This window comes from Arachis ipaensis, chromosome B9, assembly GCF_059453495.1.
Source record: "Arachis ipaensis isolate K30076 ecotype BB chromosome B9, ASM5945349v1, whole genome shotgun sequence".
Classification (NCBI taxonomy): domain Eukaryota; kingdom Viridiplantae; phylum Streptophyta; class Magnoliopsida; order Fabales; family Fabaceae; genus Arachis; species Arachis ipaensis.
Window position 1 is genome coordinate 12,580,789 of NC_142444.1, and position 143,516 is coordinate 12,724,304.

Genomic DNA, 143,516 nt, shown 5'->3' on the forward strand with positions numbered 1-143,516 from the left:
ATAATCATAACAAGAAACATCATAGTTACAATTGCAATCACTCAATAAAAATAAAACAAGACACAGAGAAAATCCTAATTCTCTTAATTTGTATAACTATGGCTAAAACAATCGCATATTCTTTCTTCTTAAGGTAAATTTTATCTATATGGTGTCATCGTATCCATCCCCAGCCACTCCGAGTTTTAAAATAAAAACAGTGATAATGCAATGTGGTTCAATTATTATTTTCAAAAGTCCTTGTTAGTCGGAGTGGTGTGACTTTTAGATGCTTCTCATTTACTTATGTTATGACATGTGTGATGCATACAAAATGTCTATAGCGTTAAAACATATAAAAGTAAACTCATAAACCTTGGTATGATGTTCTCATAGGCCATAAAGCAAGGCAAAATAAATAATAAATAAGAGAAGAATAGTAACATTGCCATAGATAAGTCAAACATAATAGATCTGAATAAAATAAAGATCTTAAACAATATCATACATCTTATAAAAAGGAATTTTGGATAAAGGTAGGATCTTTAAATGCAGTAATAAACATAATCATAAATTGAAAAAGATAAAAGAAGAACAATCATGATCTCACTTTTCATTGTACTTTTCATTACTTTTCTCTCGTAGCTTTTATGGAAGATATTGAGCTCAAACCGGTATAAAAGGTGGGAGTCCCCTTCCCTTACCGAAGGTTCTTATCCCAAACGTTTTGGCGATCACCTTCCCTTACCGATTGATCATCTCGATCAATCACCTTCCCTTACCGAAGAATTATTCCCTCAGTTGAATTTACAATCAAGGTTATTTAGATATACACAAGAAGGAAGGTATGACAATCAAGATATATTATTATAAAATTGATGGGAGTCCCCTTCCTTTACCGAAGGTTCCCAAAAGTTTGCCGATCACCTTCTCTTACCGAAGGATCATCTCGATTATCTTGTTTTTGGGGGTCACCTTCCCTTACCAAATGATCATTCCCTAAGTTCTTTAATACACATAAGATTGTTATTATAATGCATAATGTGTATAAAGAAAAGAGACATTATATCATGACGTGCAATGCTATATATATTCAAAAACATTTAAGATATGACATATAAAAATTAGCACAAAACCCCCTACTTCGAGTAAAGTTCCGATAGGTGTTCCGATGCAAATAGATGCGGTTTGTTAGTGAAGAGAGACTTGTTTCATAGCTATACTTTGTGTATACTAGAATATTTTGTATAGAAAAAGGGAATAGAATGAGAAAGGAAGGATCAAATAACTCTCAGGTATGTGCATATCATGTTAGGAGGCATTTAGGTGAAATCTTCAATCTGGATCGTTACTTTGTGAGCCCTATAACGTTTTCTACGTTTGGAATTCGAAAATATCTATTAGAGACAAATTTATAGAGAATTGAATTATCTTTAAAACTAATCTCAAATTAAGTCAATCGGATAACCACAGCTTAAGATATTCTCGAAATACTGTTAGTATATCAGGCTGGCTGATAAGAGCGCGATTTTCTACTATGAACTTGTAACCGATTTATCTACCTAATTTAATTTGAATTTGATTTTATACTGAACTTAATGAATAGAGCTAGTATTCTTATCTTTTCATATAACAAAATATCATTCAAATCTGATAAATGTAGAATTAGTTATGACTATGTTTTAAAAGGTTGTTTACTGTTGGTTAGAGATTTACTACCACTAGTGCTTTCGTATGTTTAAATTTTAAATTCAAATCTTAAATCATTACCATTTTAATTAATTAATTAGTTATTAAAAAATGACTTGATTCAAAAAGTTGGGATGTTACACCAAAAATTTTAGTTTGTTTTAAAATCGTCATTCGGACGAAAATACTCTTCCCACTTCTTCTCCAAAATCCACCGGAAGCAGAACTACCACACCACCACCACCTTTACTCTCACCAAATCCCAATAATCAGATTCAAGATTATTCAAATGCAGAAATTAACAACATTAAATTCAACAACAAAATTAACACAACAACAATGAAATAAAAAAAATAACAAATTAAAATTAGAATAAAAGCATAATAAAAAATTGAAACAAAGCAGAAACAAAAATAGATGCAGAAACAGAAGAAGAAGCATATCCAGATACAGATGCAGATGTAGAAGAAGCAGATCCAAATGCAGATACAGAACCAGAATCGGAAGCAGAAGTTGAAGTCGAAGCAAAAACGGAAAAACGGCGAGCGGAGCCGTGACGGATCATAGGCGGCGGGCCGGCGGTGCGGCTTCCCTCCCCGCGTCCCCTCCACTCCCATTCTCTTTCTTTTATAATTTTTTAATTAGGAGTAATTTGGTAAAAAGAATTAGTAAAAAAAAAAACGATTTTAAAACAAACTAAAATTTTTGGGACCATTTTGTAAAAAAAAGGACAAGAACGAAATAAATGTTCAGCCTCTATATTAGAGACCAAAATCGTACTTAATCCTTAGATTAATTATAAAACCATTAGATATATAGTATTGGCGGTGCTGAAAATAGAATCAACAATTAATAAAAAAAAAAAAAATAAATCCGAATACGCAACAATGACAACAGAACTAATAATAATTGAGAGAAAAAAAAAATATAATCAATAAATTAAAGAAAAAATCTCCACAGAACTCAAAATTTTGAGTAGAAGAAATTGTGGGACTGCAAGTAACAACGGTAAAAACCAAACCTACCTGTAATGACATGTTTCGTGAAACGATTTAAATAAAAAATGTTAGCATAAACACCATCAACGGTGGTGATAACAATGACAAAACGACACCGTCAAACAATATTTCAGTGATAGAATTGAGTTTGGGTGACTATGGTTATGCACAACGAATGGACAAAAGAGAAAGTGAAAGAGAAGAGTTTTCATTTAAGTATGAGAAAGACGAGTGAAAAAATTAATTTTGTTTTTCTAAAAATAGAAAGATAGAGACAGTTAGAATTTCAAAAAAAAAAAGTAAGGTATCTTTAAACTATGAACAGAATATTTTATTAAATCAAACATTTTTATTACTGTATACATTTAATTGAAAAAATAATTTAAAATTTTAATTAAAAAATATAAAAATTTAATTAAAAATTTAATAAAATTATAAAAAATTTAAAATGAACAAAACAATTAAACTTTAATATTTTAAATAACTCTATTTAGTCCTCTAAATTTGATTTTATAATTCATTTTGATTCCTAAACTTTTAATAACCCAGTGTTATTCTATTTTCCAAATTCTGAAGCAATGCATTAGTACGTTAAGATTAAAAACAGTCCAACACTTCAAAATGGCAAAGCCCCCACAATTAGTGTGAACAACGTAACATAAGCTTCCAATTGCCCCTAGGTTCCTAACATTTAACAATAACGTTTTGTAGGGTTACTAAAACAACATCCATCTTGTCTTCATTGTAAATTTTCAGATGTGCCAACACAATTATTTGGTTTTACCCGTACTTATTTGTTTACATTTCTCAAACTAAATTTCTAAATTTATCTGAGACTCGCACTATACATCAATATTATTATTTTTGAAATTAATTTTATAGCGGTTCATTAATCCTTTTTCAACAGCGACTCAACATACAAAGCACTCCAATACCACCCTTAAACACAAAAGTGAAAGTATTTTTGGGAGTATATTTGATTTAGCATTTAAAACTGTTCCTGTTTAGTAATCTGAGTCGAGGTATAATTCCTTTTTCTCTGTGTATGGAATTTTCTGTCCTAAGAGTACAAACGCCGAGCTATACTTCAGCCCGTTAAGGAACACCGGAGGAGGTTGGGACCTGCAAAGAGACTCCAACGCTCAAGTAAGAAAGAGTGTAAAGTGATTCAGAGTAAAACTGAATGTATTGCGTACCTGTGACTAAGCTGGTCACTCGTATATATAGTGTTAGCTTTTAGGCAGTTATTCGTATTAGGTTTGACAAAGTCTTATTTGCTATTATCTCGGCTACTGGAGTTATGGTAGTTTTAGTTGGAGAGATTTGCAGGAAAGTTATCTCAGTTGATTTGCTGATTCTGATCCCCAAGTCGACCTGTTTTGAGAAGCCGAGTTATAAGCAGGTTGACCTTAATCCGAGTTATAGTTCGGAATCAGAATCAGTGGAAGCCCCCAAGGTCAACCTTGTTTATTAGTGGCTTGAAAAGCTGGTGACCGTGGGTTGTTGGTGGGTTGAGATATGGATGGGCCAGATCTTTGTTTTTTAGGAATACCTCGGAAATGGGATGGTAGTCTCCTTTAAGTTGGTTTGGTTTTGACTCTTTTTCGTGGTTGATTTGAATTTATCGGATAAGTCATTAGGAGAGCAAAGCACGTACTCCATGTACTTGTAGGCCGTGTTTATTTAGTTTTAAGCAAATTCCGACTTATAGGTTTACTTGAGCCGAGTTATAGCCAACGGATCATAGCCCCCAAGCTTGACCGCTTATGAGTTTTTGTGGTGTTATAAATCGGAATAATAAATATAGCTTGGGATAGTGATTGTAATCATAGTTTGGAATGGTGATAGTAATGGTAGTAGCCCCCAAACTCAACTTGTTGTATGTTGAAGAGTGATAGTCATGCTTGAAATTTTGGTGCAGGTGAATAGTAAGATAAAAGAAATTTAAGAATGATTAAGAATAATGGTTAAATAATGAGGATAAGCTCCCAAGTTGAATCTAATGGCATGAAGAATAAAATATTTTTTTGAAAAAAATGTTCTTCGTATACATCGGCTTAATTTTGACTAATTTCAACTTATAAATGCAAATTCGTATAAGTGTGTTGTTTGAAATGAATCGGACTTATAGATGAAAATATGATTGGATTTGCTCCGACATATAACTGTTACTGCATGTTTGAGTATAATGAAGTATAGTGAGGTTGACAGAGGTAGCATGATTTGCATGATAATTGTTCTGTATACCATTTGATGCATTGGAATAGTTTGATCAAAAAGGTATTTTTGACTTATAAGGAGTAGAAATATTGATGAGAAAAACAAGTAAACATTGACTTGTTTGGTAAATTCAATAAGTATGACTAGTAGTAATCAATGACGACTGTTGTTGATAGGTCAATATGTTGGTTGTTGTTGAGTTGTTTGGAAAATTGGTGAACCGTTGTAATAGACCGGTTTAAAATTGGGCATAGCATAGAGGTTGCCGATATTTAGAGTTGTACCAACTTATAGATCGGTTTGCTTGAAATTATTCTGACTCATAGGTGTCGGGTTGTTTGAAATGAGTCCGACGTATAGATGTCGGTTTGTTTGAATTGAAATTATTCCAACTCATAGGTGTCGAGTTGTTTGAAATGAGTCCGACTTATAGATGTCGGTTTGTTTGAATTGAAATTATAACTCAGGAGAGTATATCTCGGTCGGAGATTCATATATGATTTTGAAGATTCGTGGCGGAGCGGTTTTATCTTGTATGAGATGACTTATAGATCAATTAGGAATGATGAAAATGACAGAAAAAAATAAAAATAAAAGAGTACAGATATTTCATTAATGAAGAAATAACACATACACCTGTTAGGCTAGTCTTTGTATATTAGAAAGTACAAATTGTCCGAGTTATAATCTACATGGCAGTACTGCGGTTGATTTGGTGAGATGATCTATAGCACTGTCTGGCTCTCTTTTTTTTTTTTCCATCGGCATGATTGTATTACTCTGTATATAAGACTTTTACGCAAAAATGTATAATAGAAAAAATAGTACCAGATATACTTAAAGAAAGTCAATCAACAATGAAAGACAGATTGACAATATACAACAAAATATAGCATGTCCAAGGTTGGTATATGAAATGGTAAGATACATTAAAGTAAAATAGTTCCAATATGTGGGTTAGTGCATACTTTATAAGAGGCCATGTCGTATTGAAGATTAAAATAAAAGAATTATATAAGCGGGTAGGTTATGCTTATGAATTATTTCACTGTAGTATAAGACGTATCAATTTTATATGTTGAGGTTATGCGCCTCTCAATTATCATTCAGTTAAAACTAAAATAGAATCCCTTTGTTTGGGGAGCATAATAATTAAAAAAAAATGAAAAAAGACTTGAATAAAATAGTATGGATTAAATATTGAGCAATCAAAGCGTGATTTGAAAAGCAAAATAATAATTATAACAATGACAATGTAAACAAGAATGAGAAAAACTTGTTGTAGGTTGGCTTAGATTCATATATGATTCAACTCTTGGTTATAAGAAAGGTTCAATCTTTAAACTCTAGAATCATATCTTTTTAGTTTCTTGTTAGTCAAGTAATCAACTTTAATTTTCAAAATCAAATCTTTTCAAATTTGATTTTCAAATCTTTTTCAAATTAAGTTTCAATCATATCTTTTTCAAAATTAATTTCAAAATCTTTTCTAACTTCTTTTCTAACTTCCTATCTTTTCAAAATTTAATCTTTCATATCTTTTTATTTCAATCATATCTTTTTCAAAACTGCCCAACTAACTCTCTACCTTTAATTTTCGAAAATTTCTTCCCTCTTTTTCAAAATTTCATTTTAATTAACTAATTGTTTTAATTTTAATTTTAATTTTAATTATTAATTTTTGAATTTTAAATTTAAATTTAAAATATTTTTATTTTATTTTATTTAATTTTCAAATTCCTTTCTTATCTCTCATCTCCTTCTATTTATTTATTCATCTACCAACACTTCTCCTCACCCAAAAATTCGAACCCCTTCTTCTCCTCTGAGTTCGAATTCTTCTCTTCTTCATTCTTTTTCTTCTTTTCTTCTACTCACACAAGGGAACCTCTATACTGTGGTAAAAAGGATCCCTATTATTATTTTCTGTTCCCTTCTTTTTCATATGAGCAGGAGCAAGGACAAGAACATTCTTGTTGAAGCTGATCCAGAACCTGAAAGGACTCTGAAGAGGAAACTAAGAGAAGCTAAAATACAACAATCCAGACAACCTTACAGAAATTTTCGAAAAGGAAGAGGAGATGGCAGCCGAAAATAATAATAATGCAAGGAAGATGCTTGGTGACTTTACTGCACCTAATTCCAATCTACATGGAAGAAGCATCTCAATCCCTGCCATTGGAGCAAACAATTTTGAGCTTAAACCTCAATTAGTTTCTCTGATGCAACAGAACTGCAAGTTTTATGGACTTTCATCCGAAGATCCTTTTCAGTTCTTAACTGAATTCTTGCAGATCTGTGATACTGTTAAGACCAATGGGGTTGGTCCCGAGGTCTACAGGCTTATGCTTTTCCCGTTTGTTGTAAGAGACAGAGCTAGAGTGTGGTTGGACTCTCAACCTAAAGATAGCCTGAACTCTTGGGATAAGCTGGTCACGGCTTTCTTAGCCAAGTTCTTTCCTCCTCAAAAGCTTAGCAAGCTTAGAGTGGATGTTCAAACCTTCAGACAGAAAGAAGGTGAATCCCTCTATGAAGCTTGGGAGAGATATAAGCAACTGACCAAAAAGTGTCCTTCTGACATGCTTTCAGAATGGACCATCCTGGATATATTCTATGATGATCTATCTGAATTAGCTAAGATGTCGTTGGATACTTCTGCAGGTGGATCTATTCACCTAAAGAAAACGCCTGCAGAAGCTCAAGAACTCATTGACGTGGTTGCTAATAACCAGTTCATGTACACTTCTAAGAGAAATCCTGTGAGTAATGGGACGCCTCAGAAGAAGGGAGTTCTTGAAATTGATACTCTGAATGCCATATTGGCTCAGAACAAAATATTGACTCAGCAAGTCAATATGATTTCTCAGAGTCTGAATGGATTGAAGGAATCATCCAACAGTACTAAAGAGGCATCTTCTGAAGAAGAAGCTTATGATCCTGAGAACCCTGCAATAGCAGAGGTGAATTACATGGGTGAACCCTATGGAAACACCTATAATCCCTCATGGAGAAATCATCCAAATTTCTCATGGAAGGATCAATAAAAGCCTCAACAAGGCTTTAACAATGGTGGAAGAAACAGGTTTAGCAATAGCAAGCCTTTTCCATCATCCACTCAGCAAAAGACAGAGAGTTCTGAGTAGACCCCATCTAGCTTGGCAAACATAGTCTCTGATCTATCTAAGGCCACTCTAAGTTTCATGAATGAAACAAGGTCCTCCATTAGAAATTTGGAAGCACAAGTGGGCCACCTGAGTAAAAGGATCACTGAAACCCCTCCTAGTACTCTCCCAAGCAATACAGAAGAAAATCCAAAAGGAGAGTGCAAGGCCATTGAATTGATCATCATGGCCGAACCTACAAGGGAGGGAGAGGACGAGAACCTCAGTGAGGAAGACCTCCTGGGACGTCCAGAGATCAATAAGGAGTTTCCGTCTGAGGAACCAAAGGACTCTGAGGCTCATCTGGAGACCATAGAGATTCCATTAAACCTCCTTATGCCATTCATGAGCTCTGATGAATATTCTTCTTCTGAAGAGAATGAGGATGTTACTGAAGAGCAAGTTGCCAAGTACCTTGGTGCAACCATGAAGCTAAATGCCAAATTATTTGGTAATGAGACTTGGGAAGATGAACCTCCCTTGCTCACCAATGAACTGAGTGATATGGATCAACTGAGATTGCCTCATAAAAAATAGGATCCTGGAAAGTTCTTAATACCTTGTACCATAGGCACCATGACCTTTGAGAAGGCTCTATGTGACCTTGGGTCAGGGATAAACCTCATGCCCCTCTCTGTAATGGAGAAACTGGGAATCTTTGAGGTGCAAGCTGCCAGAATCTCATTAGAGATGGCAGACAACTCAAGAAAACAGGCTTATGGACTAGTAGAAGACGTGTTAGTAAAGGTTGAAGGCCTTTACATCCCTGCTGATTTCATAATCCTAGACACTGGGAAGGATGAGGATGAATCCATCATCCTTGGAAGACCCTTCCTAGCCACAGCAAGAGCTGTGATTGATGTGGACAGATGAGAGTTGGTCCTTCAACTGAATGAGGACTACCTTGTGTTTAAAACTCAAGGATCTCCTTCTGTAACCATGGAGAGGAAGCATGAAAAGCTTCTCTCACTGCAGAGTCAACCAAAGCCCCCACAGTTAAACTCTAAGTTTGGTGTTGGGAGGTCCCAACCTTGCTCTGATTATCTGTGAGGCTCCATAAGAACTCACTGTCAAGCTATTGACATTAAAGAAGCGCTTGTTGGGAGGCAACCCAATGTTATTTAATCATTTTTATTTTATTTTCTCTTTGTTATTTCATGTTTTACTAGGTTGATGATCATGTGGAGTCACAAAAACTACTGAAAAATCGAAAACAGAATGAAAAACAGCGTTGAAAATAGAACACCCTGGAGGAAGGGCTTACTGGCGTTTAAACGCCAGTAAGAAGCATCTGGCTGGCGTTTAACGCCAGAACAGAGCATGAAACTGGCGTTAAACGCCAGAAATAAGCAGCAGTCTGGCGTTTAAACGCCACGATTGCACCCAGAGGAAAGCTGGCGTTAAACGCCAGAAACAAGCATCAGACTGGCATTTAACGCCAGAAACATGCACCATACTGGCGTTCAACGCCAGAAACATGCTATAGACTGGCGTTGAACGCCCAAAACAAGCAAGGAAGTGGCGTTTAACACCAGAAACATGCTGCAGTCTGGCGTTAAACACCAGGATTGCATATATACGGCGTTTTACACGTCTAAAAGGTGCAGGGATGAGAAATCCTCAAACACCTAAGGATCTGTGGACCCCATAGGATTCCCTCAGGATCTGTGGACTCCACAGGATCCCCACCTACTTCTTCTCTCCTCTTCACACCTTTTTATAATTCTCTTCCCCAAATACCCCTCAGCAATCAACTCAATCACTCTTCCCCATCACCTCTTCACCAATCACATCCATTCTCTCTTCCCCAAAAACCCCACCTACCTTTAAATTCAAAATAATTTCCATCCCAAACCCAACTCTAAATGGCCGAACCCTAAATCCCTCCCCACTCCTATATAAAACCCTCATTCCCTCTTCATTTTCACACAACAAAACCCTCTCTTCTTCTCCTTCGCCGAAACCATCTTTCTCTCCCTCTCCTCCATTTTTCTTCTTCTTCTACTTCTTTCTTTCTTCTTTTGCTCGGAGACGAGCAAACCTTTTAAGTTTGGTGTGGTAAAAGCATAGCTTTTGTTTTTCCATAACCACTCATAGCACCTAAGGCCAGAGAAACCTCTAGAAAGAGAAAAGGGAAGGCAATTGCTTCCATCTCTGAGTCATGGTAGATGGAGAGATTCATCTCTAAGGTCCATCAAGACCACTTCTATGAAGTTGTGGCCAAGAAGAAAGTGATCCATGAGGTTCCTTTCAAACTCAAAAAGAATGAGTATCCGGAGATCCGACTTGAGATTCAAAGAAGAGGTTGGGAAGTTCTCACCAACCCCATTCAACAAGTCGGGATCTTAATGGTTCAAGAGTTCTATGCAAATGCATGGATCACTAGGAACCATGATCAAAGTGTGAACCCGAATCCAAAGAATTGGCTCACCATGGTTCGGGGGAATTACTTAGATTTCAGTCCGAAAAATGTAAGGTTGGCGTTCAACTTGCCAATGATGGAAGAAAACGCACGCCCGTACACTAGAAGAGTCAACTTTGATCAAAGGTTGGACCAAGTCCTCATGGACATATGTGTGGAAGGAGCTCAATGGAAAATTGACTCAAAAGGCAAGCCGGTTCAACTAAGAAGGCTTGACCTCAAACCAGTGGCTAGGGGATGGCTAGAGTTCATTCAACGCTCAATCATTCCTACTAGCAACAGGTCTGAAGTTACTGTAGACCGGGCCATCATGATCCATAGTATCATAATTGTAGAAAAGGTGGAAGTTCATGAGATCATACCTCAAGAACTCTACAAGGTGGCTGACAAGTCCTCTAATTTGGCAAGGTTAGCCTTTCCTCACCTCATATGCCACCTCTGCAATTCAGCTGGAATTGACATAGAGGGAGATATCCTCATTGAAGAGGATAAGCCCATCACTAAGAAAAGGATGGAGCAAACAAGAGATCATGGACCTCAACATGAGCATGAGGAAACTCCTCACCATGAAATCCCTGAGATGCCTCAAGGGATGCACTTCCCTCCACAAAACTACTGGGAACAAATCAACACTTCGCTAGGTGAATTAAGTTCCAACATAGGACAACTAAGGATGGAGCACCAAGAGCATTCCATCATCCCCCATGAAATTAGAGAAGATCAAAGAGCTATGAGGGAGGAACAACAAAGACAAGGAAGAGACATAGAGGAGCTCAAGAGCACCATTGGTTCTTCAAGAAGAGGAAGACGCCACCCTCACTAAGGTGGACTCATTCCTTAATCTCCTTGTTTATTTATTTTCCTGTTTTTCGATTTTTGAGCTTTATGTTTATTTATATTTGTGTCTTATTACATGATCATTAGTGTCTAAGTGTCTATGCCTTAAAGTCATGAATATGAATCCACCACCTCTCTTAAATGAAAACTGTTTTAATTACAAAAGAACAAGAAGTACATGGTTTCGGATTCATCCTTGAAACTAGTTAATATTTTGATGTGGTGACAATACTTTTTGTTTTCTGAATGAATGCTTGAACAGTGCATATATCTTTTGAAATTGTTGTTTATGAATGTTAAATATGTTGATTCTTGAAAGAATAAGGAAAAAGGAGAAATGTTATTTGATAATCTGAAAAATCATAAAAATGATTCTTGAAGCAAGAAAAAGCAGTGAATACAAAAGCTTGCAGAATAAAAAAGAAAAAAAATGGCAAAAATAAAAGAAAAAGAAAAAAAGAAAAAGCAAGCAGAAAAAGCCAAAAGTTCTTAGAACCAAAAGGCAAGAGCAAAAAAGCCAGTAGCCCTTAAAACCAAAAGGAAATGGTAATAAAAAAGATCCAAGGCTTTGAGCATCAGTGGATAGGAGGGCCTAAAGGAATAAAATCCTGGCCTAAGTGGCTAAACCAAGCTGTCCCTAACCATGTGCTTGTGGCGTGAAGGTGTCAAGTGAAAACTTGAGACTGAGCGGTTAAAGTCAAGGTCCAAAGCAAAAAGAAGAGTGTGCTTAAGAACCATGGACACCTCTAATTGGGGACTTTAGCAAAGCTGAGTCACAATTTGAAAAGGTTCACCCAGTTATCTGTCTGTGGCATTTATGTATCCGGTGGTAATACTAGAAAACAAAGTGCTTAGGGCCACGGCCAAGACTCATAAAGTAGCTGTGTTCAAGAATCAACATACTGAACTACGAGAATCAATAACACTATCTGGATTCTGAGTTCCTATAGATGCCAATCATTCTGAACTTCAATGGATAAAGCGAGATGCCAAAACTATTCAAGAGGCAAAAAGCTACAAGTCCCGCTCATCTGATTGGAGCTAAGTTTCATTGATAGTTTGGAATTTATAGTATATTCTCTTCTTTTTATCCTATTTGATTTTCAGTTGCTTGGGGACAAGCAACAATTTAAGTTTGGTGTTGTGATGAGCGGATAATTTATACGCTTTTTGGCATTGTTTTTACATAGTTTTTAGTATGATTTAGTTAGTTTTTAGTATATTTTTATTAGTTTTTAAATAAAAATCACATTTCTAGACTTTACTACGAGTTTGTGTATTTTTCTATGATTTCAGGTATTTTCTGGCTGAAATTGAGGGACTTGAGCAAAAATCAGATTTAGAGGTTGAAGAAGGACTGCAGATGCTGTTGGATTCTGACCTCCCTGCACTCAAAGTAAATTTTCTGGAGCTACAGAACTCCAAATGGCACGCTCTCAATTTCGTTGGAAAGTAGACATCCAGAGCTTTCTAACAATATATAATAGTTCATACTTTGACCGAGTTTAGATGACGCAAATTGGCGTTCAACGCCAGTTCCATGCTGCATTCTGGAGTCAAACGCCAGAAACAGGTTGCAAAGTGAAGTTAAACGCCAAAAACAGGTTACAAACTGGCGTTCAACTCCAAGGAAGACCTCTACACGTGTAAAGCTCAATGCTCAGTCCAAGCACACACCAAGTGGGCCCCGGAAGTGGATTTCTGCATCATTTACTTATCTCTGTAAACCCTAGTAACTAGTTTAGCATAAATAGGACTTTTTACTATTATATTTACATCTTTGGATTATCTTTTGATCCTTTGATCACGTTTTGGGGGCTGGCCATTCGGCCATGCCTGGACCTTATCACTTATGTATTTTCAACAGTAGAGTTTTTACACTCCATAGATTAAGGTGTGGAGCTCTGCTGTTCCTCATGAATTAATACAAAGTACTACCGTTTTTCTATTCAATTCAAGCTTATTCCTTCTCTAAGATATCCATTCGCACCCAAGAACATGATGAATGTGATGATTATGTGACGCTCATCATCATTCTCACCTATGAACGCGTGCCTGACAAACACTTTCGTTCTACATGCAAACAAGGTAGAATGAGTATCTCTTAGATATCTAATATAGAGGACCAAGTCCGAGATATTAGAATCTTCGTGGTATAAGTTAGAACCCATGGACGGCCATTCTTGAGATTTGGAAAGTCTAAACCTTGTCTGTGGTATTCCGAGTAGGATCTGGGAAGGGATGGCTGTGACGAGCTTCAAACTCGCGAGTGCTGGGCGTAGTGACAGACGCAAAAGGATAGTAAATCCTATTCCAGTATGATCGAGAACCGACAGATGATTAGCCATGCAGTGACAGAGCATTGGACCATTTTCACAGAGAGGATGGGAAGTAGCCATTGACAACGGTGATGCCCAACATAAAGCTTGCCATGGAAAGGAGTAGGAAGGATTGGATGAAGACAGCAGGAAAACAGAGGTTCAGAGGGACGAAAGCATCTCTATACGCTTATCTGAAATTCTCACCAATGAATTAAATAAGTATCTCTATCCTATTTTAATTATCTTTTAGTATACTATAATCTCTTAATACATTTGAATCCGCCTGATTGAGATTTACAAGGTGACCATAGCTTGCTTCAAGCCGACAATCTCCGTGGGATCGACCCTTACTCACGTAAGGTTTATTACTTGGACGACCCAGTGCACTTGCTGGTTAGTTGTACGAAGTTGTGAAACAGAATTAAGAACATGAACGTGCGTATTGAGTTTTTAGCGCCGTTACCAAGGAAGGAACGATCACGATTTCGCACACCAAGTTTTTGGCGCCGTTGTCGGGGATTTTCGAGTTTGGACAACTGACGGTTCATCTTGTTGCTCAGATTAGGTAATTTTATTTTAATTTTAAGCTTTTTATTTCTAATTTTCGAAAAATAAAAAAAATTTATAAAATAAAATCAAAAATATTTTTTGTGTTTCTTGTTTGAGTCTAGAGTCAAGTTTTAAGTTTGGTATCAATTGCATCTTTTTAATTTTCTAAAAAAATTATTTTCGAAAATTTCATGCATTGCATTCTTCATGATCTTCAAGTTGTTCTAGGCTAGTCCTCTTGTTTGATCTTCATATTTTCTTGTTTTGTGTCTTTTCTTGTTTTTCATATGCATTCTTGAATTCTTAGTGTCTAAAAATTAAAAATCTTTAAGTTTGGTGTCTTGCATGTTTTCTTTTCTTGAAAATTTTTCAAAAATAAGTTCTTGGTGTTCATCTTGACATTCAAAGTATTCTTGGTGTTCATCTTAACATTCATAGTGTTCTTGCATGCATTAGTTGTTTTGATTCATAATTTTTATGTTTTGTGTCAATTTTATGTTTTTCTCTTTCTCATCATTAAAAATTCAAAAAAAAAATATCTTTCCCTTTTTCACTCATCAAATTCGAAAATTTGAGTTGACTTTTTCAAAATTTTTTAAAATTTAGTTGTTTTTATGAGTCAAATCAAATTTTCAATTTAAAAATTTTATCTTTTTCAAAATCAAATATTTTTCAATTTTCTTTTCATATTTTCGAATTCCTTTCTAAAATTTTTCAAAATCTTTTTCATTTTTTCAAAAATATTCAAATTAATTTTCAAAATCTTTTTCTTATTTTATTTCTTAATTTTCGAAAATTTTATTAGCATTTAATGTTTTGATTCAAAATTTTTCAAAGTTGTTACTTGGCTATTAAGAAATGTTCAATCTTTAAACTCTAGAATCATATCTTTTTAGTTTCTTGTTAGTCAAGTAATCAACTTTAATTTTCAAAATCAAATCTTTTCAAATTTGATTTTCAAATCTTTTTCTAATTAAGTTTTAATCATATCTTTTTCAAAATTAATTTCAAAATCTTTTCTAACTTCTTTTCCAACTTCCTATCTTTTCAAAATTTAATCTTTCATATCTTTTTGTTTCAATCATATCTTTTTCAAAACTGCCCAACTAACTCTCTACCTTTAATTTTCAAAAATTCCTTCCTTCTTTTTCAAAATTTTATTTTAATTAACTAATTGTTTTAATTTTAATTTAATTTTAATTATTAATTTTTGAATTTTAAATTTAAATTTAAAATATTTTTATTTTATTTTGTTTAATGGACAGAACGTAAAAGAAAAAAAAGAAAACACTAGTGAAAAACTAGGATATAGCAGCTTGTATTTACAATCGATCAATGAAAGAAAAAGTTTCTATCATTGGTGAGTCAATTTTGAAAGTTATTTAACCAAAAGATAAGAAATCGACAGTTATGAAAAATTATCCCCTAATTAGGAAGGAACCTTTCAAATTATTAAATTGTATTCAGGAAATACATATCGAGTTAAACAAATGGATACTAAAGAGAAGGTTAAATATATCAGTGAAAAAATATTTGAAACCGTATCGATGTTTTTAAAATAGGACGTAACTCAAAGGTAAGAGTTTAGAGTCAAAATTTAAACATTGCAAACTAAAATGAGCAAGAACAAATTAATCACAAAAGTACTTGACATCCCAAGCATTCAAATGTAGGACTCTAGTAATTCTTCCAACTCACATCGAAGACAAAGCTTTTTTTTTTCATCAAAAGAACTATAGGTGTTAATTTCTTCTTGCTGTTCAACTTGCAATTTGTCATATTTTCTCTTGATATCAGCCAGACTGTTTTCCATCTCACATAGATCTCGAAACAAATTCTTTTTCCTCTTTTCAGCTTTTAAGGGCCTTCCAACATAGCTTCTTCTTCTCGAATTTTGGCAAGTTCTCTTTCGAGTTCTTCCATACGTCAAGCTAGTTGTACTCGAGTACTGGCAGCATCAGCGACATTAAACTTCTGTTTTAGTTGTGAAAGTTCTATTTTGATTTCTGCCATATTCTTTGTGATATCACCAACCTTGTTATGAGAAATAAATAAATTATTGGCGACCTTCTCGAATTGTTTTACCACTTTAAAGAAGATGAGAGGAACTCGATATTCGAGAGAAGAACTTAGGATACCAGAAAAGTTGGAATTCAAATCATCTCGATTGACCCACTCATCAATTGTGTGCTTTAAAAGTTCATGATGAGATTTTAGCATTTCAATGTCCTGAGGAGTCAATTCTTTTTGAAGCCCATGACCTGGTGATCCTTCAATTGCTGAATTCGGGGATCGGATTTCTGTTTTGTAAGTGATACTGGACATGACAGAAATAAGCTCATCTAATTCAACTTCTGGTGGGCTACAAACAGGGGTGGATGGAATTTCGTGATCTTTTCGAATTGGACTTGAAGTAGGTTCAGCTTGATTGTCAAGATTGGGTGTGTCATCAAGTTTTGGAATGGTTTGAGGGATATTTTTATCCATATGATTGTCTTCCATAATGGGGCTGCTGCCTTTAGAAGGAGAAGAAATGCGTGGTCGTGGGTTCGTTCCCCACAGATGGCGCCAATGTTCGGTAGGTCGGTTACCGGACGGATCGGATTGGTATCCTAGTCAAAGATGAGATGGGGCTTGCCTGGTTCGCAGCTGCCGGGGAGGAGTGGACGATGTCCCGAGCACTTCATGTAAAAGGGGGGGGGGTAGGTCACCTGCAAAGACACTCCGACGCTCTAGTCAGAAATGTGAGCAGATGAAAAGGTATGAGTGGTATGTGACGTACCTTGGGGGAAGGGTAGGACTTTTCCCATATATACCGTGTCAGAGATGGGCCCTGCAAGGACAGGCCCACCTTCTTCGAGGCTCCCCCTGCACAGCTGTTGCAAGGCTGTCAGAGATGTGTGTCCGGGTCGGCGCTTGGACGCCTTGCACCTGACCGTTTGGGTCGGGTGGTTAGTGGGTTGGGTCGACCCGTGAATGGTTTGGGCCAGGCCGTAACAGTGCCCCCAACACGCCAGCAATGGTCGTGAGGGTTGTTGGTGGCGTGTTATCTCTTCCTTCGAGCGTGGTCGCCAGATCGGCCGTCCGTGGAGGGGACGTGCCTCCAGTGCGCATGTCTGTTCGTTGCTGAGGTGACCGTTCGTCGCCTCGTTCCTCGCGCCGGGCATTGAATGCTCATAATGGGTTGGAAAACCCTGTGCGCAAAGACCATTTTGCCCCCAATCTTTTCACACTTTGCGTAGCAGTTTTAAACAGTTAGTGCTTGCTCTCCTCTCCCATTTTCGTTTCTCCTAACTTCATCTTCTTCTCTCCCAAAGTGTCGTTTTTGCATCCTCGTGCATTTCTTTCCCTTTCACATCTTCGCAATTTTTCCAGATTAACGTTAATCCCTTTGAATCTCCGTGATCAATCCAGGTAAGAATTCTTCTTCGTTCCTTGCTTTGCGTTTATTCTGTTAACCTTCCACATGCATGCTTGTTTGCCTAGTTTTGTGTGATAGATGGTCTTTTAGTATCAAGTAGGTGTGTTAGGGGGGTTACCATTCCTGGGTAGGCTTTGTTTGGATTCTGCCTTTAGCCATGTTTGATTTTAGTTGCTGAATAGGATAAATGTAGTTCCTGGGCTTTTTCCGGGCTCCCGACCTCATAGACTAACGGAGTGGTACCCCCACTGTAGGTATGCCTCGTGTCGCTTCTCGGGCCTTTCCCTCCGTCGCAAACTACGATCCCTACGCCTGGGTGACTTCCGACGTGAAGGACTCACCGAATCAGATGGGCGAGGAGGAGCTGACGGAGTTCCGACAGGGGTTGTACCTGTGCGGGGGGACGGACGAGGAGGCCAACTATGACGTCTTCGTTCCTGCCCCCGACGAGCGACTATACGAGCTTAACTTCCGTTCCCCTCGGGTTCCCGACTGGATCTGGTTTTATAAATCCATGTTCAGCCAGGTGGGGGTTCGTATCCCGTTTTCTGCTTTTCAAATGGCGCTTCTTGGTCGGATCTCCGTGGCGCCGTCGCAATTGCATCCGAACAGCTAGGCTTCTATCCGATGTTTCGAGATGGTGTGTGAGTACTTGGAGTTGCCGGCTTCTGTTGACGTCTTCCTATTTTTCTTCAACCTTACGAATCCTTTGAAGGAGGGGAATGCGAGGAAAGGGTTCATGTCTTTTCGGTCTGCCCAAGGTCGGAGGATCTTCGGCTTGTTCGAGGACTCTTATCACGGGTTTAAAGACAAATATTTTAAGGTGCGTCCGGTTAAAGGACGTCACCCCTTTTGGTTGTCGCTAGAAGGGGAGCGCCTCATCCCAACATATTGGAGCTTTGGGGCAAGGTCTAATACTTTTATTAAAGTGTCCTATAAGGGGATGTCCGCCGTGGGCAAGAGGATCGCCGACGTGTTGTCGGCGGCTTTTGGGAAGAACCATGTGAATCCCCACCTTTTGATGGGTGACCGGGAGGTCGCCAGAAATTATATTCGTGAGTTGTTTTGCCTTGCATTTTTACCTTCTCCATTTGCTTGTTTGTGCCGGTTTCCCGACTAACTTGTTTACTTGTTTGCTGCAGTGGAGATGTCTGCTTCGGTAACAGGGCTTGAGGATTTGTTTAAGACTTTCTTGGCGGACAACGATGAGGTTGAAGCTGAGAAGGTCGACGGGAAACTGGAAGGCCCTTCTGAGGACAAGGGTCAAGCAACGCCGTCACCTAGGGACACCGGGATGTCGGATAAGAACTCCGATGGGGCGCCCATTTCTCCCATTTGCAGGGAGGCGGTTGGCCCCGAGCACCCGACCTCTGCTCAGGAAGAGGATGACGACTTGAAGCTTGTCCCTACCCCCAAAAGGCGGAGGGCTTCTTCTAGCCCAGAGGGGGTTCTTACCGTAATGGAGCGTAATTTTGATGCCGGGACTTTCATAGATTCGCAGCTGCTTCCTGGCACAGAGGATTATTTCCTTGGCACCGAACTTATGGGGCAGGCGAGGTGGATGTACCGTACCCTTCTTCGTGGTGCCGCCATAGCTCGGAAGGCTGCGTTCGAGTTGTCGGGAATGCAGTCGCTGCGCAGGAAGCTCGAATCCGCTATCCAGGCCAATAACGAATTCAAAGCTCAAGTTGAAGCTCTTCAGGAGCAATTGTCTGAGTCGGGGAGGAAACTAAAAGCTGCTGAGGAGAAGGCCGCGTCTGCCGAGGAGAAGTTGACGATCTCCGATGAGACCGTTTCCCGTCTAACCGAGCGGGAGATGAGTTTGGAGAGCCAGCTTAATGCCGCACAAGGTCGGGTGGTGGCCTTGGAGGAAGAGCGCAACGTGGCCGTCTCGTCGGCTAAGGCCATTGAAGCTGAGATTGAGGAGCTCAAGAAGAAACATAAGGTGACTAGAGAGCAGGGAAAGAACACGATCTTCATGACCGAGGAAGCTCTTAAGGCTCAGGTGAAGATCGTGGCTCCTGATTTTGGCACGTCAGCGATTGGAGTTTTCAAGACGATCAAGGATGGCAAGATTGTTGACATGCCGAAAAAATGATCTCTTGTGCCTTGTGCTTTTGTATGGACTTGTGGTTTTTGTTGTAGAACTTGGTTATATTAACTTTTAGAAGTTGCTTGGTCGGTTTACCGTTATCTTTCTTTGCCTTTGGTAGTGTTTTCGCTTTGTCGTGTTACCGTTTTGTTGGCATGAGCTTTGTGCTCGTGTTTGTTTACCATTATGTTAGTAGTTTGATGAAGCCAGGTCGTGGCCTTTTGCTATCGTTGTAGCCGTTTGTGATGGCTTTGGTTTAGGTGGTCCCCGGGGTGATCAGTCCTGGGGTGCCGTATCGTGGTTCTGTTTAACGTGTCGTGGAACTTCTTGTCGCACGATGTGCAAGTAGGAAGGGGAACAAATAGGAGTAAAATTGGTAAAAATGACAAGTAAACATTAACCGGTAATTGAATAAGTCTGTTACCGTGGTAAATACAAAGGTAAGTGATTAAGCACGTTAGATCGCCTGGCCTGCTTGCCTGATCTAGGGGTAGAACCTTCTCAGGTTACCCGTATTCCAAGTCCTCGGGACTTCCCTTTCGTCGAGCCTCTCCAATTTGTAGGCACCCTTTCCAATCGACATCAATTTAGAGAGGAGAAAGATTAGCCACCAGGACTTGAATTTGTATAGGATTGACTTGGCTCGACTCGTTTGATATGTCCTCCTCATGGATAGATTGGACAACTTCATCGATGGGCTGGATGGTACCTTCGATAGAATGAACAATTAACTTAGTTAATTGTTTAATATGTTTGCCAGTTGGTTCGGCATCTTGTTGCATTGGTAAGTATTGTGTAAAAATACAACCACTTGATGAGGAACTTGAAGAATGGTCCCCCTTCTTATCGCCATGAGCTTTTGTTGTCAAGATTAACAGAAGTTTCTGGGAAAGCCATGTTAAGACTTGATTTATTCAATTTTATAGAATACCACTTCTTCTAAAGGTTGAGATTTTGAGAAGTGAGTGGAGCTTTTCGATGTGCTGTTTGATTTTGAACTACTAGAGATGAAAAAGGAATCACTTGAATGAGTGGGAGTCTTCTTTGGAGAAATTTTGTTGATTTTATCAGATGATCCTTTAGTAGAAGATTCCACCTATGATAAAAAATTGAAAGTCTAAGATAAGAGGTTAAGAGTGTGACAGTTTAAATCGAATAATTTAAATTTAATTAAAGATGACCTTGTTAGCTGCAAAAGTTGTTTTTGAGATTTTTTGCTTTTTCCGGTTTTGATATTTTTGTGACTCTGCCTTTGTCTTCGGAACTTTTTGAAGGAATGTTTCAAAAATTTTTGGAAAGGCTTTGATTAGGGGTGAGCACGGGTAGCGGGTACCCGATTACCCGTCCAAACCCGAACCGAACCAATTAAATTGGTTTTGGAACCAACGGGTAATCGGGTCCAACCCGATCCAAACCGATTGTATTTGTAAGTGATTGGTTCGGGTATCGGTTTTAGTGGTGCGGAACCCGAACCAACCCGCGAACCCGAACATATATTAATTAAATAAAAAAAAATAAAAATATATATATAGCTTTTAGACTTTTAGTGAGTTTTGAAACCTGTAACCCTAACACTATGTCATCAGCGGCGCCCTCCCTCTTACACTCTCAATGACTCAGTCTCTCACCTCAAACAAACCCAAAAATCCCACAAGCTGCAGAGGCAGGCGCATCGTCTTCCTGGTAGCAGGACGCAGCAACCACCAACCAACTTCGTCTGCGGTTCCCTCTCTAGCAGCCAACTACTTCTTCGGTTAGCCGTTCCCTCTCTAGCAGCCAACTTCCTCCAGGCTCCAGCGTCGTCTTCTCGGGTTAGTCAGTCAGGTTAGTCTAATTTTTGGGGAATGTTATATGTTAGTGTTAATTGTTTTATTGAGTGTTCAATTTTTGAATTTATACATTCTTAGTTCTTTGTGTGCGTGCATTTTCAAGCAATGTTAGGGTTTCGTACTTTGCTTTTGGTAATTCATTTGCTTTGGTTTTAGTTTGTGATTGTCACTGTTAAAAGTGCTTCTGAATTTGAGTGGTTGGTAATTTTTTGAATTCTGTCATTTGTTCAGAGAAACGAGATTGGGTTGGTTGGAGGCAAATATAGTGAATCTACACCAGTCTATCAGCTACTTCACGGATTCGTAAGTGTTCAGATCTGAATCACAATACATTATTCCTAATATATATATATATTAACTTATTCTTCTCCCTAAGTTCCTTTCTTCTAAATTTGATTGGTGAATTTTGAGTTGAAATACCTTTTTTCTGATTTTTTAGAACAGTAGATACTATATTTCTTTACCTTGTGTATTCAGTATCATAATATTTCTGATTTTTTCATTTTTTTGGTTCACAGCACTTACTTTAAGTGCCACAAACATACAATGTAGAACTTTCAATTTATTATATTGATTATGTTTATATTGATTATATTGATTATGTTTATATTGTGAAACCAATGAACTAAATTTGTAAGTGGTGTCACTGTCACATTCGATTGCCACATATAATATAACACAAATTAAATCACTTATCACGTTTATAATAGTTGCACACTTGCACTAATGGTTCCTTGCTTCTAAATTTGGTTGGTGAATTTTGAATTGAAATACCTTTTTTTCTGATTTTTTAGAACAGTAGATACTATATTTCTTTACCTTGTGTATTCAGTATCATAATGTTTCTGATTTTTTTATTTTTTTGGTTCACAGCACTTACTTTAAGTGCCACAAACATACAATGTAGAACTTTCAATTTATTATATTGATTATGTTTATATTGATTATATTGATTATGTTTATATTGTGAAACCAATGAACTAAATTTGTAAGTGGTGTCACTGTCACATTCAATTCCCACATATAATATAACACAAATTAAATCACTTATCACGTTCATAATAGTTGTACACTTGCACTAATATACAGTATACTGGATTTTGACTTTTTTTCCTTTTATTCAAATCAAGTACTAATTAATGAATTAATTTATGTATTTTGCAGATTTAAAAATGGGAAAAACTGACCCAAAAAGTGATACGGTTGTTGGAAGTACTTCTTCTCCAAGTGCAGCCATTCCCGCTGCTATTGACGATGGTCTTTCTGGTGGAACATCACAAAGTCCAGCTCCCCCACCGTTGCCTGCCTCAAATCCTTCATCGGAAACACAGACCGAAGCTGCTGGAACTACTGGCGAGCCTCCAAAAGAGGTAAAACGTAAACCCAGTAGGGCACCTAGTAGTGTTTGGGCTCACTTTTCTAAAACTTCTCCTAATGAAGCCTGCTGTAACTATTGTAAAAAAAAATATGCATGCAATAGTTCTAGTCATGGTACAACAAACTTGCATAAACATTTAAGGATTTGTACTAAAAATCCTCAAAAGCAAGTTGAAAAGGGGCAGAAAACTATTGCACTTGGGAGCCAATTTGAGGATGACCCTAATGCAGTTACTATGAAGCTTGTTGATTTTAATCAAGAGGAAACTCGTCTTGCTCTTGCAAATATGATAATTGTTGATGAACTTCCTTTTAAATTTGTTGAGGCTCAAGGCTTTAGACACTTTATGAGTAAAGCACAACCTAGGTTTAAGGTTCCCTCCCGTTGGACAATTGCTAGAGACTGTATGGCTTTGTTTAGATATGAGAAAGAGAAGTTGAGAAATTTATTATCTGAAAATCGCCAAATGATTTCCCTAACTACTGATACTTGGACCTCAATTCAGAATTTGAATTATATGTGTGTGACTGCGCATTATATTGATGAGTCTTGGACATTGCACAAAAAAATTTTGAATTTTGGTCTTATTACTGATCATAAGGGTGAGACTATAGGGAGAGCCTTAGAACAGTGCTTGCAAGAGTGGGGTATTAGAAGAATATGTTGTGTAACTGTTGACAATGCTAGTGCTAATGGTGTTGCAATTTCATATTTACTTAGAGGCATGGGAGATTGGAATGGGTCAACATTGTTAAATGGGGAGTTCATGCATATGAGATGTTGTGCTCACATTTTAAATCTAATTGTCGGTGATGGTATGAAAGAGATTGATAGCTCAATAACTAAAATCAGAATTGCATGCAAGTTTGTTAGGTCATCTCCTGCTAGGATGCAAGCTTTTAAAAGGTGTGTTCAAGAGGCTAATATAACTTGTAAGGCTAGTGTAGTGTTAGATGTGCCTACTAGGTGGAACTCTACCTATTTGATGCTAGAGGCTGCTGAGAAATTTGAATCGGCTTTTAGTCGGCTTAGTTATCAAGACTCATTTTATTTGTTGGCGCTTGAGTCTGAAGGCGGACCACCTGATGCTAATGATTGGAAAAGGGCACGTGTGTTTGTGAAATTCTTGAAAATATTTTATGATGCAACTCTTACTTTTTCTGGTTCTTTGAATGTTACATGTAATAATTTTTTCAATAAGCTGTGTGACATTCAAAAAACTTTGAATAAGTGGAGAAAGAGTAATGATGTTGGTTTGCAAAAGATGGCGACACAAATGAAAGTGAAACTAGACAAATATTGGGAGGGTGATGGCATAAATTACTTTCTCTTTGTGGCTGTTTTTCTTGATCCTCGTTACAAGTATGAGTATGTTGAATTTTGTCTTAATCGGGTGTATGGGTTGAATCAAGCCAAAGATATGTTGAAAAAATTGAAGGATATCATTCATAAGTTGTTTGAGTATTACTCCATGATGTATCCCCTTCCGGATGGTAGTTCTTCTGGTAGTTTTAATTCTAGCATTGCCTCTCATGATCATGGGGTTGGTGGTGAAAATGCAAATGAGGAGGAAGATGGCTTTGAAGATGAGTTTAGATTGAGGGTTAAAAAAAAGCAAGGTGAGGTCAAAAGGAATGAATTGGAAAGATACATGGAAGATGATGTGGAGGATAACATTCCTGGTTTTGATATTTTGCGTTGGTGGAAATTGAAATCAATGAAGTATTATGCTCTTGCTCACATGGCTAGGGATTTGTTGGCTATTCCCGTCTCTACTGTGTCTTCTGAGTCGGCATTTAGTACAAGTGGTCGTGTGCTTGACCAATTTAGAAGCTCATTAAGTCCTTCTACTGTTGAGTCTCTAATTTGCTCACAAAATTGGTTGAAGACTCAAGAGAAGATGTATGACTTAAAGCAAGAACTTGAGGACCAAGAAAAACTTGAATTAGGTAACTATTTTTAAATTGTATTTCTTTAAATTATTATGTAATTGTTATTATTGTTGAGTCTCTAATAATAATTTAATTACTATTAATGTAGAGCTCTCAGCTTTAACAATATCTAATCAAGCCATTGGAGTTGATGTTGTTTACAACAATTTGAGGTTAACATTTTTATTTACTGTTATTTGTTGAATTTCTTTTAATTAATCAATTTTATATGTTGACATTAGCTAATTATATGCTGATTTTTTGAAGGTCACAACTTCTCTCTTGAATATGCTTGGTTGATGGAGTGAAGAATTATGGAGTGAAGACTTTGAAAAACAAATATTTCTATTGCACTTTTGTATTGAGCTTCTAATGTTTAGATTTTATTGTGTTTCGGTTTTAGCTTTTTTTAAAGATTATTCACTAGACTTTTGTATTTAACTTCTAATATTTTTATTGCACTTTTATATTTTCATTAGACAAGATTATTCACTATTAATATGTTTGGATTTTGATGAGTTTAGTTTTTAATGTCTTTGGTGTTTAATATGTTTGCATTATTTTTGTTGATGTTACATGTTTATTGTATTTGTTGAATTTTTAATTTTTAACATAAAAATTTGCCAATTTTTTTTTAATTTCAAAGTTATCGGGTACCCGCTACCCGAACCGAACCAACCCACTCTTAATCGGTTTGGTTTGGTTCGGGTACAAGCATTAAAAAACGCAAATCCGAACCAAACCGAACCAATTACTTTTTGATCGGTTCGGTTCTAATTTTACCTTGAACCCGAACCAAACCGACCCGTGCTCACCCCTAGCTTTGATTAATCCTTTCGAAAGATCAACCAGAGATTGACTGTAACGGGAGTAGTAACTATCCCACCATTCGATGAAAGACTTGGTAACATAGCTACTGCAGAAAAAAGAAAGTGGAAAATAGTGACTTCTGTAAAAATCGCAATTAATTAACCGCTTAACTCTAACTACTTATGAACTGAAGAATCAGAGAACTAGGAAAGCACAAATGAATTAGAGAATAAAAAAAATAAACAAAGAAGCACAAATGAATTTTGTTCAGACGAGAAGCCAAACCTTGCTAGTAACCTTGTTCTTTGGGAACTTGACGGTACCTACGATTCTCTCCTTCCACCGATTCCCTTCCTTGTCGAATCGGTAAAACTTCGATTTTCTAAAATCAATTGGAATAGAGTAATAACAATTAAAGCACAGATTTATTGTAATATTCAAAATAAATGTAATATTCAATAGTGGTGACAGCAACCACAGTGATAGGGGTGATCATGGATCGGATCGGATCCGCATATCCGCGGTATTTATCCGAATCCGATCCGAAAATTGCGGATATGGATCCGATCCGCAAGACTTTCGGAACGGATCGGATCAGATCCGCACACTAATCGAATTGGATTGCGGATTTTGTGTTGGTATCCACATATCCGATCCGCATATCCGCGTATCCGTAAAAATAAAGAAATAAATAAATAAATAAATGTTTTTTTATGTTTTATTTCAACTAATAATTATCATATATGTTGTATTATTTTAATTTATTATTTAAGAAAAGTATGTTTAATATTATTTTAAGAGTAAACATATTTAAAAAAATAGAAAAAATGAATTTTATTGATATTTTTTTAATAAAAATAAGCTTTTAAAAATATTTTTATGTTTTGCGGATATATCCGATATCTGATCCGATCCAATCCGCAAGTGTGCGGATCGGATCCAACCTTAGAAACTGCGGATATTGGATCCGATCCGATCCGATGATTTTAGTGCGGATCGGATCAAAATTTTGGCCATATCCAATCCGATCCGATCTGCGTGCAGCCCTACACAGTGACGGCTCCCTCACGCGCGTCCCCCTCTTCTACGACGAAAATGGTTCTCGCGGCTCCGTCATCGGCAACCAGGAAGCACAATGGTGACTGGCGCAATGGGAGCAGCTCCTCTTTCCCTTCCTCAGTGACGGCGAAGAGCGAAGCTCCTCCAACGGCGGCGACGCATTTGGTGACGGCTCACGCTCTCTCATTATCACGCTCTCTCTCTCTCTCTCTCTCTCTCTCTCTCTCTCTCTCTCTCTCTCTCTCTCTCTCTGAGGTTTGACTTGACAGCGGTGGGGGGCTGGGCGCGACGTAGCTGGCAGCAAGGTGGCGTCTCCTTCCTCGAGCTCTCATCTTTCGCGTGGGTGAGGTGGTGTGTGTGTGTATTGTGTTGTGTGAGCTGGAGAAGGAAAAAGGGGGAATGGGTCTGCGGCGCTGTTGTGAGGGAAAAGGGGAGGGGGGAGTGTGGTAGGTGTTAGGTTAGGGTTTGTAAATTAAAAAGGGATAAGGTTAGTGTGCCGGAACAAGGAGCGCCAAAGGAGGCATTGCGAGCACCGGCGATGTTTTTCGGATTGCTGGGGTTGCGGAGTACTAGGATTCTTTCGAAGGGCCTTTTCTTTTTAGGGTGAATACAAAGGGTTGGAAGAGTTTTATACTATGTTTGGTTTAAGGAAAAATAAGAGGAAAGAAAAAGGATGAAAAGAAAATGAGTGAAATTTTTTTTTTTGAATACTAAAAATATAGAAAGAAAAGAAAATTTTGGTGTGGGTCCTACTAAAAATTTTTTTCCCTCTATTACAAGCAAGAAAACAAAGAAGAAAATGTTATCTTTTGTGTATTTACAATATTACCCATCGTTCTATTATTATTAATAATTATCAATATAAATTTAGTTTTAATAGTTTTAATATATTATTATAATAGAGATTCACATTTAAATATTATATATGTATTAGATAAATAATTTAAATCAAATATATAAAATTATAATATTTTATAATATTTATAAAATACAATAAAACATAAATAAATAAAAATATTTATATTTTATTTTATTATAAGGGTATTAATATAATTTTATATTATTATGATTTTTTTTCTTCTCACTTTTCTTTCCATCCAAACAAAAGAAAATTTTCTTTCTATTTTCTTTCAATCCATTTTCTTTTTCATTCAAACAACACACAAATAACTCTATTTTTCTTTCTATTTTCTCTCCTTTAATTTTTTTCTCTTATTTTCTTTCCTTCTATTTTCTTTCCTATATCCAAACAAAGCCTTAGGGTTCGAAGAAGAAAGATAGTGTTTTGAAGAGGGTGTGCAATAGAATTAACTAATTATATCATTTTCGAAAAGTTTTTTTTTCAATCTTTTTGGCCACGCTTTTGGAGCGTGTACAAAAAGTTGTAGAAAACAGCTACGCTTTTAAAACGTCACTATAACAAAACCCTATTGCCATGTAAGGTCCCACATCGGTTGGGGAGGGGAACGAAGCATGTCTTATAAGGGTGTGGATACCTCTCCTTAGCATGACGCGTTTTGACGAGTGAGTGTGGGGGGCTTCGACTATCATCCCTATCGTCAAAGGCAAAACCGTGAGGCCTTGTGTGCCAAAGCGGATAATATCGTGGTAGCGGGTAGTCTGGGTTGTTACAGATGGTATCAGAGCCGGAACCCGGATCGATGTGCCAGCGAGGGCGCTGGGCTCCCTTAGGGGGGTGGATTGTAAGGTCCCACATCGGTTGGGAAGGGGAACGAAGCATGCCTTATAAGGGTGTGGATACCTCTCCCTGGCATGACGCGTTTTGACGAGTGAGTGTGGGGGTTTCGGCTATCATCCCTATCGTCAAAGGCAAAACCGTGAGGCCTTATGTGCCAAAGCGGACAATATCGTGCTAGCGGGTGGTCTGGGCTGTTACATGCCACGCTTTAGAAGCGTGCCTGTTTCTCTTTATGGCTACGCTTTTTACCCGTGACAAAAAAATATGTCTAAATCTCGAATCAACTGCCACCCTCATAAAAGCATGACTAAAGACTCCTTTCGCCACGCTTTTTAAGCGTACAAGAAAAAATGTAGCCAAATCTATAATCAGTTGCCACCCTTATAAAAACGTGGCCATTGACCACTTTTGGCCACGTTTTTAAAGTGTGGTAAGAAAAAAGCGTGGCCATAGGCCTTTTTTCTTGTAGTGATGAAACTGAAGAAGTAGTGTAGAAATGGAGACTTGCAAACTTAGAAATTCAATAACTCAAAATAAGTAGAAATTAACAAACTCAGAATCAAAAATAAAAAAACTAAATAAAAGTACAAAACAAGCAAAATTAAATTGAAGACCGATGACAAAGGTGGAAATCAAGATATGGCGACGAAGGAGGGAAAGTGAGCTCGAAAAGGGATGTTAGCCTCGGACGACACCCACACTTTGTCCCCATTGAGAAGAGTTTTGCGATGCGATGAGAAGAGTGTGATAGCACCCACACTTTGTCTCCACTAGCGGCGATAACACCCTCTATCGGAGGAGAAGAGTTCGACGATGAGGGATGGTGATGGTGGTTGGCTGGGCTTAGTGTTAGGTTTCAGAGAGTGAGAGAAGGGGGGTGTCGGGGTGAGGTAATTCTTCATTCTTCTTCTTTCTAATTTTTTTTAAAAGATAACAAAATGGCATCGTTTTTAATGATGCACCGAACCGGAACAATGAAAAAATTCAATCGGTTTTAACGGTTCACCAATTAACTGTCTATTTGACCAATTTTCTAATCGATTTTTTTCAGAACAGTTTTATACCTTAACCGAATCAGTTAAATGACCAGCTCCTAATTAATCCAGTTGAATAGATCGATCTGGTTTAATTTTTAGAACTATGGGTTTTATAGCCACTGGACTACCATCACCAAAGAACACTTTTTTTTTTCATTAGTTAAATACAAATGAACTCAAATTCAGAATTTTATAGGCTTTCAAAATCAAACCTTTTCTCATATTTTATTTTATTTCTAATTAGATAATTGATTCACAAATCAAATTAATTACATATTTGTATAGATATTCAAGATCTTTTCGTATAACTTAATTTTTTTTATTTTTTTTATCATTTTAAAATTTTAAAATACAGAGATAAAGTACTTATTTTGGTGTCATTATCTTGATAAAAAAATCTTTTTTTTTATTTTTTAGTGTGTTCGATAAATTTTTAATAATAAAAGTAATAGCACTAAAAAATAAAAAAAAAACATCTTTTTTAAAAAGTATAATTTATATCTTTTTTTAAAAGATCTTTTTCCTTAAAAGAAAGAGAATTTTTACATAATAAATAGACAAAAAAATATTTTTATACTATTATACCTAAATATAATTAATAAACAAAAAAAATATTTTTACATAATATATCCAAACATAAAATTATTTTTATTTTTTATAAATTTTTTTATAAAAAGATAACTCTTTCAAAAAAAGATAACTCGAAAAATAGAAGTTTACTCAAACAAACCATATTTAAAAAGAACTACAACAAGTCCAAAAGAATGTATATAATGTCTCGTATGTTATTTTGCCTTGTTTTGTAAGTAAATTAGTAACGGTAAAGCAAACCCTTTTAGTCCTATATTGTACCACATTGTAGTAGTGATTGTACCCCACGAACTTGCTTGCTTCTTCTTTCCGTAATTCATCCTACCAAAGATCGAGTCTTGAAACCCTTGTTCACTCGAAACATCAACAACCAAGCTTTTCAATGGAAGAGGCAGAGGTTGCCCCAAGAAAGAGACTCATAATTAAGTTTCGTTTGCCGCGTTCAAGAACAGTGTCATCTGAAGAGTGCAAACTAAAGGATTATGCTGATACTGAAAAGCATGGACCAGAATTTATGGCTTCTGATTCATGCGGCGAGAAGAGGAAGAAAGATCAGCATTGCAGCACTACTGAATACTCGTGTAATGTAGTGGGAAAGAGCGATGCAGAAGGTTCTAGAACCTTGTCAACTGATGCACAGTGCAAATAGAAGAAGAACGATGATGGTGCTGATTCTCAGGGAGGCAGAAAGAGAAGAAAGTTGGCAACTTCTGAAGTTTCTGTTTCCACAAAATCTTCTGTGCAAGAACACCACAATGCATGTTCAAGAATCCCAAGAACCGGTTCTAAGCTGCTTGACTTGAAGAACACAAAGAAGGAAGAGGAAGAACATCACAATGCATGTTCAAGAATCTCAAGAACCGGTTCTAAGGTGCTTGACTCCAAGAACACAAAGAAGGAAGAGGAGATGAAGGTTGTTCTGAATGAGTAGAGAATGGATCGTTATCAAAAGATGCAGTGTTGGGTGATCTTGAAGCGCTTCATGGTTGGAAGAGATGGCTGGACTTTCAATAAGACTCTGGATCCCAAGAAGTTAGGGATTCTTGGTAACAAATGTGAGAGTGTGTTGTTGAAGCCAATAGGGTTTGAGGATATAGAGTCAAAGCTGCACAAATTTGTGTATTCAAGGCCTGATGAATTTGCAAACGATATGAGGCTTTTGTTTTCTTATGGATTCATGTACCCTCAAAGGGATCAGATTCATAGAGTTGTAAGGAGATTCAGTGAGAGCTTTGAAATTACTTGGAAGGTTTTGACGGAAAAGTGGTCAACTAAAGAGAGGAAAAGGAACAAGATCTTCAAAAGGGGAAGAACGAATAATAAAGCGGTGCACCAAAAATTTTAGTACAAAGCTCTGAAACTGTTATAAAAGGAAGAAGCAGAAAATGGAAGAAGGCCACGTAGGCATCAACGTGTTGGATTCAACTCTTTTGCTAAGTACTATATTATTCTTTCGACAATTTTCTTTACCAATGTTTCTCAAACAAACTCGAGCCAACTACTTTCTTTTTTAATTCATCTTAGTGTGATGAAATTGTGAAATCCATACGCTTGGTTTCTAACTTCAGTCAAATTTTGGCTTACTCATATTTGTCACACACTGATGTATGTTTTAATTTCTTCTGTTAATAATATTCTAATTGTTCTTATTTTTATGTTAATTTCTATTCAATTATCACTTTTTAGGTTTATTTGCCTTTATGTCATGAACTCGTCCCATGACAAAGCATATTGTTCTCCTTAGTGTTCTCCTAATTTTCTGCAAGTGCTTAAAAATTGTCTCGAATTTATTAAAATTTAGAATTGTTATTTGGCCAAACAAAACTATTAATTGTTAGAATTAATTTTCATTCCCTGCAGTAATCTATGTAACTTATCACCGATTATGGTCAAATTTATTATTTCAAATTGAGTTTGACTATTAGCAAAGATAAATATAATTTAAATATTTTATTCTTATATGTTTAGCATTTGCTTAAGTATTTTAAAAATATATGAAATTTCTTTTTAAGTTTTAGAAAAACAAATTATAGGTAAATTTGAACCTAAGAATGATTATATTATAACGATATAATGTAAAAGTTGGTTATGAGTAAATTGACGTTAAAATTAAGAGAAAAAAGATATATAAATTGGTCTCTAATTTTTTTAACTCGAAGATAAATAAAATTAATGACTTATTGAAAATATAAAACTATTCCTCATTTTTTAAAATGTAAGACATCTAAGTTCTTCCGTCCAAAATATATGAAGACAAATAAGTCTTCTATAGGGACTAAGATGTTTCACACAAGGTTCTGAAAACTGAACCGGTCATCAAACCGCTCTAGTTACTAGTTCACTGGTTTATAGGTTCAACCGGTTCAATTGTGATTAAACCGAAAAACCGTTTTATAATAAAATAATAAATAAAATTAAATAAACACATTAAAACATAATTATAGTCTAATATAAACCTTAAAATATCATCCAAATTAAAAGTACTACATAAACCAGAATATTATGATGTCATTCAAATACAAACTCAAAAGTCAAATAAAAAAAAAAACAACCCAACATAAAATGGCAACATCCAAATTTATCATCAATCATCAAAATCCGCCATAAATCACAATGTTATTGATACTAATGCTGCATGCCATTAATTCTGGATGGAGTCAAAAATTAAGGTTTGGAATAATATATATCCTCCCGCTTTCAGTTTGCTTATTGATTCCATAATACAGTATATATATGTTCAGCAGTTTTGTAATTTATCATCCACAAAAGGGAAATTACAATCCGGTGAATCCACAAAGACTTCAAACTTGTCAAGTTTCAAAAATTTAACAAATATGGATATATGTGTGAACTGTTCCCCTAATTATCTACACAGACTTGCACATGAAGATGGAGATATCATTAACACTTTTTTTGGGGGAATAATTAATTTAAATATTAGAGTGCAACTGTACTAAACATAATGAAAGGGGAGTGCTTAAATGCCATTCTCTTTACTTCTTATTCAGTGGTCTTCCTTTCCCTCTGCTGCCTCTCACATCAGTTATACCCCACGTGCAACACTTAGTTTCCATGTCAAAGGATTCAAGCCTGAAAACCCCATCACCTTCTGCAGATGAATTATTAGAATCATTAACAATGGAGTAATTCACATACATAGGCCGGTCCTTGAATCGATCCAGGTCGGTTGGAATCTGAACTATTCTTTCAACACTTGGAGAAGACACTTAAAGTAACACAAAGTCAGATTTCTTAAGATAATAATCATATAACCAACGAACAAGAAACTTTGATTAAGCCACTAGTGGAACTAATATGATAACATAGGACTTCAAGTTGTGATTGTGATAGTCTCGCATTATATATATTCAACATAGAACAAACTGCTCGTAAGTTAGTTGAAATGGTACCTCCAATACAATCTAATCCAATTACAATATCACAGCAACCCACAGCAAAGTTCACACATTAACTAAAAATGATTATTCATAATTATTCAATTCAGTAACAACAGCAAAGTTCACGAATTAACTAATAACAATTATTCAACCCAGTACCAACAGCAAGATTCACCGATTAATTAACACTTATTCAACAATTATTATTAAAAAAATACCTAGAAGCTAGAAGCCTGGGACAAAGCAGAGCAGATATTGAGCAAGAGGGGGACAAGGGCACGACCGAAGGTATGACCGGTGGAACAGAGATGGCGCCGGCAACGATGGAACAGAGCTGCGCGACGGATGCAGGAGGCGAGCCCAGCGACGGTGCCTTCAAAGCTGAAACAGCAGCTGCATCATGGTGGAACAGAGTTGTACGATAACGATGGTGGCTTCGAAGCTCGTTTCAGCGACAGCGGCGGGAGTTGGACGGAGGTGATGGAGAGAGATCGATGACGGTGAGAGGAAGGAGGAGCTCGAGTGTGATGGGAGGGATGGGTTCGCGTTTAGCCATTGTGTGGAGCTAGGGTTGCTGGGTTGGGTAATTGGCTAGAGCATCAGCATCCAAAACGACGGCGTTTTTTTGCAAAATTTAGAAAAGTGGCCGGATCCCAGTTTGGTTCGACCGACTGGTTTCCAGCCGGTTTGACGGTCCAATGTCGATTTTAAATCTCCGGTTTTAGTGTCTATCCAAACCGTTATTCTCTTCAGTTCACGGTTCGACCGATTCAACCGGCTAGTTTGAACCGGTTTTCAAAACCTTGGTTTCACATATTAAAAAATGAAGGACGTTTTTTTATTTTCAATTAGTCAAAACATTTTTTATCTTCGAATAAAAAAGTTTCTAAAAATAATAAGAATCACTTTTCCACACATCAAAACTAGAAAAGCTCACTAAGATAGACCTTAGAAGCAAGGTTCTGAAAACTGATTCGAATCGGCCAGTCTAACCGGTCAAACTATAAACAGATAAAAAAATCAAATCGAACAAATGCCAAAACCGAAAGTTTAAAAAACCGCCGTTAGACCATCGAATAAGATGCAGTGTTGGTGATCTTAATGCGCTTCATGGTTGGAAGAGATGGCTGGGCTTTCAATAAGACTCTGGATCCCAAGAAGTTAGGGATTCTTGGTAACAACTGTGAGAGTGTGTTGTTAAAGCCAATAGGGTTTGAGGATATAGAGTCAAAGCTGCACAAATTCGTGTATTCAGGGCCTGATGAATTTGCAAACGATATGAGGCTTTTTTTTTTTTTTTTTGAAAGAAAGAAGCTCAACACATCAAGTGGAGTGAACAATAACAAGGGAACCCGAGTAAACTATAAACCAAGCTATCCAACTCCAAGTAAGACTACTGTTTATCCCATTGTCATCTCCGGCATTGCCATCAACAACAATAAGGATCCACACCTAACCACTCCTTATAGTTCATGAAGGACATATGGATGACCTCAACAACTCCTTTGCTTTTATTCTGAAAAATTCTTCTGTTCCTTTCTAGCCAGATGTTCCAGGTAATTGCACAAAAACCCATCAACCACCTCTTGCGCTCCTCCTTGCTAGCTGACATCTCAGTATGGATTCATGTACCCTCAAAGGGATCAGATTCATAGAGTTGCAAGGAGATTCAGTAAGAGCTTTGAAATTACTTGGAAGGCTTTGACAAAAAAGTGGTCAACTGAAGAGAGGAAAAGGAACAAGATCGTCAAAAGGGGAAGAATGAATAATAAATAAATAAAGGGTAGAAACTCACCTGCAGTCGACTTCACATGAAATTGTTTCTGGTTGACACTTATTATCATATGGTTTAAAAAAAATCGGTTTATTTTATACAAATAATTTTTTTAAAAAAAAACTAATTTAAATTGGACCAAAAAGTTACTTTTATTCCCTTTTTCCTCGTTTCACACTTAAAGTTCGTTCTCTTCCAATCCCTTTCTCAGAACTAATATCAAACTTTCAATTGGGTATGTTTCTCTTATTTATATTTCTTAATCAAATTTATTATTTCAAATATATTTCTTAATTTATGTTTTTATTCACTCCTCTATGAATGATGAAAATTATTTAATAAATACGTAATTATTCATGTCATCACATCTTCAGGATGAAATTGATTGGATGTTAGACAATAATTTTAGAAATTCTACTGTTTACATTTTTGTTTAAAGTCAATACAGAAATTTATTTTAGGAGTTTTATCTTTTTTATTTTATTAAAGAAATAATTGTATTAGCAAATGGAATAAGTGAAAAATATTAATTAGTTTTAAAATTTGGTGTCTATGGTTCTGTGAGGATGGTGGTTAACATAGTTGGTTAGTATGAAAATAGAAAAAACAAAAATAGAGATTCGGAAGATATCATAAATGTTAAGATAATTCATCGTAATTTCACGTGATGGAAAACAAAAATGTAATTATGGTATAATGTGGATTGGTTGATAGCATGAGCAGATAGTTGAAATTTTGGCATGATCTCTTCCATATTTGTTGCATATCTCTTTAGATGGTGGTGTTATAGTTTATTGTGATGATATGATGGTAGTTTAATTGTGTGAGTTAGGTTCTTTTTATTTGGTTGGATTTTTTCTATGGCTATCCTATTCTTGATGGAAATGCTAAAATAAATATTTTCATTAGTTCTTCTTTTTTTTTTCTCTATTTTTGGGTTGATTTTATTTTGAAAATTTTTAAAAAATATTGTTTTAGACAAAATTAATAATATTATGTTCAGTATTTAAGGAGATCAAATTAATATTTTGATTAGATACTTTTGTTTCATTGAAAATAAATTCTAGTTTGTTAGTAAAAACACAAAAGCGTCCATGACAGTGAAATCATAATTTCTAAACAAGTAAATTATCGTCTTATTATCTTAAAAAAAATTATTTATAGAATAATCTTAAAAAATCAACGATAATTTGCATGAAAATAGTTTATTAGTAAAATAAAAGTTAATTGATTGATTACCATCAAATTTAATTTAATGATAAATTTGTAATTGAACATATTTTTATAGCTTAATTTAAAATCTGTTTACAGCTTAATTTAAAATCTGTATTAGAGAAGAAATTTAGCAACTAAATACATAAAGTCATGGAAAACAAGACAAAGCTCATCAAGAAGATAAAAACAGAAAAAAAAATCATATGATATCATTTATGTCATTCCTATAAAAAAGCATGAATTTTAATTTTTTTTTTTTCAGAATACTAAGCTTTTCTTTTTGACACATTAGTTACAAACACCTTTTCTTTTTGGCATTACAAGAGTAGTGTGGGTTGAGATTTAATAACTAGGCTAGCCATTACTTAATTTACTGAAGCATATCATATTTTGGCCAAATTAAAGTTGACTTTGATATTCAACTAGGCTCGCCATTATTTATTTACTTAATAGCTTCTCTTGTTTTCTTTAAGATAGAACATAATGTTTAATTTGAATACTAATTTCAGAATAAACGTGTAAATAATGTAAAGAGAGTAACAATAAGAAAAATATCACATTCAAATGTTGATACAACTGCAGAGTAGCCCTATATATATAATATATGGGCTATACATGTGTTCATAACAAACATGATACCAAATCTACCGAACCATGCATATTGAGCATTGAATATATAATCATCATCCAAGCTACACAGCACATGCATTAAGCTAGTACTGCTTGAAGGATAGAGAATACTGTCTGAATAATACTACTTCTATAGGTTGCGTTTGTTTTGAGGACATGAATAGACACTGAATTAGTATATTTTGTATTTATTCTGACAAAAAAGACATAAAAACACTAATAAGAGATATAATTTATTTTTTATTTATTTTTTATTATTTTTGTTAGTTTTTTATAATTATATTTTTTTATTATTATATTTTTTTCTCAAATTTTTTAAATAAAAAAATAAATTTTTATAATTTATTCTAATTTATTACTAAATAAAATACAAAAACACAAAATTTTGTGTCTTTGTCTTTTGTGTCTTATTCTCAAAATCTTGGCCCTATTATCAAAACAAACACAGCCATATAGCTATATAATTGAACAATTATTGGTGGCTTATATATACAATTGTTAAATTCTTCTTTTGTTTTTCAATAACATATATAATTATACATAAGGAGTGTTTAGCGCCAGATCAGACCGGATTTAAGTAGATTTAGACCCAACTCTAAAAGAACATTAGATCTATTAAAGACATATTAAAAAGGGGTTTAAGAAGTATCCAACTTTTGGCCGAATTTAAAAAATATCCAACTTTTTAACAAATATGATTTTGAGTTGGTTGTGTAAGTTTTTATTGTTACGTAAACACTAACATGATATATAGTTTTACAAACACGTTACAGCACCTCTATAACCAACTTTCTCGTAATTATCTATATAGTCTTTCTAAATAAAAATATGTGTATATAATGTAGCATTTATTAATGTATTTTTGAAATTAGATTAAATTAATTTATCAAAAATATTGACTAAACAATTTTAAACTATTTTAACTTTTGAAAGAATATTCTCATTTTCATTTTCTACTTTTCCATTTATGGCACATGTTTAAAATTATACTAATATCTATAAATATTAGTATGCAAAAGTTGTATTTAATCCTCATTAATAAATAGATTTATTTTAAAGAAATCTGTAAATGTAATGATTCTTTTTCATATTATTTATTATTGTGAATTAATTATTGATTCTTTGAGGCTTTTTCCCCATGTGATTAGTCAGAGTTTTTAAACATTTCTTTCTCCCTTTCATATGACCATTTCTTGTGTTGGAAGAAAGCAAATTTCAGTGATTCAGTAGTTCACCTGGCCTCCAAGTTTGGCTTATGATGCGTGAGTGTCTTTTCTATCTTCTCTTAGTAAATTTGTATTTAAATTGTTGAATTTAATCAATAATTAATTATCTTTTAGCTACTATGGATGCTACTTTGAGTCTTGTACAATTCTGTTTATTTTAGGTAGCATTTGGCTGGATTTGATGGAGTTTCCGCAGAAAAAGAGAAGAAGGCGAATGATGCTGTCAACCCTAACCTCTCTGCACTCAAACTTAAATAACTCGAGCTATAGAGGTCCAATGGACGTGATTCCAGTGGCGTTGGAAAGCTAACTTCCAGAGCTTTCCAACAATATATAATAGTTCATACTTCTCTTCCATCAACTCTACCAAGGTGCAAGAAACAACAACAACACGCAGCATTTGCTCTCCTCCAAGTAAAGTGCATTGCCTCCTCTTCAGTCCAAGTAAGGCGCCTTGTGTGGTGAACAACATGAAGTTAGGCGCAGCTCTTAGCCCAGTTAGGCGTGGATCCAGTGAAGCCAAGTGGTCTCCACGTTACAAGGCGCGGATTATTTAATTAATTCTGATTTAAATTTAAATTTTATTTTAAAATAGGAAAAGATATTATTTTAATTTTAAAAAGTAGATTTTAAATTAATTAGGATTAGATATTAAAAGAAGAAACTTCTCTTCTGGGAATTATTCCACCTCATTCCACAATTTACAGTTTTTCAGAATCCTTATTTTCTCTCTGAACTATGAGCAACTAAATCTCCACTGTTAAGGTTAGGAGCTCTGTCTATTGTATGGATTGATACTATTATTTTTTTTATTTTAATTCATGTACTGATTTATATTTCAAGAATTGTTTTCGTTCTTTATTTTATGAATTTGGGTGGAACGGAAGTATGACCCTTGTTCTAATTGGGTTCTTGTATAACTTGAAAAAGCTCTTTACTTGAACAACAGCTTGAAAACACATTCTCCTAAATTCTAATTATCTGGACTTAACGGGATACGTGACATATAATCCTCTTATATTTAGGTAATTAGGATTTATGTGGCATATAAACTAGAATTGAACTTTACCCTCTAATTGGAATTAAGTGACCAAGGAATTGGCGGTTGATGAATTTTAGAGGAGACTAAAAAGGTATAAGAAATTAGGGTTTAGTCACATATAGTTTACCATGAATTAAATCTTGCATGATTAAAATAAATTAATAAGAAAAGTCAATGCGGAAAATAGATATCTCTGAAGTCTTAACTGTTTCTCCATATATTATTCACATCTTGTTTATTGCTTGCTTTTCTGATATTCTGAATTTACTGTTTAATGCTTTTGAACTCTCAAACACCAATTTCTGCTTGTCTAACTAAGTAAATCACTTAACCATTGTTGCTTAGTCCATCAATCCTCGTGGGATCGACCCTCACTCACCTGAGGTATTACTTGGTACGACCTGGTGTACTTGCCGATTAATTTGTAGTTATAAATTTCGCACCAAGTTTTTGGCGCCGTTGTCGGGGATTGATTGTGATTGACAACTACTTGTTGTTTGATTGCTTAGATTAGATAATTTTTTTTCATTAATTATTTTTTTTAGTATTATTAATTTTTATTTTTCTTTTTTCTTTCTTTATTTATTTCCTTTTTCGTTAATACCCCCTCTCCTGTTTCGTTTTCTGTTTTTTTTTATTTTATTAGTTAGTTTTAAATAAAAAAATAAAAAATAAATAAATAAATAAATTAATACTAATATTTTTTAATTTCTGAAATTGTGTCTCATAGTAAGTTTTCTTTTAAAAATATTTTTTTTAAAATACTAGTATTTTTCTTTGTGTAATTTTTGAATTTTTAGTTGACCTCTTTTTATTTATTTTTAAATTCTTCTTTTATTTTTATTATTCTTTATTTTATTTCTTTTCAAAAAAAAATTTTGTTCTTTCTTCTTTACTTTCCTGTTTACCACATGGTGCGTTTAATTCTTTTTGGTGTTTTGTGCTAAGAAAAATAATAGAGAGAGATCACATGGGTTACTACTCACACCCAAGGAGTGATTCATATTATTATGAATGGGGGAACTACCCAAATTTTGGTTGGCAAAGTCAAAACCAAAGAAACTTCAGTGCTCCATGTTCCAACTATCAAGAACCACCATCTCCATATTCATATCAAGAACCACCATCTCCATATTCATACCAAGAACCACCACCTCTCTATCCACATCAAGAACCATCATCTTTCTACCCATATCAAGAGCCACTATCTCCCTATTCATACCAAGAACCATCATCTTTTTACTCTTATCAAGAATCATCATCTCCTTCTTATTCATATCAAGAGCCACCATCTCCTTATTCATATCAAGAACCATCAGATCTTGAGCTTCTCATGAAAGAATTCATACATTATATAAAGACGAGTGTCAAAAATGTAGAGAAATATGTGCAGTTGATTATCAAGTCCCAGAAAGAGGAACAAACAAATTCCTTCCCAAGAGATATAATGCAAGATCCTATGGAAGAAAATGAGGAAATCAATCAAAGGAGTTCATACTCCAGTGAATTAGAAAACTTTTCACCCTTACACATGGAAGAAGAAGAAGATGCAAAAATAAAGGAGGAAGATGCACCAACAAAGAAGAAAGATGCACAAACAAAGGAGGTTGCAAGGGATGAAAATAATTATAGGAATCTACACTCCAATGAAGCAGAGAGTGGCATAGAGGGTGAGTTTATTGAACCACAAATTCAAGAAGTTCTTGATGAAGGATACACTCTAACCATCACACAACACCCAAATTTTGAAATCAAAGAAGTGAAGGCAATCAAGAAAAGCACAAAAAAGGGGATTGTGACCAAGAAAGAGAAGAAAATATCTATGAAGAAGAAAAGGTCAGCAAAAAATAATCCAACCTCTACCCTAACAAGCAAGGTGAATCAAGCTAATTACAATAAAAAAAGCTTGTTAGGAGGATTTTATATCAGGGGCATTAATCTTCACCTCCCCCCCCCCTTGAAGTCATTTCTTTTAACCAACTGGAAGAAGAGAAAGAAAATTCAATAATCAAGTGTCAAGCTAGTGACATTAAAGAAGCGCTTGTTGGGAGGCAACCTAACTACTAGTATCCTTGGTTTTGCAGTTGCTTTAGTTTTAATTTTATGGTTATTTTTATTTTAGCATTATAGTTATTTTAGTTTTGGTTTTAAATTACTTTATCTATTTTTTTTAGAATTTTTCTTGTTTTACATGTGTTTGGTCATGCAGAATGATTAGAACAGGAATAGGAGCAATTAAGAAGAATTTTTGACACCCTATTTTCAGATTTTCTTTGCTTGAGGACAAGCAAACTTTTAAGTTTGGTATTGTCGCTTCGCTTTTGGCCTTTTCTGTTTATTTTAATAGCACCAAAGGGAGATGAATGTTCTTTATAGAGGAATGAGATGGCCACCAGCATAACTGAGGTGGTTGAGTTCCTTTCATTCTATTTCTCTTTCATTCTTATTTTGTTGTCTTCTGTTTTCTGTTGCTTTGATTGCCTGCATGATCTTTAGTACTTTTAGTTCTTAGATTTAGTTTCATTATGTCATTTGCTTTAAGTTAAAAAAAAAATTTGTCTCATGTATTGCTCACTGAGCTTGAAATCAAAAAGAAAAAAAAATGTAGTGCATGAGAAATTGAGTTTAATTTTTAGAGTAGTCTCATTTATCCAAATGTGGTGGTATTTTCTGTGACTCTGAATGCATGACATGAACAATGCATATTTAAATTTGAATCAAAGAATGTTGATGTATAAGGAACAGAAACTTAGAGAACTATTATGAATTCTCTGCAATAAGTAAAAGTTTAATCCTTGAAACAAAAGAAACAGCAAAAGAAAAAAATAAAAGCAAGGTCCAAGGTTCTGAGCATCAATGACTAGGGAGGTCAGATATGATTAAAAGCTCAAAGAATTATTTTCCTAGTCATATGCTTTTGGTATTTTTGTGTCAAGTAATCCTTGAGACAAAACACTTAGAGTCGAGACCAAGTGCATTTAGCAGAGTATGCCAAAGGCTTTGAGCACCACTGTCTGGGAGTAGCTGAAAGAAAAATCAGAACTTCAAGAGAGTTCCCCAATTAAGTGCTTGTGGTGTTTTTGTATCAAGTGAAGCTTGAGACAAAATATTTAAAGTCACGGCTAGGCTCAAGGTGCAAAGCACCGAAGAAAAGAGAATCAAAAGAAATTTGCTGTGTTCAAGGATTAAACTAAAGTCTAAAAGACTAGAGAATTCATAATATTATCCGGATTCTAATTCCAGATGACAGTAACATTCTTCTGATTCAAATGAAAGTGAGATGCTAAACCTATTCAGAATTGCAGTTGTAAACCCCACTTCAAGAAGAAACATGAGTTTAATTGAACTCTCACTCTCATACAAATTCACATCCTAAGCTTATATTAATTTTGGTTGCTTGAGGACAAGCAACAATTCAAGTTTAGTGTTGTGATGCGTGAGCATCTTTTCTATCTTTTTCTAGTGAATTTGCATTTAAATTATTGAGTTTAATCAAGAATTAATTATCTTTTAGCCACTATGGATGCTACTTTGAGTCTTGTGCAATTATGTTTATTTTAGGTAGCATTTGGCTGGATTTGATGAAGTTTTCGCAGAAAAAGAGAAGAAGGCGAATGATGCTGTCAACCCTGACCTCTCTGCACTCAAACCTAAATAACTCGAGTTATAGAGGTCCAATGGACGTGATTTCAATGGCGCTGGAAAGTTAACTTCCAGAGCTTTCCAACAATATATAATAGTCCATACTTCTCTTCCATCAACTCTGCCAAGGCTGCGCCTAACTTGAGAAACGCAACATTTGCTCTCCTCCAAGTAAGGTGCATTGCCTCCTCTCCAGTCCAAATAAGGCGCCTTGTGTGGTGAACAGCATGAAGTTAGGCGTAGTTCTTAGCCAAGTTAGGCGTGGATCAAGTGAAGCCAAGTGGTCCCCACGTTACAAGGCACGGATTATTTAATTAATTCTGATTTAAATTTAAATTTTATTTTAAAATAGGAAAAGATATTATTTTAATTTTAGAAAATAGATTTTAAATTAATTAGGATTAAATATAAAAAGAAGAAACTTCTCTTTTGGGGATTATTCCACCTCATTCCATAATTTACAGTTTTTCAGAATCCTTATTTTCTCTCTGAACTATGAGCAACTAAACCTCTACTGTTAAGGTTAGGAGCTCTGTCTATTGTATGGATTAATACTATTATTTTTCTATTTTAATTCATGTACTGATTTATATTTCAAGAATTGTTTTCGTTCTTTATTTTATGAATTTGGGTGGAACAGAAGTATGACCCTGTTCTAATTGAGTTCTTGTATAACTTGGAAAAGCTCTTTACTTGAACAACAGCTTGAAAACATATTCTCCTAAATTCTAATTATCTGGACTTAATGGGATACGTGACATATAATCCTCTTATATTTGGGTAATTAGGATTTCTGTGGCATATAAACTAGAATTGAACTTCACTCTCTAATTGGAATTAAGTGACCAAGGAATTGGCGGTTGATGAATTTTAGAGGAGACTAAAAAAGTCTAAGAAATTAGGGTTTAGTCACATAGTTTGCCATGAATTAAATCTTGCATGCTTAAAATAAATTAATAAGAAAAGTCAATGCGGAAAATAGATATCTCTGAAACCTTAACTGTTTCTCCATATATTATTCACATCTTGTTTACTGCTTGCTTTTCTGATATTCTGAATTTACTGTTTAATGCTTTTGAACTCTCAAACACCAATTTCTGCTTGTCTAACTAAGTAAATCACTTAACTATTGTTGCTTAGTCCATCAATTCTCGTGGGATCGACCCTCACTCACCTGAAGTATTACTTGGTACGACCCGGTGCACTTACCGGTTAGTTTGTGGTTATAAATTTCGCACCAGCCACTATTTTTTTGTATGAATTATTGTCTCAACTATCAATCATCTATAATACATTCATATTTCAAACATATATTGAGATATATATGTTGATAACAAACATTTCAATTATTTCAAAATAAAAATATATTAAATCTACCATACCACATTGCTCATTGAACATATGATCATCCAATATCCAAGCTACTGTAAATAATGCAAAGAAAACAACAATAACAAAATATCATATTCAAAGTTAGAGGTCTTCAATAATTACATAACATAGTGACCCTTACAAGATATATGGACTACATATATTCATAACAAACATTTTAGTTCTTCCAAAATACAAACATATCAAGTCTACCATATTATAATCATCCAGTCACAACACAAACATTAATCTAGCACTAGTATCTAGTGTACCACTTGAAGGATAGAAAATACTGTCTGAATAACAGTGAGAATAAGCAGAAAAATTCCAGCAATTGAAGCTACTGTCTTCCATGGAGTGTTGCAGTAATCACGCCTCAAAGTTGCAACTTTTTTGTTGCAAGGGTGGCCACAGAAAGCATTCAACTCTTTGAAAATACGGATATATTGCACGTTAAAATCTGGATTTATAACACGCAGTGCAAGACCATTGAACATTTCAGCCACTGCATTGCTATCACCTAACCAATTCTCAATTATCCCTTTCTTAATCAGCAAATCTACATCTTTTTCTGTGTTGATAAGGAAATCCAAGGCTACAATATAGTCAGCGAGGTAAGATTCCTTCATACAGTGGCATTGCTCAAAAGCTATCAAATTTCTCAAAATAGCTTCAGTAAAGGCTGTCACTCTAATAGATGGGACTCTCAAACAATGACCTGAAAGTTCCAAATCTAGCATGCATTGGTTATTTTTCTTTACCTTAAACTTCACTCCTGCTTCATTCAACTCAGTGGCACTATAAATGTGGGGGAACTCTGCTTTTCTTAAGCATCCAGAGGCTGATGGTTGCAATAAGCGAGAGGATGTTAACAGAAATTTTCTTGATAGATCTATGAAATGAGCTATTTCATCATCGTTGGATTCTATAAAATGAGCTATTTCATTATCGTTGGATAAGGCTTGAATATTACCAAACAAGATATTATCAGGAACGATGATACTATACAGAGCAATATAAAAAGCGAGCCCTAGTAATGGAAATGGAGGAGAATCAAAAGCTAGGTTATAAAGCTTGTCAAGAACAAAGAAAGGGACTTGATTCTCAAGCAACAACAAATCATATGCTATAGGATCCCTTAAATTTAGTGGCAGAATAATGGCATCATGATGTGTACTCCCAAAATGGAACTTGAGTAAAAATTCTAATATGAAGCAGCAATCCACCAATATCACCATAACATGTTCTTCCTCAGTAAGCTTGATGTTATCTGAGTAACAAGCACGAACCATTGGTTCGAGCTCTTGCACGCAACTAACAAAACTTTCCAAGTTGTTTCTCATAGATCTTTCAATGAATTGTCTACAAAATATTCTTTTTGGCTCCTCCATGTTTAGCAAATATTGATCCCCATGGTGAAAAGGACCAATTGAAACAACCTTTGGAGTGTATGCATCTTCATTTGATTTGCGAATCTCATGGGACACCCTGTAGATGCAGCATTTCTCTGTAAATCGAGGTCGTGCTGCCTCCAACATTGCTTTGATCTTGATTGCAACATCAGGATTCGGATTTTCCATCTAGCTATGTAAATAGTATACAAAGGAAACATGTTGATTATAATTTTACCAATGATAACAAACAACATGCGAGACTTAATATATTGTATGTCTTAAATCAAGTATACAGGTGTTATATCTTCTTCTTTTATGTGCCTTTATTTTTCTTTATATTCTTATAAGAGAAACCTTCATCTTTGTCCTTATTATGATTATTTATTTATTTACCTTTATAACTATTACTATATTATTAATTAATGCTAGTAAAAAAGACAAAAAGATATATATTTGGAAGATAATATAATATAGTAAGACAAACTCACATTGCAGCCTTTTAATATATACGAGTGTTGACTGGCTTTGACTCAGTGCCCTACAACAACGGTTGAACTTTTTGTCAGAAATCATTATTTTATGCGGTTTGAATGAAAAACACTTCCAATCAAAACAAGACATTGCATGGCATGGGAGGAATAGGAAAGACAACCTTACCAAAAAAGAAGCAGTGTTATGTGATGACAACAATTCCAAATAAATGGCATGAGCATATTCAAGATGAGATAGATATAGTGATGAGGCTGGGAAAAGAAGCTGATCTTAGCTGCATAACAAAGGCAAGTATATATCACTTTTTTTTTTCTTTTTGGATGCTGCTATATATTTATGTTTTTCATGCTCAAAGGAAAGTATCACCCGAGATTATGAAGAAACACATCTATACAAGATTGACATTTTAATACCCCAAAAAAATGAGTTTGTGTATTATTATTTACAAGTATTTTTTTTTCATAATAATATCACAAAATTATAAATTTTTTAAAATAAATTGTATTTTATTATTTAATTTTTATTATAAAATTTTAAAAATTAATAATATCTAATGTTTTATAATAAATATTAAAAATTTAATTAAATGAGAGGAAACGAAGAATAAGAGATTTTTATTCTGTTTTACTGTCTTTTATACGGTAAATATTTTATGGGTTAGTATTTTTTTTTGTTAGAAATACTTTTCGAATAGACACCTTTCAGTCAAGATATTAAAAAAAATAATTAATTTTTATATTTATTATTTAAAAATAATTAATTTTTATATTGTTATTTATTTATTTTTAAGTGTTTCAACATTTCAACTTGTATCTTTGCACCATATTCTTTATTCCTCAAACACACCATATTTTTAAGCTTCTAAGGCTCCACCAGTTTCCAAAGTAACTCCTCATTGGAGGAAAATTTTATTCAAGTAAAAATCTTACACTCGAGAAATTCAGCAACATAGTTGATAGAAATTCAGCTACATAACATAAACATTAATAATATAGTATTAATGTACACCTTGGAAAATAGAAAATACTGTTTGAATAACAGTGAGAATAAGCAGAAAAATTCCAGCAATAGAAGCTACTGTCTTCCATGGAGTGTTGCAGTAAGTAATCACGCTTCAAAGTCGCAACTTTTTTGTTCCAAGGGTGGTTACAAAAAGGAAAAAGCATTCAATTCTTGAAAAATACGAAAATATTTCACATTAAAATTTGGATTCCAAATATTGACTCCAAGACTATTGAACATTTCAGCCACTGCATTTCTATCACTTAACTTATTCTCAATTATTCATTTCTTAATCAACAAATCTACATCTTTGTCTGTGTTCATAAGAAAATAAAAGAAACAGATATAGTCAGCAACGTAGGGTCCGTTGATATAGTGACATTGCTCGAAAGCTAACAAATTTCTCAACAAAATTTCAGTAGTGTCCTCCACATTAATGAATGGAATTCTCAAAGTATGACCAGAAAGTTCTATGTCTAGTAAGTATTCGCTGTTTTTGTTTACCTCAAACTTCACTCCAGCTTCATTCAACTCAGTTGCACTATAAATTTGTGTTACCTGTGCTTCTATATATATATATATATATATTAAAGTAATTGTTTAAATAGAATTTTTTGATAAAGTATAAGAAAAAAAAGCTAATATATGTATGCTTTCTTTCCTCTTCAATCGGTCTTTGTTTATTTTTATATTCACATATGGAAAATAATTTAACGTATGTCTTGGTGATTATTTATGTCTTTATCTTTATAACTAATTCTATATCAGTTAATGTAGCAGAAAGGTCAAAAAGAAAATTTTGGAAAATAATACGATAAGACACACTCACCTTTCAGCCTTTGTGTATTTGAAAAGTGAAACGATATGAGAGTGTCGCCTTTGACTTAGTAGTGAAGTACCCTATACAACAACACAACACAAAAGTTTTGGAAGTATCACAAGTGATTATATAGCATGGTGAATACGACACACAAGCTTATAGAAAACATGAGATAGATATATAGCTGAGATTGGGAAAAGAAGCTGATCTTAGCTGCAAAACAAAGACAAGTATATGATCCCTTTATTTTTTCTTGGATGCTCAAAGGCAAGTATCACTGAGATTATGAAGAAACATATTTGTACAAGGCTTAGCCTTAAAGTATACTACAGTATGACTAGTGATTGACACATTATAATTTACTACTGCTAGCTTTTCCTTTTGGCATTACAAGAGTGTGGTTGAGATTTAATGAGTAAAAGCTAAATTTTAATATAAACAAAATGAGTTTGTGTATTATTAACTTTGCTACTTTTAGTACTTTACTTGGCTCACCATTGTTTTGTGAAAAAGAATAGCAAGCAAGTAATGCAGAAGAAAATTGTGTAGTTTTAGTTCATTTCACAAAGTATTCAAATACACAATAGAAAGATATTAGAGGATGTATATATTTACGTGTAATCCAATTAGATTGTGTTATATTCCAGCCAGCAAGTTAGTTAGAATAAAACCAGATTTGGTAGTTTTTGTTAGACCATTCAGCTAAGACCAACTATATAAACCTGATAACCAAGATTATCAGTTTAAGCTTTTCATTCCTCTGTTGTAACCCAAGAACAGTTTGTGAACCCTTGCGCGTCACTTTGATTGGTTTCGTCATTGAAGGTGGTTACTTGTATAAGAAGCTTCGAAATCAAGGCTGCTGAAACAGCAGCAGCATCATTCTCTTCTTCCTTCTTCCATTCTTGATTCACATATTCTCATCTCTTCTTTTCTTCTTTTTTCTCAAGCTCGCGCAATAGATTTTGATGATACTACCTGTGGGATACCCACTGCTCTATCATGATGTTTTTAAAGCTAAATTTTTTGATATTCTGGAAAGTTAGTATCATGTTAACTGCTAATAAAACAAAATTATGCAAGTGCCTCAAAGTGGCTACTTTTCTGTGCCAAAGATGTTTACAGAAAGCATTCTCAGCATTAAAAGTTTCATGGATAATGTTCTCCTCAAGACAATTGAACAATTTATCCCCTGCTTTGCTATCACCTAAACAATTGATTTGGGAGCATTATTGTTTCAAAGCTACAAATGTTCCCGAAGCAGGTAAAGATCGTAATGTTTCAAACCTTAAGATAGAACATGATGTTTGAATACTAATTTCAGAATAAAGATGTGTAAATAATGTATAGAAACCAGAAAGCAACAATAAAAAAAATATCACATTCAAACTTGATACACAATTACAGAGAAGGCAGTTGCCTTATGCAGTGGTCTTCAATAATTACATAATAAAGTGGCCACATGTTCATAATAAACACTTCAATTCTTCCAATTACAAGGATATCAAACATTAATCTAGTACTAGTGTACTCCTTGGAGAATAGAAAATACTGTCTGAATAACAGTGAGAACAAGCAGAAAAATTCCAGCAATAGAAACTACCGTCTTGCATGGAGTGTTGCAATAAGTCGCAACTTTTTTGTTCCAAGGGCGTGCACAAAAAGCATTCAACCTTTGAAAAATAAGGGAATATTGCACATTAAAATCTGGATACATAATGTTCACTCCAAGACCATTGAACATTTTGGCCACTGCATTACTATCACCTAACCAATTCTCAATTATTCCATTCTTAATAAGCAAGTCTACATCTTTGTCAGTGTTGATAAGAAAATCTAGCACAGCAATATAGTCAGCAAGGTAGGATTCATTGATGCAGTGACATTGCTCGAAAGCTGACAAATTTCTCAAAACAACCTCAGTAATATCTTCCACTCTAAAGAATGGGATTCTCAAAATATGACCAGAAAGTTGCAAGTCTAGTAAGCATTGACTAGCTTTCTTTACCTCAAACTTTACTCCTGCTTCCTTCAACTCAGTTGCACTATAAATTTGCAACTTTCTAAGTTGTTTGTCTCGGATCTTTCAATAAATTGTTTGCAATATAATCTTTTATGGTCCTATATTAATTTTTTTGAGGGACTAAAACCAAAACACCCTATATTAAATCCTTTTAGATTAGTTCGTATATGGTCTCCACTCAACTTAAAGTCCTATTAACACCGATAAACAATACGAAAGACCCATGAGCAAAACAAGATTAGTTAATTACTTAATCCTTTCAATAGTAGTTATTCGGGCAGAGCATATAACACAAACCTTAAAAATAGACCTGCAATGGTAAACCTGGTCAAACTACTGTCATTTTCTCCCTCCGAAAGACTTGCCTGCAAGAAAAATATATAAACAATTAATTGTTCCCCAAGGGATGCCAGAAAAACTATGGCACATCAAAGGACCAATAGACATGGCAACTTGCCAATGCAGAATAAGATCATCCAAGATAAACATGTAGAGGGAGTTTCTCATCTCTGTGATTTGAATACTGAGATAATAACTGAAGATTTTTAACCTCGTCATGTCAAATTCAAATACATTTCCAAATTTACTGAATAATACTTCCAGTATAAATTGCATGAACATGCATGACAAATATGCCCTAAGGTATTAACCATGGTTACCTCCTATCTTGTTGTCAAAGGCCTCATGAACATCACTATACCTATTGTAAAGAAGACATTCTTCTAGAGTCAGCTTGCTTTTCAAATATGAAGGCAAGGGTTTATGTTTATGTACCTCTATACCTATTGTAAAGTATTGTAATCATAACTCACAAAATGATTCAACAGTGGATACACCCTTACATTCTCCTTTTAGAGCATAAATAAACTAAAGTAGATAACCAATTCAGAATACTGGTAAGAAGAACTTACCATGCTGCTCCCCCTTGGGACGGGCACCCCCATGAGTTTCAAGTAATAAATTAACTGTTTGAATTTGTATAGTCATTCCATCTGAAATCTGATGGAAGTCCACAGTCAGTGGCAATGAGGAACATTCAAATTGAACATGCACATCAGACAAATGATTTCTATTTGCAACAAACTATCAATCCATATCTTAAACTAGTATCTCTTCATAGATCTTTATTTTTATGCTGCATAAGGATCTCTCAACAATCAATACCAACAACGTTAAAGTTGAAAGGATGGAGAAAGATAAAAAAATGTGGAGTCCAGCTAAGGCATGAAGTGAATCAATTCAAATCTCCCAACTCTGTTAAACAATAGTTTTCTGTCTTCATTTCCATTTTCAATTGTGTACATCCATTGTAAAGTTTAACAACTACAAGCATCACACAACTAGTAAAATACTTTTGTCTTTTGAGTTCCTCCATCTCATTTAGTGAAATAAAATAAACCCTTATTTTAAATTATATTTATTAATTAGTATATATTAAAAAATTAATTTCTTTCTTATTTCACAATTTAGATAGTGGCATCAAAGTCATACACTTTAAAAATTAGGAGAAGTCATGCATGAATCTCTTGCAATGAAATTAAATTTAAAAAATAGAATAATAATCACTCAAATATTTTCACACAATCGTTTTTAATAATAGAATAGATCAAATAATTATATTTGTATTAAATTAAATCAGAACAAATCAAGTCTAGTAACTATAAAATCTAAAAGATTCAATTTGTAATTAATAAATATAAATATTTATTGTTGTCATTCTTCACATTAAACAATATAAGATGTATGTTCAATATTATTCATTCATTAAATCTATTCTTAATATATAAAAGTAGATACATAAATTTACCCACATTACTTTTAAAATATCTTTTTCTTTCTACTAATGCCATGTCAGCAATATCGCTTACTTGGCAAAATATTATAATCAATCACTCAATTTTTACCAAATCAACTATTATTTCTAAATCAGCAAAAAAAAAATATACAAAAATTTGTAATAAAATTTGCCTAAATATAAGTATATCTAAATATAATTAATAAACAAAAAAAAATCTTTTTACATAATATATCCAAACATAAAATTATTTTTATTTTTTTAAATTTTTTAAAAAAAGATAACTCTTTCAAAAAAAATAACTCGAAAAAATAGTTCACCCAAACAAACCATATTAAAAAAGAATGTACATAATGTCTCCTATGTTATTTTGCCTTGTTTTGTAAGTAAACCAGTAATGGTAAAGCAAACCCTTTTAGTCCTATATTATACCACATTGTAGTAGTAATTGTACCCCCACAAACTTGTTTGTTTCTTCTTTCCGTAATTAATCCTACCAAAGATCGAGTCTTGAAATCCTTGTTCACTCGAAACATCAACAACCAAGCTTTTCAATGGCAGAGGCAGAGGTTTTTCCAAGAAAGAGACTCATAATTAAACTTCGTTTGCCGCGTTCAAGAATAGTGTCATCTGAAGAGTGCAAACTAAAGGATGATGCTGATACTGAAAAGCGTGGACCAGAATTTATGGCTTCTGATTCATGCGGCGAGAAGAGGAAGAAAGATCAGCATTGCAGCACTACTGAATACTCGTTTATTGTAGTGGGAAAGAGCGATCCAGAAGGTTCTAGAACCTTGTCAACTGATGCACAGTGCAAACAAAAGAAGGACGATGATGTTGCTGATTCTCGCGGAGGTAGAAAGAGAAGAAAGTTGGCAATTTCTAAAGTTTCTGTTTCTACAAAATCTTCTGTGTAAGAACACCACAATGCATGTTCAAGAATCCCAAGAACCGGTTCTAAGGTGCTTGACTCGAAGAACACAAAAAAGGAAGAGGAAGAACGTCACAATGCATGTTCAAGAATCCCAAGAACCGGTTCTAAGGTGCTTGACTCCAAGAACACGAAGAAGGAAGAGGAGATGAAGGTTGTTCTGAATGAGCAGAGAATGGATCGTTATCAAAAGATGCAGTGTTGGGTGATCTTGAAGCGCTTCATGGTTGGAAGAGATGGCTGGGCTTTCAATAAGACTCTGGATCCCAAGAAGTTAGGGATTCTCGGTAACAAATGTGAGAGTGTGTTGTTGAAGCCAATAGGATTTGAGGATATAGAGTCAAAGCTGCACAAATTCGTGTATTCAGGGCCTGATGAATTTGCAAACGATATGAGGCTTTTGTTTTCTTATGGATTCATGTACCCTCAAAGGGATCAGATTCATAGAGTTGCAAGGAGATTCAGTGAGAGCTTTGAAATTACTTGGAAGGCTTTGACGGAAAAGTGGTCAACTGAAGAGAGGAAAAGAAACAAGATCTTCAAAAGGGGAAGAATAAAGCGGTGCACCAAAAATTTTAGTACAAAGCTCTGAAACTGTTATCAAAGGAAGAAGCAGAAAGTGGAAGAAGGCCACGTAGGCATCAACGTGTTGGATTCAACTCTTTTGCTAAGTACTATAGAGTAAACTACCATTTGTACCCATGGAAGTTGAAAACGCTGACAAATCTACCCACAAGAGACGAAAACTACCAGATGTATCCATCAATCATGAGTTCTGTGGGACGAAACTAACCAATCCATATTCCGGCGTTGACTCCGTCAGTAACACTCCCTACGTGGCACTTCACGGCGTGACATGGCTTGGGGGGCTGCACACGTGGATTGCTGACATGTCTGACCGTTATAATGTACCCTCAACCCCAAAATTTCCCAAATTCAAACATTCTTTCATCCAAAGCACGAACCCTAGATTCACAATAATCTTCGAAATTATACCAATGTCGAGGCGAAGACTCTTTACTCCACCTTCGAACGGTAGCAGTAGTGTGTCTGGAAGCTCAATTTCAAAACGGGTGCATGATAGGAAGTTCAATGGCAGATGTTTCTGTGGGTTGGGGGTGACGTTGTTACAGTCCGAGACGGTGATGAATCCTGGGAGGTGATTCGTCCGTTGTCCCAATTGGAAGGTAACCCGTTGTACACCCTGTTTTGTGGGAGTTGAATGTGCATCTGATTTTACTTTTTTTGCCATGGATAGAACTCGGACTACAACTTCTTTGCATGGGTAGACGAAATCGAAGGGCAGTGGGAGGGTGAGGGTTTGAGGAGAGCACTATTGGAAAGAAAGATGCAGGAAGATGTTGATGAGGCTGAGGCTGAAGTGAAAATGCTCACCAGATTAGGGAGCTTTGAAGCTGAATTTAGCAAAATTAGGTTTTGGCTTCTGATGATATCAATGGCTGTGGTTTGTAATGTTGTGTGCACTATGTATCTGATTCTTATGAGGGTTTGATCCTTATTAGTTGTTAGTGTAAGATCATGACAAAAATACCCATGATAGATTCTAAATATGTCATTTGTGCACACTTGGTATCCAATTAATGTCAGATGTAGCATTATAAGTTATGTAACATGCAAAAATTATGTGGTACTAATTGCAATTCTTGTTTACTTTCTGGTCCAAAATAACATCAAAGACAGGTGATGGGGCCATACTTTCTGGGGGCCCTATGTGGATCTGGGGTGGGTTCCTTTGGGGTGTCGTTCCTTTTGTCTCTTTTCGACTTTGGCCTCCCAATCTGCTTCTTGTATACTGGTGGCAGTACAGGTGGTAGGTCAACATGCTCCCAGTATTCTTGACTTGGAACAGGTTGGATGACGAACTGGTATGTGCTGTTATATGCCCCCATGGAAAGCCAGTTGTATGCATGTTCCTCTGGTCGCCTATTCTGGTATGCAAGGGCAGCACATGCATGCCTGCATGGCAAGCCAGTCAATTGCCAAAATCTGCAACTGCAAGTCCTCTTTCCTAAATCCACCATAACCTTATGTGGCAAGCACTAAACTTCATACACATTTCCAGGATCATCTCCAGTGGGAAACGGCCGCCACTTATTGTTCTCCCTTTTTTCTTTTTCCAGCCTACTCTGCTGCACCGGAGTGATAACTCCGTTATATCCCACCAATGCCTTCTTGTTTCTAGCAATTATTCTCATCATGTAAACCCTCACCTCTTCCAGCATAGTTATAATAGGCTTCCCTCTCATCTTCTTGATCCTAGAATTGAACGATTCGTAGTTGTTGTTCGTGTAATTGTCAGACTTTGGGTATTCGCTAAAGCCAGACCTACTCCATTGACTTGGAGGGATCCTGTTCAGATACTCCCAAGCATGTGGATTAACCCGTCTGATCCGATCCAGTACAGCATTGAACTCTTGGGAGGTTGTGGCCTTGGCACACCTCCACATTGCCATCTTCAATTCTGTATCACCCCACTATTTTCTGAAGTTCTGCCATATGTGCATAGCACAATATCTATGATGAGCACCTGGGTTTACTTCACACATAGCAGGGATGAAGCCCTAGTGGGAAAAAGTAAAGCAAGTAAATCATTATCCCCTATGAAGAACTGTTCATATAGGACAGCAGTAACTATTTAAAGAACATTGTAAACTGCTAATTATAAAGGCATACACGAACAATAAGAATTGAGACCATTACCTTCTGCATGTCTGACATGAAGTTAATTCCATTGATAGCTGCGTCCCCTAAGTCTTGTTGGAGAAGTTCGAGAAACCACTTCCAACTATCCTTGCATTCGCACTCCACCACAGCATAGGCTATAGGGTATATATGGTTATTGGCATCGTGGCCGATGGCAGTCAACAACTGCCTAGGGTAGTATCCCTTCAAAAAAGTACCATCTAACCCGATAAAAGGCCTGCAGCCAACCGAAAAGCCCTTCTTACACCCTTCCAAGCATATATAAATTCTTTTGAATTTATACCCAGTCCCTTCGACATAATCAGTGCTAATCCTTACGGTGGAGCCAGGGTTGGTCCTTATTATTTCATTAGCATAATCCCGTAGAAGTGCATACTGAGCTATCTCTAATCCTTCTATTAGTTCTTTCGCTTTCACCATTGAATGGTATATCTTCCTCTCATTGACAATCACATCAAACTCCTTCTTGAAAAAATCTTGTGCCTGCCTTTGAGTCATGTCTGGATGGTCACGGTTCTTGTCCTCAAGTTCTTCAACAACCCATTTTTCATTTGCAGATTTGTTCTTATTAACCCTGCTGCAGGTATGTTCGTTGACAAAGGTCTTCACCTGGAAGCTTAATGGAAACGACCGTTTTGCACAATATATCTGCCATGGGCAATCATCGTCATAACATATGGCCTTGCACCTAGTTGAATCAACTCTTGGAAAGAATATGCTTCGCCTTAGGTTGATTTTGAACTTCCTAACTGCCTTCTTGAAATGCTCCAGATTCTCAAATTCCATCCCAACCTCCAGCCTTACCTCCCTAGCTGGAGCATCGGGATTAGCTTGAGGAAATGCTGCTTGCTGACTGTCTTCATCATCACTTGCAACAGAATCCAGCTCTTCAGACTCGTAACAATGCATCCCTGCACTTGGCTCAGACATATCTTCACCCTCCACAGGTATAAAGATTGAAGGATACTTGTTTGGATCCTGGTTAGGTATGAAGGTTTGCCCTGATGGAGGAGGCCTGACTGTTGATCGTCTCTTCCGCTTCTTTGGACTACCACCACCCACATCTGGGTTTGTAGATGGTTTGGGCTGTGAACTGCTAGGTTGACTCTCTTCACAAGGTGTTTCATTCTCATTCTGAATGGTCTGCTCCTGAGACTCTGGTTCGTTGCAAGGTTGTGGAATATATTGTGTGAAAACCTCATTAGATTCCGCAGGCCCTTTATCAATTGTGGGAGCCACTGACTACGCAGACATTGGATTTCGGTGCCCAGTTTCTTGACTTCCAACTGTCACACGTGGTTGTTGAGGCTCTGGAGGAGTCTTGTCCAACGGATCTTCGAAGGTTACCTTTGGTGAGTGTGTGGGGAGATTTGGTTCGTCACTGCCTACTTTTGGTTGTTCTGTGTTTGTTGTGGTAAGATGGACATCTTTCTCCACCACATCATCCTCTGTATGGGTATCCGGTCCAGCCATACCTCCTTCAGTCTCACTGATCTTCACCACTCTCTTGTGCTTCTTCTTTGGTGTTGGGGGTCTCCTAACACACAGTTTGGTTCTGTGTTTCACTGGGGTCTTCGTAACATTTAAAATCTCAAGATCTGGTTCAGGTTCATTGTTTTCTTCTGCAGACTCATGAAGGTTAACTGGATGCTCAGTGAACACCTCAACTCTCCTCCCATTAGCAATGGCTGTTTCGTACATAGTCACCACATCCATGTCAAGTCTAAGCAACCTCAACCCACCATCCAACTCCTTCCCAGCTTCAAGCCAGTAAAGCTCGCTCACGTCAGTGTACCCTATATCCTTTACTAAGTCATTCATGAAGAACCTATTTAGGGTATCGACATTCACTCGTTCAATCTCTGTTTTCTCACCCCCAACGTATTCCACTCTGCCATCATCACCCTTTTGAAATTTTCCTCTGTGACTAATGACTAATGTAATGTGGATAGTTGCCATCTGCAAACAAACACACCCTAATTAACAACCAAATCATAGCAAATACAAGACACCCTAATGAAAACCCAGTTTTCACAACCATGCACCGAAAACAAGAAAACCATGACATAGAGATCAACGGTTACTACTTACCTATGGATGACACCACGCAACTCCACCCGCCCAAACGGTCCACACCAACAAGCACCCTCTCTTCAATACGGAGATTATCGTCGGCCTGGGAGGTTTTCTTTGATTGTTGAAGATGAACAGTTTCTTCCTAGGGCTCTACCTTTTGTTTTCTGAAACGCGCGAAGATGGAAAACCTTTGCTAACTGTTCATTTCTAATTTCCCTTTTTTTTTTCAAAAAAAAAAAATTCAAAATTCAACTATTTTTTAACTAATTATAATTATAATATCCACGTGTGCATCCCCCCAAGCCATGTCATGCCGTGAAGTGCCACGTAGGGAGTGTTACTGATGGAGTCAACGCCGGAATATGGATTGGTTAGTTTCGTCCCACGGAACTCATAATTGATGGATACATTTAGTAGTTTCCGTCTCTTGTGGGTAGATTTGTCAGCGTTTTCAACTTCCATGGATAGAAATGGTAGTTTACTCAGTACTATATTATTCTTTCGACAATTTTCTTTACCAATGTTTCTCAGACAAACTCGAGCCAACTACTTTCTTTTTTAATTCATCTTAGTGTGATGAACCTGTGAAATCCGTACGCTTGATTTCTAGCTTCAGTCAAATTTTGACTTACTCATATTTGTCACATTGATGTATGTTTTAATTTCTTCTGTTAATAATATTCTAATGGTTCTTATTTTTATGTTAATTTCTATTCAATTATCACTTTTTAGGTTTATTTGCCTTTATGTCATTAACTCGTCCCATAACAAAGCATATTGTTCTCCTTAGTGTTCTCCTAATTTTCTGTAAGTGCTTAAAAATTATCTCGAATTTATTAGAATTTAGAATTGTTATTTGGCCAAACAAAACTATTAATTGTTAGAATTAATTTTCATCCCCTGTAGTAATCTATGTAACTTATCACCGATTATGGTCAAATTTATTATTTCAAATTGAGTTTCACTATTAGCAAAGATAAATATAATTTAAATATTTTATTCTTATATGTTCAGCGTTTGCTTAAGTATTTTAAAAATATATGAAATTTCTTTTTAAGTTATAGAAAAACAAATTATAGATAAATTTGAACCTAAGAATGATTATATTATAACGATATAATGTAAAAGTTGGTTATGAGTAAATTGACGTTAAAATTAAGAGAAAAAAATATATAAATAGGTCTCTAATTTTTTTTAACTCGAAGATAAGTAAAATTAATGACTTATTGAAAACTATTCCTCATTTTTTAAAATGTAAGACATTTAAGTTCTTCCGTCCAAAATATATGAAGACAAATAAGTCTTCTATAGGGACTAAGATGTTTCACACAAGGTTCTGAAAACCGAATCGGTCATCGAACTGTTCTAGTTACTGGTTTATTGGTTTATAGGTTCAACCGGTTCAACTGTGACGAAAAATCGTTTTATAATAAAATAATAAATAAAATTAAATAAACACATTAAAATATAATTATAGTCTAATATAAACCTTAAAATATCATCCAAATTAAAAGTACTACATAAACCAGAATATTATGATCTCATTCAAATACAAACTCAAAAGTCAAATAACAAAAAAAAAAAACACAACCAAACATAAAATGGCAACATCTAAATTCATCATCAATCATCAAAATTCGCCATAAATCACAATGTTATTGATACTAATCCTGCATGCCATTAATTCTGGATGGAGTCAAAAATTAAAGATTGGAGTAATATATATCCTCCTGCTTTCAGTTTGCTTATTGATTCCATAATACAGTATATATCTGTTCAGCAGTTTTGTAATTTATCATCCACAAAAAGAAAATTACAATCCGGTAAATCCACAAAGACCTCAAACTTGTCAAGTTTCAAAAATTTAACAAATATGGATATATGTGTGAACTGTTCCCCTAATTATCTACACAGACTTGCACATGAAGATGGAGATATCATTAACACTTTTTTTGGGGGAATAATTAATTTAAATATTAGAGTGCAACTGTACTAAACGTAATGAAAGAGGAGTGCTTAAATGCCATTCTCTTTGCTTCTTATTCAGTGGTCTTCCTTTCCCTCTGCTGCCTCTCACATCAGTTATACCCCACGTGCAACACTTAGTTTCCATGTCAAAAGATTCAAGCCTGAAGACCCCATCACCTTCTGCAGATAAATTATCAGAATCATTAACAATGGAATAATTCACATACATAGGCCGGTCCTTGAATTGATCAAGGTCGGTTGGAATCTGAACTATTCTTTCAACACTTGGAGAAGACACTTAAAGTAACACAAAGTCAGATTTCTTAAGATAATAATCATAGAACCAGTGAACAAGAAACTTTGATTAAGCCACTAGTGGAACTAATATGATAACATAGGACTTCAAGTTGTGATTGTGATAGTCTCGCATTATATATATTCAACATAGAACAAACTGCTCGTAAGTTAGTTGAAATGGTAGCTCCCATACAATCTAATCCAATTACAATATCACAGCAATCCACAGCAAAGTTCACACATTAACTAAAAATGAATATTCATAATTATTCAATTTAGTAACAACAGCAAGGTTCACGAATTAACTAATAACAATTATTCAACCCAGTACTAACAGCAAGATTCACTGATTAATTAACACTTATTCAACAATTATTCAACCCATAACAAGTTCACATATTAACTAACAACAATTATTCAACAATTATTATTAAAAAAAATACCTAGAAGCTAGAAGCCTGGAACAGAGCAGAGCATATCTTGAGCAAGAGGGGGACAAGGGCACGACCAAAGGGCTGACCGGTGGAACAGAGATGGCGCCGGCGACGATGGAACAGAGCTGTGCGACAGATGCAGGAGGCGAGCACAGCGACGGTGCTTTCAAAGCTGAAACAGTAGCTGCACGATGGTGGAACAGAGCTGTACGATAACGATGGTGGCTTCGAAGCTCGTTTCGGCGATAGCGGCGGGAGTTGGACGGCGGTGATGGAGAGAGATCAATGACGGTGAGAGGAAGGAGGAGCTCGAGGGTGATGGGAGGGATGGGTTCGCGTTTAGCCGTTGTGTGGAGTTAGGGTTGCTGGGTTGGGTAATTGGCTAGAGCATTAGCATCCAAAACGACGGCATTTTTGTGCAAAATTTAGAAAACCGGCCAGATCCCGGTTCGGTTTGACGGTCCAATGTCGATTTCAAATCTCCGGTTTCAGTCTGTCCGAACTGTTATTCTCTTCGGTTTACGATTTGACTGGTTCAACCGGCCAGTTCGAACCGGTTTTCAAATTCTTGGTTTCACATATTAAAAAATGAAGGACGTTTTTGTATTTTCAATTAGTCAAAACATTTTTTATCTTCGAATAAAAAAGTTTCTAAAAATAATAAGAATCACTTTTCCACACATCAAAACTAGAAAAGCTCACTAAGATAGGCCTTAGAAGCAAGGTTCTGAAAACTGATTCGAATCGGCCAGTCTAACCGGTCAAACTGTAAACCGATAAAAAAAAATAAATCGAACAAATGCCAAAACCGAAAGTTAAAAAAAGCGCCGTTAGACCATCGAATAAGATGGAGTGTTGGGTAATCTTAAAGCGCTTCATGGTTGGAAGAGATGGCCGGACTTTCAATAAGACTCTAGATCCCAAGAAGTTAGGAATTTTTGGTAACAACTGTGAGTGTGTGTTGTTGAAGCCAATAGGGTTTGAAGATATAGAGTCAAAGCTGCACAAATTCATGTATTCAGGGCCTGATGAATTTGCAAACGATATGAGGTTTTTGTTTTCTTATGGATTCATGTACCCTCAATGGGATTAGATTTATAGAGTTGCAAGGAGATTCAGTGAGAGCTCTGAAATTACTTGGAAGGCTTTGACGGAAAAGTGGTCAACTGAAGAGAGGAAAAGGAACAAGATCTTCAAAAAGGGAAGAACGAATAATAAATAAATAAAGGGTATTTGTTTCTGGTTGATACGTATTATCATATGGTTTAAAAAAATTGATTTATTTTATACAAATAATTTTTTTTAAAAAAAAAACTAATTTAAATTGGACCAAACAATTACTTTTATCCCTTTTTTTCGTTTCACACTTAAAATTCGTTCTCTTCCAATCTCTTTCTCATAACTAATATCAAACTTTCAATTGGGTATGTCCCTCTTATTTATATTTTTTAATCAAATTTATTATTTTAAATGTATTTCTTAATTTATGTTTTTATTCACTCCTCTATAAATGATGAAAATTATTTATTAAATACGTAACTATTCATGTCATCACATCATTTTAATGTTCAGGATGAAATTGATTGGATATTAGACAATAATTTTAGAAATTATACTGTTTTACATTTTTGTTTAGAGTCAATACAGAAATTTATTTTAGGAGTTTTATCTTTTTTATTTTATTAAAGAAATAATTGTATTAACAAATGGAATACGTGGAAAATATTAATTAGTTTTGAAATTTGGTATCTATGGTTATGTGAGGATTGTGGTTAACATAGTTGGTTAGTATGAAAATAGAGAAAAGGAAAATAGAGATTCGGAAGATATCATAAATGTGATAGAAGACAAAAATGTAATTATGATATAATGTGGACTGGTCGATAGCATGAGCATATAGTTTAAATTTTGGCATGATCTCTTCCATATTTGTTGCATGTCTCTTTAGTTGGTAGTGTTATAATTTATTGGGATGATATGATGGTAGTTTAATTGTGTGAGTTAGGTCCTTTTTATTTGGGTGGATTTTTTCTATGACTATCCTATTCTTGATGGAAATGCTAAAATAGATATTTTCATTAGTTGTTCTTTTTTTTTTTTCTCTATTTTTTGGGTCAATTTTATTTTGAAAAATTTTTAAAAATATTGTTTTAGACAAAATTAATAATATTATGTCCAATTATTTAAGGAGACGAAATTAATATTTTTATTAGATACTTTTTTTTCATTGAAAATAAATTTTAGTTTCATTGAAAATAAATTATAGTTTGTTAGTAAAAACACAAAAGCGTCTATGACAGTGAAATCATAATTTCTAAACAAGTAAATTATCGTCTTATTATCTTACAAAAATAATTTATTTATAGAATAATCTTAAAAAATCAACAATAATTTGCATGAAAATAGTTTATTAGTAAAATAAAAGTTAATTGATTGATTACCATCAAATTTAATTTAACGATAAATTTGTAATTGAACATATTTTTACAGCTTAATTTAAAATCTGTTTACAGCTTAATTTAAATCTGTGTTAGAGAAGAAATTTAGCAACTGAACATTTGTAAATAATGGGAAATAAGACAAAGCTCATCAAGAAAATAGAAACAGAAAAAAATCAGATGATATTATTTATGCCATTCCTATAAAAAAAACGTGAATTTTGTTTTTTTAAAATACTAAGCTTTATTTTTTATATTTGATGAAAATTAAATAAATAAAAATTTAAAATAAATTTAAAGAAAAATTGTTCAATAAAAATGAAAAAGAAGAACGACTCAAATTCGTCAGTTAGAAATTTAAGAATAACATCAATTTTTTTTAGGTGTTTGCTACGGTACGATGATAAATTCATACGTACCGATACGTTTAAAATATGGACAAGTAGTAACAAGTCACGTGGAATTTATTTTCCACGTCAGCATTTAATTTTTTCTTTTTTAAATATATATTATATCACCACTTTTACTAATATACCCCTTTAATTAAATAAAAATAAAATTATATTTTTTATTTAATTTTATAAAAAGTCTTAAACATCCTTATTTTATTTGATTAGACAAAAATACCCTTTTAAATCAATCAAATTTTAGAATTCAATGAATCCTAATTTTATAGTTTCAATTAATTTAAACAACAAAACAAAAACATATTAAAAAAAACAAAAATCAATTGTTCTTTGTCTTCTCCAATTTCCCTAATTATTCATCGAAGCAAAGAAAAACATATTAAAAAAATAAAAAATCAATCTGTTCTTCATCTTCTCCTAATATCATTCGTGTTCCCCTCCCCTCTGAAGCACGCCAAAATGACAAAACCCTAACAATAATTGACTGCATTGATCTCGGTAGCTAGCCACCCACAAAATTTAAAGAACCTAAAGAGAAGGAAGGCTAAACCACTCAGTTGAGCAAACGCTGCGTCTTTCTCCTCTATAGAAGTTCTTGGAAAAGTGTTAGTTTTGTTCCTCAACCGTATATCCTAGTCATGGAATCCAGTTCGTTCGTAATGATGCCAAGGTGCAAGTCAAAGTTTCAATTCTATGAATTTCTTATACAATCATTTCACTAGAGAAACCATAAGTTAACTCCCTGTTTTGTTGGGCAGATTTTTCGATTTTGTATATCTAAATGCCATAAGAACTTTAAAATGAAGAGGAATCCTCGTAAGGTCAAATGGACTAAGGCATATCGAAGAGTGCATGGAAAGGATATGACTCAGGTCAATTATTACTATTTATTATCAAATTTTATCCTTGATTTATTTTTTTTATATATCTTATAATTTTATTTATTGTGGTATGCTTAGGGTTTCAGAGTTATTGTGCTATTGTTTCAGGATTCAACGTTTGAATTCGAGAGAAAGCGGAACAAACCTGAGAGATATGACAGGAACCTTACTGAGAATGTGTTTAAGGCCATTCCTAAGATTGATAAAATCAGAGTCACCAGAGAGGAGAAACACCATAAGAATAGGTCCTTGCTTGAATCTTCTATAGGTTTCATAGAGGAGAAAGACGCAACGTTTATCCAATTGAGTGGTTTAGCCTTCCTTCTTCTTTAGGTTCTTTAAATTTTGTGGGTGGCTAGCTACCGAGATCAATGCAGTCAATTATTGTTAGGGTTTTGCTGTTTTGGTATGCTTCAGAGGGGAGGGGGGCACGAATGATATTAGGAGAAGATGAAGAACAAATTGATTTTTTATTTTTTTGATATGTTTTCCTTTGCTTCAGAGGGGGATGAATGATTAGGAGAATTGGAGAAGACGAAGAATGATTGATTTTTGTTTTTTTTAATATGTTTTTGTTTTGTTGTTTAAATTAATTGAAACTATAAAATTATGATTGATTGAATTCTAAAATTTGATTGATTTAAAAGGGTATTTTTGTCTAATCAAATAAAGTAAGAATGTTTAAGACTTTTTATAAAATTAAATAAAAAATATAATTTTATTTTTATTTAATTAAAAGGGTATATTAGTAAAAGTTGTGATATAATATATATTTAAAAAAGAAAAAATTAAATGCTGACGTGGAAAATAAATTTCACGGGGCTTGTTACTACTTGTCCATATTTTAAACGTATCGATACGTATAAATTTATCATCGTACCGTAGCAAACACTTTTTTTTTAAATCATATAGTAACAAATGTCAAACATCCAAAAACAATTTCATTCGTATTCTTTATGTAATTTATTATTCTACTTTAAATTTATTATTTTAAATTATACTTCTTTTATTATTCATTCGTATTCTTTATGTAATTTTGCCTTTTCATTTCTTTTTTCTCATTATCACATCACCATTATTAATTTTATCGAACTCATCATTCCAACAACCTATAGTTAATCATCATCCCTAACACTAAAGTTGGAGATGAGTCAAGTCTATTCGTGGACGAGATCGAACTCAATTAACAAGGTCGAACTCAATAATTTGTTAACAGTTTAGTAAAGTGAGTTTATGAATTCGTGAACCAAATTTGAATTTAAATTTAAATTCATATATTAAATGAACTTAGTTTAAACTCAGGTAACTTCAGTTGATTGACTTATGAGTCTTTTCCATTATATATGATTTATTACAATTAGTTACATTAATAATATTTTATAAATTTTATACTTTTAATTTATAGTAATAATATATAATTTTATAGGCACATAAATTTTAGGATAAACCACAAAAAATATACTCGAATTATTTTGACACTGGCAAAAATATTTTTGAAATTTATTATCGTCAAAAATATTCTCAAATGATTTAAAACTTAAAAGTGTATTAACAAGAAGTGTCCATTACCACAAAGAATGAAACTTAATACATTTGTTGTAAGTTGATTCTGTTTTCTCTATAAATTTTTTTATTTCTGTCTGTTGTTAGCAATATAAGAATTGAGTGTAGTGCTGTTTAAAATAAGGTGTACTATTATTGGATCATCTGGGTGTAATGAGTTTTAAAATATAGTCTTTCTTATATTTTGCTTTTTTTTTTTGTTTTTAGGGTTATGTGATTTCTAGAATAAGGGTATTTATCGGAGGGCAACCTCTCAGTAAAAAGGATGATCAAATTGAACCGCCATATGTCAACATTACGGACCAAAAAACGAGATATAAATCTCTTTCTGAGAAATTTTATGTTTTCTCTTACTGTTCTATTTTATTTTGCTAATTTATTTTTGTTTTTAGCTACGATTGTGCGGTTTATGTAATGAAATGGCTCGAGATAATCGAACTGAAAAACATTAAAAAGGGCAAATATGACAGGGAGAATTGGATGCAGGTAACTATGTCTAAAAATAGATAACTCTATATTACTTTACTAAATTAACGGAATTTAGTAAAAGAAGTTTCTTTAAACTGTAGACGGAGGTAGACCATTTCAAAGTTGAATATGCTTTGCTGATTCTATTTGATGAGATGAATCAATTAAGAGATAGAGCCATTAAGAAAAGTGAAGCAATCAAACTGTCCAAGCCATCTGCAGCATTGTTAAGTCCATATTGTCAATTACATTCAGAAGATATTGAGAGTGAATAGTTTGAATCTTGTATACTTTGTGAATAGTTTGAACAGATACTTTTTGTATAGTTTGTGAATATTTAATCTAATCTTATTATAAATTTTGTTTGCATAAACAAACTTTTATGAAACTGTCTGTGCTGTATTCAAAAGCTGTTAATTACATGTTTAAAAAAAATAAAGAAAAACAAGATCAAATACACTAATACGCCGAAATCTTTTTTATAATAGACCAAAAAATAACCGAAATACACTAGAATTACATGCTTACATTTTTTCCTGGAATATCTAACCAGGAGTTATAGAAATTCAAAAATTTGAATTGTTAACCTCCTTAAGTATTGAATTGTATATTGAATTGTATATGTATTGTAAATTTAAAACAAACAAATCCCTTCAAATAGTTTAACACACTAATTTCTAACACAAATAGCAACATCTCAAAATATAAAAGAATAAAAAAAATATAAAAAACAAGAACGTACAAAATACACCAAAAAATATTTATTCCTATTCCAAAATAGTGTCACTCTACACTCTAAAATCTATCCTATGCTACTGAATATCTGAACTGGTAATTCATAACATGTCTACGATATTGGCTCGAATTGGATTGCACCAATGATCCACCATAAAAAAGGTTCAACTGCAAAAAATAAACTCACATATTAGCAAAATTGTTAAAAAAAATAAACTCAATTACCCCCTGTTTAAAGAACATCACTTTTATCTCGATTAGAGCATTCGTTTTCTTTTTCTTTGAAGCATTTGCAATCTGTGTTTTCATTTTTGAACCTAGTCTATTTTTGGGACGTCCTCTTATTCTCACCCGTGGAGGGCTTTGAAGCTCGTTAGTAGCTTCCAAGTTATCATCTTCGTGAGAAAATAAAAAATTTCCGTTACTTTTGGTTTTGTGTTCTTGCATCTCAACCATGGCATTATCGTAAGCGCGGTGCAAAATGGCAGTCAGCTCCTCAGATTCTGATACAAATTCACATATATTTTGTGACCAGAACACTAAATTCTCAAATCTTTTGCTTCTTGGCTCCGAAAGAGGCTCGTCGTGGTTGCTCTTGATGTGTGTGTGCCTCCTCTTTATGTTCTTGCTCCATCGTTCTAATATATATCTCGGTGACACTTTGTTTACTCGCTTAAAACTTAACACGCTCAGAGAGTAACGGCACAATATCTCTCTTGACTTGAATAATAAGCATTGGAATTTCACTTCGGCTGCTATACTGTCGTATGTAACCGCAAACTTATTGAATGTTGAGTTTGAAATTTGTTCTACAACTTCGTATACCGTATAGCTTAGAGCGAAGTGTGTTGATCTTGTTATGTAATTCACCTTCCGTTTGAATTGTGCTTGGACTTCCCTGAACTTCTCGTGAGTATATGCCTATTGAAACTGAGCTTCTATTGAGAATTTCGTTGCACACCGTATGACAGTATGAAAATCTGCAGCATTCGATTCTCTCTCTCTCTGCTCCCTATTTCCTAGGCAATTATCGTACTATTTGACAAATTGGATAAGTGAGCTGTTCTGCGTAATGAACTTGTTAAAAAAAGTATGCATGCTCTTACTCCTTTGTGTGCTTCTCATCTCGGCCTAGAAGTGGTGATTGAGATAAACTGGAATCCATAAATGACGATTTTCGAAAAGCTCTGCAAAAAATACCTAAATTAGAACTAAGATACATCGAAAAATATGCAATGTACACCTCTGCTGCAGATTTAAAAAACAACATTACCTGAAAGCCACTTGTTGTCCCTAAGACCTTACTTCATCAGAAAATTATTCTAATTCCTATCAAATGATTCTTTTATAAGAGAGTTCCAAACAACATAACTCATCTCATGTTCGATTTCTTCGAGTCTCTTGTAGCCATTTAATCTACTTGGAATCTTCTTCATGATGTGCCAAATACACCACCGGTGAATCGTTATGGGCAAACAAGCCTCGATAGCCCTTTGCATTGATGCGCATTGATTGGTAAGAATGCCTTTCGGAGCATTTCCTCCCATGCAACAAAGCCAACATTCAAATAACCATTTGAATGATTGAGTATCATCGTTTTTCATCAAAGCGCATCCCAAAAGTGTTGACTGATCATGGTGATTCACCTCGATAAAAGAACCAAAACCCAGATTATACCTAAATACGACGAAACAGAAACAAAATCATTAAATCCACTGAAATAATATCTCTATACACCAAAAATCAGACCAAATACGCATAAACTAGAACAGCATATTACTTGTTTGTATTGTAGGTGGTATTGAATGAAATAACGTCTCCGAAATACTCATAGACAGCCCTGCTCCTTGCGTCCGCCCAACTATAGAATGCAACTATAACTATAGAATCATCATAAAAAATAACAAAAATCATATTCAGAACTCATCATCAAACAGAAACTAAAACAATTCAACTATAGAATCATAAACTATAAACAAACTACATTGTCTAGATTCAAACCACACCTCACTACTTGATCCGATTCAAAACAATAATACAATTCACCCTCGTCCAATTGAAAAAGTCAAAACCTATAGATACACTGAAAAGTTCCCCCAATACACCAAAATATTTCTGATTTACACCGAAAATCTGATATAAAATGCAACAGATTCATTAGAACTACTACATTACATTCAATTCAAACAATCAACAATGAACAGCAATTTTCACAAGCAAGGTTCACAACATTATTCACCTACATAACCATAAACTACTAACGAAAATATTAACTGAAATTGAACCACACCTCAGGTACTTCATTGTATTCGAAACAATAATCCACTTCGTTCTAGTTTTTTTTTTTTTTTTATTATTGGGTTACAAACTCGACCCAAAAAAGGGGAGAGAAGACACAAAACAAATCCTACTTCTCAGTCATTTTTTCTTCGGCATTGCCATCAAGATTAGGACAACGCTACTAATATAAAAATGTCCAAGATACAGAAAAATCACACCTTATACAAGGACTAACACCAAATCAAAAAAAAAAAAAAAGTTCTCCAACTAAATACTAGAGATACAATAACTCTTGCTATGATATCTCCACTTTTTATTGCAATATTCCGTTTCCAGCACTGTATAGAAGACCACATCCCTATTATCAATACCACAGTTACTCACGAAGATCATTTTGGTGATCACATAACTTCTCATTAGCACCATAATACTTTCCTGTTCTTATTCTGATTATTGACCATTTTTTTTCAATTGTTGATAAATTTGAACTCCTTGTGTGAAGCATATTGAACCTTAATATTATTGAAACTTTGTAGAAAATTTTTCAGTTTATTTCTTTCAAAATTTAGCTTCCAATAGTTATCACCTTGTCCTTTGGCCCATCTCACCAAGATTGCTTCATTGGTTTTGAAGACCACCCGCTCTAGAATTGTATTACTCTCCTCCAGCAAGAATTGAACGGATGTTTCAATGCACTCCACCAAGGCATTAACTCTAGAATTTGCATTCAAAAACTCACATAAAAGCACAACAATATTATTCTCAGCATTCACAAAATAGCCATCCACTGCCATACATTGTTTTAAAGCAACATATTCAACACAAATCCACCAAGAAAATTCATATTCAATATTCACAACTGGTCCTAGACTACTTGTAACCCCTTGAACAATAGTTGACTGCTCTTCCTTCATTTTTTTGTTAATCATTTCCCATTCTTTTAGCTGGTACATAATAAACTCCCATGCATTATCATTCATTATCTTCAAAACGATCTTGCTTTTAAAAATGAAGGCAGAGAACAAAGGAAATTGAGAAACACAAAGAAAGAGAACGCGCAAAAACGACGAAAGAGAACGCAGAAAGAACACACGAAAACGAAGGAAGAAAAGCACAGAAAACGTAGAAAACGCTGACGAAATTTGGAAAAGGAAACGAAATCTTTTCGAAAAATAAAGTTATATATTCGCGCGTAAATTGAAAAATTAGTTATATTAAGAGGCGTGTGAGCTAAATTAAGTTAAAATGACTTGTATGGACAAATCACTTGTATGTGGAGAATATTTGAAAATTTATTTAGTTGACAAAGAATACAACACTCTTTAGCATTTAAGAATAAACCAGTTTTTGAAATTAAAATATTTTTCAAAAGGTTAAAATGTCATTTTAAATGAAAAATTAAATTTAAATTTATAACTAATAAAATGGTACTCGAAAGTTCGTACCGCTCACAAAACAAATCTCAAAAGATGCTAAAGACAAATAAGTTTTTAAAAAATTTAAAAAGATAACAAAAAGAACTAGATATTAAATATATATTCTAAAAAATAATTTTAGAGATCAAATTTTGATACAAATTTTTGCAATTAAAATTAAAAAAATAATATCTTTTCATTATTAAAATTTGATAAATTTTTGTCAAATAATTTTTATTTTTATTTTTATTTTTATTATAAATGATCATATTTTTTTAAAAAATAAAAACAAAAATCTAGAGAATAAAATTTGTATCGAATTTTTTTATATTTTTTAAATATTTATTTAAATATTTTAAAAAATATTTATATCTAATAGATAAATCATTTACTAAATATAAAATTTTATTTATTATTCACAAAAATATAATATTTATTAATTTTTTTTATGGTATTCAAATCATTCATTACCTATTATCGATAACATCAGAAATTATTCCGTCACCGGCTGAATCTTTCGATGCCGAAGTAGGAAGGTGTGGCAGGCAGATATTTAGAGCCGGGGAACCAAAAACTGGTTGTTTGCCCTTTCTCCATCCTTGTTTCCACCGCAATTCAGATTCCCCCTTCATCCCCATCAAAACGAAAAAGAGAATGAATCTTTTAATCCCCAATATCCCACAGCAGATCTCATTCTCCAAATCAGTGTCACTGTCACTCTCAGTATCGGTGACACCCACTCCCCAGCCCCCCGTGCGCCCTCGGTTTCCCGCCATAATCCGAATGGGCGGGGGACCGAGGACGTACCCGGGCGGGGTCTCCAAGTGGCAGTGGAAGCGCATGCAGGCCAAGAAGGCCAAGCAGCTCCTCAAAGCCCGCCTCTCCCGCGAGCGTCACATTTATGAGATGCGCAAGCGGGCCGAGCTCCGGGCCGCCGTCTCCGACCTCGAGAGACCCTGGGAGCCCGTCCAGCAGGCCCCCACCTTGTTCTCTGTGCGGGCCGACGAGCAGGTCAAGGTCCTCGCCGACAGGTTAGAAGCTAGTTATGCAAATTGTGCATCGCTTGTTATGCTATGTCAATGTGATGATTGTGACATAATTCAAGTTAGTTATGCAAACTGATTTTAGAAAAAAGCACAAGTAGTTGAACAATTTCATCATTTGGGATCCTATTGATCACAGGTTCCTGAAGGCAGGTGAATAACATTTCACTAAAGTGAAAAATCTTTCGGTTGCTAAATTAATAAAATTTCGTTTCCCAGGGATTAAGTTATTTAATTGGTTAGACCTAGATTCATCAGTTCTAGTTATAAAAATTGTTCTTTCGCACGTGTGATAGAGCTAGTTAGGCTGTTAGAGTTAACTGGGTAAATTTATAAAAAATGTTATCAGTACCTTTGATAGTGTTAAGTTAGTCAGCTAGAGTTAGTGGCGATAGTTTGAAGTTAAATATGCAAGTTGTACTACTCACTTGTTATAGGATTTGCTTCATTTATTGATGTCGGAATGTACAGGATGCACTGTTCATTCGACAGTCTTATCATTTGTTTGAGTACAGGTTCCAAAGACCTGGTGGGTTTGACCTCTGGAGCGAGAAGGACGGGCCTCAGTTGTTTGAAACTCCTGATGAGTTGCCATCTGCAAGGTTCTTCCCCAAAGGGGTTGTTCATAGTATCAGGCCTTATAGGAGGATTGATGCTGATGAGTTGCTGGGGAAGGGTAGCGGGGTTAGTGATCATAGAGATGGAGAGGATTCTTCTTCTGCTGCAAGGTTTTTATCTGAGGGTCTGGATGATGAGTCTGATGATCAGGAGTGTTCTTCAGCTTTGTTGAGCTCTTCAGAGAATAATGGGGTGAGTGTTCATGGTGGATTGAAGAATGATGGGAGGAATGGACAGAGACTTTTGTTTGAGCATGTTGACAATGAAGGGTTTTCTTCTTCTCCTTTGGATTATGGGAGGAAGGGATTGAATTCTGGCGGCCGAATGAGGAAGAATAGGAATGGAAGCAGGCTTATGTCAGAGGGTGGTCGTGATGGGTTTGATAATGAAGTGTGTTCTTCTTCTCCTTTGAGTTATGGAAGAAGTGGAGGGAATTATGATGGTAGAATGAGAAGGAATACGAATGGAAGGAGGCCTTTTTCAAAGGATGATGATTATGGATCTGATGATGGGGAGTATTCATTTTCTCCTTTCAATTCTGAGAGGAATGGAGTTGATGGCAGAATGAGGAAGAATGGGAATGGAAGGAGGTTTCCATCAAGGGATGTTAGTGGGTCTGATGATGGAGAGTATCCCTCTTCTCCTTTCAGTTCTGAGAGGAATGGAGGGAATGTTGATGGCAGAATGAGGAAGAATGGGAATGGAAGGAGGTTGGCATCCAGGGATGTTAATGGGTCTAATGGGTCGTACTCTGGCCGAGTTGGTTCTGGTACGAGGCAGGGTTGGGGTAATCCTAGTGCCAACAGAAGAGGTAGTGCCAACAGAAGAGGTGGAACATACAGTAGCAGAAATTCAAGCTATGATTTGCCAAGATTCAGAGATGCTAATTCTGAAGTTTATGATATGGATTTGCAACATGATGGAAGTTACGGGTTCCACAGGAAGAGTGAGCAATCTAAATCTAGAAATTGTTAATGGTTTGAACACTCAGTCAATCAAGGCATTGTAGAGGATGAATCGAGTGCTGCTATCGGCATAATGTTTCTTGAGGAAGGTGACAGATGCGGAAAATGTATTGCCATTTTGGTAGGCCTTTCTAGTCAGCTTAATTCCTCAGAATTTATTGATTCCATGAAAACAACAATGTCTTGTCTGAATATGCAGCAAGTTGAATTTGCACAAGGACCTGTCAAATACTGTATTATTTTGTATATATTACGAGTCTTGAAAGAACATTACTCGTTATAGCTATTTATCATTTAGGTCTTTAGTTGAAATCCATAGAAGTTTTAATTTTCATGATTGCCATGTAGTTCTTCTTGGGTGATCTGTTCTTTAATTCTGTGGTAACTGACCTAAAGTATTAGTACGAATGAGGTCATAGATTTGTTGAAAACAATCTCAATATGATGAATTGCTGATCAATTCCTAAATTGTATTATTCAGAGTAGCTTAATTCCTCTTTCTTTCTTTTCTGCTGAAACATTCTAATTTCAACACAAAAACCTGGTATTTTTATTGTACCAATTAATACTTTCTCATGTTATTAGTTATTGACTGTGTATGAATCTGAATAAAATTCTGGATAAACACTTGGAACTTAGCAGATATTAGCACATGCCTTCTCTTTGCTATATGTCAGACTTATTCATGCTTTTATGTTAGACTTCATGACGATTTTGTTATTGCCAATAGCAATAAGGTTATTTAAGCATAAGACCATAGTTCTGTTCAAGCTTCGTGGTGGTCTAGAGATTGATTGTTGCTCCTCTTCTTACTTTGGTCTCTATTCTGTTCACTCCCTCAGCTTCCTTTAAATTATTGGCTATATTTGGTTATTCGTAAGCAATAGAATCAACACTTATGACCTGTTCTCAATGGAATTAGTGTCTTTGATTTGCAAATTGTTGAACATGGACATGCTTTCATTATTGTATTATTGTGGGTAAAGAGACTTCCTTCAATTCTTTCAGTATTCCTTTCCTTATTTCCAATACATTTTGGCTAATGCCGATGGCAAATTGAGTCAGGAAACATATTAGGCTATAATCAATGACATTTTAAATCTCGAAGCTGAACATGGTGACAATAATGATCGACTTTACAACAGAATATGCCAAAGATGTATAAAAAAAGATGGTTTAGTTGATGCTGGTGCTTAGTTTTTCAACAGAATATACCTTTTGGAATAGTTCCATGATTGCCAAGTAGTTTCTGAGTTTCTGTGAATATGAAAGTATTTGATCACTTCTGGTATCACTGATATTCAAGCTAATAGTTTGCCTACAATGGCTTACAAGGAGTGTTTCCTCTAATTTGATTATGTTGGCCCTTTATTTTTATGCCTTATTTATTTGTAGAAGTTGATCATCTTGTCCTTTGTGGCATTTGAGCACAATGATCTTTGTGATGCCATTCTACCTCAATGGTCTTTGGATAATAAACTCCCGTCATGGAAAAATTCGATACATCTTTATCTTTTTCCATACATCTTTATCTAGATAAATTGATGTAAGAATGTACTAGATTATTAAAATGAGGAACCCATATAACGCATATGACCAATATATATATATATATAAATTAATAACAGTCATAACACAAATTAAGATAATGTAGATTGACATCTAGATATAAGTTTTCATGTTAACTTATGCGAACAGAATAACCCGTGAAAAGTGTTTCGTTTTGAATGCTAAGATACACCAAATTCATGTCAAATTGCGTTAAAGGTAAACATTGTGTTTGACTTTGAAGGGTTATCAGTAAAATTTACTGAACTGCTCAAACATGAAGCAGTTGTAAAGGGGAAAAATTGAAAAAATCATAAGAAAACAAGACAAACTCATCAAGGAAGATGGCTTTCTTATATATACATATACACAGGAATCACACACATAATCACAAAAGGCATAACAAAAACAATTGACAAAATAGTGTTAAACTATTTCATTGCATGCATTGCAACAAAAACTAAGTTGCTAATAGTAAACATTATTCATCCCAGAATACAACCCTTATGAGTCATGACCATACACCATATTGGCCACAGTATCACTTCCATCGCTTGAACATGCCATGCTTCCAACGCTTGCCGAATTTGCCATGCTTAAATTTCCCATGCTTAAACTTTCCATGACCAAAGAACCCATGATGATGACCATAATGACCATGAGTCAAATGGTGAGCACCATACATAGCGGCTGCAGCAGCAGCACCCCCTGCTAACATTCCACCAACGCCACCAGGCCAGTGCCCTGTTACAACAAGAAGTCAGTACCCACATGGCTTCATATTGAAATCAAATCATAAGCCTTCATCCGGAGAAGCAAAGATGCATTATCAACATAAACACATTCCAGAAAACATTAGGTGAGAGTCCTATTAAGAGCAGCAGAGCCAGAATCTTAAGTTGAGAGGCCACATGGTTCAAAATTTTTTAAGTAACACAACGGCATCAAATGATCCAACTAGCGCTCAACCATGTGGGATAAGGTATTATTCTCGTTGTTGATATAAGAAAAAAAGAGGATAAAACAAAGGATTTCAACCATAATTAATCATAATAAAAGGACGTCCCAACGCACGAAAGGAGAGCTATTTCGTGTCTAGAATTCAAAGTTTGTATTGATTTGATATCGCTCTAGCGGCTTGCACCAAAACAGTGCTTTACTTGGATTCAAGGGAGCAACCTTACTGATGTGCTAAGAACACCCTCTTCAACATAATTTATATCTATACTAATGATAAAAGGGATACAAGTACGTAAATAACTACCCATTTTGGTGTTTCATATTCCAAAAGCACCCTAATAGTTTTTGTTTGTTATTTCCCTCTCTATAATAACCGATGTTCTCATACTGTTTCCAAAAGTTAAGATTTTCATAATAACTTCTACTATTACCAAATTGCAAAAGTAAATTGATGAGCACTTATTGACTATCAATTCACTAGAGGAATTTTCTGCACAACTTTTTTCCCCCCAATTCAGAAATACCTTTATTCATATATGTACTCAAAAAACATTTTTGCTATCCTAAAACTTGGAATCCAATGCCCTCTACAAAGAAAACAAAATTATTGTCATCTCAATTAATCTCAATTTTGTTACATCATACACATTATACACATCAATTTATGAGTTATAATAATTTCCATAAAAGGTTAAGATTGCTAAGTATACCTGAATTATGATGGCCATGTGAAACAGGATAAGCTTGTGGTGGATACCCCGAAAGAGGATAACCAGCAGGTGAATATCCCGAAGGAGGATAACCAGCAGGTGGATACCCTGAAGGAGGATAACCTCCATGTGGTGGATATGCTCCAGGCGGCGGATACCCTCCTTGAGGTGGATATCCTCCAGGAGGATATCCTCCGGCGGGTGGATACCCGGCTGGTGGGTAGGCAGTTGGGGGATAGCCTCCTTGTGGTGGATACCCTGTTGCTGCTGCCGGGTATGGAGGGGGATAGGGTGGTGCTGATGGATAATAATGGCTTCCTCCTAAATGTGAAAATAGTCCTTTCTCACTAGTCTCACCATCATTCTTGTCTTTACTCATTCTAACTCAACCTAAGATTCATAAGTAACCAAGGCAGTACATATAAATAAATAAATAACGATTTCTCAGTTTATGAACTGCAATTCACATAAAATTAACAATTAAAGGGGATTAGGGTTCAAAAGGAAGATCAAATCTTGCGCAAGATGGTAAATGGACAATGCAGAACAAGAATTGAAGAAGCAGGGGAACAATTTTTGCATATAAAAAAAATAGAAAAAATTGACGCCAACTAAGAAAGGGGAAAAAGAATTAATTCATGTCAATCCAAAGGGAAACCCAGGAATCTTCGCAATGATAATAAACTGTAATAATTAATTGCTTGAGGCTTACTCAGTTGATTTCACAATTTGATGATCCTTTCTTCTTCAAAATCAGGCGTTGCTTCAAAGCATTTGCTTTCTGATTTATTTATTGATTGATGACCTGAGCATCCACCTAAAAGGCAAAAACAATAAAACCATAGAATATTTATATACATTTGGACAATTGGGAAACGTAACCATGGAACTTGAATAATCTCTAGTCTTGCGTACTTTGACTAAGTGATCTTGAAACAATTGGCCCTTAAAAACAAAAGAAAATAAAACCTAGAGTATTTTTTTTATGACTAAATAAAACCTGAGTATAATATTTTAATTTGGAATTAGGATTTAATTTTTATTTGTTTTAAAAAAACTTCGGATGGTAACGGTAAGTTATAACTCAGATGTCATCGTCTTTATATTCATCTAAGAGATTGCGAATTTGAAACCTCCTATCTTCCGTAAAAAAGACTTGATAAGTAAGACATCTAATTCTAAATTTCTAATATTCTATTGTTGGGTAGGGGAATATTTCCCGAAACATGAAAATTTTTTTAGGAAAGACAAAATTTAACCGGTTTTCTTGTGAAATACTTACAAAAATACAACTAATTTTACCATATAAATTGTATAATTAATATTATATTTTACAATGAGTTTACATCTAATTATATATGTATTTAATTAGCATTTAAAATAAGTCGTTCCATTAGATCCGGTTAATTAATTAGTTCGATTTTGATAATTATATTGTATTACCATTTACCACCACTCATTTTTTTTATTTTATTATATATTATTTTAACTATTAATAGTAATTAATTAATAGATGGAAAAAGGATAAACCACTACACCCTCCGTTTACGAAAAAGAGATGTAACAAAATAAAACATCTTATTTGACAAGAGAGATTGTGACATATGCATAAGGAATGAGGGAACAGCAGTGGAACCGAAAGTTGATGTTGGAGTAGAAAAATAGTGATGATAAACTGATAATAGAGTTAAGGAATGAGGGGTAGTTTTGAAAAAAAAAATTGACGACATTAAAAAGTTGAGTTAATACTCGAAGTGATTTCTAAATTTGCACTCAAATTTCAATGTCATTTCTAAACTTAAAATTGTCTTAAATTTGTCTTTCAACGTAATAATGATTATCCTTGAGATATTTTTCGGTGACGAAATAATGACGTGGTTAGACGGAGACCAACGCTAAAAGCCATACTGTACTGGTAAAATGTCGCCGTTTTGCGCCCAAATAGAACATAACGACGTACATGATGTTTATGTTCTATTTGGAGTAAAAAATGAAACGACGATGTTTTACTAGTCCAACGTGACTTGTAGCTTCTATCCAATCACGTCATCATTTCGTTATTAGAAAGTATCTCAAAGACGATCGTTGTTAAGTTGAAGGACAAATTTGGAACAATTTTAAATTCAAGGACGATATTGAAGCAATAAAGCTCGACTACAAAGACCACTTTAAATATTAACTCTAAAGAGTTTAAAAAACGTTGGGAATAATTTTAACCAATAAAACATGTTACAGATTATTTTGATTTTCAACTCAAAGGTTAATGGTCAAAACGATACGAAGTTACGAATACTTCCATGTTAATAGTTTGCAGCTTCATGTATCAAACTCCTAAAATAAAAAATAAACTGGAAAAAAGTAGTTAGTCTAATTAATAAAAATTACAAATACAACAACGATTAATTCTTTATTTTATTATTTTACCAAATTTAGTGGATCTTTCTCCAAGTGTAAAAGTGATGTGGATCAGTAGATCTAAAGTTACTACATGATACAACTTTCAAAAAAAAAAAAGTTACTACATGATATCAGTGTATCACTCAACAATCACCCGCATTTATTGCGAGAAAATACTAAGTACATGACATGTTAGACAAGCATACAAGTTAACGGTGGATTCATGGCTGATACGTACTCCTTTAATGGCATCAGCATGATCCATTTGGTCCATGCGTACCTAATAAATGTTCCCAACATTAGAAACCCCATCATGAAAATAAAAGAATTTTATGCATATATCGTCAAAAGGAGTTTCCTTACATTCTAAGAGCATGTGAGCTTTTTCTATTGTGGTTGACACACAAAAATACATGACATGGCAGCATAACATCTTGTGTGACATGGACAAGATTCCTCGACTCAAGGTTGATGGTCGGAGATTAATATCACCGGCGAATTAGTCAAGCTTGGAAATTACTACTGCTTCTGGTACAACCTTCGGTAGATTTTCGCACCTTCGTATTCTGCGTGAATCTCTCTCTCAGTTCTTATCCCCATTGGATTGCTTAACAACCACCCTTCACCATCACATGAAATATCCGGATTCAATGTATCAATGTGTTTGAGCTTGTCAACTTCATCAAACTGATCTCTCATGTCAAGTGCCATTTCAAGCACGTCGGACTGTACAAACACCTGCCATAATACAACCACAGGTGAATTTAAGCGAAAAGCAGCCAAAATATCTTCAGAGGTTGTCCCACCTAAAGCTAACAACTATCTTATCATGTCCATGAAATATCGTTAGAAATTGAATTGGATGAATATTTTTTCATAGCCCTATGGTGAGATCTCTCTGGTTCAGGCGTTTTAGCATCTTCAGTGAATTGTGGGTGTGCCCTATGAATTTACACTAGTTTCTTTACTTCTCACCAAGTCTATGGGATTTGTGCCTATGTGAACTAATAAGCGCGTGATGGCCTCTTGAAACCTTGTCACCAGATTAACATATACAATTATGTAAACCTTTAATCAAGTATATATATAGAGCAAGCAGAATAAAAAAAATATACCTGTCCTCCGGGCACTAAATTATCTACAATAGCACCAACCAATGGCTTCTGCAGAACTCTCCTTTTATGATGTCTCTTCTTGAAATGTGGATCTGGACACTGCATTCATGGGACAAAAGAACAAAAGTCAGCAATTATGAGGCTATTTGACACAAAAATCCTTTTAAAAATAACTGTAAGAGATAGGCAAAATGTATGTCTTAGAAACTATTTCTATTATAAACTCACCAAAATTGAAACTAACTGCAAGGGCCCAGGATATGCTTCTACCAACTGCTTGAAAGAAATCGTGGCATTTGCAAACAAGAAATGTCTGCATTTTAGTGTAATGGTCATTATTCCGTTGTTGATAAATGCAAATGCATATTTGATTTACTTCACCATCTAAATTAAGTTAAGGACAGTACATGTTATCAAGACCCAGATCTTTGAGCCATATCTCAGCACGCTTGACGAGCTACACATGAAAGAGTTACATAATTATCACACAAAAGGAATGATAAAAGGAATTCAAATTTACTGAAAGGGAATAAAAATCAAATGCAATAGAATTTAGAACCAAAAGTAACATATTTTTGTACCTTTCTCCGTATTTCCAACCCCAAATAATTTCTCACTTTAGGATTCCTTTTAGCAAGCCACATAAGAAACCTGCCACTACCTAATGTTATTTACAGTAACAGATGAAATAAATGAGTATATGTCCCTCATGCAAAGAAATGTCAATGTGATTACTTCAAAAGGATAAAAAATGCCGGAAAAAACACATAATAAAAGAACTTTATTCAGATGATATGGGAAAAGAGTCAATGAAAATATATTATATCAACTAGAACACAATATTTTGGTTTAAATTCAATATATATAATTACAGTTGAAATACAACTTCAGCAATACATCATGAAATAAGAAAACTGTCATTGTTAACATACATGATCCATACTAACAGTTAACAACCATAGATAAAAGCATATGACAGATTTAAAGTTTGTCATCTACCGCATCCAATATCCACCATGAGCGGCAGCATTGGATCTGCAAAGACCTGGTTCCAGTCTGGTACTTGTGCAGGTACCTATTAAGAAAAAGGAACAACTTTAGTTGAAATCCAAAAAGTCCTACAATGCATGGCTTGATGGTTTATCAAAATTTAACACTCATAACGCATGATACAGAAACTAAATATGCCTGATTTTTGTGTGTAGTTCTTATCAACATATTAAAAAAAGGGTAAACCACCAAAAATGCTTCTGAATTTTGTTATCGACAAAAATACCCTCAAATAATTTAAAAACTGTGTCAAAAATGCCCAATCGTGATTAAAGACTTACTCCATTAATGGAAAAGCGTGAGGTGACTTACTTGCTAATGTTAGAGTTTTACTTGACATATAAAAAGCTCCGTTTGCCACATCATTCTTTTCCGTTAACGTAAAATGTCTCAATTCACGAGCTATTTTGTTAGCGACAAAATAATTAGGTGCATTTTTTATGGTTTACCCTCTTAATAAAATTACTGTACTCCCCTCTAAAAATGAATAGCGAGGATCTATCAACCAGTGGTTCAATAAAATGCATTGTAATATATTGACAGAATTGAATTCAATTTCACTATGATTTGAATTACTTTGTTTGAAATAAATCAACAAATATAAAATAATCAAATAGAGAATTTCAGTTTATTTAAATTGAATAACATTAAATCATCAACTTACTGAGAAAGAAGAGCTCAGGGGATTAACATGTTGCCTTATCCTAACATGACCCAGATCCTGAAATAGAACACACAACATTCCCCGAGACATATTGAGAGATTGGAAAGCTACGCTTTGTAGAGGAACTCTCATCTATTCTATAGATTTCAATGTCACTACTAAAACCTAATTAGTGTAATTTCCAGTAAACAGAAGAAGAAGTAGGAGAAGGTACCAAGTCGTAAGAGAGATTGAGATCAGCATATTCCAATGCAACCAAGTCAGGGCTACGGGGAAGATGAGACTCTTGTTGGTGCTGGTCCACTTGAGCTGAAGAAGAAGACACGTGGCAGAATGAGAGAGGATAATTACGAGGGGAAGAGGGAACGGCAAGAAAGGATAACGCCGCGGAAGAAGAAGAAGGAGGGCGACTCCTCAGAGCAAGACACGAGTTGTGGCAGAACCGTAATCTCACGAGACGGCAGCAAGCCATTTCTGTTTAGTGTTTAATTGTTTATCACTCTCTTTCCCTTCGGTTCTTCCCCATTCCTTTTATATTTTTTGCCCAACCGAACCGGTCCAGACCAAAGGAGACCCGACCCTGCAAAAATACTCTCTCTCCTCTTCTGCCGTTGGTCTCGTCCTCCGGTTCCGATCTGAAAGATTCAACTCAGCGTCATTCTCTACATTCGGGTTCCTGCAGGTTCTGAACCAAGTCACGAAATTCGCTCCTTCCAGCTGCTGCCATTGCTCCGGCGCCGTCGCGATCTAAGCTCGGACAGAGTTTGTCGCCGCTGCGCCGAGGAGGACTCGCTGCAACTTCCGCCGTTTTCTACTTCAGCAGGTTCTACGCCGGTCTCCGCCCCCTGCGCTGGTTTCCTCCGCCGCTAGTATCTCCTGTTCAAAACCGTGGAGCCCTTCCACGATTTGATGATCTCCGGCAGTATCAAGATGAAGCCGCCTATGACCTCCTCTCCTCTTCCACTGCTTCTTCCACATTAAAATGCTATATGCTCTTTGAGTGGGTTCCCCGGTTCATTTAAACGGGTCAAACTCGACCGGGTCGTCTTTTTCTTGAAAATTTAATATTCCAAATTTACCCTTCCCTCCGTCTAACCCTATTTTGAGTATTTTCCCTCTTTTTAGTTTTTACTCAAATAACGTAGACTGCAACTGAGGTTCTTGGAGCTCTGAAGCCACCTGCACCGCCGTTGCCGCAGTGCACCAGCACCTCATTTGTGTTCGACTTCTTCCAAGTTGTTCTCATCTTGTATATTTCTGATTCCAGTTTTTGTATGTCGCTCTTCTGTACTTCTGAAATTTTACCTAAATAATTGTTTTTCAGTTATTTTATTTTATTGGTTTTAGGTTTCGACAGTGTCAATGGTGGATTCACAGAATGTTGAAGGTTACAGGCCTGCTCCGGATTTTGAGGAAGATAGGAGAAGTGCACTCCTTGATCTTGAGATGAACGACTCCACTGAGCTTTGGCTCATTAAGTTACCCTTTTCAAGTGTAAAGTTTGATTCTTTTCTCTCAGTTCCTATTTCTTTCCGAATTTTCAATTATTGTTGCTCAATAGAAAAATAAAGCATTGTTATTTGCTACTCTACTATGATTATAGGATTGCTTGGTATTATGACTACTAGCTTCAGTTTGCAATTTTTTTTTTTTATCAATAATCCTGATTAAACTTAATTGTTATTTTGTTTATTTTTATTTATTTTTGTGTTAGTTTACATTTGTGGAGTTAAAAAAATTATCTGTACCCTTTTTTTCCCTTTTTACCCAGCACTTTCACAAATTTCAGCAGGTTTGTGGAATGACAAAATACGTGTTTGTATGCTGCTGCGGCAGATAATGTGCTCCCTGAACATATTCACGACAACTGCTTTTCATGTATAATGTTAAAATTGTGTAAAAACCTGAAGAGTAGTGACTCTGGATGTTGCAAAATGAGAAATATGTAATTGGTTTTGGTCTTTGCTTGTATTTTATTATAACATATCAGGGTGTGACCTAATTGCATATAGTTCCAGTCCATTCAAATGAGTTGTTATATGTGCTGATTGTGTTGCATTCTCTGTAGGATATCAATGGTGTAGTAGCCTGTGTTTCATGCATCTGTAATCTTTGTGTTGATTCTTACTTTTGATATGGTCATGTTGACGATGATATCTTATCTGAGATTCTTTGTTTGTTTTTTCCCCCTCGTTTATTGACAGTCATCCCACCAAAGCAGGATGGAGCATATGCTATCTGAGATTGATGGGGAGGAATTGTCTTTCAATCTTCATAGTGATGGAAAACTTGCCAGCTTTGAGGACTCATCTGGTGAATAATGAACCAACTGTGACATCAATAACTTACTCTCTTTTTCAAGGACTGCATTTTGATCTCCAAAATGGCAACTTGCATATTTTAAATGTTTGTGACATATAACCTCTGCCTTGTAAGTGCTTTAACTTTTGTGTTTGTGCACTGCATTGGCAGAGAAACTATATGATTTTGTCAGCTACCCTTCCCAGGAGCCAGATGAAATGGTTTTTGTTCCCTCTCCTACAGAACCGAAAATCGGTATGCTTCTATAGATTTCTTTTCTAGTTCATCTCGCTGGCTATATGTTAACTGATAGAGTAAATGTTCAAATTGGTTTAAGACATGTAGGATATCAAATCAGTTGCTTCCAAGATTTTTACCATTGAGTTGGTTCTTTGTAGCACAAAATAATCATCAATTTAAGGACCAAGTGGTATTTAAACATAGAGACCAAATTGATGTACAAAATGTTTAGAGTGTAAAGGAACAACTCGATGGTGCTAAAATCTTTGGAGAACTAAATTGAGCTTTTACTTTCAAATTTCAATATCTAAATAGTTGTTGAGAATGTTAAATTAAAATTATGGTCTAATATGCATAATGATACCAAAATGAACCCTTCTATGATTGTGCTGCAAAATGATATTGCTTTATTTTGACTTTTCTATTTTAGTTAGATATTCAAGTTTCATATACATGTTAGATGAGGCAATGGCTAGTCGATTTGGGGAGATGTACCTATTCCTTTTCAAATAATATGTTTGGCCTGATATTTTGTGGCCATATCCTCATATATTAGTATTTTGATGACTTACTAGGAACATCTAAGATTCAATTCCTCATTAATTGTATTTTGAACATAACTTCTAGTACGTGAACTGAGAGAGAGGGGGAGACTGAGAAAGATAGAGTATGGATGGATGCTTTGCAGTAGGCTTTTGATTAAGTTCGAATAACATAAGGTACATGAAATAACACATGTCAGTAACATAGAAGTTGATAATGTGTTGAATGTAAATCAGGGACTTTGTGTTACCAACTTACCACATTTTGCCAATTTAGCAACCATGGATCCATCTTAAAAAGTGGTGGAATTATTTATCTAGGATTCAAGTTACACCTTTGGGCTGTTGACATGAAAAGGTTTTTCAGGTTTAATTTGTGAATATCACAGACTCGAAAGAAAATTATGTTGAACAACTATAAAACAAGTCACTCTCAAATCCCAATGACAGTGATTGTTGTTCAAAGAAAAAGTAGATGAGGGGCATCAAACAGGTAACAATTGTACTTGAAATAGAAATCAGGTGAGTTAGTGGTTGTACAAGGAATGAAAGAAATATCAGATTAGAGTGTGTGGATAAACTTCTAAAGACGTGATTATGGGATAATATGAAAAAAATGGATTTTTTTTAGTAGAAATTTTTTATCAAAAGGAGATGCTAAATTGTTTTTGGGTATGGATGACAATATTTTGATCAAAAGTGATTGTTTGTTTTTTTGTTGGGGATGGGGGGTTCTTAAAATTAGAATAGAAGTTGCATTAGAAACCAAAGGGGATGAAGGGAGCAAGGATATCTGAAATATAGATTGCATTTTTGTTTTCGACTGAGGCCACCAAGGTTGGGTTAATTTTGGTTTCAGAACTCAGAAGTTGGAATCTTTATCTATTTTCTTGTGGAAAGAAGGAGAAACATTGGATTGTGACTTGATAGTTTCATAAAATATATTCTACAACCTTTTCTGTATCAGTGTATATATATGTTCCCCTTTGTTAATGAATTCTTCTTTCAAATTGAAATATTTGAGCAGTGTGGTGGAGTGATTATAAGTGTATATATATGTTTGTTTTTTTGTTGGGGATGGGGGGTTCTTAAAATTAGAATAGAAGTTGCATTAGAAACCAAAAAGGATGAAGGGAGCAAGGATACTGAAATATAGATTGCATTTTTGTTTTCGACTAAGGCCACCAAGGTTGGGTTAATTTTGGTTTCAGAACTCAGAAGTTGGAATCTTTATCTATTTTCTTGTGGAAAGAAGGAGAAACATTGGATTGTGACTTGATAGTTTCATAAAATATATTTTACAACCTTTTCTGTATCAGTGTATATATATGTTCCCCTTTGTTAATGAATTCTTCTTTAAAATTGAAATATTTGAGCAGTGTGGTGGAGTGATTATAAGTGTATATATATGTTTGTTTTTTTGTTGGGGATGGGGGGTTCTTAAAATTAGAATAGAAGTTGCATTAGAAACCAAAGGGGATGAAGGGAGCAAGGATACTGAAATATAGATTGCATTTTTGTTTTCGACTAAGGCCACCAAGGTTGGGTTAATTTTGGTTTCAGAACTCAGAAGTTGGAATCTTTATCTATTTTCTTGTCGAAAGAAGAAACATTGGATTGTGACTTGATAGTTTCATAACATGTATTTTACAACCTTTTCTGTATCAGTGTATATATATGTTCCCCTTTGTTAATGAATTCTTCTTTCAAATTGAAATATTTGAGCAGTGTGGTGGAGTGATTATAAGTGTATATATATGTTTGTTTTTTTGTTGGGGATGGGGGGTTCTTAAAATTAGAATAGAAGTTGCATTAGAAACCAAAAAGGATGAAGGGAGCAAGGATACTGAAATATAGATTGCATTTTTGTTTTTGACTAAGGCCACCAAGGTTGGGTTAATTTTGGTTTCAGAACTCAGAAGTTGGAATCTTTATCTATTTTCTTGTGGAAAGAAGGAGAAACATTGGATTGTGACTTGATAGTTTCATAAAATATATTTTACAACCTTTTCTGTATCAGTGTATATATATGTTCCCCTTTGTTAATGAATTCTTCTTTCAAATTGAAATATTTGAGCAGTGTGGTGGAGTGATTATAAGTGTATATATATGTTTGTTTTTTTGTTGGGGATGGGGGGTTCTTAAAATTAGAATAGAAGTTGCATTAGAAACCAAAGGGGATGAAGGGAGCAAGGATACTGAAATATAGATTGCATTTTTGTTTTCGACTAAGGCCACCAAGGTTGGGTTAATTTTGGTTTCAGAACTCAGAAGTTGGAATCTTTATCTATTTTCTTGTCGAAAGAAGAAACATTGGATTGTGACTTGATAGTTTCATAACATGTATTTTACAACCTTTTCTGTATCAGTGTATATATATGTTCCCCTTTGTTAATGAATTCTTCTTTCAAATTGAAATATTTGAGCAGTGTGGTGGAGTGATTATAAGTGTTTATTATGTTTTATTTTTTTTAAAAAGCATGTTCTTTTCTTGCATTGCCATCTAATGTAGTTCCCTCCAAGAAATCGCCGATTGGAGGCTTGGTAATTGTCATCAATTCATTCTGTGTTGTTTTTCTTATATGAGGATGAAGTATGTATACAAATTCAATATTCATGAAAGGTCTCTTATAAGCTGTGAACAATCTAGTAAGTTGTGCAATAATCAGTATCATTATAGTTTTTCATCCCTACACTATGTTGTTCAATATCATCACTATGTTTAATTTGACATGGTTCTCACTTCCATTTTCAGTTTTACACCTTGGTGAAGATACTATTTTCACCACTTTAAAAGTCACGTCTTGCAAGATTCAGTGATTGTTGTCAATGTAGTTTTTTATGGTTCTCTCTTTCTGTCTCTAAACAGCTGGAAAGATTTCACGGCGAGTATCTATTGTACATTACCCAGATCCTAAAGAACTTGAAGAACGCAAGATTACTGCAAAACCTGCGCATCAAAATTCTTCAGGAGTCACAAAGACAACTTCGTCCCGATATTTCTCAACACAGATTTCTGGTCGTGCAGGTTCTTCAAAAGGTAGCAGGAAAAGCTCCTTTTTTCAAGTTAGTGAACCATCAAATGCTGCAGAACGCACCAGTGGAAAAAAAGTGTCCGAGCTCTCCCATGGTAATAGCACTGGCATTTCCGGCATGTCCTCCGATCATTCTGATGGAAGAAAATCAAAGAAGAGAAAGCATAAGGAGTAATGTTTTTGTTCTCTTTATTAACCGGAATTGTAGTATGACATTCAAATGTTGCATTTACATGGACCTTTAAAAGGTATGAAAATGAGGTACTTGAGTTGTGTTTGTTAGAGTTGGGCAGTAGGATTTTTGCACTCTCTTTGTTGCCCTTCGTACATTAGAAGCCTATATTAATTTGTTCAAATACAAGAATATTGGAGAATTTGGTGTTTTATATAAAAATGAGTGTGATTTGTAAATAAATATACAATACACCAAAAGTGGATTTCAAATAATTTTAAAAAAATGAAAAATACAATTCGAAGGGGTTGAATTGCAAATATATTTTTTTTAATTTAAAAAACAATTTACTATTTGAAAATGCCGAATTGACAAAAAGATATTTCGTTTTTACGATGCCATTTTCTTGTGATATGCTAATATGCGAGTCATATCTTAATTAATTTTTGCTATTAATTTTTTGGATGAATTACAATTTAAACCATCACAACGTTTAGGTTAAGTTGTATTAAACTCTACATACATAAACCAAAAAGTAAAGATTAAAATGAAGAAGTGACGCATTAATGAAATTTACATTTCAAGGATGATTAAAATTTATATTTTCCTATTTATATATTTTGGTTATTTTCTACCCGATTATACAGAAAGCAGTAACCATGGACCAAAAAGAATGGAAACCAAAAATAATATGCAAAATTTAAAGAATACAAAAAAGCCCATTTATCTTATCTTATTTGTAAGTGGCAGGTGAAGCAAGATAATCCAGAATTGTGAAATGGCGAAGAAGGGGAAGAAGCAGCTGATGACGTCAGCGCCATGGAGGGGAGACGACAACAACACTGAATCAGAATTCCAAGATGCTAAGCTCAAAGTCACTACCCAGCCCGGTAATGGCACTTCCACCATGCACGTTCCTCGCTCCAAGTCCAACCACCACCATCACCACGACGGCGACGATTCCATCGAGATTGACCCTGAGCTTCGCTACAGTTTCCAGCGCAATTTTCAGGTTTACTTGTTTTCCCCCTCTTTTCCTTTCAATTTCACTAGTCAAATTTTGAACAAATCATAATGATGATGATTAAGTAGACAATATTATTAATTTACAACTTCATTTATCTTTGTTAAGAACCTATTCGTTCAATTGTTCATGTGGCGCCTCCAAGAGAGTTGAGTTTCATGTCCTTGCCTAGTTCTCTAATTGTCGATTACTAACCCTAGTTCATGATATATGTTACTTTATCTTTTTAGCAATGTTAAACATAATATACAAAGTAGCGGTTTCACTATATGTTTCTTAATTAAATACGGGTATTCTGATAAATAATATTCAGTGTGTGCAAATGACTAAGGTTTTCAGATATCATGAAAATGGAAAGAAAGAAGTACTAAAAATGTAAAAGCAAGTAGGGTTTGTAATACTATGGTCTTTCCCTTGGAAGTTTCTCTTTGTATGTTCTTGGAGCATTTATATGATATAAAAATTAAGAATGAGGGCTTAGTGAAGCTCGAAGAGGGTGCAGGAGCCACTGAAGATAACATTATTATGAAACAGATTGTCTTTGTCAACTGTTAGCTATGTTCAATTTTATGAAGTTAGGTATTATGACTGAGATACATAAATCCTGTTGTCTAGAATCTATACATAGAAAAAGGAATACTGCTCGGCAATTTTTAATGTGGGAAAAGTTTGTATGAATCTAATGCATGCAATTTGTTCATTTTATTGTTGTGAAGTGATCAGTTCAGAGCTTCGGATTGCTCGTGATCTTCACTGCTTTGTTAACTTGGTATCATTCTCGGTAGTATGTATACAAAGATGATATTCGATGTTATGCTGCCTCTTTTTATGTTTTCTTTTCTGATATTATAGAATTAAATCACTTATTTAATTGTTTCCTTCTTGCTTGTACATATAATTTTCTCGTCCCGAAGTTTGAAATATAATTCAACTCTTGTAATGCATGCAGTTTCTGCAACGGGTTTTTCGCATCGACACTCTGGTGAAACCTCTTCCTCCTGCCATGGCATACGATGTCTCTCGCAACTTGACCTTCTTCACCCGCATCTTCACACAATTCTTTGGTATGTTAAAGAGTTAACATACATTTATCCATAGTTGAGGATTAAATGGAAATAATGCATAAAATCAAAACTCTACCAATTGTTTTCAGGGTTTCTTATTAAATATAGCTCCATATCAGTTTTTCTTCCCTTTTGCTCTTCTAGCTTCAGCTTTTATGCATCCTAGTTTCCCTTAACAGCTTAACTTGAACTTTTTTCTTTATGATAGGCCCTTAGGCTTTAGTTGTAAAGATCGCTTTTAGAAGGGGAAAGGGGCTTGCTAAGCATAGTACCGTGTCAATTTGTGCAGGTAAGGTGTATGACTCTGTACTAGAATGAGAAGGGATGTCTGTGATATATAGGAGAGAGGAAGGACATAGGAGAGAACCCTTGTCATTTTGTATTTCCATTTTTTTCCCTTCTGCCTTAAGTGCCTTGAAGTCATCTCATCTCTTCTTCAGTTCTAAACTTTACTTTATAGTTTATATGTATACTCTCAACTATGCTTAGATGGATGGGTTCTCACTCGAAGATAGGCATAATTAGGAATGATTGCATTAGAGAGAGAGTTGGGGTAACGCCAATCATAGATATAGAGAACATGATAGAATCTTGTATTATACTATACTACATAGAGGGTAAGTAGCTAGCGGAAAAGGAAGACCTATAAATTTTTGGAGGAAATTATTAAAAGTAATTAAGTATAAATAGTTTAAACGCATATATGATTTATGACATAGCACTGATGTATTGTTTGATCCATGTAGTTGACTTTATCTAATGGGATAACTCTTGATTATTGTAAACATGTTATGTTGCATCTTAATTATATATCATTGAAATTGATTAGGTGAGATTTTTGTGTCATATTTAGCATTTGACAATAGTAGTGTTTTAATAGCCAAAAATCAAAGAGCACTGATATTATAGAGTAGCTGAATAGGGGTTGCCATAAAACCTACAAATGACATGATACAATCTATTCGAAACTCTCTAATGATTACAAGTATGCCAATATTATAGACAGCAATGGATAATGTCATGATATGTGTAGAGTTCATGGTGAACTGAGGTCTATAGTATCATTGTCAAAATCAAAATTACTGGTGACAATCCTGCTCTGTTATCTGGATTAGTATACTTTGGTTATCTTGCACATTAAGTATTTGTTAACTGGGTAGAAGAAATACCATAAAACCTGAGATTTTGATCCCTTTTGTTAATATGGTTGTCACTTAATAAACTTGCAGATCCTGAAGGTATTGCAAATGCCCAGAAATCATTGGGCATAGGACGGGAAGAGAAAGCTCGCAATGTTCGCTGAAGAACTCTTATCAATGTTATGTTTGTTAATGTACCATTTTCAAATCAAAGTTGTTCATTTACAATGGCCCAGAATATCATGTACATTTTTATGACCAAGTATTTGCTGGTTCGATCAAGTAAAATCCACATAGTTATTTAAGCTTGTTTATCATGAAACATAGTTGATGAAATGTTATAAATGTAGCTTAATTGCATTTTGTTTCATTTTCTTTTTCATAGCCTGCCAACAGGAGCTCCAGCCTCCAATAAAAAACTTAGCAGCTGTAATCAAATTTAAGTTTGTGGTCTATAAGTAGTTCTTTCACTATTTAAGTGAAATGAACTTGTGGAAACTAAATTATGCAATGTTAAATGGAAAGAATTAGGCTGACCAAAATGTGACAGAAGAAACGGTACCATTTTATGTAGGCTATTATAACCACCCTTCAGCCATTGGATTTTGCCCTACATAGTGCAAAAATATTCCCAAATGAAACCTACTTTTTCCTAAAATTTGTAGCAAGAAACTAAAATAAGATATGGATTTTCCAAAAGCAAACAAATTACAAATAGATTTTAAATTTTGAAAAAGAATTTTACATTCAAGATAATATTTTAAATTCTAAATTTCATACCATCGAAGTACAAACTACAAACCTTTGCATATTCAAGCAATTATTTTCACATTTATGTATTGTTAAAAATAATAAATAATTTTATTTAAGTTAAATAAAAATTGTGTTTTTGATTCGTATTTTTATTTCAATTTTATTTTTAATATTTTTAATCTTAGAATTTTGAATAAAAAAATAAAATATAATAAAAATAAAAATAAAAGTAGGAAAATATTTTTTTATTCATAAAATTGTATAAATAAACGATATCTGAAATAAAATTAAAAAATATTTTCTCAAACCAAAAAATCCCTTAATTTCGCAACGGTAACTTTATATATTAAAATTTTTTATTTTTTAAGTTCGCAAGATGAATCTTTTAGGAATTTTTAAATAAATAAATAAAATAATTTTCAGATTTACGCATATTTATTTTATTTACTTAAAAAATAACTTTTTCAAGAGCAAATTTTTTTCTTTTTCAAAAAAAAGAAAAGAAAGAATGCTCTTTTTCATGACTAAATCATGGGGCAGTTTGCAAATGTTTAAAATATTGGGGTGAGTTGGTATATCATAAAAGTTGAAGGGCACGAGTGTCAATTTAATTCCAATGATCCTTCCTTGTATTGCTCGAGTCCGAGAGAAGAAGTGAGAAGGAAAGAAAATTGATCCCAATAAAAATGGCGGGGGTTAGGCAGAGAGCAGTGACGACTCTCCCGAACATCATTCGAAGTCTCCGAAAGGAGCCATTGAAGCCTCAAAACCATTCTCTGCCTTCTCTTCGACGCGCTTTTTCTCTCTACGATCAAATCAACCTCATTGACCAAGTTCCCGATGACACCCTCCGATTCCAAGGGTAGGGTTTCAGTTACAGTTACAGTTATACTCATCATTCCAATTAAATTGGATTTATACAATTGCAAATTTGAATAATTATTCCTTTTTTGGGCTCGATTTTGTAGGTATACTGATACAGGGTTTACTGTGAATGGTGTTGAATATGAAGGGAGCTTGCTTTGTGTTGGAAATTTGCTCTTATCTTGGAAAGCAAACAAGTTCTCAGATATCAATGCTAATAGGTTTTGTTTCTATTCTATATGTTAATGTTCCCTTTGCTTCTGCTTTGGTTTTTTTTTTTTTCATAACCATTCTCTTGCATTGCCCTCCTTTTAGGCTATGTAATTCTCAAAGGTTTATGATAGAATGAACTGGTAACTTGTGTAATGAGGTTATTGAGGTAGTGTCTATTTTGGTTTTTGAGATTGAATGGATGAGTCTATGGTCGTTAACTTTTCAAAATGACTAAGTAAGTTCCACAGTTTAGAAATGTGACTCCTGCTAGTACCTGGAAATACTTCTGTCTCGCAATTGTTAGTGTAGTGCTTATGTGAACTGTGACGGCCAGATAACGTAGACAGTTAGGTCAATGTGATGACCGAGATTGGTTCATGTAACTTAAATTGGTGTCCACTTCAGTATTACACTAACAGATATGAGACAAAAGTTTGGCTAGGACTAATAAGAGTCATGGAAGACTTAGTTGATCATTTTAAAAAGTCAGGATCAAATTGACTTATCCAACCTAATGAGGATTACCTCATTGTGTAACAGTTTGTCTCTATGAAAACTTACTCTTGAGTCTTCAAGACACCATTTCAGTTTATATTTTATTAAATAAATAAATATTTTAAAATTAAAAAACCCTCTTACTATGCACACTCAGAAGAAGATAAAGAAAAGTTAAGTAATTTAAGCCCATAATCAATGTATCTGAGAACTGAGCCAACTTGCACTTTCTTACTTAGGGAAAACAATGCTTGTGTACTAGAAACTTAGCTACTAAAGGCCTTTGAACTCGCCAGCTGTGATACCCCCTCTTAGGAAAATAATGCAAGCTTCACAAAAGAACAACATTCCAAATTGAGTGAAAATTTGTACAATAGTTCTGTAGAGAAAGAAACCAGCAACATCAGCAATCAGCTTAAGAATAACCAATATGGTGACATAGATTAATGAATAAGCAGCTTTCAGATTCGTAAATAACCATGCCAATACCAAGTGAAAAATTAGTAGGCGTGTAGAACTTGTGGAATTGTTGTGTTTTCTGATAACATTGCAGTAAAATGATGGTAGCATGATGCATGGATTGCTTGCATTATGTCTGCATCGCATATCTGTGTTTTCTCCTATTGGATCTTTTCTGGAGGATATAACTGCGCTGATGTCTTGCTTTTCAGTCTAATAAAATTTCTTTCTTTTCCACATATGGCATGGTACCAATGCTAAGTACAAATATGGGTAGGGAGTGCAAAATTTTGCATTGGGTATAGATACATAAAGATACTTTACATAAAAATGTACATTCATAAAGAATAAAGTAATTAAATCATAAAATAAATGTAACTTTTGCAATGTTCATGCAATGCAATTTGAAAGGATAAAGTAATAGTTTGATTCTTTTAAAAGCAATTCAAATAATTTATTTGTAAATTTTTTGTTTATAAAGACTAATTTTACTTTGGTAGCATATTCTAGTTGAATTATTTAACCAAGAAGTACCCATGAGTATCAAACTAGTGAAACTGATGATGTCCTCTGATAAATGGCAGCAAAATAAAAAAGAAGCTATGAATTACAATGTTATAGTTCCATATCAGCTTGTATTAATGAAATATACTCGATGTCTTATTTGTTATTTTCTTTTTTGTTGCAGCTTATCGCTCTTCCAAATTATTCGGCCTATTCCAGGTTAGATATTTTCGTTTTGTTATCCATTTTGTTGCTTGTCACCCTGCTTTTCCATTTCCTTACCATATCACCTTTAAGTTCACAATGCCAATTGGAAAGTGCGAGTGCATCTATAGGGACCACCCGTTTTCAAATGTCATCCAATTTCCAAGTGAATTAAAGTAAACCATGGATTCAGTACATTATCATTATCATAACTGTATAAAGTAAAGAGGTTCCCAAGAAGGTATAGGGAGAAATGCATACTAATCAAATTATTTGTCACTCCATTTTAGCATAAATTTATGATTTAACTACCTCTGTCCTACTCTTCTATTTATTATTTGTATTTTTTTTCACTTTTATTGTGCCATTTAGCTAACCACTTTGACTTAATTACAACATACTGCCTTTTTTTCGATCCCATACATGAGCTGTGGTCACCTATCAAATTGCTTTAGATTTACATAAACTGATGCTTAGACGCAATATATGCAGAGATTTTGATTATTGGCTGTGGAAGATACATTCAACCAGTGCATCCTGAACTTCGTCAGTTTGTTCGCTCTACTGGCATGAAGTTGGAAGCTGTTGACTCGGTATGTATGAGTAAATTTGAATGTTTACTTCGATACATAGGTTGTAAACTTGATTGTATACCTCATTTATTTGTCATCTGCTAGAGGAATGCTGCTTCAACCTACAATATACTGAATGAGGAAGGTCGTATTGTGGCTGCAGCGCTTCTTCCATATGGAGTTTCTTCATGAACTTTCGACTTGTTGCTTGAATTTTCCACATTATCACCATTTAAAGATCGTAGCCTAGGTGGTTCTTCAGAAATGCTTCAATTTTTAATAATTTCCCATGTAGAAAGTTTTGACATAGCACTTGTGAATTAAGAGCGAGTCCTTTGTAATAATAATTAAAATGTATAGGCTTTTGCACTTATAAACAAACAACTTTGATCTACAGGTAGTTGCTGTTTGATCTTGAATGTCATATCAGTTTGTCTGGGTTGAAAGGGAAACTACGGGAACGGATTCGATACGCCGGCCTCTTTTGGGCACCGAAACGCCAAAAACTTGTTTGGCTTATTGGTGCGCCTAGACATCTATAAATGAAAATTTTATTTTTTATTGGGGTTTATTTGGTAATCATATTAAAAAAGAAGGGTCATATTATAATTATAAATTTACACCTTTAGTTTTAGTTTTACAATTTACTCATTAGATGATAGAGTCCTGATAGCTGAACGTTATGCTTCTCATCTCCATTTTTGCTTCTTCCAATCTGAAAATAAGATTTAGGATGCTAAATGAAAAGAAACTGAGGTCTTTAACCTTTGAGGCTCTCTTGAATCATGCCCCGGCACTCTTCCACGGTTGTGCCGCTATTGTTGGATGAGTTAGTGCCAGGAAATAGTCTGTCATTCGAAGTGGTTGTGTTACTTTCACATGGAGGTATTTAATGAATGCTTTATATATAGTTACATGAGAGCAAGGCAGGGAAGGCGCCGCACGGGTTTAGACGGTGCAGATCTGGACAAATGAAAAGGTCGCCTAGTAGTTGACGATGGGACCACTACGATGGTGGCCGCAGCGCAGATCTGGATTGTTTTTCTTTTCTGTTTGGTTGTTTTAATTTTGTTACCAAAAAAATTTAATAAAAATTTTAATTCAGATTATATTACTATAATTAATAAAAATTACTAAACCTTGTTCCTCGTGAGCTTGGCAACACCGAAATATCCAGCTCCTAAATCCTTTACAGCCTCGTATTTGTCCATAGTGATCACAGTTAACTGTCGAAACCCTCAATTGGATCCTCAACAGAGACAAAAACGGAATCGAAATAAAATCAGAAGGTCATTCTGGTCGCTTTTCACTGAATAGAAAAATGATGGAGAAGACGGAGGAATGGAATTGGAATCCATAGCTGCCGGCACCCTCAATCTATCTCTCCCTCTCTCTCAACCGTTCGATAGATTCGATCTTTGATGGCGATCAACGACCCGAGGTCTATCTCCTCTCGACGCATAACCTCTCCGATCCAACAAGCTCTCCACATTGAATCTCCGCCTCCTCATCCAGCGACTAGAATCGCATTCCCTTTAGATCCGATCCAAGGTCCAATCCTACATCCTCTCCCACTGCGATAACTTCGGGTCACTCTTTTCTCCGATGACCTCGCTGGAGTCCTCAAGCTCATTTCCGACCATATGGTTGATGCTGAAGGTGGCATTTAACATAACAGGAGATACTTAACTCTAATTAATTTAAATTTACATATTTCTAATCTTTTGATATAAACCCACATATATTTCTGATATAACAACAATAACTATGAAGAAAATAATATTTTTAAGTCACTCTACTGACACAAAAACTGCAAAAAATACTAGCTAACCAATCACATTAAATTACATTTAGAATGATCTTGACCGTTGGACTAAAAAAGCATAAAAGATCTAATGACTCCTCAATAAAAACGCACACCAATAATAACAAATTTTTAGCGTTTTAGTGCGCAACCGTCTTCGGCGTACTAAATCCGTGCCCGGGAAACTACATTGTTCAAAGGGTTTTTGCACTTGAAAGCTAAGGATTCAAAACTAAACAGTTGTTTTTATGGAAATAAATTCTTGAGTTTCATGAATTTCATAAAAACCTATACTTTGAATATTTACGAAGTGCCCTAAGGTCTGTCATTAGCTTAATCATTATTCAAGTTATTATTATTATTATTATTATTATTATTATTATTATTATTATTATTTATCTCGTGAGTGGTAACGAAATAATAATACACATTTGTCATCATAAACCAATGACATAAGATAAAGTTGATAAAAAAAGAGTACACAAAAAATTATTTATTAAATCAATCATGTAATTGTATGGGTTTTTAGTCAAATTCGTTTTTGAAAGATTGTTCATTTTTTAAATTGGTTTTTAAATTTTTTTAATCAAATTTATATTTTAAAGATTTTAAGTTAATCATGTTGGTTGATTTTTTTGTCATTTTTTTTATTGACGGTGTAAAAATTTGTTAATGTGGCATATTAAGGCTTAGTTTAGTAAAGTTTTTACATTTTAAAAGTAGCTTATAAAAGTTAACTTTTAAAAGATGACTTTTTAAAAGTTGTAACATTTATGTTTGCTAAATCAAATAAAAAATAGCTTTTAATAAATACAAGCAATATTAATTGCATTTGGTAAAATAGCTTTTAAAATTTAAAAATACTATAATAGACATAAATGTAATCATTAAATTTGAAAATTAGTTAACATATGAGGTTATATTAGACTTTTAAATTTTAAAAAGTACAAGCCAACTTTAAAAAGCTCTATTTTAGGTGCTTTCAAAAGTATCCCGATCTTTTAAAAGCTACAAGCACAAGCACATGGTCTTTTTGATTTACCAACCACAAAACGAGGAGCTTGAGCTTTTAAAAAGTACAAGCACCTATTCAAAAAGCTTTACCAAACCAAACCTAAATTATATCACAGCACACACTTAAGAGTTTTAATTGACTGTTAACATGATAAATTTATGAAATTAGATCAAATCAAAATTTAATTGAAGAGCTGTTAACATGATAAATTTATGAAATTAGATTAAATCAAAACCTAATTGAGGGGGATCTTGAGGCATTAGAATCCTCAATTTTAGAATTGATTTAATCTAATTTTATAAATTTATCATATTAGCCACCAATTAGAATTGCCAAGTGTATGTTGTGGTATCACTTAACATGCCACATTAGCAAACTTTAATAGCACTAATAATAAAAGTGATGAAATAACTAACATGAGTAACTTAAAATCTTTGAAAGATAAATTTAACTAAAAATCCTTTTTGGAGATTAATTTAAAAAACAGTTGTGCTACATGCACATTACTTTTAGCCATTATTTTCAATCACCGTATACAAATATGTATACGAATACAAAATTCAAAAAATAAAAATCAAAGCCCACTCTCACTTAAGTCAACACGCGCTGCACGAAAAACTCCTCCTCCTTCTCCTTCTCTCGCACGAAAAATCCATCCTCCTTCTTCCTCTTGCGCACGAATCTCCTCTTCCTCTTCTTTATTGAGTTACCAATTTTTGATTCGTTGAATGTTCAACCACAAGACTTGTTCAACCTCGGTGAATCCTTCTTCGATAATGTTACGGAGCGCTTTTTCACTTGTTTTCGGACTTCGATCGTAGCTTATTATTACTCTTCTTTGAGGTAAGTGGATCTACTTTAGAAAATTAAACCTCAAAATAATTCGGTAATTATGTGCTTTTGATTCTTCGTTTTGAGCTTCTTCAGCTTGATTACACGATAATGAGCAGGAATGAATGATTAATGTTTGTAGCGTTATCTTAATTTTTTCGGTTTTTGAATTCTACTCAACACATTCAACTTAGCTGATAGCTCTGTGTGTTCTAGTTCTCTAAATTTTTAAAGCATGTGGAGTTTACTTTCTGTATTATCTTGATTTGTTTTCGGTTTTTGAATTCTACTCGAGAAATTTCAACTTAGCTGATAGTTTTGTGTGTTCTAGTTCTCTAAAATTTTCAATGCAAGTGGAGTTTACTTTCTCAGAGACGGATGTTGAAGTAGAACTAAAGATCAATTTCTGAGAATGTTGCAGCATTCTCATTTTTTCTTTTTAATTTTCATAAGAGGGAAAAAATGAGTTGGAGTCTGTTTGTGATATGAGTTAGAGTCTCATTTTTTTAATTTTATTTTTAATTGATTATAACTGAATTTTTATGATATGAGTTAGAGTCTGTTTGATTATTATATTGAATGAGTTTGATTATGCTCAGTATTTAAAACATGATATTACAGCATGTTTGATTATAGCAAAGTTGATGTTACCTTTTGCATGTTTGATTATAACTGAATTTTTGTGATATGATTTGGAGTCTGTTTGATTATGTTCGGGTTTTAAACATGATATTACAGCATGTTTGACTATAGCATACTTGATATTTGATAATTGCATGAGTTTTAACTTTTTTACTGAATTTTGGTTATTTAATTTGCTAGTTTTGAAAAGCGAAAGAAAATTACACCAAAATGAGTACAAAGAGAACCAAAAAATAGAGACACTAAAGAAGAGAAAGAAAAATTGTGTACAAATTAAAAACACATCAAAGGGGATGGAGTGGAAAAAAGTATTTTGTATTTTGTTGTGTTATTTATTTGGCATCTATATTTTGATTATCTTGTTTACTATGTTGTCAAAATTTATTTTCATCAATGTAGTGTTATGTTGACATGAGATGCACGTCAAACTTGTTGGCCACACTTTCTTCAGACTACTTGTATGATATGCAACGCAAGGAGGTCTAAGCAATGGGGTTTGGACCCCTCTTAGGTTTTTCTATGGAGAATTTAAACTATGATTTGATTTTGATCCTTGCACACGCCTATAATCCTTCGAAGTTTCATCTTCTCACCCCAATATATTTGCCCATTTGTAATTGATGTCGACAATCCAAAGAAGTACAACTGGATTAGGTATATTGTTGATGACCTTATTAATGGCGTTTTCGACTTCAAACAAGGAGTAGTCTCGAGTTTGAATGGTTGTGTATATGTGCTTTAGGTATGTTTGATTTCAGCTAATAATATATACTTGTGTTTGATTATTACTATGCGTATGTTTGATTATAATCTAACTGTGATTCATTGGATTTAGATTTTATACTTCGATAAACAAAAATATGGACTATTTGATTTTGAGAGAGAACCTCAACCACCTTGGTTTTCTTATTAGACAAAAGACAAAATTTCTGAGTAATTAGTAAGAGAAAGAAAAAGTTATCAGTACTTACATTGTCCACTCTCTAAAATTTTATTTTCTATCTATAATGAATGAAATTCACTAATTATGTGTTATAGGGGCTGGTTAAGTTAAGGAAGGAGCAATTTGTGCTTAAACAGAGAAAAAGACTGTGGAAGAGACTGCTAAAGTAGAAAAATAGAAAAATGGGAAGAAGAAAGTGGTAGATAGTCCTAACAAGTAATAAGGACAAAAAAGACCCGAGACAAGAAGATTTTACAAAATCAACGAGAGAAAAGAAGCAAGAAGCAAACACAAGTTCCAATAAAAAGTAACTTAGTTTGATAATAATACATGCTTTATTTATTGACATCCTTTGTATTTAAAGTAGCAAATAATAACAATTTATTTTGTGCGTGAGTGTGATAATTCCTTGGTTGCTGAATATATTTATATTTTGATTACATTCTTTGATTTTGGTGGCTGAATATGTTTCTAGTTTGATTACATTCTTTGATGAACCTGCTTGTTAAAAGATCCAAACTATAATTAAAATTTTTAATTATATTATTCTCTTCTATTTTTTACATTATAGATACCAATCTTATACATAATTCAGCCTCTGAATTTGATAAGCCACTGCTTATCATTTTCATAGTTCTGCAGGTATTTTCTTAGTTGTTTTGAATTCCTGTTTTCAGATTCTTTCTTTTAGTTTTATTCTGATTTTGGTTCTGCATGAATTCTTCTGTGGGATTTTGATATAATTGATGTTCATCTTATATGGGTCAGTGTTTAAGTTTATGATAAAGATCCAACGTTATGTTATCTATTGTTGTTTATTTTTTAATGGTATATTTTCTATTTAGTTTTAGATGTAGAATATTCAAAAAAAAAATTTAACTAGATATACAAAAGAATGAAAACTAAATTAAATTATTTACTTAAACTCATGATTTTGGTTGCTGAATATGTTTCTAGTTTGATTACAACCTCGATTTTTCTTGCATTATCCACAGCCGGAATGTTAAAACTTAAAAGGAAAAAGACTGCTCACCAAGGCGAAATGTTGAAACTAAAAAGAAAACACGCTTACCATCAGTGCTTAACTTCGACTTTGGAGTTGAATTTTCAATAAACTCAACACCTTCAATACATGCAACACCTATGACTTTGGATTCAATTGATGTTCCAACCCAACAAGTGTTGGGTTCAACGATACCATCCCTAAATCAAACAACGGATGTGCCAATAGAAAAGATGTCAGAACCAATTGTTGATGAATTAGAGTTGGATTTTAATATGACTGAAAATTATACGAGTGGGTGATAGATGAATAAAAAGATGGAGATGAGATTGTGGAAACATTTAGTGGCCAACGCAATATCTTCTTTAAAAGGACTAATGAGCAAACAATAAAGCCACGAAATTAATAGATAATTGGTTAGTAATACAAAATATTTTATTTAATATAAAGTATTTATTTCATTCTTAAATTTTATTATTTGGTTACTAATTGTTTGCTTTGCTTGTATCAAGGTGGCCAATTATTATTCATGCATGCTTAATGAGTTACAACAAATAAAATTCAAGAATGATATATATTACATGAATTCAGATCCAGCAGTGGTAAGAAATCTTACTATATATCTCTTTTTTTTTTTTATTTGACAGATTTTATTCTATTTTAATTCATGACCAATTTGAGTCTAATTGCAGTTGTTGAGTTTTTATAAAGATGGACAAGGTGGGAATAATTATACATCAGTTGACATAGAATGTACATCTAGGATCCTAAATTTTGACAAAATTAGGATGCGAGGAAGAAATTTTTTTTTTACCTTTTTGCTATAACTTCCATTGTGGTTATATGATACGCGAAAAAAAATTAATATATTAACGCGCAACCGGCAAGTATACCAGGTCGTATCAAGTAATAAAACTTACTAAGAGTGAGGTCGATCCCACGGAGATTGGTAGATTAATCAACTTTAGTTAAATGGTAATTTTAGTCAAGCAAACATGGTTTTGAATTCATGAGATTTGATTGTTGAATGTAATTGCGGAAAGTTAAATAACAAGGAATTTAAAGAATTAGAATAAAGAAGAACAATAAAAGTAAATAACTAAAACTTAAAATGCAAGAAACTTAAATGACATTAAAGATAAACTGCAGGAAAGTAAAGATTGCAGAATTGTAAAGAGCAGAAAAGTGAATTACAAGAAATAGATAAACAGAATGTAAATGGCAAGAATGATAAATTGCAAAAAGATAAAAGGGAATTGGGTAATGGGTATTCAAAGAACTAAAGAACAAAAGAGATGAGAATTAATGATGGAGAGATCATTAGGGATCAGAGATGCAAATTCTCATGAATTGATGTTGACCAATTCCTTCTCAATCATGGGTATAGATCCATGGCAATTTGTGGGTAATTGAGTCCCAATCTCTTGGTAGCTCAATTTCTCTCAACACAACCAATTGCCACTCTCGTGATCTAATTGTTAATGAGAAGAGATGAAGTTCAATTTTTAATCCAAGCCACACAATTTCCAGAATCTCAACTAAGAGAGGTTACATCTCACATACCAACCAAAGTGTATTGATCAAGGAAATTATGAAAGGATGATGAACTCTAAACTGAATTATGTAGCTCCTTTCTCAAGTTCACCACATAATTCATATAGATTAATCCCTCTCTCGATGGTGATTGAATCTGTGAAGAGCAAGAGTTTCTTCTTGGATGAATCACTTTGAATTGAGAAGGAAAAGAAAAGTTATCAACCCATTCAAATGAGCAGAGCTCCTCCCCCTAATGAAAATGGGGTTTAGTGAATCATAGCTCTAAATTCAACAACAAGTGCAAAAGTAAACATTCTAATTGAATAGAGAAGAGTAATGAAGAATGAAGAAAAAGTTCTTGAAAACTGAAATTCAAAATTTCAAAAGAAAACTAGCTTCCTCCCTACTATGCTTCCCAAATCGGGAGTGTAGTACAAAGCAGAGTAAAAAAAAAAACTAGCAAAAGTAACTAATATGATGTAAAAAATAAAAGTGTCCAAGAGTCCTCTTTAAAGTACCAAACTATTCTCTATTTATACTATTCCTAAAACTCCTTGAAATTCTCCTTTTAGGTTAGCAATTTGGGCCTTGCTCTTGTTGATTTTGCTTCATGAAAGAATTCTTGTCAAACAGAGGAAACAGGACTCATTTTCATTGTTCTGGCCCAATGGCCTGGCGTGTTTGTCAATAACGCTAGCCTGGCAACGTGCAAGGCATTTTCCTGGGAGTGGGACTTGGTGCTTGGGCGTTGTTGCCCAAGTTGTTGCCAAACACTTGCTTGTTTTTCACCTTTTTTCTATGCTTGATGTTGTCTGAACTTTAGGTTTCAATCCTTTGCCTAAATATGAACTATGATATATCATTGGAAAGATCTTGATGTCTACTTTCCAATGCAACTAGAATCACCTCATTTGGACCTTCCTAGCTCAAGTTATGCTCCATTGAAGAGGGCAAGGTCAGGCTGCCTTGGTTTGGCATTTTTGCCAAACACGCCCACAATAACGCCTCTAGGCCAGATTTCTTGGCCTGAGCATTGTTTCCCAAGTTGCCAAGGAACACGCCAGGCCATTCTAGCCTTGGCAACGTGTTCGACTCCCTTTCCTTGGCCTATTCATGCTTCCTTGAATTTCAACCTCATTTTCTTGTTTTTGGGGCCTAAAGATGACTCTGATTCGAGCTTTTATTTCATGCTTCACTATAGACTATTATACATGGTTGGAAAGCTCTGAATGTCAGCTTTCCAATGAAATTGGAAGCACCTCAATTGGATCTCTGTAGCTCAAGATATGCTCCTTTGAAGAGGGCAAGGTCAGGCTGCCTGGCGTTGTTGCCCAAGTTGTTGGCAAACACGCCACTTCAACTTCAAGGCAACAACGCCTTCAAGCTCTCCTTGGTTCAATTTCTTGGCCTTGCGTTGCCAAGGAACACGCACAGTCAACTTCAAGTTGGCAATGCCCAAGGTCATTTTCCATAGCCACCTTGCAGGGACCAGCGTTGTTGCTGGCGTTGTTGATGAACACGCCAGTTCATTTCTCACTAGGCAACGCTCTCGAGCCTTCTCTAGGAGTGAAATTGAAGTGGCCAGCGTTGTTGCTGGCGTTGCCAAGAAACACTCCACCAACAACGTGCTAGTGAGCTCCTTTTGCCAACATTTTTGTCTTGGCGTTATTATGGGCGTTGCCAGGGAACACGCCAGTTCATTCCCTGCCTGGCAACGCCCTTGACCCTCATTGTGTGGCTCTGTTTCAAGCTTCTGTCCTTGCTCTGTTTCCTTGTCAAGATTGATGTATCTCCAAACCTTCTTGCTCCAATTCTTGCTCCATCATCTTCTTTCTTCATCACCTAACATAAACCAAAGAATCTTCCTCAAAGTTTTGCCATCTTATGCAATGAATTTCAAGAGCATCATTCATATCAACTTGTTTATAAACTTCTTAAATCATTTGCATGAGTTATGCCAAATTTCACCTAGTTCTTGGTTTATGAATGCATGTAGAGAAAACTCACAAAATTGCTTGTTTATTCTAGTAATAATAAATGAAATTAAACTAAAACTAACTAAACTAACTAGTTAAAATAGCAAATATGCGAATGCATCATTATATGCATTAGATGTTTGTAATAACAAGTTTTATGTCCTAGACCCTTTGTTCACATCTAAGACTGCTAAACGGCAAAAAATAAATCAATATATTGTAAATTTATTTTGTTATAACAACTTTTATTTAGGTCTTGATATTTGATTATCATTTAAATTTGACAATTTCATGACTTTTTTTAATAGGCAAATTATCTTGACAACATATTAACAATTGCGGATCTTGAATATGCTCAAACTCTCTCAAGTCCAACAATTGAATATATGGACTTGCCCAAGCAACCAAACTTGCATGATTGTGGTTTGTTTGTAATGAAATCGATGGAATTATGGGAACATCCAAAGACATGCCACAATGGACTAATGTAAGTTTCTTTCTAAAACATGTGTATTATTTGGTGAATTTCATTGAATTTTGGTTGTTGAATTTGTTTGATTATAGCATGAGTTTTAGCTTTTTTTTTTAAGTCTTGTGTTTGATTATAGTTGCTGAAGTTTGATTTTGGTTGTTGAATTTATTTGTAGTTTAAGAATTTGACTAAATCTTAGTTGCTGAAATTAATTTGGTGTGTATGATTTAATTTGAATAATAGGAGGATCGCCACAAATTAAGAAAGAATATCATCATGTGAATACTCCTATGCCCACAAAATGATTGTCAAACCAAGATTTTGGAGTTAGCAAATAATTATAAAATACATGAAAAAATAAAAGGGAAAACAAAAGAAAAAATAGTAGAAGAAAGCCCCAAAGATTGCCAATAAAAAGGAAAGAAAGAAAGAAGAAAAGAAAGGTTTAGATATCTCGAAGGAGGCAAAAACACCAAAACAAAAAAAACTAGGAGCTTCCCAAATTAGTCCGTATGCAAACGTTGGGATGACAATTTTAGAAAAAATAATTGGAGATGAAAGAAGGAAAGTCCGAAAAAAAATTTGAGACACATCGAGTTGGAAGGAATTGATTGTAAAAATTTTCTTTGCAAATAATCTTTGTACCAACAAATTTGATCCTATTTTGCTTTTCACTACATCATTCTAACTGATTTTTTCTCAATCTTTTCTTGTTCATTATCCTAGAAATCAATCTCAAAGAAAATTTTTACAATCAATTCCTTTTCTGTTGATGTATCCCAAATTTTTTTCGGACTTTCCTTTCTTCATTTCCAATTATTTTCTCTAAGGTTGCCGTCCCGATATTTGCATACGGACTAATTTGAGAGGCTCCTATTTTTCTTTGTCTTGGTGCTTTTGTCTCCTTTGGGGTATCCAAACCTTTATTTTCTTTTTTCTTTCTTTCTTTTTTATTGGCAATTTTTGAGACTTCCTTCTACTTCTACTGTTTTTCCTTTTGTTTCCCCTTTCATTTTTTCATGGATTTTATAATCATTTGTTAACTCTAAAATCTTAGTTTGACAATTATTTTGTGGGCATAAAAGCATTCGCATGATGATATTCTTCCTTAATCTTTAGCAATTTTTGTATTATTCAAATTAAATCATATATACTAAACTAATTTCAACAATTAAGATTTAGTCAAATATGCAAACTATAAACAAATTTAGCAACCAAAATCAAATTTCAGCAACTATAATCAAACACAAGACTAAAAAAAAAAGGCTAAAACTTATGCTATAATCAAATAAATTTAGCAACCAAAATTCAACAAAATTCACCAAATAATGTACATATTTTAGAAAGAAACTTACATTAGTCAATTATGGCATGTCTTTGGATGGTTCCACAAATCTATTTCATTACAAACAAACCACAATCATGTAGGTTTGGTTATTTGGACAAGTCCATATATTCAATTGTTGAACTTGAGAAAATTTGAGCATATCTAAGATCTGCAATTACTAACACGTCAAAATAATTTACCTATTAAAAAAGTCATGAAATTGTCAAACTTAAATGATAATCAAATATCAAGACCTAAATAAACGTTGTTATAACAAAACAAACTTACAACATATTGATCTATTTCTTGCTGTTCAGTAGTCTTAGATGTGAACAAAGGGTCTAGAACATAAAATTTATAATTACAAACATCTAATGCATATAACTACCAATGGAAGTTATAGCAAAAAGGTTTAAAAAAAAACAAGTTTTCTTATTCACATACTAATCTCGTCAAAATTTGGGATTCTAGACGCACATCCTATGTCAACTGATATATAGATCTTCTCATCCTGTCCATCTTTAAAAAAACTCAACAAATGCAATTGGAATCAAATTGGTCATAAATTAGAATAGAACAAAATCTGTCAAATAAAAAAAGAAGAGATACATAGTAAAATTTTTTATCACTGGGTCCAGGGACGTACCTAGTAATGACAATGAAGGGACATTTGTCCCCATTGTGTTTTCAGTTTTTTTTTTTTAATATAGTTATATATAATGTACCCCCACTTCAAATTTTAAATGAACCTACTATAAATAAACTAAATTCAATTAGCTAAAGTCTCAAATTTAATTTTTTATTTCTCTATCATTTTGACTATTATTTAACCTAATCAAATTTAGTTCTTATGCCATCACTTATTTATTCCATTAAACCATCTTCTTATTTTTATATTTTCAACCTTCTTTTTCTATTTTTTGTCTAGTGGTCATCTTATCTTCATCGAAAGATAAATTTTAAATTTTTTATTTTTTTATATAGTTCTCCATGACACTATGTATCTTTCAATTTCATTAGTTCTCTTTTTGATATTTTCAATTGCAAATTTTAATTTAAACAATTATAATTTAAGTATTAATCTAATATTTTATTTTCTTCATGACTTTATATATTTTATTTTATTCTCGATTTATTTATCCTTATTGCTTGTTTTTTTATCTTTTGTTCTATTATATGTACCTATGTTGCATATAAAATTTTAAAATGAATTAATTAATTTACTAATTTAAAATATATTTTTTATTTTTAAAATAGTAATTAAAAATATTTTAATTACGATACATAATTAAACAGATACATAAAATCTGTTATCTAACATTATATCAAAATTAAATTAAAAAATATATAACAAATTTAATTATTTAAAAAAAAAGAAAAAAATTATAAATTATGTTTCTATTATTTTATATAAACATACTTTTCATATACAAATCTAATTTTTCAAGTATTTATATATACTTTTAGTTTCAAATTATAAATACTAGTGTATCATTAGGTGCTAATGTGCCAATTGATTTAGTCTTTTATTATTAAATGTGTATAAAAAAATTAGTTAGGATAATAAATTATCTATAATTTAATTAAAATATTTTAAGTTCAAGTTTTAGAAATAAAAAAATATTTTTTTATAAATTATATATAATAAATAGTATTTTAAAAATAAAAGTTTTCACTAACTCTTTTTAATTTTTATATTTTTAATAATTAATAATGTTTAACAATTTATTTTTATACATATTTTTACCCCATTCCTAAAATTTTCTGGGTCCGTCACTGACTGGGTCTGAATTCATGCAATATATATCATTTTTGAATCTTGTTTGTTATAATTCATTAAGCATGTATGAATAATAGTTGACCACTTTGATACAAGCAAAGTAAATAATTAGTAACCAAATAATCAAATTCAAGAATGAAATAAATACTTTTTACTAAACAAAATATTTTGTATTACTAACCCAATTAGCTATTTAATTTCGTGGCTTCATTGTTTGCTCATTAGTCCTTTTAAAAGAGACATTGCGCTGGCTACTAAACGTTGCCATAATTTCCTCTCCATCTTTTCGTTCGTCCATCACCTACTCAAATAATTTTTCAGTCATATCAGAATTCAACTCTAATTCCTCAACAATTGGTTTTGACATCTTCTCTATGGCACATCCATTGTTTAATTTAGGGATGGTGTCTTTAAACCCAACACTTGTTGGGTTGGAACGTCAATTGAATCCAAAGTAATAGGTGTTTGAGGTGGAGTTTATTGAAAATTCAACTCCAAAGTCGAAGTTAGACACTAATGGTGAGCGTGTTTTCTTTTCAATTTCAATATTCCACCTTAGTGAGCAGCCTATTTTCTTTTCAGTTTTAACATTTTGGCTGTGGATAATGCTAGAAAAATCAAAGTTGTAATCAAATTAGAAATATATCCAGCAACTAAAATCATGAGTTTAAGTAAATAGTTTAATTTATTTCTCATTCTTTTGTATATCTAGTTAACTTTTCTTTATGTGAAAATTTTACATCTAAAACTAAATAGATAACATACCATTAAAAAATAAATAACAATAGATAACATAACATTGAATCTTCATCACAAACTTAAACATAGACTCAGATAAGATGAACATTAATTATATCAAAACCACACAAAAAAATCTATGCATAACCAAAATCAGAACAAAACCAAAAGAAAGAATTTGAAAACAGGAATTCAGAACAATTGAAAAAATATCTACAGAACTATGAGAATGATAAGCAGTGGCTTATCAAATTCAGAGGCTGAATTATGCACAAAATTAGTGTCTATAATGTAAAAAATAGAAGAGAATAATAGAATTAAAATTTTGATTATGGTTTGGATATTTTTAACAAACAGGTTCATCAAAGAATGTAATCAAACTAAAAACATATTAGACAATCAAGAAATTATCACACTCACACATAAATTATTACTTCAAACATAAAGGATGTCAATAAACAAAGCATGTATTATTACCAAACTAACTTACTTTTTTTATTGAAATTTGTATTATTTTTTTTTTTGCTTCTTTTGTCTCTTTTATTTTGTAAAATCTTCTTGCCTCATGTCTTTTTTGACTTTTTGTCTTTGTTAGGATTGTCTACCATTTTTCTCTTTTCAATTTTCTATTTTTCTACTTTGGCAGTCTCTTTTACAATCTTTTTGTTCGGTCAGACTAGCCATTTAGGCACAGGTTGTTCCTCCTTTGACTGAACCAGCCCCTATAACACATGCATAGTTAGTGAAATTTATTTATTGTAGATAGAAAATAAAATTTTGGAGAACAAATAATGGAAATATTGATGTACTTTTTTTTCTATTACTAATTGTTAAGAAATTTCGTCCTTTGTCCAATAGGAAAACCAATGTGGTTGAGGTTCTCCCTCAAAATCAAATAGTCCATATTTTTGTTTATGGAAATATAAAATCTAAATTCAATGAATCACAATTAGATTATAATCAAGCATACCCATGGTAATAATCAAACACAAGTGTATATTAGCTTAAATCAAACATACCTAAGACACATATATACAAACCATTCAAACTCGAGACTACTCCTTGTTTAAAGTTGAAAACGCTGTTAATAAGGTCATCGACAATACACCTAATCTAATTGTACTTTTTTTGGATTGTCGACATTAATTACAAATGAAAAAATTTTATCTCAAATCATTATTGTATTTATTGGTATAAAAAATGTTACTAATGCATACAACAAAAATGCTCTCCTAAATCTAGGACCCCTATTTGGATTGCACAACATGATTTTTCTCAAATTGTTTGGAATTTTTTCTTGAATTCTAAAAGCATTGACTCATGCTCTTCAGTTACCTCCTTGAATTGGTTACCTATTTCGAGAAAAATAATCAAAGGATATCAATAAAATAGCAATCCTAACTAATAAAATCAAAAGATCTTATCTAATTTCAATTATTACCGTATGAAGACAATCCTAAGACAACTCCAACTAATTTTCAAGTAACATCTACTTTCCCTATTGGGATGAGAAGATGAAACTTCGAAGGATTATAGGCCTTTATAAGGGCCAAAATCAAATCATGGTTTAAATTCCCCTTAGGAATAACCACATTGCTTGGACCTCCTTGCATTGCAAATCATTCAAGTAGTCTGAAGAAAAGTGTAGCCAACAAATTTGACGCGCATCTCATATCAACATAATACTACATTGATGAAAATAAATTTTGTCAACCTAGGAAATAAGATAATCAAAATATAGATGCCAAATAAAAAACAAACAACGAAATACAAAATACTTTTTTCACTTTGTCCTTTTTGATGTATCTTTGGATACATTTTTTCCTTTCTTTTTTTTAGTGTCCCTATTTTCTAGTTTTCTTTGTACTCATTTTGGTGCAGTCTTCTTTTGCATTTTTTAAAACTAGCAAATTAAACAATCAAAATCCAATCAAATTTAAAGGTTATAAAAAGTTAAAACTCATGTAATAATCAAATATCAAGTATGCTATCATTAAACATGCTGTGATATCATGTTTTAAAAATCGAGCATAACCAAACTCATTCAATATAATAATTAAACAGACACATACTTCAACTCATATCACAAACATCCAGTTATAATCAATTAAAAACAAAATTAAAAAAAATGAGACTCCAACTCATATCACAAACATACTCCAATTCATTTTTTTCTCTTATAAAAAGTAAAAAGAAAAAAATGAGAATTCTGGAACATTCACAGAAACAGATCTTTAGTTCTACTTTAACATCCATCTCTGAGAAAATAAACTCTACATGCATTGAAAATTTTAGAGAACTAGAACACACAAAGTTATCAGTTAAGTTGAAAATTTTCAAGTAGAATTCAAAAACCGAAAAAAAAAAGATAATACAAAAAGTAAACTCCACATGCATTGAAAATTTCAGAGAACTAGAACACACATATATCAGCTAAGTTAAAATTTGTCGAGTAGAATTCAGAAACCGAAAAAAATCAAGATAACGCTACAAATTTAATCATCCGTTCTTACTTATTATCGTGTAATCAAGCTGGAGAAACTCAAAACAAGAATCAAAAGCACATAATTACTGAATTATTTTGAGTTTTAGTTTTCTAAAGTAGATCCACTTTACTTCAAAGAAGTGTAAAAAGAAGCTACGATCGAAGTCCAAAAACAAGTGAAGAAGCACTCCGTAACATTATTGAAGAAGGATTCATCGAGGTTTAACAAGTCTTGTGATTGAACATTGTAACAGCCCAAACTACCCGCTAGCACGATATTGTCCGCTTTGGCACACAAGGCCTCACGGTTTTGCCTTTGACGATAGGGATGCTAGCCGAAGCCCCCCACACTCACTCGTCAAAACGCGTCATGCTAGGGAGAGGTATCCACACCCTTATAAGGCATGCTTCGTTCCCCTCTCCAACCGATGTGGGCCTTACAATCCACCCCCTAAGGGAGCCCAGCGCCCTCGCTGGCACATCGATCCAGGTTCCGGCTCTGATACCATCTGTAACAGCCCAGACCACCCGCTAGCACGATATTGTCCGCTTTGGCACACAAGGCCTCACGGTTTTGCCTTTGACGATAGGGATGCTAGCCAAAGCCCCCCACACTCACTCGTCAAAACGCGTCATGCTAGGGAGAGGTATCCACACCCTTATAAGGCATGCTTCGTTCCTCTCTCCAACCGATGTGGGCCTTACAAACATTCAACGAAAAAAAATCAGTAACTTAGTAAAGAGGGGAAAAAAGAGATTAGTGCGAGAGAAGAAGAAGGAGGATAGACTTTTCGCGCGAGAGAGGAAGAAAGAGGAAGGGTTTTGAGCTTGTAATTGAAATTGGAAAGAGAAGTGTGTAGTGCCTGTTAGCCTAAATGAGAGTGGGGTTTTGATTTTTAATTTTTGAATTTCATATTCGTATTTATATGTAGCAAATCTGATTGTAAATTTATATAAGACTAAACCACCAAAAGTAACCATAAAAGATTGATTCGCTGGCAAAAGTAACCATGGAAGATCATAACTCCTCAGATACCCACAATTGATTTGCTCCGTTTGTCAAAAATAGCCAAGTCTGATGTAGCCTTAGCAGAGTGGCATATGTGGACTATTTACGTTGATAATTACACGTGTTGGTAGACATACGTGTATCATTTAGGGTCAATTTGAACCCTAATTCTTCTTCGTTCTTCTTAGTTGGAACCCAATTTTTGCAGGGTAAAATTATACCCGAGCACAGGCATCCAAGGTAACTACAAGCGAAGAACCCTAATTCCTGAATTAATTTATGCTCATAGAATTTGAGCAATGTCAAGGAGAGAGGTAACTACAAGCGAAGGAAGCAGAGTTTCAGGAGCTTCACATTCGAAGATGAAGAAGAAGAAAATTATGGATGGAAGATGTCACTGTGGTGAGTATGTTGTCTTGTTGGAATCTTTGACGGTTACTAATCCTGGAAGATGGTTCATTCGTTGCCCCTTTTCGAAGGTATGGAACATTATTTATGATAATTAGACAAGTATAGGGTTCTTCTGCATCTCTGATATTTCAATTTTTTGGCTTCTGTAGAGTCGAGACTGCCATTATTTTGTTTGGGTTGATGAAATTGATAGGGGATGACGAAGTTTGGCAAGGTGTTTGATTAGAAGACTTAATGAGCATGAATGTGGTGTTGCTAATCAAGATGTGACAATTGCTCCAATAGACCACATGGAGAGAAATGTGAACATGGCTACGAAGGTTGAGAAGAAGATTGAAGGTGAAATCAAAGCTATGAGAGTATGGCTTGTGTCCGTGTCTTTAGGATTGTTTCTGCAGTTTACGCTTTTTTTGTTTGTAATGGTCATGTACAAGTGATTGGTAAGTTTGAGTCCTAAATTTATGCAGAAGTTTAGAACTAGTTTTGGTATAGGGTTGTTTTCTATCAATGAAGAACAACATAATTCATGTTTGAATGGGATGATATATTTGCTATTTTATTGCATTTTTATTCTATCACTATTCTCAATAATTGTTATTCTTTTCCAACATTGTTTAAGCATTCTGAGCTGAGAAATTAGTTAATCATAATAACATCAATATCAGAATATAATATGTATTAGCATAATCATAAGCACTCATAAGCATTCATAAGGTTCTAAAAAGGTACATCAATAAATGTTTAAGTAGTGTATGTAGCATACGAACATGACATGATAATCCAAAATAAAAATAATAAACATAACTGATCCTTATCAGTAAAGTATTTAGGTAATTTCATAAATATAGATTCCAAAAAAGATAAAGACTGTTAATTTTCTTTTAATTTGGTGTTGAGTTGCTGCTCCCACTGGATAATCCATAGGCTGTGCCTTGCATAGTAGTAGATGGTCTGGGTAGTCTGAATTCAGGAACTGGCTATGTTGGTGTAAGGTGTAATCTTGGTGTTGGCATAAACTGTGCGAACCTGGAAGTTGTGCCTGCACTGGCTCCTTGCATTGTATGTGGAGACACGGTGGGTGGCCTAACAGATGCATTGGATGGCTACTGAAGAGTGTTCATAGTTGGAAACTGAGGCACAGGGGTCTGAACTTGTGATGGAGGAGGCCTCTTGGTGGATCTCTTTGTTCTCTTTATTTTTGTGGTTGGTGGCCTAATTGGTGGTGGCACTTACAGTGTATACGGCATATTAGGAAATAGATTCAATGTGGTAGTGGCCTATAAATTAAATTAGACATGAATGTAAGTAAACTTAATAGCTCAAAAAATGTTTAACCAATTAACAAATTTATATTTTACCTGTGGTTGGGTTTTGGCACCCAGAGATGCCTCAAATTCAGCTGCTGCAGCATCCAAGGCTGCCTCTGCCTCTGCATCCTCTAAGGTTTCCTCCCAATACATCTCAGAGCATCCTCATCCTGTGCTACATTAGCAGGTGGTACATGTGCAGTTGTTGCTACAAAAGAGTTTTGACCATGTGCTGTAGCATCCGCAGCAGTAGCAGCTGCTGCCATGGCTTCCTTTCTAGCCTTACAACTTCTAGAATTGTGCCCTTCCTGTATAATAATTGAGATTTTATAATAGTTCACAACATAAATATTCATAGACAAATATCCCTAACAATTGTTATGGTGAACAATATTTCACAAACCTTCAAACAGTATTTGCATTTTATTTGACCGTATTTTCTCTTTGTCCTGTAAGGGTCTGGGTTAACCTTGGGAGCATCCCTAATGGTGTCTCTCTTCTTAGTGGGCCACCCAATAGGCCATTTGTAATGTGTAGGCTAAATTGGTATAGTGTCTAGCTGTTGCCAATACTCTTGACTAGGCACCGGCTGAACCAAAAAAGGGTAGTCTAAAAGGTTCTATGGTCACGGTTTTTCAAAAAAAGGTGACCTAAAAAGATCTATGGTCACGGTTTTGGGGATGGCCTAAAGGGGTCTATGGTCACGATTTTGGGGGGTGGCCTAAAAGGGTCTATGGTCACGGTTTTTCAAAAAAGGGTGACCTAAAAGGGTCCATGGTCACGATTTTGGGAGGTGACCTAAAGGGGTCTATGGTCACGGTTTTGGGGTGGCCTAAAAAGGTCTATGGTCACGGTTTTGGGGGGGTGGCCTAAAGGTGTCTATGGTCACGGTTTTTTACAGTGACCAAAAAGGGGCTATGGTCACGATTTTTCAAAAAAGGGTGACCTAAAAAGGTCTATGGTCACGGTTTTGGAAAGTGACCTAAAGGGGCATATGGTCACTGTTTTGGGAGTGGCCTAAAAGGGTCTATGGTCACGGTTTTTGGGGATGACTTAAAGGGGCCTATGGTCACGGTTTTGGGGATGGCCTAAAAGCGTCTATGGTCACAGTTTTGGGGGTGACCTAAAGGTGTCTATGGTCACGGTTTTTTACAGTGACCAAAAAGGGTCTATGGTCACGATTTTCCAGAAGGGTGGCCTAAAAGGGTCTATGGTCACGGTTTTGGGGGTGACCTAAAGGCGTCTATGGTCATGGTTTTTTACAGTGACAAAAAAAGATCTATGGTCACGATTTTTTGGAAGGGTGGCCTAAAAGGGTTTATGGTCACGGTTTTGGGGGTGACCTAAATGGGTCTATGGTCATAGTTTTAATAATTTGAGTTTTAATTAATTAAGATTTTTATGTATTTTTTATTATTTTAAATATTTTTTCTTTTTAAAATTAAAAAAATTTAATAATTAAAAACTAATAATAATTTTATATAATTTATTTTTAAATATTAAAATTTTAAATTTAATTTTATAAATATAAAATTAGGTTAAATACTATTAATAATTTTAAATTAAAAAATGATTTAAAACTTATTAAAATGATTATAGAATATTAAAATGAAAGATTCATCATATCGTAATTAATTTAAATTATTTGAGTGGTTAATTTTGTTCGTTTATTTAAATGCGTAGGAAAATTAATTCTTGGTATGTTGAATAAAATAATATTGTAAAAAATAAAAATAAAAGGCTCATTATTACAAAATTTGTAATTTATATAATATATCAATTTTATTATCTTAATTTAAAATTTTTAATGGAGTGTATTTGATTTTAAAATTACTCTACCCTTAAATTTTATCAAAATATCTATTTATATTTATCCTTATTCCTTTATAAAAATCCTAATTTTACCCTAATTCCCAAATTGGAAAAACCTAACCCTAATTTACCCTTTTCCTCAGGCTCTGAAACACGCAGTCCCACCCCCTTTCCTCCTAAACCTAACACAGAAACGGAAAGGAAAATCAGACAAAGAAAGAAAGGAAATTAGATTGTGATCTAGGGAAGGAACGGAGGGAGATGCCGTGGCCACGCAGCCGCCGTCCCGTCGCCCACGCCGTCGCAAGGGAAGACCAGAGCCGAGGCAGAGAGTAGCGCCCAGAGGGGGAGAGGCCGACATCATCGTCGTTTGTACTCGCCGGAGGAAGCTGTCGCAAGCCTCTTCGCCGTCATCGTCGTCGTCATCCTCGCGAGCTGTAGCGCCGCGCAGTCCAGCCACCGTGACCTTCGCTGATCCCGTGTCATTATCGCCTTTGAGATCTTCATCGTCACTGTCACTGGAGGTTTGTGAAGAGAGGGAAGACGCCGCAGCCGTGGCACTGTCACGCCGTCACCGCCGTTACCCTAGAGCTTGCCGTCGTCATCGAGCAGAACGGAGATGAGAACGACGCGAGGGAGAGATTATGCGGGCCTGAGGAGCTGCCACCGTCCTTACCGTTGCTGCCATGGTCGCTAGTGAGTCGTGCACCGCCATCAGAGTCCAAAACAGCACCAGCCTTCTTGTTCTGATTCTGATTCTCCTATTCTTGAACCTGTAAGCTCTAATCCTTACTCTGCTTCTATTTTATTTCTTAGTCTTTTTCTGTTATAAGTAAGGAAAACCTATGTCTCTGTTTAACATTGCTGCTATGCCTTCTCTGCTTGCTGATGGAACTATCATAGGTGATAGTATTAATGATACTTAAGAACGGTTAGAGTTGCTGCTGCTGCTGAGATTAATAAAGAGGGGATCATCGCGTTTAAATTCAACGGGTTCAACTAACTGAGGTAGGCGGTTTAATTTAAATGGTTTTAATCTAAGAATGCCTACAAGGTTTATTGAATTACTGCAAATAGGATTAATAGCTGTGAGTAATTGATTGATTATATGAATGTTGGATTATGGTTGCAATTGTGTTTGGTGTTGTGATTGAATTGATTATAACTAAATGTGGTAGATGATTGGATTATTGACTGTTGTTGGCTATTGAAATGGTTGTTTGGTATATTGCTATGGCTGTGAAAGTGACTCGAGACTAGTTGAGAATTGTGGTTTTGACTGATTATGTATAATTGGTTGAGGCTGAGATAATCATTCGATATATTTGATATTGAATTGAGAATTGTTGAAGAATTAGGACCTAAAAGAATAAACTATTATTAAGAATCTGGTTTTCAAAATAGAATGGTAACTTTGAAGACGACCCAGTAATTTGCTAGTGATCGAAATGGTATGAGATTAAAATCTGTGTAAACTTTAACAAGTGTAGTTGTTAGGATTTAAATTTGAAGGTTTCGTATTAACTGAAGAATTAGTTATGATTTTTCAAAGTTAAACCGTGAAATCTGATTTTCTACATTACCTTTAAATGAAAACAGTAACTTTGAAAGGCTGTAACTAGTTATGTAATGATCGGAATTGCATGAGACTAAGTCTGGGTTAAACTTGGGAATATAAAGAACTAAACTAGAAAATTTGAGACCTTTTTGTTAAATATACAAAATTTATGGCGAATTTTTAAAGTTAGGTTGTTAAATCTATCCTGCAGTAATATATAGCAATCAGCATTATTATTATTTTAAATTTGACTTTGTCTATTGATTTCACACTCGATCTGGTTTTTCTGTTTTGCTGGTGTTGATTACTTGATTTATTTGATGGGTTGGAAGCTAATAATAGTATTTCGGTATTATCTTGTTTTTTAAGCTTCTATTTTGGTTGTGGTTGTTTCTTTGTGCTGGATTTTTTTCAGTTTTAAGCGACTTCAACAGGGGAGTTGAAGTTCCACTCAAAGATAGATTAAAAACATATAAACATTACCAAATGACTCTAAACCTTAGCAAATGCTCCTTGTTATTTAGTGTGTACTAGCTATTATATGTGTGAAGTATATATGTTTTTATGATATGTTTTTTTTTCCTAAGTTGAAGAAGAATAAATGTAGGTGTTTATGTCTAATGTGACTTTATTTTGCATGTTAATGAAGCAGGTGCTGAGCTTTCAAATGGTTAAGTGGCTGAAACAAAAGTTCTCGAGCGTTGAGAAGAAAGAATAGCAATACTAGAAACAATCTATCCTAGCAGAGTCTAAGTTGTATTGCTCTCACGCCTGTGGAACAATTCTGTTAATAGTGTCTATTTAGTGTTAGTGTATATATCACTGTATAAAACTAAGATTGAGACAAGTGTATTCACTCAACTATATTGATATGTTAGCTGGTTACTTTAATTACAACTTATCTTAATTGTTGATTATCTTTTTTTATTTTTAGATTTATTTTGTAATTATCATCATTTTGGGATGTGATTATGCTTAAAAAAAATTAAATTTCATAAAACAAAATAGGCTATGGTCACGGTAAAAACCGTGACCATAGATAAGGCTATGGTCACGGTTTTCAGGAGGGGTGACCATAGAGGCTATGGTCACGGTGAAAACCGTGGCCATAGATAGGGCTACCGTGACCATAGATAGGGTTATGGTCACGGTTTTAAGGTGGGGTGACCATAGAGTTATGGTCACGGCAAAAACCGTGACCATAGAGCTATGGTCACGGCAAAAACCGTGACCATAGATAAGGCTATGGTCACGGTTTTAAGGAAGGGTGACCATAGAGGCTATGGTCACGGCCAAAACCGTGACCATAGATATGGCTATGGTCACGGTTTTTATGCGTGACCATAAATTGCCCTATGGTCACGGTTAAAAACCGTGGCCTAAAGTGTCAGAATTTGAAAATTATAATCGTGACCACAGAAATCGTGACCATAGGTAAAAAAAACCGTTACCATAGACCTATGGCCACGGCGGAATAGGCCACGGTAAAAAACCGTGACCATAGATCTATGGTCACCCTTTTCACTAGCTATGGTACCGTGACCATAGGCCTTTTTTTGTAGTGTTCAAGCATAACTTGTCCAATCGGTGCATCAGCATTACCTATGTAGTAGGAAAAATTGAAGCATATGATTATCAAAGGTATAATAAATAACATGCTGCACAAAATAGTTGTAGTGGATAATAACTGATGTGCAATATAACAAGGATCATTGTTTTAACTTCTAACTTACTAATAATCAAAGGAACACTGAAAAATATTAGTAAATACCTTGTGAGAAGACCTCAGGTTGTTTCTCATCCGAATCTGCACAACTTTGAAGCTCCTCAGACTCATAATAATGTAATCCTATCTGAATATTCTTCAGCCTCATCAACTAGCACAAAAATATTTGGAGCCTTTTTAGGATCTGGATTCTGTTTGAAAGTTTGTCCAGTAGATTCAGGTCTGCTAGTACTCCTCCTGTTCTGCTTCTTGGCCGCTTCTCTTACTTCATGTTGAGATGGACCTTGATTGTGTTCAACATTTTGACTTGATGATGGTGGTGGTTGGGGATGAGTAATGGAATCAGAATCCTGTACATGATAGGTTCAGATTGGGGTTCATTACAAGCTTGGAGTATATATTGTGTCAGTATCTCCGGTATTGTTGTTGGGGCAGCATGAAAAGGTTGAGAACTAGAATTGTGTTGTGAATTTAAGGTATTTGTGGCTTCTTGTTGCTGTACGGGATTACTAGACTGTCTCATGATTGTGGTGGGTTGGCTAAGAAAATTTCTGCCTTGTGATAATGATGTCCTTGCTTGTATATTGGGCTGAGTTTTGGGTTGTATATTGGGATGTTGATTGAGTTGGCTATTGGGCCTGGTACCTGACTGTGTAATGGGCTGGACTTTGGGATGATAAGTTGTGTTGGCCATCTTCGTAACCTTCTTTTTTTAGGAGTTGGAGTTTTCTTTGCACAATTCTTTTTTCTTCCCTTTGAAGGAGATGCAACATTACCACCACCCTCTTTAACAACTTCTGGCAAGTTTATTAGGTGCTCAGTGTATACACAAATTCTACTATCATTCCTTAATGCAGCTTCATACATCTCTATTATATTTTTATCACTCCTCAATAACTTTAAACCACCATTAAGCTCCATTCCAAGCACTAACCAATAGCAATCATTGATCATGGTGTATCTTATATCTCTAAGGAGGTCATTGATAAAAAACCCATTAAGAGTATTAACATTGATCCTTCGAATTTCAGATTTCTCTCCACCTACATACACAGTTTTTTCATCTTTTGTTCTCTCAAATTTTTCTCTGTGATATATCTCCAAAGTGATATGTAATGTAGCCATCTATGCAAAAGAATAAAAAATCCACCATTAGTGGCAATCTCACAAACTCCAAATTACTCAAACCCTAACCATCATGGTACCTAATTTCACTATCAATTTGGTTTCAAGAATAATAATTACCACAATATTCGAACCATAAAAAATTATACAGCTTAAATAGAGGAACAAGAATATAATGAAGTTATCACAAATCCAAACCCTATAAAAAATAACCACAACAACAGAACTAATTTTTTCACATTGAACGAACAACTCTTATAACTTAGAGGTTACAATCATCGAATGACTTAGTTCATAAAAGTATTACCTCATAGAGCCTTCAAGTGTGATAGAGTTTGTCTCTAAACACGGTCCGTTGGAGAAGCAGCAACCTCCTTCTCCAATATCGTCGCAGGAATGGAATCAGAATACAATGGGATGACATTAGAGAAGAAGAAGATGAAAAACTGCTCTGTTAGGGCATGATTGATTTCGCGCTCAAAAGGGAGGGGGAACACCTCTTTCTGTTCTTCTCATTTCAATGCTTGAAGGAGTAATAATTTTTTTTTAGAAAATTCCACTCTCCTCTCCTGTGAGATGCTAAAATAACATTCTCCTCCCCTCTATTTATAAAATGTACATTCCCCTCCCTTATAAGTTTTAAAAAACCTCCTCTTTAATCCATTTTAATTTTTTTGTGCTAACTAATTTTAACTTTATCCATTTTTCAAGAAAAAATAAATTTTCTTTTACAAAAATTTTATTTTTTGTCATTAATTTTACCTACCAAAATACTCTTTAATAAATTATTGTTTTATTGATTAAATTGTATTTTTATCAAAATATTTTTAAAAAAATTAATAATTAAATTATTTTTCTAAGATACCCTTCAATAATTTTTTAATTATTAATTATAATTTTACCAAAATTTTTTTAACAATTTTTTTTATATTTTACTATTAATTTTTTGATATCAATATATATTATTTTTCAATATCAATATATATTAATTGTTATACATATTAACAATGGTAAGACTTTTTTATTTAATGTTAAAATAATATACATTGATATTGAAAAATTAATAGTAAAATATAAAAAATTATTAACAAAACTTTTGGTAAAATCATAATTTAATAATTAAAAAATTATTGAAGGGTATCTTAGAAAAAATAATTTAATTATTAAATTTTTAAAAAAATATTTTGGTAAAAATACAATTTAATAAATAAAAAATAATTTATTAAATGGTATTTTGGTAAACAAAATTTAATGATAAAAAAATAAAATTTTTGCTAAAGGGTATTTTTGTAAAAAATAGATAAAGTTAACATTAGTTAACACAAAAAATTTAAAATAGATTAAAGAGGAGGTTTTTTAAAAGTTATAAGGGAGGAATGTACATTTTATAAATAGAGGAGAGGGGAGTGTCATTTTAGCATCTCGCAGGGGAGGGAAGTGGAATTTTCTTTTTTTTTTTAATAAAATAAATAAATGCAATTTTAACAAAAAAAAAAAATTAATCTACGTAAGACATCCTTTTGCCACGTTGCAATGGATGTGAACACATTGTATAATTTAACAACATTTTATTAATGTTTGGTTACATTTGACAAACAGAACAAATCAATTATGGGTATGAAAAATTATGATCTTCTATGATTACTTTTGTTAGCGAATCAATTTACTTGATTTAGTCTTTATGACAAGTGCTATTGTATAGATTGAAAATTGTATCTACACATGCAGACGACATGTGGCAGTCTCATATGAGATTCTATTGTGGCAGGAGCTCTGAAAAGTATCTGTATAAAAGGACAAAGTCTGAATATATGTAAATCATACCCAAAGTAGCTTAGGTCATTATTGAAGTTAGTAGATTTGTTTAGTTTTTAGGTTTACTTTGATAATAAGAAGTATTAAGTTAATTTTTTTGGATGCTGGACCAGGTGCTGGTAGCCTGGTAAAAGGTATGCTCATTACTTTTGTTTTTTTGGACTTGGTACATCTTACTTGTGTTGTGGACCTTTTGGCATTGAGAGGATTGACATGTTGGAATTGAACTTTCTATTCTGTATACTGTGGTGTGCTTTGTAATGAATTTATTGGCTTTGTAGTAAATTTAGACTTACAATGTGAATTGATTGTGGACTGTGGTTATAATGTGTAAATAGTGATGTGTTCATAGAATTGATTTTGGTTGATGAGTTTATAGAATTGATTTGTTGTGAGTTGTGACGTTAATGATAATGAATGTGAAGTTAAACCATAAATCATAAATCATCAATCCTAACCTTAGTTTAAGATTTAGAGTCTATAAATTTAATTTTACAGAATTAATTTTGAATAAAAGTAAATTTTTGTCAACATATTTATATTTGGCAACTCTATATAAAATGAATGTTAATATTATTTGAATAATATTAGTTAAAAAATTAAAATTATTTTTAGAAAGGAAATTAGTAAAAAAAATATAATATTAAATTATAATATAATTTGTTTAAGCATATTTCTTTTTTTGGTATTTTTTAGTATGTTTTTGTAATTTTTTTTGTAGCATTCTTAATTTTTTTTTTGGTATCGTATAATTTTTTAGTATTATCATTTATGGCTAATTTTTGTTTAATTTACTCTATTTAATAGGATTAACAATTCATTTTATAAAAAAATAATAACAATAATCATAATAAGCTGAACCACACTTATAAAATTTTATTTTCAATTGAAGGTATATATGCCCTTGTATCATAAGATGTTTATTAGAGGGTCTCAAATTTATAGCGTCATAAAATTATTGATATACTGAATGAGTTGTCTTTATTAGAATTTATTTTTATTTGAAACTCAATTCCATGATTTGGAATGACTAATATATTAATAGAACAGAATTTAAATTTAAAAAATATGTGAATAAATTTAGAAATAAATTTTTTTTTATTTGATTTACAAATAAAAAAGGAATTTGATTTCTAAATTTATACACATATTTTTTTATTTTAAATTCTATTCTATTAATATATTATAGTCATTCTAAATCATGGAATTGAGTTTTAAATAAAAAATAAATTCTAATAAAGATAATTCATTCAGTATATAAACAATGCTAAGACGCTATAAATTTAAAACCCTCTAATAAACATTCTATGATACAAGGGTATATATACCTTCAATTCGAAGTAAAATTTTATAAGTGTGGTTCCAGTTTATTATAATTATTGTTATTATTTTTTATAAAATGAATTGTTAATCCTATTAAATAGAGAAAATTAAACAAAAATTAGTCATAAATGATAATACTAAAAAATTATACGATACCAAAAAAAAAAATATTAAGAATGCTACAAAAAAACCTACAAAAATATACTAAAAAATACCAAAAAAAGAAATATGCTTAAAAAACTTATATTATAATTTAATATCATATTTTTTTACTAATTTCCTTTCTAAAAATAATTTTAATTTTTTAACTAATATTATCTAAATAATATTCATTGTACCAACATTTATTTTATATAGAGTTGCCAAATATAAATATATTGACAAAAATTCACTTTTATTCAAAATTAACTCTGTAAAATTAAATTTATAGACTCTAAATCTTAAATTAAGGTTAGAATTGATGATTTATGATTTATGGTTTATTGGTTTAACTTCACATTTATTATCATTAATGTCACAACAAATCAATTCTATAAACCCATCAACCAAAATTAATTCTATGAACACATCACTATTTACACATTATAACCAATAAATTCATTACAAAGCACACCACATATATACAGCATAAAAAGATCAATTCCAACATGTCAATCCTCTTAATGCCGAAAGGCCCACGACACAAGTAAGGTGTATAAGTCCAAAAAAAACAAAAGTATCGAACATACCTTCTACCAGCACCTGGTCCAGCGTCCAAAAAAATTAACTTAATACTTCTTATTATTAAACCAAACCTAAAAACCAAACAAACCTACAAACTTCAATAATGACCTAAGTTACTCTGTGCATGATTTGCATATATTCAGACTTTATCTTTTTATACCATTACTTTTCAGAACTCCTGTCACAATGAAATCTCATATGAGGCCGCCACATATCATCTTATGTGTAGATACTAGGGGTGGCAATGAGTAAAGTAGGGTAGGGTTTGGATTCAATTCTAACCTTATTCGCGGGTTGAGATTTTTATATAAACTCAACTCTACTCTATCTGTGGGTTGAGAATATTCCAACCCTAACTCTACCCACTTATAATTTGTGGGTATCCAACTCTATCCGCAGGTTACAAAAAATATACAACATTATTATATAACTTTATGATAATTTAAAATAGAACTGATTTTTATGTAAAAAAAATATTAAATTATCAAATAATGATTTTTTTTAGTGGCTAAAGATTTTTTGCATTTAGTGAGAGGTCTTTGATTCAACATCCACTTAAAACATATTTTTATATAAGTATATACATTATTGTCAAACTCTCGAGTTAACTCGTAAACTCGTACGAGTTTATGAGTTTAGATATGGAAACGAGTTGATTCGGACATAGACTCTATCCTGAGTAAACTCGGCTAGACTCGGTCAAACTCGAACAAACTCGTGAGTTTAGGACCAAGTTAGCGAGTTTGTGTTTTTCTTCATTTTTGCTAAAAAAAACGTCATTTTGAAACTAAAAAAATATTTTTTTATTAGGGTTACGATAACACTCCCAAAGAATGAAAGAAAACTCACTCACAACTCACTCATTTGCGTCGTTTCTCTCAAGTCTCACGTTCTCCATGTTCTGCCGCAGTCGCTGTTCCCCGTCGAGCTGCCACTGTTCGCCTGCGTCTACTACCTCTACTCTGATTTGCGCCATTGTCTTTGTGAATTTTATCTATGTTGCCATCTGCTTTGTATTTCTTCACATCTCTACTATCCGCAACACCATCATGCTATCACCGTTCACGAGTTCGACTACTTCTCTTACTGTCCTATCTCTACTCTGGTTTGCACCGTTGTGAAATCCATGACTCTTTGTCGCCATCGTTTCGTGCTGTTGCTACACCCTCATCACCGCTGCCTGCTGCACCCTTGTCTTCGATCTGCTGTTGTTAGGACTTTGACCCTTCTTTTCTTCTATATTATCTATTTTTTGTATGCCTTTTGCCCATTTTTTTGAGCATTTTCTTCTTGATTTAGTTTTTTTTTTCTTTTTAAATTTTATTGCTTCTAATTTTAGCCTCTTGCCTATCGTTTATGTTAGATGGCCAGATGGTTCATCCATTCATGGCTGATTAGTAATTAATTATTTTGACTAGAATTAATTTGATTATTTGATATTGTTCAATATTCAATTAAAGATTTAGTATTATAGATTTAGAATTTTTAATTTTGTGTGTTCTATGTTGTATTTGCATAAAAATAATTATAGAGGATTTGAACGTGTATTTTAAAATATTTGTTATAATGTATGCTACTATTTTAATTTATTATGTGCTTTAAGATTGATATTATTAATTTTGAAGAGTTAGAATTGAGTAAATATACATTATGTATGAATATATATATAAACTTCATAACAGGTGAACTCGTACGAGTCTACGAGTTAACTCGCGAGTCGAGTCTAGGTCAATTCCACGAGTTTACTTAGACTCCCGAGTTCGACAACCTTGAGTATATAATATAAATATATATAGAGTGCGGGTTAGTTGGGTAGGATTGAAGCTCAACATGCACAAAAACCCTACCTGCACCCTACTCTACCTGCTGCGGATCGGGTTGACAACCCTACTCGAACGGGTGAGATTGAGTTGGGTACCCGCGGATAGAGTACATATTACCACCCTAGTAGATACTAGATACAATTTTCAATCTACACCCTAGCACTTGCCTAATTTGTTAGGATCCAAGTAGAGAGGTTTATTTTTAATTTTTATTCAAATATTGTGATTTTTCATTTTTGTTTATTATATCAATTTATATCTTATCCAAATTTTTAATAAAATTCCGAAAATGTCCATTGGATTTTCCTTGAACTAATCCGAATTCACCGGTCACTGGAAACACAGGCTTCGTCTCGCGATGTCTACTCTACTCCACTCCCACTCTGCTTCTTCCTCCGCCTTCACTCTTCCCTCCCCACGTCGTCGTTCCGCTCCAATCAATCCTCTCCCTCGCTTCTCTCCCCAAAATGCCGTCGTAAGTCAACAACTCACTGACCTAATTCATTCTTGATTTTGTGCAAAGAAAAATGAAAGTTGTTGTTTGATTGATTAGTTTGGTGGTTGCAGAGGTGCAAGCTCATAGAGCCGTTGAAGTTCGATAATGGCAGAGCAACCAATCAAACTGACATGCTTATTGGCGGCAGCGGAACCGCCATTCCGAGTTTTCTTGTAGCGCCCAACACGCGCGTGCAGGATTTGGTCAACAAGAATGATACCCGTCTCAGAATATTCTCCGGTACTGCAAATCCTGCTCTTGCTCAGGTAACCCTTTCAATTTGCAGAACACTTCCGTGCATTAATTTGCAAAGAAATTTGGGTTCTTTTTGTAGATTTAGCTGCTTATTTTTTGGAATTATATTAGGTTGAGAAGAGTGCCAATTTTGGAATAGAAAAGTTAGCCATGGGAAAATCCGCTTTGTACTTGTATAGATATAGATAGAGAGGATTACTAGAGTAAATTATTCTTATGACTAATATTATGCAAAGTATTCCATTTGTAAAATCATACTACATTCTAGTCTAGCCTCTCCTGAACTTTATGGTTGCCAGACTTGTATTTTGTAAAATGTGACATTGACCTTGTTTATATACATGATGTTGACATCTCTCTAGGGAGGTTAGTATATGTATAACAAATCAAGAACATGTCCTGTTTTATTATTGAGTAAACACCGAAAATCTCGAGAGTTGAAAGCTGGGAGCTGATACGAGACAAAGAGTGGAGAGTGGTTCAGGTTGTTTATGCAAGATTGGATTAAGGTTTAGGGTATGCGAATTGAGTCCTATATATGTGAATTGGTGTATGCGAAGTTACATTGATCCTTTATCTCTTTATTTATTTCTATTGAAATAATATACAGCCTCATCTTCTATAGCCAATATGTATCACATTAATTTTGAAAGACAGAGGAAGACCTAAGAAGACCATCCATGAGGTGGTCAAACGAGATCTACATGTAAACGTGTATCTCTATAGACATGATACATGATAGAGCTCAATGGCGTCGTTTGATTCATGTAGCCGACCCCACCTAGTGGGACAAGGCTTTATTGTTGTTTTTTTTTTCTTTGCTTATTCTACTGTAGAACTATTTATTAACATGAAGTCTGATGTGATGTTATTTATTTGTCTAGGAAATTGCGTGCTACTTGGGGCTGCAGCTGGGGAAAATTAAGATTAAGCGTTTTGCTGATGGTGAGATATATGTTCAGCTGCAAGAGAGTGTCAGAGGGTGTGATGTGTTTCTTGTGCAGCCCACATGTCCACCCGCCAATGAGAATCTTATGGAGCTACTCATAATGATTGATGCCTGCAGGAGAGCTTCAGCCAAAAATATTACTGCAGTCATTCCATATTTTGGATATGCTAGAGCTGATAGAAAGGTCAGCTTTCTGCTTTTATTTTAATTGTGTAAATACATAAGATATATGCGTTATTTTTTCAACTGTGATGAAAGTGTGTACTCTTTGTTGTTCCCCTACTTTGTCGGTGTTTCGTGCAAATTGGGTTCAGTATATGTTGGAAGGATATATGACCAGTAGTGCCCAATACATTTTGGCACCAAAATGTTTCAATAACTAGGATATATAGTATTAGAAAATCTTGCATAGTACACAATCATGTCTGAAGCTATTTTCTCATGAATGTGGGCTGCTGCAATATTTGTTGGAGCTAGTTATCTTATTTACACCTCTCCCTTGGTTAGTTTCTTTGACTTGATAGGATATAGTTCAAAGTGTATACATTTTGCTTTTGGAGTATGAATCTGTGGATATGAAAATACACAACATATGTACTGACAACAATATCCGCCTGAAAATGAGGGAAAATATGCCAAAATTACGGGCAGAAATATCTACTTGCAACTGCCAAAGAGCAGCTGCTGAAGTCATAAATTCTTAAAAGTTCTAAACTTATTACCTAGCACTTCTCATACATTGCTATAGAAATGTTATGTCACAGTTCAAGTTGATGAAAGTAGCTAAAATATTCTTTATCCAAGTCCAGTTTAGTTACATGATCTTAAACTACTCTTCCAGACACAAGGGCGTGAATCCATTGCAGCCAAGCTTGTAGCAAATTTAATTACTGAAGCAGGTGCAAACCGTGTTCTCGCTTGCGATCTCCATTCTGGGCAGGCCATGGGCTATTTTGATATTCCAGTTGATCATGTGTATGGACAGGTAATTAGAGTATATTATTTGGGTCATGTCATTATCATAGACTAGCATGGAAGGATGAAATTTTTTTATTCTTTTAATATTAATGTGCCCGTGAAAGTGCTATATATATATCTAATAAGTTGTGGCCGGTAAATAATTTGCTACTTTCTTGTAAAGTAACATTTCAAATCTAATTGAAATCGAAACCTTCTAGTGACGTGCCTATTTCACTATTTATATATTACAATCATTGAGGTCTATGATTATGTGGTTCAGGAGATGAGTTTATTAATAGTTAGGATTGGTAAAATGATGTTATTGAATTATATCTAGTACGCTTATTGAAGTGAGACTATTCTATAAAAAGATATATGATGTAGTCTCTACCCGTCATTCAGTATGTATATTTGAGATATGCTAATGCTAATGATATTTTTAGTTTGTGTTTTATTTATTTATTTATTTATTTATATGTGTTGCCTAGTGGTTTTTATATATTTTCGTTCATTGATTAATCATATGTTGTTTTGTGACATATTCAGCCAGTTATACTTGATTACCTTGCCAGCAAGACTATTTGTTCAGATGATTTGGTAGTTGTCTCGCCTGATGTTGGTGGTGTTGCTAGAGCACGTGCTTTTGCCAAAAAATTATCTGATGCTCCTTTAGCTATTGTTGATAAAAGGCGACATGGGCATAATGTTGCTGAGGTGTGATCCCGTACTCTTCTTGATTCTAGAATGTAGATGTCTCGATCAAAACAGTTAAGCTCCAGCTTAGTTACTCAAGATATGATATTATGATTATTGATAGAAAGAAATGGAATAGATATATAGATAATTTATAACTTTCTCTTAATTTTTTTTGTTTTTTTATTTTTTTATATTTGGATATATAGCCATTCATATGCCTCTACCCAATAACATAAAAACTTTGAGAGAGATGGTTTATGACACATGGTTCAGATAATAAGTGCAAGAGCCTTTATTACCAAATGGTTATGCAGTAAAACCCAAACCTCTAACAAGACCAGTTCGTGGCTAGTATGCTAAATCTGGTTTGGGTTTTGAAACACTGCCTAATCTGAGTGATGACTACTTTTTTTACTTTGGAAGTTCGTGCTAAAGCTTATTTTTATATAGTGCTAAACTGAAGCGCCTTCAAGGCATTCTGATTGGTAAAATTCATTTGCAGGTGATGAATTTGATAGGTGATGTAAAAGGAAAGGTAGCCGTGATGGTAGATGACATGATTGATACAGCTGGTGAGTTTGTGTCAAACTTGTTTGGCAACCACAATAATTTTATAATGCATATTAAAGATGAAAATAATTACTCGTCTAGTTCTATACCTAACCACTTAAATTATATACCACTCCATTCCTTTATTATAATTATTTTCAAGAGCTTGACATGAGATTGTATATAACTTCTAAGATTCTTGATTGTTTGGCTCAATAATTTCTCTTGGATGAAATATGGGAGGATTAGCTAATTCTGATCATCTATCTCTCCTTTTTCCCCCCTGACTAAATTTGGAATTTCTATAGGAACCATTGCCAAAGGTGCAGCACTATTGCATCAAGAAGGGGCAAGAGAAGTCTATGCATGCAGTACACATGCTGTTTTCAGGTATAGCGATCTTTGTGTTCTATTAATCATGTCACAGTTTTTGTGAATGTACAACTGCAGCCAAATATTATCATTGGTCCTTGAAGTTTTAATTGAGTTCTCTGTTCATTTTTTGGGCATATATAACAAGGGAAAATAAATAAGCTGGCTCAAGTTCTTTTGACCTATACCTGTTTTTGTTTCCTTTTGCCATTGTGTGCTGTTTATGCATTTCAAGTGATTTATTACGACAAACTTTATGTGCATCTGTTTAGACATTTGTCATCTATTGTGAAAATAAAGGTTGTTGCAAAGTTGGTATTTCTGCAGTTATGAATACTAGCCTTAATCTTTGTTAGGGTTGAGAGTGGTTTCGCTAGGGATCGCAGTGACTGTATTCTAACCCTCTTTATTTTCCCTTTGATAACGGTAGAGAATGTGCTTTAAATGGCACTAGTATGCAGACCTTTCCGGGTTGTGTAGTTTCTCTTTTGTTTTGTTGCTTTTGTGTTTCTTCTATTGGTAGAAGTGAATGAGAGTTTTTTTCTATTTCTAGCATTTTCACACGTGCAACATTTTTGCCTTTGCAGTCCTCCTGCTATAGAAAGGTTGTCAAGCGGCTTGTTTCAAGAAGTCATCATAACGAATACAATTCCAGTGGCAGAACAGAATTATTTTCCACAGCTAACTGTCCTATCAGTGGCGAACCTTCTGGGCGAGACTGTATGGCGTGTTCATGATGACTGCTCAGTGAGTAGCATATTTCTGTAAAATAATTTTGGTTGCATATATGATATCTCACTGTACATTTCATCCCTCTCAATTTAAATACTTGCATGCTTGCATTCGTTTTGTACATTTGTATTCTTCAGATGACTTTTTTGTTAATAGATTAGTGTGTAATTGTGTATAACAGAATTCCCTCATTGAATAAATATATGCTGCTTTCCTGTGTTTAAATTCTATGTATCCTTCAGTGAGCAACAACTTTTTGGGAAAATTTCATTCATCTCCCCTTATAAAACCATACATTGATCTCCCTTAAGATTTAAGTGGTTACCAAGTAGGACATAATACTAATATCATTTTTAAGGGCGATTAATGTCATTTAGACAAATAATGGGGGTCAAGATAAATTTCATCAATCTCAGGGAACATTAGTGTAATATGCACTAATAATAATAGTAATAATTTATTTATTTATTAAGTTTTTATTTAATTTTCTGTTTGTCTATGAGATATAGTAGTGCAAAAGTAAATTTATGTTGCAACTTTTTCCTTTCTTTCCTTTTTTTTTCTTTCTTTGTCAGGGTGGAATTGAACCTTATTCCAGTCTGGGAATTGATTGACAAATTGTATCAATGGTACATGGTCATTCCTTCTTATGTGTCTGCAGTAACGAATGGAAGAGTTGTAAAGTGAATTTGTAATAAAACCTTTTTTGTTTAACATCCCTTATAGAGAGCCAATTATGGAGTTTTATGTGCCTATAAAATAAATTGCTGGCAGTTTTGAACTCCAAAATGGAAATGATATGTGTATTTTTTTTTCCCCCTTTACTGGAGTACGCACTCATGTAGTCAAAATGGGGAATTTTGCCAGTTTAACAGATTTTATTTAATTGTATCATTAATCTTTGTCCTTTGTATTGATAGGAAACATTATTTTGATATCTGACAAGTTTAAGAAAACATATTAAGCGTGGTTATGTTGATCTCCTCCCGTTTTTGCATTTGTTATAAATAGCAATAGGAAATATGCATCCATGCCAAGAAGACCCGAGATATAAGGAGCAATTAACTATTCATATGAATATATATATTTCATATTTATATTTATAGTTAAACATTGTAAATAATATAATTAACTGATTCATATTTGTAATCAAAGCACAAATAAAAGTATAAAAATATAGTAATACTTGATTGGTAGTTAATTTTTTATATGTATGAAAAGATTGACTATTCTGCTTTTAAAAAGGTTGATTATTCGTGTTTGAGAAATTTTATTATTCGGTTTAAAAAATTTAATTATTTTGGTAGTTGAATATTCTAGTAGAAAAATATGTCAAATACTTATAAATATATACAAATATACTAGTTGAATATTTTTTGAAGATATTTGAATGTAATTAGGGGGGTTTGATAAAATTTATTAGAAATATATTTGTGTTTTTCAAAAGTATAAGTGTCTCATTTTCAAAAAATCAAAATTTTTATTTTTTAGATGTCTTCAAGAATTATTCTTATCGAATAAATTAGTTTTTACTATTTTTAATCAAATTTTTAATGTGTTAGACAAATAAGGTTTTAACGAATTTTATTATAAGACAATTAAGTTTCAAAAAATATTTTTATGAGTAAAGTACTAAATTAGTCATCAACATTTGAATTAAATCTTAATTTGATTCTTATTTCAAATGTCTTATTTCAGTCTTAAAAAATTTCAAACAGATTCAATGTTGTCCTGCCATTAAATTTAATTCAAATAATAATTAATAAAAATGTTTTTACATTAGGAATAATTAGTGGGTTGATTTTACTTGCGTATTGAAATCAAGCGTTATATTAACTCTTAAATATGCTAATTGTTCATGTTAAATTTAACTGTGAAACAATATTAACTGTGAAACAATATTAAGTTGAAATAAGACTTAAAACGCTAGGAACCAAATTAGTCTCCTTTAAAACAACAAAGTGTCTGCTTTGGAATTTCTTAAAAGCCAATTTGAATATTTATTCTATCTAAATTTATTGGTACTCTTTATTACCTTTATGTTATAAAAGTCATTTTAAATTTTAAAAATAATTTCATCAAATACTATTATTGTAACTTATGTTTATTAAAAATTACTTTTAATTTGTTTTATCTAACATAACCCCTACCATTTTTTAAATCCAAGAAAGACAAACATCATTTGAGGAGAGGGAGAGAGAGAGAGGTGAGTGATTGATCTTCCTTGAGAAAATTACATGGGAATTGCTTATTATATTACAGTCTCATAGTCAAAATAAAATATACATTCATTTTGGATACATTCATTTTGGTTCAAGTCCCTCTGACTTGTACAAGTCTTCTTCTTCCTCTCAAAACTGAAGCCTAATCCTCATCATATCTCATTATCAAATAGAGAGCCACTTGAGGAGTACCCACACAACTCTATCACCTTGTAATGAAGCCATTACATATACATCATTGGTTGGTGGTTTTATTGAAGCTGTGTGGAACATTTTGGAGCTTTTTCTGTCCCCAATACTATAATAAGTTAATAACTCCAATAAATTAAAATGATCATAGAGCCTTAGAATTTATTATTTCCTAGCTTTGAACATGTTGAGCTGCTAAGCTGTTGAAGCCACTTGATCTGCTTGAATACTCCTTTATGAGTTTATAGAAGAAGGAATCTTCTCTTTCAAGTAACTTCGACGGCTCATCATACTCGGCGATTCTCCCTGCAGCGAAACACAGGATTATGTTAGCAAGCTTCCTTGGAAGTTTAACATATGAAACAATACTTCATTTTGAAAAGTATGAACTTATATTTTCTGAGATTCAAGTTATATGATATCTTGTATCCATGTATTTTATAAACATGATACTTATCTGATCTATACAAATGATAATGATGACCTCCTTAACATGACAAATCAAGGGTGTCATCTGCCAGATGCAGTTAACTTTATGTGAAGTTGATAGCTAAGAGTCGTTAAATAATTTGACAGATTTGACTAAATTGTCATCTAACGATTCTCAGCTATCAACTTTACATGAAGTTAACTGCACCTGAGTTTTCACCTATCATTTAACCTAAAAAAAAATTAAGTGTAATTTACCCTATGTATCATGTAAGAAAAAGTGGCTTATTGAAAGAACATAATGTCATGTAACTATTTTTAATAGTCACATTGTCATGCATTTTTCACATGGTATGGTTATGTTTGAATTTGATGTTTCACTGGAAAAGATTCACACAAGAGAATCCATTCCTATATATATATATATATGCATACATACCATCACTGAGCACCAAAACAAGATCACTGTCTATAACCGTGTGGATACGATGAGCAATTGTGACGACGGTCCGATCTTTAAACTCGTGACTGATGATCTGCTGTATCACCCCATCAGTTGCAGAGTCCACAGAGGCAGTTGCTTCATCAAGAACTAATATGCTGCTTCTCTTCAGCAATGCTCTTCCTAGGCAAAATAGTTGCCTTTGTCCCACACTCCAATTCTCACCATTTTCTACCACTGTCAAAATTAGCATTTCATTTCATTTTAGTAATCATTGATTGTCACCAAAAAGGCATTGTCAAAATTATCATGGAGAGTTGTTGAATTCGACCTGGGCTATCCAACTTGTCTTGCTTTTCCCTCACTAGCTGACCAAGTTGACATTTATCTAGTGCCTGAAAATAAAAGAATATATATATATTTTAGTTGATGACAGTAATATTTTATCTGTAAGTAGAGAGGAACTAACAATTATTTACTACTTTGTGAGTAATAAACGACGAATGCTAATGCGCTCCGAAGAAAGTAAGGAGTGCAGAGCTCTTTGAACTTAGATCTTAAATCCTAAACTCTAAACTCTAAATACTAAAACTTTGAATCCTAAACTCTAAATCTGAGCTATTGATATAAAATATAATAAATGGAGAGCTAAGATTTGTTTGATTAACAAGAAATGCAGCACTCCTTAATTAGTAAGGAACATTTAAGGATGAGCCGTAATTAATTAAAACACAAGCTACAAAAACTTCACTTGAAAGGTAAGTAAGAAAATGTTGACAATGATATAGATACTTCAACTTCCATATCATGCACTATAAATGACTCTAATGTATTGAAATATGGATTTACCTCCCAGATTTGAGTGTCAGAGTATAGTTCCAAGGGGTCCAAGTTGCCCCTAACAGTGCCTTCAAACATGGAAGGGTCTTGTGGGATGATGCTGAGCCTTGACCTTAAGTCATGCAGACCTATCTTGCATATGTCCACATTGTCAATCACAATGCTTCCTTCTCTTGGCTCAACAATCCTAAAAATCGCCTGAATAAGGGTCGATTTTCCACTTCCGGTTCGTCCTACAACGCCAATTTTCTTCTGTCCCGGGAATGTGCATGTGATGTGTTTCAGAACTGATGGGAGTTGTTCAGCATAGCGTATCTGCCAAACATTTTGTTGTTATATGAATGATGGTGTCCTGAATTCTTGTCACTATACAAGTATGAGGTACTAAAAAAGATATAATTTCAATAACTATTGAGCAAAACTATCCCAAGAGATGTAACATTTGAAAGAATATATTATAATGGTATGTCATGCATAAAAGTAAACTAGTTACTTTAACTACAAGATTTGATATCTCATGAAAAAATAAACATGAATTTAGAAAGTTATTTTGAGCAATGGTTGAGTCATCTCCCTGTGATCTTAATATGGTCATGAATTCAACTTGTGAAAAAAACAACTTATGCACTTATCAGGTTAAGCTGCTTACATAACTAGTCTTTTCTCGGACCCTGCATAAAGTATGATACTTTTGAGTATCCATGATTCAGATTTCATCACTAACCTCTAAATTTGTGAAACATATTGTTCCGGTCGCCGGCCAGTTGCTCGGCGGCCTGCTGTCCTGAATGACAAGTGGTGCCTCACTTGCTATATTTCTGTATTGCAGAATTCTTTCAACTGAGATCATCTTGTTTTCAGCATTGCATATGTTCCATATAACTTGAGCTTGCAACACATTCAAATTGATCCCATATGTTACTGCCAACCCTGCAATGCCTGTAATAGATCCAATGCAGAAAAGAAAAGGAAAATATTAGTGTGTGATTTCATAAATATCTGAGAAAAATTACTTGATAACATGATAGAAAACATGAATAACATTATTAGAGTTGTACTCACTTGGATTGATTATTCCTTCAGGGAGGCTCACAAGCATAACAAGTGAGAAGGCAAAAACAAAATTTGAAAGTATGTTCAATCTGAAAGAAAGCCATTCCATTGCAGACACATTATGAAACCATGGCCTTGCATGGCCATCCACAAGATCAAGATTTGTATGTATGAATCTGCCTTCTTGATCGAAAGCTCGTATCGACGCTGCTCCGGCTAAAGATTCTGCAAAATGGTGGAGGATTGGTGCAATTTGTATCTGTGCTAAGCGAGCCAGTTCTCTTGCTGTTGGTGTGTAATATCTCTGAGATAAACAAGATTCAACTTCAATTAGTATATCAAAGATAATTGGTAACTTACATTCATAACTATAGCCTATTTGATTATTGGTCTAATTATTCTTGAAACTATAATAGTCTTACTAAATTTTCATTGTAATCAAGTCCTTTTATTGTATAAAAATTTCAATTAGGCGCTTATATTGTAAATTAAGGTATAGAGAATCTAATTGCAAATTAAGCAATAGAGACTGAATTGAAAATTGAGTGAAACTACAGACTTTCATAATAACTAAACCTTGATAATGTGCTTCACAAGATTGCAACAATCAATGTTGTTTTAACTAGTAATGATGATGACATAGGAACATGAAGGAGAGAAAGGATGACATACTTGATACCATATGCAGACTGCAGTTACCGGAATGAAAATGGCGAAAACTTGCCATGCCACCTGAGACATCACTGCAATAGTTCCCAGAATTTGTATTACAGAGAAAGCACACCATCCTAATTTGGTTGCCATCTCCAAATCTAGAATACTTTGATCTGTAGAGACCTGAAAATGGAAAAGAAAATAGTTGTTATTAACCTTCCATTTCACTTAACTCTAATTAGTCCTTAGATACTTCTTCAAATAGTTTGGTGTATCTATATTTCTATCCTGAGACAGTTAAAGAAATGTGATTGTGCTAAAATAAAAAAACAAATAGAATTTCTATGAATGTTTACCCTGTTCAAGATTCTTCCAGTTGGTGTTGAATCAAAGAATGACATTGGAGCTCTAAGCACACTATGCAGCATGCTTGTGAAAAATGTCTGTGCTGTCCAAAGGCCGGTGTATGCGACCAACAAGGCTCGCACCAGAACACATAGCGCGCCAGAAACAGAAAGAACCATGTAAATAAGAAGTATGAAATTCATGTCAAATATAGGCTTAGCATCACTACTTGTAGGACAAACCCAAGCCATCCAATAGTTACTTGCAATCTGAAGTATTTGGAATGAAGATTGTGCTAAGATTATAACCGGAACCAATGCTCCTCCTTTCGCAGTTGTCAAATAAGTCCAGTACACTTCTTTTGATATGCTTCCTGTTTCTCTTTCTTCATCTTGAACCAATTTTCCTTCATTTCCTTTTCTCTCTGGTGGATTATCTTCCACTGTGTCATGCTGTTCTTTGTGCATGAGTTTCGCATTTAAGTTGGATTCTGCTTCAGCTATGGGATTTTGAGCTGTTCTGCTTGAGTTTTCGACAGTGAGAATCGACTCGAGAGCTTTACTATGAGCACCAACTAAGACTTCAAATCCTATGTTTTGCTTTAGAAGCTCTTCAAATTTTCCAGCTTGTGTAATTTTTCCATTTTGCATCACCTACATTGGATTGTGATCAGTTACTAATATATAAGATTAGTTTCCATCTTACAAAACAAAAATACTGAAAGAATATTCACACTGAATCTGAATTTACCAGGATGAGATCTGCTGCTGGAAGAAATTCAACTTGGTGTGTAACAAAAAGTATGGTTTTCTCTTTAAGAATCCCCATAAGACACTCCTGAAGCAGAAAAAATGTGGAACAAACAAAGTATTGAAGCAATTATTTCTACAAAGCATGAAAATTTACAAATTATGACAACAAAATCTTACTTTAAATAGGTGTGTTCCGGTATGTGCATCGACGGCGCTAAAAGGGTCATCAAGAAGATATATATCAGCATCTTGGTATACGGCTCGCGCTATCTGAATCCTCTGCTTTTGTCCACCACTCATGTTGATCCCTCTTTCCCCAATCTCAGTGAGATCACCACAAGAGAATAGCTCAAAGTCCTTCTTTAATGCACAAGCTTGGACAGTTTTCTCATACTTTTCAGGATCATACTCTTTTCCAAATGTGATATTGTCTCTAATATTCCCTGTAAGAATCCATGGAGACTGTGGAACATAAGCTTTGGTTCCACTGATCTTCACTTTCCCGGATTGCTTATATATCTCTCCCAAAATACCAGACAGCAGGCTTGATTTTCCAGAACCAACCGATCCACAAATCGCCACCTTCATTCCTCTTTTAACTTTCAACTCTATTTGATCAATAGATGGAGTTCTAGACTCTGGATCCCAGCTGAATCTCCCTTTATCAATGACTACATCAAATTCTGTTTTGTCCCTTGATACATTTTCAATGACATCATGCTGGATTTCTTCCTCCCTAAGGTACGAAGCGATCCTATCAACTGAAACTTTCCCTTGAGCCATGACATTGAGTAAATCAGGTAGGCTGAAAATAGGATCCTGTAACATTCTAAATGTGGCGAATGCGGATAAGACTCTTCCGGCCGTTAGCTCGATTCCCATTAGCATACAAGCCCAAAAGGTTATCACAGATATGAATGTAGGTGATCCCCAGAAGATAAAAGCAGAAAGTGCTGCTTGTTGTAATGATTTCAGTAACCAATTATACTCCACTTTCCTCAATGATTCTAGCCTTTGAAGAAATTCACTATCCCATGCTTGAAGCTTCAAAGTTTTCATGTTTCTCAGAACTTCTGAAGTTGCTTTCATTCTTTCATCTTTGGCTGCCATGATCTTTGCTTGGTATCTTTTCTGTATTTTGGTAAGAGGTATGTTCAGAGTCATCACTGCTAGAGTCGCAGCTAGCGCGGCCATGGAGCCTAATCCAAGATTTGTATGCAAAATGAGCACTGCTAAAGAAATTTGTATAGGAAGCATCCAAATCACATTGACATACCAAATGAAATCTGTGATTCTCTGCACATCAACACTCATATAGTTCATTATCTCGCCGCCTGTGTGACTTTGTCGCGATCTATTCGAAAGATGCAGACCCTTCTTATATATATGAGATATCAATGCAGATCTAAGGCGAAGGCCTAATTGCCTTGCACCGAAAATCCATTGCCTCTGAGTTATTGTCTCAACCATCTTAGCACACAAGAATGCTAGTGAAAGAAGATACCCTGTTTTCAACCCCTGCTTTTCCTTGTCCCCCAAGAAATCAACAAAGTCAGTGATCAAGTATGGACCAACATATGAAGCCGAAGCGCATATTATGGCGAAAAGCGCATTGATTGCTGCTTTCTTCCTGGTGAAGTGATAGATTGCCTTGTAAATAGAGGGGTTTGTAGTTCCATCTTTCTCCTTTACCTGCCTAAGGCTCTCGTCGAAGGCCGAGGTTAGAAACTCGGCCGAGTCCTTGATATCAACATTAGGAATGTCACTTTGCTCAAGAGGTTTCTTGTAACCTTCTTCAAACAATGGATTGAGCCAAGAGAAGTTGATGAGTTGCATCAAAGTAGCCTTTCCATATGGAGATTCCTTTGGAAATTCTGAAGTTTTACCAGGTTTTGAACTCAGAAGTGGTTCAGTTACCTCACTTTTTTGAACACACACAATGTCACTCTTCCCTCTAATTGAAACAATCAATAAGAATGTTGAAGTAACCAAACCAATGAAATCTGCATATTCTCTTAAACCAATTTGACCCTTTTGGCTAACACTGAATATTGTATGAAGTGATGTTCCAACAATGCACAAAATGAAACTACAAATCCACCAAGCTCTGAGAATCCAAGGAAAATAAGAACTTGTTCTTGATACCTTGAAAATTGCAATTAGACTCACACCCCATGATAGAACTTGAATTGTTTCTGATGCAATAGCCTTGAATTTTGAAGTGCATTGAGTCTCATGATTGAAAATGATAAGTGATAGAGTTGCTGCATGAAGAGCTACCATCAAAGTGGTGAGAACTATGCTGATTTTGTAAGCTAAACCATGGTTTGTTGTTATAGTTTGATGAATCATATCTGAGGGGATTTTGTTCTGCTTGTTGATGAAGTTCAAATTTTTCCTCAGAAGTTGGAATAACAATATCAGAAAGAATCCAAATTCCACAGGTAGAATTATATGCTCCAACAAGCATGGTGAATCTACTGGAATCCATGAAGACAAATTCAAACTTCTAATATCTGTCAAATGTTTAAAAAAGTTATGAAACAAAAGTTCATTTAAATTAGATAAAGCTTGCCACTTAGTACAATTATTTCTTAATTAGTATTTAATTTAATCCGTCGTTGAATTGATTTACTCCTTCAAATGTTTTTTGTTTTAGTATTACTAATGGGGTGATACTTTTTTACATTAACATGATATGTGATGTCACTGCTTGATTAAAAATGTTAAGACAAAAAAAACGTAAGAGACTAAATAAACTGTTCTAACCTCAATACATTACTCCTGTTTATAATTTCGAATACTAAATCAAATAGTAATAATATACTTTCGGTTCAAACTTAGGCATGTTAATATGTGATGCATGTACATTGAAATTTGATTTTGGTTAATTCATTGTTATTGAAATTATATATATATTCATAGTGATAGTTGATAGATACCACACCTTTCTTTTTGTCTTTTTATTTAGAGTACCACTTTCTTTCATCTTTTCTGCCATTCCTTATTTATTTATGTAATAATAAAGGTAGTAAAGTACTTAAATATTTTTTATTAAAAAATCTATGTTTTTATAAAATTTCAATTGGTTCAGACTAAAATAACATAATTTAAATAGAGTAAATAGACAAAACTACACTTAAAAGAATTTGACATAAACAAAAATGCATACTAAAATTCGTAAACATAAAAGTACACCTAAAAGATTGATTTCGAAGAACAAAAATATACTTCAGGTCTTATAAATTCACTAACAATACTATATTTTTGTCTATCAAAACCAAGTTTTCGAGTGTACTTTAAAATTTTTGTACTTTTATTCACACCAAATTTTTTTATGTGTATTTTTGTCTATTTATTCTTTAAAAATTAGTTTAATTACTCTGTTGGTCTCTATAATTTTGCGAAATTTTCAATTAGATCTTTATACTTTTTTTCTTTTTAATTGAGTCCTTGCACCAATTTTTTTTAGTTGGGTCCCTACACTTTTTTTTCTTTTATGTGGGTCCCTGCACCAATTTTTTTTGTTGAGTCCTTATAAAATTAAGCCGATTACTGCTAAGAGAGACCTAATTGAAAAAAAAATTATGCAGGGACCCAATTAAAAAATATATATATAGACCTAATTGAAAATTTCGCGAAAGTATAAGACCAACAGAGTAATTAAACTTTAAAAATTTAGTTAAAAATAAAAAAAAAATCCCTCAAATAGGTTAATTGAATCTTGACCCCACATTTACAAAAGCAATCATCCACCATAAAAGTGAACCCCACATTTTATTAGAAACTTATAAAAGCTCATCACAGAGAATAATTGCAGAGTTATTATGATATACATATACATGTACTTGACAAAAAAAATTTGAACTCAACTTGATCCCTTCTTGATTTGGCATTAAGGTACACAAACAGAATATTCTCTCTACACACACCATATGGTGCCATCAAACATTGGGAACTTCAATAATAGGCAGAGCCACATTTGATTTTATAATTTATATGCATCTTAATGATTTATTCATCAATCACACGGTTTGTGAAATGATTTTTGTGCCAAATTTTTCCTTCTCTCCTTCATGAAAAAACCTATTCTAACAGAGTTTTATTATATTTTGTGCTAATATAAATATATATCTTAATCATGGGATCTGACCAGGAAAAATTGTAGTAATATTAACTAAATTTGTTAATTGGACCACTATTTATATATTTTTTTTAAAAATGACAATTAATTAAAAAATAAAGAAATGTTATTGTATTATTGAATAATGTTTGATGTAAAATTAAACCCAAACTAAAACTATATGAGTAGATGTAGATTTGATGTGTGTCTAGCTGTTTCTACCTTATTGTCCCTTGAGTGGGTTACATCATGAATAAAAAAAATACTTTGAATTTTTAACATGATAATGATTACCTCAAAGGAGTTTATGAAGCTTCTCTTAATTAAGGAGTTAATTGACATACATTGAAACCCTCAATAAATTTTGTATTATAATTAGCAATTTAGCATCATTTGAGTAATAATATAAATAAAAGATTTTGATTAAATAATAGTGTGTAATCATTTTATATTGACATTACATACATCACAATTTAATCTTTAATTTTTATTTTATTCATGTAAGTCCCATTTAATTTCCAAGTTCCAACATAACTTTCACTAATTCTAACCCCATCATTTTAATTTAATTATTCATAAATACCAACTTAATTATTGGATCAATACTGAGATAGCTTTGGCCTCACGTCTTATATATATGTCCAAATGCAAATTAGATACAAAACAAATAAAACCGAAAAAAGTAGGGAAAAAGTTAAAATAAAATCTATGGCTGAAATAGCCATGGTTTTTGTTTTCTTTTGAATTTTTAAAGAAGCACCAAGTAATCAAGTACACAAAATTGATATATATCCATGGAAAACAAGGCAATAGCACACAAAATCTCAAATTATATAAATACAAAAAATTTACCAACAATAATAATCATATTTCTTTTTTTAGAAAAAAAAACAAATAATAATAAAATTGAGATCCATGAATCTATGCAATTGGACAAAATTTGAATTAATTATTATTCCTGGCAGATACAAACATGTGGCTTGTCCTGTATTTTCATGACCAATTGTTTTCAAAGACGTGGAACCTACTAAGAAAGCACTCTTAAAAATAACTAAACAAATTAATTATTTAATTCTAATTATTAAGTGTTTTACTTGGCTTTGTATACGTCAGAAAACAACAAAAAAAGGTTTAAATATTCTTTGTTAAAAATAATTAT

General features: G+C 34.0%; 11 protein-coding genes, 2 long non-coding RNA genes, 1 other non-coding gene and 1 pseudogene across 22 annotated transcripts in view; 7 read left to right on the forward strand and 8 right to left on the reverse strand.

Annotated features, from left to right (window-relative positions):
* Positions 1–7,363: 7,363 nt before the first annotated feature.
* LOC148543767 (small nucleolar RNA R71) lies at positions 7,364–7,471 on the reverse strand. The gene has a single exon (XR_015900959.1). It is a non-coding gene; the product is annotated as a small nucleolar RNA R71 (small nucleolar RNA).
* Positions 7,472–22,690: 15,219 nt separating this feature from the next.
* Positions 22,691–25,113, forward strand: LOC110264892 (uncharacterized). Its single transcript, XM_021107449.2, has 4 exons — positions 22,691–22,888; positions 24,785–24,845; positions 24,937–25,000; positions 25,095–25,113. Exons 1-4 carry the CDS (start codon positions 22,691–22,693, stop codon positions 25,111–25,113), a joined length of 342 nt encoding a protein of 113 aa, XP_020963108.2.
* Positions 25,114–44,437: 19,324 nt separating this feature from the next.
* LOC107615036 (UPF0481 protein At3g47200-like) lies at positions 44,438–48,146 on the reverse strand. 2 transcript variants are annotated; one of them, XM_088499986.1, is made up of 4 exons: positions 48,039–48,146; positions 46,373–46,481; positions 46,204–46,253; positions 44,438–45,901 (listed from the first exon to the last, which is right to left on the reverse strand). In XM_088499986.1, exon 4 carries the CDS (start codon positions 45,899–45,901, stop codon positions 44,585–44,587), a length of 1,317 nt encoding a protein of 438 aa, XP_088356112.1. In that variant the 5' UTR covers positions 46,204–46,253; positions 46,373–46,481; positions 48,039–48,146; the 3' UTR covers positions 44,438–44,584. The 2 variants fall into 2 exon arrangements, with proteins under 2 accessions (XP_088356112.1, XP_088356111.1); XM_088499985.1 differs by having other exon boundaries at positions 44,438–45,905.
* A 1,405-nt stretch (positions 48,147–49,551) lies between these two features.
* Positions 49,552–51,256, reverse strand: LOC148543768 (uncharacterized). Its single transcript, XR_015899341.1, has 3 exons — positions 50,964–51,256; positions 50,350–50,417; positions 49,552–49,702 (listed from the first exon to the last, which is right to left on the reverse strand). It is a non-coding gene; the product is annotated as an uncharacterized LOC148543768 (long non-coding RNA).
* Positions 51,257–54,469: 3,213 nt separating this feature from the next.
* Positions 54,470–55,252, reverse strand: LOC148543769 (uncharacterized). Its single transcript, XM_088498709.1, has 2 exons — positions 54,852–55,252; positions 54,470–54,755 (listed from the first exon to the last, which is right to left on the reverse strand). The coding sequence occupies exons 1-2, from the start codon at positions 55,250–55,252 to the stop codon at positions 54,470–54,472; spliced, it is 687 nt and encodes a 228-aa protein (XP_088354835.1).
* Positions 55,253–55,332: 80 nt separating this feature from the next.
* LOC148543770 (uncharacterized) lies at positions 55,333–57,461 on the reverse strand (annotated as a pseudogene).
* Positions 57,462–70,955: 13,494 nt separating this feature from the next.
* Positions 70,956–73,558, forward strand: LOC107618964 (uncharacterized). Its single transcript, XM_016321160.3, has 2 exons — positions 70,956–71,495; positions 72,023–73,558. Exons 1-2 carry the CDS (start codon positions 71,119–71,121, stop codon positions 73,098–73,100), a joined length of 1,455 nt encoding a protein of 484 aa, XP_016176646.1. The 5' UTR covers positions 70,956–71,118; the 3' UTR covers positions 73,101–73,558.
* A 1,415-nt stretch (positions 73,559–74,973) lies between these two features.
* On the reverse strand, positions 74,974–77,240 carry LOC107619069 (uncharacterized). Its single transcript, XM_016321276.3, has 3 exons — positions 77,021–77,240; positions 76,309–76,698; positions 74,974–75,382 (listed from the first exon to the last, which is right to left on the reverse strand). Exons 2-3 carry the CDS (start codon positions 76,685–76,687, stop codon positions 75,180–75,182), a joined length of 582 nt encoding a protein of 193 aa, XP_016176762.1. The 5' UTR covers positions 76,688–76,698; positions 77,021–77,240; the 3' UTR covers positions 74,974–75,179.
* A 1,456-nt stretch (positions 77,241–78,696) lies between these two features.
* Positions 78,697–82,006, reverse strand: LOC107615033 (tRNA (guanine-N-7) methyltransferase). Of its 2 annotated transcripts, XR_015899767.1 has the most exons (9): positions 81,749–82,006; positions 81,535–81,591; positions 80,820–80,895; positions 80,402–80,481; positions 80,228–80,277; positions 80,049–80,133; positions 79,821–79,919; positions 79,069–79,443; positions 78,697–78,985 (listed from the first exon to the last, which is right to left on the reverse strand). XR_015899767.1 is itself a non-coding variant. In XM_021111751.2 (8 exons), the coding sequence occupies exons 1-8, from the start codon at positions 82,004–82,006 to the stop codon at positions 79,225–79,227; spliced, it is 924 nt and encodes a 307-aa protein (XP_020967410.2). In that variant the 3' UTR covers positions 78,697–79,224. The 2 variants fall into 2 exon arrangements, 1 of the variants encoding a protein (XP_020967410.2); XM_021111751.2 differs by having other exon boundaries at positions 78,697–79,443.
* On the forward strand, positions 81,528–88,067 carry LOC107618567 (mediator-associated protein). Of its 5 annotated transcripts, none has more exons than XM_021112556.2 (6): positions 81,528–82,575; positions 82,660–82,769; positions 82,882–83,028; positions 83,739–83,847; positions 84,007–84,090; positions 87,487–88,067. In XM_021112556.2, exons 3-6 carry the CDS (start codon positions 82,897–82,899, stop codon positions 87,825–87,827), a joined length of 666 nt encoding a protein of 221 aa, XP_020968215.1. In that variant the 5' UTR covers positions 81,528–82,575; positions 82,660–82,769; positions 82,882–82,896; the 3' UTR covers positions 87,828–88,067. The 5 variants fall into 5 exon arrangements, with proteins under 5 accessions (XP_020968215.1, XP_016176154.1, XP_088355611.1 ...); XM_016320668.3 differs by having other exon boundaries at positions 82,064–82,575; positions 82,660–82,783; XM_088499485.1 differs by having other exon boundaries at positions 82,068–82,575; positions 82,660–82,806.
* Positions 88,068–88,559: 492 nt separating this feature from the next.
* Positions 88,560–91,356, forward strand: LOC107619269 (uncharacterized). Its single transcript, XM_016321526.3, has 3 exons — positions 88,560–88,836; positions 89,798–89,912; positions 91,142–91,356. Exons 1-3 carry the CDS (start codon positions 88,603–88,605, stop codon positions 91,213–91,215), a joined length of 423 nt encoding a protein of 140 aa, XP_016177012.1. The 5' UTR covers positions 88,560–88,602; the 3' UTR covers positions 91,216–91,356.
* A 1,068-nt stretch (positions 91,357–92,424) lies between these two features.
* On the forward strand, positions 92,425–95,587 carry LOC107619348 (uncharacterized). The gene is made up of 5 exons (XM_016321606.3): positions 92,425–92,666; positions 92,773–92,889; positions 94,524–94,558; positions 95,036–95,136; positions 95,221–95,587. Exons 1-5 carry the CDS (start codon positions 92,491–92,493, stop codon positions 95,305–95,307), a joined length of 516 nt encoding a protein of 171 aa, XP_016177092.1. The 5' UTR covers positions 92,425–92,490; the 3' UTR covers positions 95,308–95,587.
* Positions 95,588–126,566: 30,979 nt separating this feature from the next.
* LOC107618622 (ribose-phosphate pyrophosphokinase 1) lies at positions 126,567–132,276 on the forward strand. The gene is made up of 9 exons (XM_016320731.3): positions 126,567–126,774; positions 126,867–127,061; positions 127,935–128,183; positions 128,841–128,984; positions 129,506–129,673; positions 130,158–130,227; positions 130,513–130,594; positions 131,164–131,323; positions 131,884–132,276. The coding sequence occupies exons 1-9, from the start codon at positions 126,658–126,660 to the stop codon at positions 131,920–131,922; spliced, it is 1,224 nt and encodes a 407-aa protein (XP_016176217.1). The 5' UTR covers positions 126,567–126,657; the 3' UTR covers positions 131,923–132,276.
* Positions 132,277–133,532: 1,256 nt separating this feature from the next.
* Positions 133,533–143,516, reverse strand: part of ABCC9 (multidrug resistance-associated protein 9) — an 11,944-nt gene continuing 1,960 nt past the window's right edge. Inside the window, exons 3-12 of one of the 3 annotated variants that reach the window (XM_088498499.1) lie at positions 138,412–140,711; positions 138,233–138,319; positions 137,494–138,135; positions 137,156–137,320; positions 136,493–136,787; positions 136,155–136,369; positions 135,440–135,745; positions 134,922–134,985; positions 134,588–134,827; positions 133,533–134,025 (exon numbers count right to left, since the gene is read on the reverse strand). In XM_088498499.1, the coding sequence (XP_088354625.1) occupies positions 133,892–134,025; positions 134,588–134,827; positions 134,922–134,985; positions 135,440–135,745; positions 136,155–136,369; positions 136,493–136,787; positions 137,156–137,320; positions 137,494–138,135; positions 138,233–138,319; positions 138,412–140,711 (4,448 nt within the window). In that variant the 3' untranslated portion in view covers positions 133,533–133,891. Of the gene's footprint in view, positions 134,026–134,587; positions 134,828–134,921; positions 134,986–135,439; positions 135,746–136,154; positions 136,370–136,492; positions 136,788–137,155; positions 137,321–137,493; positions 138,136–138,232; positions 138,320–138,411; positions 140,751–143,516 lie in introns of all 3 variants that reach the window. The other 2 variants (XM_088498498.1, XM_088498497.1) reach the window with 2 other exon arrangements.
* Positions 135,438–138,197, forward strand: LOC110267157 (uncharacterized). The gene is made up of 3 exons (XR_002354514.2): positions 135,438–135,811; positions 136,514–136,834; positions 137,127–138,197. It is a non-coding gene; the product is annotated as an uncharacterized LOC110267157 (long non-coding RNA).

Excerpts from the sequence above, each read along its gene's own strand:
- LOC110264892 (XM_021107449.2), top strand. The coding sequence starts at position 22,691 with ATGGGAAAAACTGACCCAAAAAGTGATACGGTTGTTGGAAGTACTTCT. Across the intron at positions 22,889-24,784 it reads CTGGCGAGCCTCCAAAAGAG|ACTCAAGAGAAGATGTATGA; the intron begins GTAAAACGTAAA and ends AATTGGTTGAAG. Across the intron at positions 24,846-24,936 it reads CCAAGAAAAACTTGAATTAG|AGCTCTCAGCTTTAACAATA; the intron begins GTAACTATTTTT and ends CTATTAATGTAG.
- LOC107615036 (XM_088499986.1), bottom strand. The coding sequence starts at position 45,901 with ATGGAAAATCCGAATCCTGATGTTGCAATCAAGATCAAAGCAATGTTG.
- LOC148543769 (XM_088498709.1), bottom strand. The coding sequence starts at position 55,252 with ATGGCAATGTGGAGGTGTGCCAAGGCCACAACCTCCCAAGAGTTCAAT. Across the intron at positions 54,756-54,851 it reads GGAGATGATCCTGGAAATGT|GCATGCATGTGCTGCCCTTG; the intron begins GTATGAAGTTTA and ends CTTGCCATGCAG.
- LOC107618964 (XM_016321160.3), top strand. The coding sequence starts at position 71,119 with ATGAATCTTTTAATCCCCAATATCCCACAGCAGATCTCATTCTCCAAA. Across the intron at positions 71,496-72,022 it reads GTCAAGGTCCTCGCCGACAG|GTTCCAAAGACCTGGTGGGT; the intron begins GTTAGAAGCTAG and ends GTTTGAGTACAG.
- LOC107619069 (XM_016321276.3), bottom strand. The coding sequence starts at position 76,687 with ATGAGTAAAGACAAGAATGATGGTGAGACTAGTGAGAAAGGACTATTT. Across the intron at positions 75,383-76,308 it reads ACATGGCCATCATAATTCAG|GGCACTGGCCTGGTGGCGTT; the intron begins GTATACTTAGCA and ends TTGTTGTAACAG.
- LOC107615033 (XM_021111751.2), bottom strand. The coding sequence starts at position 82,006 with ATGGCTTGCTGCCGTCTCGTGAGATTACGGTTCTGCCACAACTCGTGT. Across the intron at positions 81,592-81,748 it reads TCAATCTCTCTTACGACTTG|GATCTGGGTCATGTTAGGAT; the intron begins GTACCTTCTCCT and ends GTTCTATTTCAG. Across the intron at positions 80,482-80,819 it reads CATGGTGGATATTGGATGCG|GTAGTGGCAGGTTTCTTATG; the intron begins GTAGATGACAAA and ends AAATAACATTAG.
- LOC107618567 (XM_021112556.2), top strand. The coding sequence starts at position 82,897 with ATGGTGGATTCACAGAATGTTGAAGGTTACAGGCCTGCTCCGGATTTT. Across the intron at positions 83,848-84,006 it reads CAGCTTTGAGGACTCATCTG|AGAAACTATATGATTTTGTC; the intron begins GTGAATAATGAA and ends CTGCATTGGCAG. Across the intron at positions 84,091-87,486 it reads TCCTACAGAACCGAAAATCG|CTGGAAAGATTTCACGGCGA; the intron begins GTATGCTTCTAT and ends GTCTCTAAACAG.
- LOC107619269 (XM_016321526.3), top strand. The coding sequence starts at position 88,603 with ATGGCGAAGAAGGGGAAGAAGCAGCTGATGACGTCAGCGCCATGGAGG. Across the intron at positions 88,837-89,797 it reads GTTTCCAGCGCAATTTTCAG|TTTCTGCAACGGGTTTTTCG; the intron begins GTTTACTTGTTT and ends TAATGCATGCAG. Across the intron at positions 89,913-91,141 it reads CATCTTCACACAATTCTTTG|ATCCTGAAGGTATTGCAAAT; the intron begins GTATGTTAAAGA and ends ATAAACTTGCAG.
- LOC107619348 (XM_016321606.3), top strand. The coding sequence starts at position 92,491 with ATGGCGGGGGTTAGGCAGAGAGCAGTGACGACTCTCCCGAACATCATT. Across the intron at positions 92,890-94,523 it reads TCAGATATCAATGCTAATAG|CTTATCGCTCTTCCAAATTA; the intron begins GTTTTGTTTCTA and ends TTTTTGTTGCAG. Across the intron at positions 95,137-95,220 it reads AGTTGGAAGCTGTTGACTCG|AGGAATGCTGCTTCAACCTA; the intron begins GTATGTATGAGT and ends GTCATCTGCTAG.
- LOC107618622 (XM_016320731.3), top strand. The coding sequence starts at position 126,658 with ATGTCTACTCTACTCCACTCCCACTCTGCTTCTTCCTCCGCCTTCACT. Across the intron at positions 126,775-126,866 it reads TCTCTCCCCAAAATGCCGTC|AGGTGCAAGCTCATAGAGCC; the intron begins GTAAGTCAACAA and ends TGGTGGTTGCAG. Across the intron at positions 128,184-128,840 it reads ATGCTAGAGCTGATAGAAAG|ACACAAGGGCGTGAATCCAT; the intron begins GTCAGCTTTCTG and ends CTACTCTTCCAG.